This window comes from Anthonomus grandis, chromosome 5 (assembly GCF_022605725.1).
Source record: "Anthonomus grandis grandis chromosome 5, icAntGran1.3, whole genome shotgun sequence".
In the NCBI taxonomy this organism is placed as follows: domain Eukaryota; kingdom Metazoa; phylum Arthropoda; class Insecta; order Coleoptera; family Curculionidae; genus Anthonomus; species Anthonomus grandis.
In genome coordinates, this window is record NC_065550.1 from 4190340 (window position 1) to 4334518 (window position 144179).

At 32.7% G+C, this 144179-nt stretch overlaps 2 protein-coding genes and 2 long non-coding RNA genes across 5 annotated transcripts; 2 read left to right on the top strand and 2 right to left on the bottom strand.

Moving 5' to 3' along the window:
• The first annotated feature begins 7891 nt into the window (after positions 1–7891).
• On the top strand, positions 7892–82603 carry LOC126736813 (uncharacterized). Of its 2 annotated transcripts, none has more exons than XM_050441364.1 (4): positions 7892–8035; positions 52379–53059; positions 65505–65595; positions 70138–82603. In XM_050441364.1, the coding sequence occupies exons 2-4, from the start codon at positions 52381–52383 to the stop codon at positions 77699–77701; spliced, it is 8334 nt and encodes a 2777-aa protein (XP_050297321.1). In that variant the 5' UTR covers positions 7892–8035; positions 52379–52380; the 3' UTR covers positions 77702–82603. The 2 variants fall into 2 exon arrangements, with proteins under 2 accessions (XP_050297321.1, XP_050297322.1); XM_050441365.1 differs by lacking the exon at positions 7892–8035 and adding an exon at positions 8746–8900.
• Positions 82604–90192: 7589 nt separating this feature from the next.
• LOC126736826 (uncharacterized) lies at positions 90193–91988 on the top strand. The gene is made up of 3 exons (XR_007660792.1): positions 90193–90295; positions 90404–90669; positions 90795–91988. It is a non-coding gene; the product is annotated as an uncharacterized LOC126736826 (long non-coding RNA).
• Positions 91945–97068, bottom strand: LOC126736821 (uncharacterized). The gene is made up of 3 exons (XM_050441379.1): positions 96783–97068; positions 95749–95968; positions 91945–92747 (listed from the first exon to the last, which is right to left on the bottom strand). Exons 1-3 carry the CDS (start codon positions 96824–96826, stop codon positions 92535–92537), a joined length of 477 nt encoding a protein of 158 aa, XP_050297336.1. The 5' UTR covers positions 96827–97068; the 3' UTR covers positions 91945–92534.
• A 30852-nt stretch (positions 97069–127920) lies between these two features.
• LOC126736823 (uncharacterized) lies at positions 127921–142089 on the bottom strand. Its single transcript, XR_007660789.1, has 2 exons — positions 141973–142089; positions 127921–128542 (listed from the first exon to the last, which is right to left on the bottom strand). It is a non-coding gene; the product is annotated as an uncharacterized LOC126736823 (long non-coding RNA).
• Positions 142090–144179: the final 2090 nt, after the last annotated feature.

The window sequence follows — 144179 nt, forward strand, 5'->3', positions numbered from 1 at the left end:
TTATATTCCAAAGATTTAAATTATAATTCAAATTTTTTTTTTCAAATTCAAATATGCTTTATTGTTTGAACAAAAAATTGTTATAAACAAAGCTTCACCTAATCCTAAAGAGACAGAGTTACAAGGTTAAAATTATATTTAAAAATACAAGTTACAATGACGGATCAAAGTTAAACAGTTAAAATTTACATTTTTTTTTTTTGAATTAATAAAATCAACTATATCTAACTTTTCTTAACTAAGTACAGTTCAACATCTAAGGTTAAAAAAAGAAAAACATTTAAAACAAACAGGTTAGGAAAAGAGCTAGGTCTCCCTTAATTAATTAAAATCTGATTGTCGTTGAAATATTCAGCCACAGAGTAATAAGCTCGACCACTCAGAAATCTCCTCGAGAGAAACTTAAATTTGATGAGAGATTTTGCCTCTCTAATGTCTTCTGGTAGGTGGTTAAAGATTTTTATACCTTCATAAAAAATTGATCTCTTTACCAAGGCAGATGTTGGAATGGGAAGCTGCAAATTATTCCGCTGGCGAGTGACATATCGTGGATTCTGTAGGACAAACCTGTATTGATGGGAGAAAATAAGGCATGCCACCGCCTGTATGTATAGGCAGTAGATTGTAAGAATGCTCTCCCTGATAAAATATGGTCGGCATGATTCCCTAGGTGATATCCCGCATATATAACGCACAGCACGTTTCTGTAGAACAAACAATATCTGTAGAAGATAGTTGCTTGCACTACCCCAAAAGCAGACACCATACCTGAGATGGGACTCAATCAGGGAAAAGTACACGGCTCTCCCAATCCCCATGCCAAGCTCCCGACAGGTCACCCTAACAGCAAAACAACCCGCAGAAACCCTATTGCTGAGACTCCGTATATGGTCCTCAAACTTAAGTTCCTTATCAATCACCAGACCCAGAAACTTATTGTTAGAATAAGGCGGGACAGGGCAGCTAGCAATAAGAATATTATCAAGACTACGATTATTTGTAAAACAAATTAGTTTGGTCTTCTCTGGATTTAATGATAGTAAATTTGCCCTGAACCACTCATATATAAGTTGAAGATCAGCCAACATGGCTATTCTCAAAGAGTCGGTATCATACCCATGCCAGAGAACGGTGGTGTCGTCAGCAAAGAGCGTGAATTTTCCCTGGATATTAAGTCGGACGAGGTCATTAATATATAGGAGAAAAAGTATTGGTCCCAGTACCGACCCTTGAGGTACTCTCCAGGCAACAAACCGCTAAGTATTTTTTTATTGGTAAATTTTCTCTACCCTAAATATTTCTGTACCTACCTATTCATTGACGTAACTTGGATTTTAATGATACCTCTAAAATTCAAAGCGTAATCTTCCCCACTGGTTCGTAGTTGATGTTTAGTGAATATGAAGCAACTATAAATTTATTTACAACTATTTAAGAAATTTTCAGCAGCCATTTCATATTCGCTTTAAATTAAAAAGTAAGAGGGTTCTTGTCCCTAATTATTTGATGCATGTTTTCCGAATAGTTTTTTATGTCTAGAAATTGAACAATATACAGGGTTTCCAGAGTTTGCGGATAGTAATGAAATAGCGTGTTATCCGTTAAATTCTGATTCGAGAAGTTCTTCATCATTTTTCTGTAAAATAAAAATTGACGAATTGAGTTCAGGAGAAGATTAAAACGTTTGTTTTAAGATAAGTTTTCTCTCTCGAAGATGATAACGTCGTTAGCAAAACACGTCGAGAGTAAAATAGAGTTTTTTACCAATTTTTGCCCGTTTCAAAAATTTTCACGCCAATTTTACTTGCGCCAATTATTTTACCGGCGATTTTTATACATTGTACCTCTGGCTCAGTAACAAAAGGAGCAAGAAAGATAGTAGAACCATATTTAATTTTTTTGTGAAGCCATTTCTACAGTCAAAATTTATGTTTTTTATTATAATTATATTTTTGTTATCGCGCTTAAGATATTACTCAGAACAACTTATTTGAAACAGAACAAATTATCGAAAATTGCAGCCTGACACTGCAAACATGATTCATAATATTTATTTTCGTTGGTTGATAATTTTTGTTGTTTATAAACTATAGATTATCTATAACTATAAAGCTAATCTGAGATATTTACAGGGTGAGGACTGTAATTGAAATAAATTCGCTAGCGTTCATGAAAAAAATATTACAGAAAAATTCAAAAACAAGTCTACTAAAACTTTTTGTCGCATTTAATAATTTATTAAATTTCTTTCAACTCCTTTGAAAGGGTGAAACCTAACCCTTTTTAATTTTGTTTAAATGAGATGATGCCAATTGTGGCATCATATTGGAAAGTTCTTTTAAGGGAAATTGACGGTATACTGCTGTCGTAATATCTATGACCCTGATAATCTGTGGCAGGAATGGAGTGATTCTGCAGAATACCCAGAATTAACTTGGCTATGGCATCTCCAATATTTTAATTGTAGTGTGCAAATTCCAAAAACTTTCATACATTTTATTGTCATTGGTTCATTCAATTCAATTTATCGTAAAATGAAAGATGCATGCTCATCATTAGAACAATCTAGAGTGGCATCAATAATTATAGAAAAATATTAAGCTGCATCTTTTTTTTTCAAAATGTAGTTCCGAACGTGTTCAACACAGCAGTATTTCAATTCATTTTGTATATCCACTGATATACATGGGTGCCCCAGATTAAGTCGGCACTATTGGAATATTTTTAATATGGACTGGCCCAATCGTATCCCACCTATTTTGGGTTCAATCTCAATACTAAACTCCGTCCCATAATTAAGTTCATGCACATCCGTAAATCGAATAAAACTTTTTTTTATTCATAAATATGTCTTAAAATATTTGGGATGTTGCAGAAATATCGGTTATTTCACCAAACATTATAGAAAAAAAACTTTGATTCATAAACAAAACTTCAAATTATACTTAAAACTTCTTCAGTACAACCATCAATTACTGAGTTTTGTCTTGCTTTTTGCAACTGTTACGTAATGCATATGAAGCAAATGATAATATTTTAAACTACACTATCGCTCATATATGTATAGAGCAAGTTTTTAAAAATCTAATTTTTTTCTTTTTTTATCTCCTTTTTGAAAATAGGTTGCTTACTTTTTATGTAATAGTAAAACAACTTTATTTATACCACAATTTTTATTTTCGATACCCTGTATATATAAAAACTAAAAAAACTAAATTGTATGGGTCAAAAGTAGAGCAACTTAATTTAACCAATTTAAATTATTTCTTTTAAATTAATTTACATTTTATTTCGTATCTGGTAGCATATCCTTTATTTTTAATAACTGCTTCACACTTTTTTTTCATTGATTTTAATAGTCCATCAATATACAAGTACTTGTACTCCTAAGAAATTGTTTTCCAGATATTTTGAATTTCTTGATGCAATTCGTTCACATTTGATAGATTTTTTTTATGAATTCTCCTATCAATTTCATCCTACAAATTCTCAATGGGGTTTAGATCTGGGGCTTGGGCTGGAAAAGGCATTACATCAAGTTTATTAACACTTTCTAACTAATTTTGATGTGTGTTTTGGGCCGTTGTCATGTTGAGAAACCCATCTTAAGCACATGTTGTCTTCTGCTCTTGTAGCATATGACTTTTCAATATGTGTTGGTATACAAAGCGATCCATGACACCTTCAATTTTCACTAATGGACCCATACCAAACCCGCCAAAGCAACCCCAAACCATAATGCCACCACCACCGTGTTTTACGATGGGTCGCGTATACTTAGGGTTAATTCATTGGTCTCCTAAGCCAGCAAATACCATCGGATCTAAATAGTTTAAATCGACTTTCATCTGAAAATACTATTGTTTTCCATTTTTTGTAAGTCCAGTTAAGATGCTCTCTTGAAAGAAATCGTCTTGTCGAAAAAGTCTAGACTCTCTGTTTTTCTTTGAGATAAACTGCTTCTTTGCGGACTTTCTGCCTTGTAAACCAGCTTCCTTAAGCTTGACAAAGGAAACTACAAAATCAGCCAAAGAAATTCCTCCCACTAAGGCATCATTTTATTTGCATGTTAAAAGGTAGATATATGTACCTACTTTTTTAACATGATGTTATTATCAATTAGTTTTTTAACATGATGAGTTGGTATCTTAAAAGATATTTTATTTTTATTCTTTTTATGTTCCAGGTGTTTTTATCAAGTATATTCCTGGGTCAAAAGTGACATCGGTATAGTCGAAAAGTTAGATCCACGAAGTTATGGTTGGATGTATGAAAATGATATTTTAGTGCCCAAGTATTCTACTAATGATCCAATAAATAAAAGAAAATTATAAGTCTTTTTTGTAATGAAAAAAACTGCAATAGCAATAAGTGTGCGTGCATTGCTCTCTTGAATGCAAATGCAAGATGGAATGCAAAAATGTAACAGAAATCATAGATATAGAAGATGATATAGAAGACAATATAATTTAATTAAATGTTTTATGTTGTTTATAACTACACTATTATGTTACTTTTAAAATATTTTTTTGGTACCTACTAAATAGAAAGTGCAATATTTTATTATTTAGTTTCACTTAGCAAAGTGTGTCCCAAAAATGCTTTTTGTTTTATTTGCTTTAAAGTAACTTTTTTAATTTAACATTTAAAATTGGAATTAAAAAAAAATTCATATTTCATTCTTCCTCGCAGACCTTATATTGATAATATTTCAAATAAAAAAGTTTCTCGATTGCTGAAAAATTTGGTTCAAATTTTTCAAACATTTTCAACTTAATATTTTTTCAGAAAAAAAAAAAACAACTTTTGTAAGTATTTTATGATAGTTGGTAGCGCTTATGTATGCCCTATAATATAAAAAAAATTTAGAAGGATATAACAAATACTTTCGGCGATATTATAGATTTAATATTAAAAAGTAGGTTTTTCTAAAACCCCATATTTTTGAAGTTTTTCTACTATAACTATGGTCTCAACCAACTGCGAACGTCGGCATATTAACATTTTTTGTATAAAAAGACATGCTTAATCGACTAGTATTAGTGACAATTGGTTATACTTCAATATTGGGTTAGTGCACGCAAAAGTCGGCTTGCCGCTGGCCTAGTTCTCTTGCACATCTTAAGAATGATTACCCCCTAAGGTTCTTATTGACGGCAAGGGAGTATTAGTTTTATTTCTCCACGAACCTAGTCTAACCTGACCGCTTCCTATATCTTCTTTATCTAACGATCCACTTGGTGTTTAAGTGTTATGAGAAGTGATTCGCAAATAATTGTGTATTGCGCAACAGGCCTTAATAATTTTGTCCACAGTTTCTGGTAAGCATGTCATAGGCTTTTCAAAAATGCGAAATCTGCTAAGCAGAATTCCAAAAGCATTTTCTACTATTCGTCTTGCCCGCGAAAGGAGGTAATTGAATATTTTCTGATTTTCCGAAAGTGCTACTTTTGAATACGGTTTCATCAAATAAGTTTTCAGTGCAAATGCATCGTCACCTATAATGAAACCACCATGTAGTAATAAACCATTCTCTTCAAATAAAGACGATTGTTGGAAAACTCCACCATCGGATTGTCTTCCAGGACATCCAACATTTATATAGGAAAAACAATAGTTGTCATCTACCAGAGCTAACAAAATAATGCTGTTAGTACCCTTATAATTAAAGAATTCACTGCCACAATTTGCCGGTGCATGAATCGTCACATGTTTCCCATCAATCGCACCGTAACATTTGGGGAAATTCTACTTCAAACGAAATCCCTTCTCAATAACGTTCTATTCTTCTTGGGACTCCGGCACCTAAAATAATATATAAATTTACTGCTGGTTATATTATCAGTATGACCTACAAGTATTTGAGTTTGGCTAATACGGTATAAATATTTTTTTTCTATTTCAGATACAACGCGAAGAAGAAGTTAATGAAGAAAAACGAGAAAATGGAGAAAAAATAATGGCTGCAAGAAACGAAACGTCTCAGGAAGTACCGCAGAAAAAAAGTAGAACTACGTCAAAATTGAGACAAGTTACTGCAGTAGTTAACGACCTAAAAAAAATAAGCGAAAATATGACACATGAACCTGCCAATGAGCATGAATATATAGCTTTTGGTCGCAGTGTTGCTGCACAATCAATGACGTTAACTCCTCTTTCCGCCATACAAGCACAGGAACGCATTCGCAAGTATGTTCTGACAAGTTTTAAACTACAACACCTCCAGGCCCAGAGTAGCCAGTACGACACATATACAGATACCAGTAGTGCTCACGCCTCATCTTCCATCTATACACCACTGCAGTCCCCTATATATTCCGACATGCATTCTTCGCATAGCGATGGATCCACAAATATAACTCGTGCAGAATCAGTTATCGATGATATTGTACGATCACAGATAATAGCAAAAGCTTTTTCCAACATTTAATATGTTTTGTTCATCGACAACTTTTTCGTAATAAAAATATTTAAAAATAATACCTTTATATATTCTTTCAGACTTTCATAAATAGTATCACACACCTCGGGTATAAATTTGGAAATTGCAGGTGTTGACACACGAAATAACCTCTGCAAAGTTTTATAGCTATTTCCTGTGGCTAAATAAGACAATGTGATTTCCAATTTTATTCTAGTTGGAATAGCTGATCTCATTACAGTGTTCTTTTTCGTAATTTGAGGAGCAGTTTGAGCCAACAATATATCAAAATGTTCTTTAGACATCCTCAGCCAATTTGTATATTCTGGTAAGATTTCTTCTGCAAGTATTTCGGATAACTCGCCACATACTTTAAAAATAAAATTCCGCACTGTTGCACGCGTAACTTTTCCGGCCATGTTTTATCAACACTAAACAACTAAGCAACAAATCATGTAAACGCTCACAAAAACAAACGGACTCAATTTTAGCTACTTGATTTAGTAACTTACTTTAGCTACTTGACACATGTAAATTCGGCTTTAAATCGGATTGTTCGCACATGGTTCGTAACTAAAATACTTGCTACTTAACTAAATTACTCTCCGTGTCTGAACTAGCCTTTTGAGCCATTTCACATGGCAGAGAATCTTGCCAAATATTTCGCCAAACATTCTTATGATAATGTTTTCAATGCCCTTTCCTGTATTACACTTGTTGGACGTTATCTATATTATTTGTTATTTCCTCCATTATAATTCCTCTCTATATGACACGGCTCTAATACAGGAGAAACTGCTTACAGAAATTTTTGGTGACAGTTTCGGCGAAATTTTTGGCAAAATTCTCTGCTGTGTAAAACGGCTCTTATTAGAGCAAGTTTTTTTTCACTCCGTTAAAGTTGTTACATTGTTTCGTTTTACAAAAATCATGACTGCGACTGCAAATAGTAAAGTCTAAAATTAATCCCGTCTGCTGACCTCTTGTGGGTTAACTCAGGTCATTTTTTAGCGATTGATCACTTTTTCAAGATAAACAAAATACGCATTTAATGTCAAGATGTTTTGTTTTTAACTTTAATACCTTTCAACAGCTTTTAATTTAAAATTAAGGGTTGTTGTAAAATTAAGAAGTTAAAATTAATTTAAGTTTAAAGTTGTTTCAAAAAGAAAAGTACACCGTTAATTTCCTTTTAAAAACAGCTTTCCAACAAGGTGCTACAAATGCCATCATATCATTTAAAACAATTAGGTAGAGTTAAGTTTTACCCTTTCGAAGGGGTTTAAAAAATTTTTTTTTTAATACATTTTTAAATACCGCAAAAAGTCTAAGTACGCGTTTATGCATTTTTCTAAAATATTTTTTTCAACAGCACCCACCCTATATATGCGTTTATGCATATCAAATTTAATGATTGCAAGCTCTGAAAAAATATCCTTTATAAAATTATTTTTGTTGATATAGGTGCAGTTTTACTTATCTTGCAAATATCTTTATCTACGAATTTCGTAATGAAGTGATGGTTGGTAGCAATGGTTGGTTTGCAATGTAAATGTAAAGAGATGCGCATATTTTTTTAAACTTTTGTTCAACTTCAACATTACTGCAATACAGGTATGTGTTTAAAGTGAAAATATTTTGGGTGTGGCTTGCACCTCTACCTTCCCCGATAAAACTCTTTTCTTTTAAAATATAAACTTTTTGTTCTACATTTTAGCAGTAACCACTTTTTCGTGTAAGAAGACACGTTGTTTTATACTTTTTACATGTTTATTATCCATAAAAGCCAAATTTAAACTGAAACTTCTTAATCTCTATTTCATAAAAACTAACCGTCAATCTTCGTATCAAAAACAGACCCAAAAACAAAACGGGCATTCATCGCCTTTCATCACTTGAAAAGTGCTTACACACATTTTTAGTCCCTATATCTGAGACCCAGACCCATAATAAGTGCCATATCTACATAAACATAAACTTAAAGAGTACCGCTAGAGATTTATATCCTGGTTTAGATTAACAAATACATTAAAACTACAGAATAATATATAATATAAAAATACCTATTTTACATTCGGTTGTTTAAATGTCATTATTATAATTGTAAAAATTATTTGGAGGTGGTACTTCATCCCGTGATAAAACGTATCTATAAGATAAAAACTTATTGCCTTTATTTATTATTATAATTGTGAGAATTTATTATACGATATACATTTAAAAAAATGGCAAGATATAAAGATGTCGAGGTCCAATGTTTAGACTAGAAATGCTGAAGTGGTATCAATAAGCTTTCAGTTTATTTTCTTTAAGAGTCAAACCTAGAAAATCACTTAATAAGCGGAATATTCATAAAATACCTTGTGAAGAACTTTTTTTTTATTTGGGTTAGTTAATCTGTAAACTTGTTAATGAAAAGTAGTGTCTGTGTGTCAAATTTATATTTGTGCCCTGTCTTATATTTAGAGAAATATACAAGGTGAGGGTTCTAACACAGTATTATTTTATCTAATTTAGAAAATAATGTAATAATATTTAGTATGTGCATGTGCATCCTTACTTGCTAGTATAGAGGGCTGATGCTTTGGTTTTTAGACTTTTAGAGGTTTTGAACTTATCGTTTTATTTGGACACCATTGCACTTTTTAACTTAATTTTTTTTTATATGACAGATACAGAATTTCTAAATGCCTAAAACTATATAAGAAGAGTAGTAAAAATTAAGAAATATACGAATGTTTAAATTAAATATTAGCATACTTCAAGATAATTTAAAACATAATAGTAGACCTTACATCATATTTTAAAGTAGTTTTAGGCATCCAGCCAACGTTTGCCTATAAGTTGGTACAATACTTTAAAAAAATTGTATTTACAAAAAAAACGATAATTTCTAAACCGTTCTAAGTGCATTTTCAATCGCCACGACGTGGCGTCCTCTATAAATTATTTAAGTACTTAGTTTTTAACGTATAGGTCACTCAAAGATACCGTTAACTCCTACTACCCTAAATAAATTAGACCACTAACCCCCATTATGTTAGGTCCAACGTTTTAAAAAGGTAATAAACTGAATAGGGTCGGCTTGAAAATGATTCTAAATGAAGTAAAGATATCATGAGTATCGAAGAAAGTTTCAAGGTAAATTATTGCTCGATCTTCATCCCTATATTATTTTATAACTGTTGAGACTTTTTTATAACTGTTGTTGTTATTATTTTATAACTGTTGAAACTGTTGTTTTTTTTATCTTTGAGACTTTATTATTGCTTGGATTTTATTAATCGTTTTTTTTAAGTTAGATATGCTAGAAGAAATATTTGCTTCGTCTTTAATTAGTCTTTTTCTTAGGGTAACCACAGAAGGTATTGATAGTATCACTCTTATGCACACATTTCAAGGAGTCGGAGTCGCTTCGCTTTCTCCTGGAAATTGTGTATTTTTGTAGTATATCACAAAGCTGTTTGTGTCAAATCACACGTCTCGTCAAAACTTTTTTTAAATCTTTTGATAGTAAAGAACTTAAATGCCTTCTAATGGTGTTACTAGTATGCACGGAATACAATTAATAATATATAGAGAAGTGGCTGTTGCATACAAACCGATAGAAATTCTTCTGACAAATCAGCTAGCGTCCTCTCGCTTGGCAACGGCAACTGTTATAACTAACTTGACAGAAAGACGTGGCCAAATTAAGGCGAGAAATCACATTTTATTTAATCTGACAATGTTATCATTTAATCGTAATATCTAAAGCAAACGCCTACTCAAAAAGGTTACTCATTGAGAAAAAGGCCTTTTTGATTAAGTGTTCTTCTCAGCTTTATTTTACATATCGAAATGAGTTAATTTACTGCAATAATCTACGACAGTGTACTAACAATACTGTACGACATATCACCAATTGGACAAATGGAAATAAAACAATGTTTTTCTTTAATACATTTATAATTTAATTTTCCTGAAAAAAAAAAATTTAAAATGATATACCTAATATACTATAATTTATTATAATAGACATTATATAAATTAGAATTAATCTAAAAATGTTTAAAGTATTTTGTTAGTACTGAACTACCCTAATTTTAAACAGATTAGAAAAGGTTGTTAACATTTTTGTGCTATTTTCTCATCATACATCTAAAGGAATTCTTATTAGGTTAATAATATCCTCATTTTATTAACACATAGATTCAATAGAGGATGAATTATCTTTATTTAATATGTATTTGTATCTGTTTCCTAAAGAAAAATTAAACAGATTTTAAAATTATTTAAATTATAATTAAAATATTAATTTTTAAAATGAATTAAAAATTCTATAGCAGAGTATTATCGAAAGAGACAATATATCCATCAACAAAATAAAATAAACTCTTTATAATAAAAAGTTGTTTTTATTTTCAAACATATGTATATCACTTACATACCCAATAAACATTTGCCGCAACTTATAGTAACATATAAGATATATAAGAGTTGTATAAAGGTAACAAAGATATATAAGCAAGTTTTGGGGTTTTATAAAATTACTCTAGTCATATTTTATGTTTATAGTGTTACTATAACCTACAGATATACCATGCTTTTCTTTGAATTCCTACCCCCCATTTATTTTTTGAATGGGTCAAAAAAAAATTTTGAAACTTGGCATAAGTAAATTGGTCTATAGGTACTATTTTTCACTGTAAACTAGGTAGTTGTAAATTCCAAGATGGCGGCTGGGCGACATCTTGAGAAAAAATTTTAAATAGAAAGGGGGGTCGTGTGGTACCTCATTTTAAAGGTCTTAATGAGTACTTTATAACCCTGAAATATTAGACCCATATCTTAACTCGTTTCAAAATGGCGGCCTAATAAAAAAGTATTTTTTTTTATTTTAACGTTTTACATTTTTATGATTTTTGAATAGGTAAAAATCGTGTACGAAAATGTACGAAAATAAATGCGTCACTATTTTATTTTGACATAAAAACGACAGTTCTAAATGTCAAAATAACACATAAGCGCCATCTTGAATAAATGCATTAAATAGAAATCTTGTGTTACCTCATTTAAAAGGTTTTATTGAGTACTTTTAATATTTATTACATGGACTCGGTGGACTCCGTTTTGACCTGTCTAAGAGTAACAGCCAAAAAAATACACTGTTGCAATTTTATTAACGTTTTTAATAATAATATTCAAATAATTTATAATTTTTGAATTTTGGATTTAAAGATTAACTTTTTGGTTTCTAAAGACTTACTGAACCGCCCTCGTATGTCACATTTCACGTTAAAGGTTAATGAACATTATTTAGACATTCCAAAAACCAAAAAGCTATTAAAAAAACTCGAAAAAAAATTTTAAGATATTTTTCCTTAACCGGTAAATTACTCTTGTATCGGTCATTGTTAGATATTGTTTAGTGTGTTTGGCAGTTTGAATTTATTGTTTTTTTCAAAATGGTTAATTCTCGTCCATTGGAGGAAAAAGTAGAAGCAATTTTTATTTATGGAGCAACGCGTAATTTTCATGAGACTGAAAGGGTTTTCAACGAACGTTTTCCTGATCGTCCTATTTGCCGTAAATATTTAAGGGAACTTGTAAATAAATTTACAACTACTGGTACTGTCCAGGATAAAAAACGCCCAGGCCATATGTCTATTTCAGAAGAAAAGCAAGTCCAAATAATTGGCGAAATAATAGAAAATCCCCAACATTCTACTCCAACTGTTGCTGATATCTGTGAAGTTTCAACTTCGACGGCATGGAGAGTTTAAAAAAAAAATAAGTTTCACCCATACAAGATCCAAATGGTCCATCAACTGACTGAAGATGATCCTGACCGAAGAGTGCAATTCTTTGAAATTATGGCATAGAGAGTAGAAAGGCAACCTACGTACGTGCGCAACATTTGTTTTAGCGACGAATGTACTTTTTTTTAAATGGTAATGTCCACAGACAAAATTGTCGATATTGGAGTGATACCAATCCACACATTTTTCGTGAAACCCGATCTCAGTATCCGCAAAAAATCAATGTATGGGCAGGAATATTAGGGAATCATATCGCAGGGCCGCTGTTTTCAGAAGAAAATTTAACAGGTGAATTGTACTTAAATATGCTGGAAAATGCTATCGATCCTCTCATAACAGAAATTGTTGAGGCTAATGTACATGAATTTGACATGGAAATTACATTTCAACAAGATGGTGCTCCTCCGCATTTTGCCAGGAATGTGAGAAATTATTTAAATGATAATTATTTTGGTCGTTGGATAGGTCGTCGGGGTCCTATTGAATGGCCAGCTCGGTCACCAGATTTAACGCCCCTAGACTTTTTTTTGTGGGGATACCTAAAGCAAAAGGTATACGAAACAGAACCTGCCTCAATTTTTAAGCTACGACAAAGAATCACTAACATTTGTCAAAATATTGAGGCAGATGTATTGGAAAATGTTCGACGTGAATTTTCAGATAGGTTATTTATGTGTCAAGAGGTACAAGGAAATCATTTTCAGCATCTTTTAAATTAAATATTGTTTTTCTTTTGATAAATTGTTTATTTGCTAATTGTAAATTAGTATTTCATTGTATTCCATTAAAAACGTTAATAAAATCGCAACAGTGTATTTTTTTGGCTGTTACTTTTAGACAGGTCATTGAGACCTTTAAAATGAGGTACCACACGACCCCCCTTTCTATTTAAAATTTTTTCTCAAGATGTCGCCCAGCCGCCATCTTGGAATTTACAACTACCTAGTTTACAGTGAAAAATAGTATCTATAGACAAATTTACTTATGCCAAGTTTCAAAAATTTTTTTTGACCCGTTCAAAAAATAAATGGGGGGGGACTTCAAAGAAAAGCACTGTATAATAGGGTGATATAGCGTTTTCCATCACTAATTTATAAAACTTTTAGTAACCGTTACTTATGGTAATTTCAAAGAGTTTATATAAGGTTTGCCGTAACCCTATTTATATAACTCGGTTACCTTAGTTATATAGGAGTGTTCTTGTTTACTCTTATAAAAGTTAGTGTTTTTCAAATTAAATTATATCACTCTTAGTGATGGTTGTCCCCTTTATAAAACTTAATAAGCTTTGGTAACACATTTTACCCTTATATACCCTTAATGTCATAACCTTACAAAAATCAAATAACCAATTTATTTTTTTACTTTATTATGATGTAAATAATATTAAGGTAACTAGGTAACTACTTAACAAGCAAAAATTAGTTTATAGTTGTTGCTATTAAATATGAGTTATAATTGGAAAAAAATTAAATTTAGCACTTCTTCATTTCGTCGCAAAGTTGCAAAAAATTTTAGCAAAATTCTGACTGGTGATGAAAAAAAGTTTTTATCGGAGAAAGAATATGTAAACCCTATCAGTTTAGCGAAGTATCCACAATATATGGGGAAGAATATATTGCAAGCAATGTACACAATTTGTCACATTTAATTGATGATGTGAAGAAGTATGGCATTTTATCGTCTTTTTCATCTTATCCATTTGAGAGTAAGTTATATCAGATCAAACATTTACTTAGAAATGCACGGAATCCTTTGATACAGGTAGCTAAAAGATTAAGTGAAAGTGACAAAATTATTCCTGAAAGTGATCCCATGAATAAACAGTATCCCATTTTAAAAGAGGAAAATAATGGAGGAACATTACTAACCCCGACAAGACATGAAACCAATTTTTTTTATCGAATTGAAATAACTGAGGGTTTTACACTAACCAGGTTCAAAGATAAATGGTTTTTAACAATTGAAAATGAAATTGTCTCTACTAAAAATGTCATTATTAATAATAATGGAGAAACTTTAATTTTTGGGTCTTGTTTAAAATATATTTATAATTTTTTGAGACTCCGATAAAGTCATCATTTTTAAATATATATATTTCCGACTGTGAGGAAAAAGATGAAAGACTCTATGCTTTAAATAAAATAATGTAAATTAGTTTGTATTAAGAAAAAGCCAAACTCATTTGTATTTATCCCGCTATTACATACCTTAAAATAAACATATACATGTAATAAAATTAAAAGTTTTCTTTATTTACATTGCACTTTATTCACTTTATTTACATTACATTCTATTTTACAGATATCCTACAGCAAAAAAACGTTTATGATTAAGCACTTTTATTCTGTTTCTTCTTCCTTATGCTCCTCTGGTTTTTTTTACCTTGCATTCTTTAGCTAGTAGGTTAAAATCTGCTTGGGGGATCCGGCCAGCCTCCATTCTGTTGTTATTCGTAATTCTTTTTTTTTTGAAGTAATTCTTCACCTAGATTTTGTGATCTTTTGATTTCTTAGAGCAACCTAAGCTTTGGAAACTTTCACTACTGTCACTCTGCTCTTCCATTGCACTAAGTTCGAGGTCAGCAGCTTCATACGACAAGAATGTTTGCCTTTTCTTGGTGCAGGGCTGAGGAATCCAGTTTAAAGAGAAGAGTCTTCTTTTTACTCGGGGGTCAGTACAGAGTACCATCTTTTTCCCAGGCCGTCGGAACAATCGATAGAAGGGGATCTTTGGCTCCAGACTCCCTTGTTTGTACGATTTTAAAAGACATTGCTTCACAAAATTTACTTTATTAATTACACAGGAGAGATTTTCTTTTAAAAACAGTTATTAAAATTTAATTGTAAATAAGGTGAGTAGTAAGAAAATATACTTAATTATGTTAAACATTACTTTAGTTAGCTGAGGTCTCGTGTTTATTAGGAAAAAATCAAATTTGGTCAAAACTTAATTATTTGAAGTAAAGTGAGTGTCTTTAATTTTTCTATTCGCGGCACGTCTTGTGTGCCTGTAGTCATAGGGTTATATAAAGGTGTCTAGGTCGTTAAGTTATATACCATCACTAATAGTTATTTAACAGCTCTTTGAGTGACATAATGCTTTCGAAATGGTATATAACGTTACTTAGACTTCCGCCATAATTGTTTTGAAAAATAAACATAAACATAAAAAAGAAGTACCGAAAAATCAATATATTTCACTTATTTTGTAGAAATTCATCATGATTTTACTATTTATGGTTCAACTATTTCACGAAACAACGGCACCCGACAATAAATTGTGTAATATTAAAAAGATTAAAGGTTATGATTTCATTAATATCTAAATGCAATATAAAAAATACTAGGTATTTTGATGGCCCCTATATTTTTTCGAAGTGAATTAGTTACATTTACAGTAAAAAATCATTCGCACATACATTTTTAGATACAAATTACTCTTAATTCCATTATCTCAAGGTAATAAATTATTTTCTGCCTCCTCCATTTTTAATTTGTTATACCTAGTATCTCATGATTCTCATGTCACCAAAGTGACAAGTCATTGTATTATTGTTTTTGAGAGGCAGAAAAGAACCACAACGGTATGCCAATGTGTATAACAGAGAAAAAAACATATTTATATTTAGAAACATCTGACAAGACGTGAAAAGTGACAAGTGACATATGACAGAAAATAGTGATAGAACTATTTTGAACACTCTTATAGGCAAAGTATATAAGAGTAACCACAATATTTTCAACACTAGGTTATACCGCTTAAGTTTTTTAAAGGTTCTTCTGATAAGTTTTATAACGGTTACGGAAATAGTTTGGTTACTGTTGACTCACAACTTAAACGTTTATAACGTTACCAAGTATGGGTTGCCGATACCCTTATAAACTCCCCATTTAAGCTCTTTAACAGGTTTATAGGAGTAACGGAAATATTTCGGTTACTATTTATATAACTGTAGGGTATATAAGGAAGGTGATATAACAGTTGCGACAAATATTATAAAACCAAAAATGTTTATTGGGTAGTATATATTTGTTGGTCTCTTATAATACTAACAACATATCTTGGAACTATAATATTAATAAAAACTCAATTCAAGGACAAATGTTTACATAAAATAAAAAGAAACTCCTAAAAAAACTCAAGATTTAAGCAAAATAATAATTCTGATCCATTCCGAGTGGTCAGATCTCTTATTCTCTATAACTATGTCTCGTTTCAGTGAGCACAGGAAGTGGTATGATACGAGCACGAAATAAAATAAAAAAAATAGGCAGTGCAAACCTTATAAATCAATTTACTAAATGATTCATGTGAAAAAAAGACAAACACAGAAAATAAATATTTAAATAAATATGTATTGTAGTGTAAAGCCAGTAGTATCAGCATTATTAAAATTTGTGGAGAGAACTGATTAGAGGAAATTGTATAGCTTAAAGTCTTAATAAAATTTACAATGCATATCAATCTCCATGTTTTTCTTGTAATAGGAACTGAAGGAAATGAAAAAATCTTTTATTACTATGTTTCTTAGAATCATTTAAAATATACATACTCTTACATCAAGGAAATTTTCAGGAAAATTTTAAATCAATGTTTAATTGTTGAATAGAAAATGAGAGGCCAGACATTTTGTAGTATGTATTTATAATAATCAAGTTAAAAATTAAATACTTGAAAAGTCAAACTTCTTCATTGAAATCAAATGAATTTGATTTTATTAAAGACTAAAGATTGACAATACAAAACCATAATAGTAATAAATAAAATCAGATTTTCTTACCAGAAACCTGGAACTGCTTGCTGCAAATCAATTAAAACATTACTCCCAATATCGAAAGAGAACTTTTTAGAAAAAAAAGTCATAAATTTAAAATAACATCCTTAAAACAAATAACAAACTCAACCCACGCTTGCATTCATTGAAATGAAAAACAAACTAAAATGGTATGACGATGACCAATGATGTTCTATCAGTCAATGTCAACAATTGTCTGTCAGCTCCCTGTCAATTTTGCTAAGCAAGATGGCCGACATACGATTCCGATTTTCACCATGTAGCTTCATACATGTGACAGTATGGCAGGTATTACTGTTAGAACCCGCCCATGGTCGCCACATTTTTGCGCTATAATTCCACAAAAAAATAACTTCTTTAAATCACTTGCTTACAACAATAGCCTTTTAAGTTAACTCGTAAAGAACTTAATTAGAATTGAAATTGTCACACTCAATTTCTTCTAATTTATACTAGTTCCTAGGTAGGTCTAGACCAAACATCACAAGTTTTGATTTGGACTAAATTCAGGTATAAATATACAGTGCTTCCGTAAAGTAGCGGAGAAATTCAATAAAATTAAAATGAACGGTTTCTGAAAAAAATGCCCGAACCCGTAGATTTTACTATTTGGTTTAGGGTTTTTCTACGTGGAAATTAAATATACAGGGTGGCTCAAAAAAAACGTCATCAATATGTTTTTTAAATGGAAACCACCATTTTTTAATTTAGAATCAGAAAGAACACATTTTCTTGTATTAAAAATATAATACAAATGAATAGTGGTTACATAAGCAATTTTAAACAAAAAATGATGATAAAATGTAAAATTAAAGAATTACCTATCTAAATTAAAGCTTCGAATTGAGCACCGTTAACAACCTGATAAAAATCAAGGTGATGTAAAAATTCTTTTTGAACGTTATCAATGACATCTGGAGTAATATTTTTAATTTCCTGGCGTATTTGTTCTTTTAAATCTTCTAAACTCGCTGGTTTAGTGACATACATTTTACTTTTTAAGTATTCCCATAAAAAGTAATCGAGGGGAGTTAAATCTGGTGGTCTGGGCGTCCATTTAATGAACCCTCATCCACCTACCCAACGATTTGGAATAACTTCACCTAGATAATTGCGAACGGGTAAAGCATAGTGTGGCTTCATCTTGCTGAAAAAAAAGATTGAAGGTGTTGTGTGTGTGATGATATTCTGTGAACCAATAAGGGTTTTCCGTCGTCCAGTATCGACAATTCTCTCTGTTCACATGGCCGTTTAGAGTAAACGTTGCTTCGTCAGAAAATATTATCCCTGTTAGAAAATTATTGTAATCATTACATAATTGCTGCATTTGCTTACAAAATTTATTTCGGCAATCAAAATCATTTTCCGACAGCTCTTGAAGTAAGAATATTTTATAAGGGGGAATTTTGCTTTTTTCAATACTTTATGCACAGTAGATCACGATAAATTAACATTAGAAGCCGTGCCTGTCATTGTGGCTTTGGGATTATCTTGGACCGCTTTGACCTGAACATACCCGAATTCACAAAACTTTTACTGAAACTGTACTTACTATTCTTTGGCTAATAGGCGACCGATCAGGATGAGTTGCATTAAACAACTGAACACCGAAAATCCCTCTTTAGAAACGAAAGTTAAATGGAAGGAGCGTGTCGGGTTGTTTTGAGGTTGTCCGATCGATCGAAGATCGGCGATTTTTGCAATTTGTTACAGAAGCTGTTTTGTGTCATTTATTCTCCGATAGATGACACTCTGTATTTTTTAACTTGGATTTTTCCCGATTGGCCTTCTGTTCTGGCCGCCATTGCAATTGCCATGCTTACGTCATACGTCATTTCGATTTTAATATTTTCCGATAAAGACATTTAATTGGGAGACTAAAGTAATAAACAATATAAACTTATTATCCCCATTAATATTTAGTGTCCAGTGCCTGTCAAACGAGATTAGTGCTCTTCACAAAATAGGAATTAGCTACCTATTTATAAGTCCAATAATTATCTCAGTGGTGTACTTTCTCGTGTGTTATGTGTTGTGTTATGTTGCTTAAAACTTTACTTTTTACTTTGGTTGTTATAGTCAAAATCGCTCTTATCGTGCGGGTGTACCGGATTATCAACGACAAACTTTTGTAGTTACGTTTACGTTTACGTTTCATTTCAATTTGCGCAACAACGTTTTTTAACTACAACGCGTCAGATAAACGAAACAGATATATGCAGCGTTAATGTATCAAAAGAAGATAAAATGATAAATGTCAGTGGTTCTAAAACAATTACTTTCATAACAAACATGCCTGTCTCGTTTCGATTGACGGATGACATTATTTGTCACAAGATAATTTAAATTTCAAATTATGGAAAAGAAAAAGCCTTTTTGTGGATTTCTAAATTCTCAAGCAAAAAAAATGGTACTTCGAGAACAAAAAAGAAAATAAAGGGTTGCCTAAGAATGTACAAGAAGATGTAGCTAAAGCGCTTGGAATTAGTTTAAGAATGGTGCAAAAGGTTATATATGAAAACCAGAACAATCTTATTCCCAAGAAGGAAAAAAAGTGTAAAAGGAAGAAGCCGAAGACTGAAGATTTAAGTAAATGTGTAAAAATGGAAGTAAGGGATAGGATTTATGAAGTCTAAAAGTATGGATTATCATGACAATATGAATTGCGAAATGTTTGAAAAATGGTTAAAGGAACAGTTAATAACGAACTTGCAAGAACCTTCCTTAATAGTATTAGACGATGCGTCGTATCATTCAAGAATTTTGAATAAACAACCAAATGGAAGTTGGAGAAAAAGCGAAATTTATGAATGGTTAGTAAAAGAAAATCAGAATCCCTTGCCATATATGCTAAAATCCGAACTTCTTTCAATTGCAAAATCGCTGGAAAGACCAAAAATATATGCTGTTGACGAAATAATACGTGAATATGGCCGTGAAGTTTTAAGATTGCCACCATACCATTGTCAGTTTAATGCCATTGAGCTTATATGGGCAGGGTCAAAATCTTATTATGAGAAGCATGTGGGTGCTGGGCTTAGATCTGACCAGGTTAAAGCTGCTTGGAATAAGGCATTGAATCACATCACAAAGGAGTATTGGCGGAAATCAGTGGATCACACAGAAAACATTATTAGAACCTGGTGGAAGAGAGAAAAAGTACTCGATATCCAAGTTGAACCATTGATCATTGCTCCATTTGAAGAAGATTCGGAAAATGACGAAGAGTTTTCATACTCTGTTAGTGATAATGATAGTTATAATTAGTTTCTTTTTTTAGTCAAATTTGTTATTTATTTTTACACATTCACTTAAATCTTCAGTCTTCGGCTTCTTCCTTTTACATTTTGTTTCCTGCTTGGAAATAAGATTGTTCTTGTTTTCATATACAACCTTTTGCACCATTCTTAAACTAATTCCAAGCACTTTAGCTACTTCTTCTTGTACATTCTAAGCAATACCTTATTTTCTTTTTCGTTGTTAAAATAATTAGTTTTCTTTTTGGATTTCGTTTATTATTTAGGTATGATTAAAAAGTACAAAAATTTTTTTTAAACAAAGCTAAGTCAATAACTTGGTGAATGCGCTGGGAGATAGATGTGCCCGGCACATTCTCCATTTTTTTAATAGTTAGTTTCAATCTTTTTTTGCCTTTTTTGCCTTACCTGTAATGTGTAAATAAATAAATATTCATAAGAAAACGACTTTTTAAAGAACTGTCGTAGCTCCCCTCGTATTTATCTTTTTAAACAAAGTTAAATAAATGAATTGGTGAATGCACTGGGAGATAGAAATGCCCGCCGCATTCACCAGTTTTTTTTTAGTTATTTTTTATCTTTTTTTGACTTTTAACTGATATAAAAGAAAAGATAACACAACTTTTTTAATTTTCTGTGCATCAACGTATAGATTGGGTCGAACGACAAATAATAAATCATAAAATTGAAATGTCATTTTAAAAGTGAGATTGTAACATAAACTTGCCTTTAAACAAAGAAAGTAGTTTTCTGGTCTCTGACTGCACTGCATCACACACAATACAAATTAATTGTTTGTCATTATACCAAAATGTATAGTTTCCCAATAATTATTACAAAAAAACACAATCACACATAAACAAAGAAGAAGACAAAATCAAATAATCGTTAAAAATTAGACGCTGCTCCCTGAAATCGACAAATTAGTATGTTATGCACATACATAGGGTCATGCCGTAGCCGATCGAGAGTTCTAGCCGTGACACTGGTTTCGTGGCGTCAAAATTGAAGCCGAGATTTAGTGGCGCACGCCGTACAGTGGAACGACTAAGTGGAGATACCGCGGGACCTAATATTTTACATTTTACAAGATAATATTTTTTTTTATTATTACGTATTTTTAGGTATATGATAAATGGTTTAAATATTTTTTATTATTTATTTTATTGGAAAAATATACATAAACGGTGTTTCAAATTCGTCTACCCTCAAAATACGAAAATGGATAATTTACCCCAAAGTTGCAATTTATTTACTTGTAAAAGAATATGCCATATAAAAAAAAATATATATTTTATGTGGTTTTGAAGATTATCGAAAAAAAACAAATTTTCAAAAACTTAATCTTGACACTTTTGTGGGTTATCTTGGTTGCTATGGGAAAGTTTTTGCATTGCTGTATTACTTTTTCGTAAAAATGTTAATGCCGAAAACAAAAGTAGGTAGGTACCTACGCCAAATTTTTGTTGCTTATTTAAAAAATCGAAAATTTGAATGATTCCAAAGATAATCAAAAAAACCAAAAAAAAAAATTTTAAATCCATTTTAATTTTTTTTGAGCTTAAACAGGAATGCAGCAAGAGGTAGGCATTATTCTAAATAAAATTAAGATTGTAAAATGTAAGTTAAAAATAAAATTGTTAATTTACCCACCTAATTTAAATACCAAATTTTTATTCTTTTTAAAACTCAAAGCGAGTATCAAAATAGTTTGGTAGTTTAAAATTTTAAATGCGTAATCTTACTATAAACTACAATAATAACTGCAGTAAAATATTATTTCGAATCAACGCAAAATATGTGCCCCAGCGCGGAATTTTTGCCATCGCGATGCGGTCGTCGCCTCGCATGATTTCGGCTTCTGTTGTGAGGTATCGATGGAAGCGGGGATAAGTGTCCAGGCTAGAACTATCGATCGGCTACGGTCATGCTAAATCGTATACTAGTTTCTCAAAAATTTAGGTAACAACCATTTTTAGATGAAATATGTACAATTTTAATAAAAGGCTAGGAAGGCATTTTTGCTCTCATAAAAAAATATAAAATGCTTAGATTTAGATATTATTGCGTAAAGAAAAATTGTTATTAAGAATTCTGTCTATTTCGGACAATTTTTCAAAAAAGAAGTAAAGATTATGTCTGGCAACTTAGCAGAATATCGGGGGAGGTATATACCGATGAGGCGTATACCCAACGGGATTTATACTTATGGGCTTTTTCACGTCATGAAAGGAAATAACCAACGTATGTTTTACATGTCAATTCTCGGATACGTAGTATTCCGCAGACATTTTTACGGCGTTAAAGGCAACACGTCAGTTAATAATTATGATCTAAGATGTATACGCGGCTTTAATATGTCACATGACGGCGTTCAATGTATTGTCAAACTCTCAGGGAAATAACATTTTAGCAGCCACTGATTTTTCAATTTGATTCATATATTCATATTACGTGGTGACCTTTGAACCCGCACGATAAGAGCTAAGGCGACTATAACTTTTTATTATTAACATTGGATTGGTATTAAGACCATTTCACAAAATGTCTGTTTATGGGTGACGTAAAGGCAAAACATATCTGGGACACATGTCCCAGACTGCACAGACCTATATTCTAGCAGCTTCCTTCTTCCAAGAGGAATACGAAATATAGACAGCAATGAATAATTAGTATTAAAAATCAGACCAAAATACAAGTATCAAAGCACTAAGAGAGGCTAGGTTGTCCCAGGTGATTCATTAAGGGTGTGACGGGGTAGCATATTTCAGAATCTGTAACATATGTACCATAAATGTACATGGATGTAGCCATAATTTCTAATTAGTATTTATTTGTAGTACTGCACATAATTAAACATACAGTGCTTCTATCTATCAGAGAATGAGTGAAACAAAACAACTTCTGTAATGTACGGCAAATTGATAACATGCCGCGCCATCTTTCGCTCAAGCGGACAACTTAAAACAACCCGACACATTTCTTCCATTCACATTCATTTCTAAAGGGGGATGTTCTGTGCAACTGAAGCACCTCTTTTTGAGTACACGACATATCTCCGAAACCAATCATGCACAAGATTTCGATTCTTTAACGTTCGGTTAATTTTCTCATATTTTATACAATAACAGTAGGTAATAAAGTGTAGTAACTAATAAAACGCAGGATGACACTGCTTTCGCCTCTCAAAAAGAATAAACACCATTTAAAAATACTTCAAATAGTTGCACCAAAATACATTCACTTTTTGACACTGACAAAAACAACAACAACTAAAATACCAACAATTAATTTAGGTATTTCTTTAATTTTACATTTTATCATAATTTTTCGTTCAAAATTGCTTATGTAACCACTGTTCATTTGTTACCCTATCCTTGCATTATACTTTACCAATATCATTGCAATTACCCTATCCTTTGTAAAAAAATGCGTTCTTTCTGCATTAAAAAATGGTGGTTTCCATTTAATAAACATATTGATGACGTCATATCTTTTTTTTTGAGTCACCTTGTATATTTAATTTCTACATGATTTAACAAATTAACAATACCTGATTATTTGGATTCCTAACCTAAAATATTGTATAACGTTAAAACCATAAGCCATGTAGGCTTTACAATACATTTTTATAGTATCAATTATTCTAAATCTGTTAAACCAAAAACAGATCTAGAACCGATAAAAATTTCAAAGTTAAGTTTTATAGCATTCAAAGTTAACTTTAGCTAGTAAAACTATTATAAAAAAACTTAATTGAAAATATTATGATTTTTTTGTTATATTATCCAGCCGCTTTATAACAACGGCACGGCACGCCTCTGATTGCGGCAGAGTTCAATATATTGTTTTGCGGTCGCTTAATAAGTCGCTCCTTCAAGTAAGAATAAGCCTGAATCCATATTGGTATGTAATTACGGATACGTGAAGCTTTCAAGCCTATCCGTGACAGATGGAAACATTTTCTTTCAGCTCTTCTTCACTGTTGAAGTGTTGACCTCCAAGGAAAGACTTAAGATGTAAGAACAGATGAAAATCGCTAAGAGCGAGGCAGAGCTGAACGGAGGATGGTGAAACCCGTCCCAGGCAAATCCCTGTAGGAGGTTTCCGTCACATTTGCAGTGTGTGGTCGTGGTTTGTCGTGAAAAAAAACAATACCTTTTGACAGAAATCCTCGGCGTTTATTCTGTATTGCGCGGCGCAATTTGCGTGCAAAAGTGTCTCGTAGTAAACATCTGTATTGATTGTTTGACCTTGCAGTAAGAAATCAATCAGTAAGATGCCTTTCCTGTGTTAAAACACTGTGCACATGATTTTTTGAGATGCCATATTTGTTTCGGCTTAACCTTTGCTGGGGATGAAGTGTGACTCTATTCTACTAATTGCCGCTTAGTTAGAAATCCTAGTTTCATCTGCTGTGGCTATCTGTAAACAGAAAATCTTCGCTGCCTTCATCATAACGGATTAAAAACTGAAGTGCACTACCCATCCGTTTTGTTTTATGTTCCTCAGTAAGAATTTTTGGTAGCCAACGTGAGCAAAGTTGAAAACCAAAAATTCTTAACAACTTGCAAGTTTCTTGCAAACGATTTCTTGAATTAGTGATCGTGAGATTTGGGGAAATTCCATAGCGAGAGCACTAATTGTAAATTAACGATTTTCTTTAAGCTTTTCATCAATCGCTCGAAATAGTTCTTCTGTAATCAAAGATGGACGCCCACTTCGTTCTTCATCGTGCACTTCACTACGTCCTTCATTGAACTGTCGAACCCATCTTTTCACCATTGAATTACTCATTACGTTTTGTCTATAAACTTCGCAAATTTTCCGATAAATTTCAATTGGTTCTACTTCCTTAGCATTCAGAAAACGAATTACAGATCTAATTTCACAAGCGGCGGGATTTTCAATCGACTTTCAATTTTCAAATCGACTTGTAAACAAGCACAACAAAGCATACGTGGCTGACAGCAATCTCAAACTGGTGCACGTTTCTTCTCCTTGATATAGAGCGTCATGCGCGCATGCGCGAACTGCGATCGCAGCACTGCAGCGGATGCAAATAGAAACGGAACTTTCTGGATTGCCATGTATCTGGATCCCATGTTTTGCCTTAAATATTTGTTATCGCCTGTTGATACTAGAAAATAAATAAATACATAAAACAGTTTAAATAAACAAAGAAAAAGTGTAACTAATAAAAGCTATAACATACACTAGAATGACACTAATTAAAATTGACAAAAAGATAACAATAATAATAAAAAAAAACAATAATAACAATCAATAATAAGCATCTATCCACCTAAAGTTAAAATATTGTTCTCATTGGCGCAAAGCTCGAAGGTAAAACCCTGGTTATTCAATATACAGATCGTGTTTTCGTTCGTTACTTATAGGAAACCGCATAGAGGCGAAATTTTACAACGTCGCGCGTGTACGAGTGCCTGCGACAGAGCACCGCCCCGGCCGGCCCGATGACGGGATTAGTAAACATCTGACTTTCGTGGGGGCTGTGTCGTTTGGCAACAAAATGTCCCAAAATATTACGCGAAAATCCAGGCATTTTTTAAATATTTATTTTAATGTGTAAGGATAAACAATATAAACTTAAATATTACAAATTTACATTAAGAAAACAAAGCTTTTTAACATTATCAGAGTTTAGGCAGCTTCGTTTTGCATTAACAATATTACCAGCATTAGAAAAAGCTCTCTCTGATGGAACAGATGTTGCAGGCACGCAAAGATAATGTTTTACATATTTTATAAGATTTGGATATTTGGTTTCATTATTTTTCCACCACTGCAAGGGACATATATTTTTGGAAATAACCGTAGCCGATCGAGAGTTCTAGCCGTGACACTGGTTTCGAGGCGTCAAAATTGAAGCCGAGATTTGGTGGCGCACGCCGCCGTACAGTGGAACGAAGTGGAGATACCGCGGGACCTAATATTTTACATTTTACAAGATAATATATTTTTTTTATTATTATGTATTTTTAGGTATATGATAAATGTTTTAAATATTTATTATCATTTATTTTATTGGAAAAATATACATATAAAACGGTGTTTCAAATTCGTCTTACAATACATAAAGTACGAAAATCGATAATTTACCCCAAAGTTGCACATTATTTATTTATAAAAGAATATGCCATATATATATATATATATATTATGTGGTTTTGAAAATTATTGAAAAAAAAACAAATTTTCAAAAACTTATTCTTGACACTTTTGTGGGTTGGGTTGGGTTCTTGCGTTTTCGTATTAATCTTGGTTGCTATGGGAAAGTTTTTGCATTGCTGTATTACTTTTTCGTAAAAATGTTAATGCCGAAAACAAAATTAGGTAGGTACCTACGCCAAATTTTGGTTGCTTTTTTAAAAAATCGAAAATTTGAATGATTCCGAAGATAATCAAAAAAAATTAAAAATCCATTTAAATTTTTTCTGAGCTTAAACAGTAGCACAGTAATGAGAAATTCGCACAGCTCTATCTCCCACAAGATACATAAATACATATTAATATTATTTTTAATTATTTTAGAGTATTTACTTTAAATGGTTGGATAAGGTTAAAAACGAGGAATAAATTAATTATTATTCAATAAATGCTATAAATTGGTTTTATTTTATCTAATACATAACGGTATATAAAACCATAACCAAAATATTCTTAATAGTTATGGTAAAATAAAATATGTAAAAAAAGAAAAACAAAACATACATATGGTATATGAAACTAAGCGCATTGGTTACACTGTTAATATTTTAAGTTTTTTACAGCCTCATTTTATTAATCCTTATTTTAAGTTTTCTACAGCCATTTAGTTTTTATTATTTAACCTATAGTCAATATTTTAATTATTCTTACTCTTATAGCAGATAATTACAAAAATATTTATTAACAACAATCAAAACATTTCTATACTACTTGAACACCATATTTAAGACAATATCTAAACAATAATAAAGACAAGATATATATATTTTATACAAAAATAAATAATGTATTTAATTCCATACTGTCATACCGTTACTTACTTTTAAGTTTTTTTACAGCCCTTTGTTTTTTATTTACCTGACTAGATTGAAAAGTTGAATTTTTACTTTTACAGTAATTATTTAAAAGAATGTTTGCCATATGAACAATACATTGTTTGAATATTTGATTCCTATCATCTCCGCAAGAAAAACAAGAAATTGGAAAAATGGTTTTATATTTTAACATTTCTATGGACAAGCTTTGTAAAATACCCCTTTAAGACTTGAATTTTAAGAAAAGCGATTCGCATGTATCACTAATTAAAATTTTAAATAGTAAAAATATATTGGATATTATTTCTACAATTATGTCTTTTGGCCACTTTAAGCCTCCCCGATCCAATTTATCAATGTAGGAAAAATCTGAACTTTCTGGATAATCAATATCTAATTGATTTTGAAAGCAAATAAATAAAGTGCAATCTTCACACTTTATTTTTTTATTAATACTTCTAGCAATATATCCTGCTATATAAATTAAAACCCGTTTTTTATTTTAATTTATAGTTTCGTCATTTGTCAACAATAAAGCATCAAGAAGAAAATCGTCAAGTTCTGTTAATTCTTTAATATTAAAATTGTCTTGAGTATTAAGATCAAAGTTTTTCAAAGAAAAATCGCCATTGAGTGAAGATTTTAATTTTAAAACGCTTATTAATTTTAATTTTCTCTCGGATTCCAAAACTTGAATTACTGAAATATGGTAATTAGCCCCCGACATTAATCTGTACTGTCCAAATCTACCCTCTAAATCATCGGTTTGAAACTTTTCCAGTAAGACATACTCAAATTTTAAATCGTTTATCAGGTATTTACACATGTCTGACAAGACCTTACAAGTACATATGTGTTAATGAAAAGTGTGTTTGATTTGAAAGTTTTCCATTTCTTGTACTCTCTGGTTTACCCTGAATAGTTAATTCGTTCCATAGTTCTAACCATTTAATAAAATTTCTTAAAAATATAATATTTTTGTCAAATTCTGGATCTCTTATACAATCATAATGCGAGTCTCGAAAACGTATACCTTTAAATTGAGATTTTCAATTTACGATTTTCCACCATTTTGAAATTAAATCTAAAAATTTAACTCACTGTAGTTGGATTGTCTTTATTATATTCTTGTAATGCAGCAATATTTTTATTATCAAAAAGCCTGACGCATAAGTTAACATTTTGTCTTTCTATTGACGAAGGATATAACACTTTTCTTGAGAGCGACGGTGCTAATTTAACAACCCGATTTTCTTCATAAGAAATTTTTTTTTTTTAAACTATTTACACATGCCGTTATTTTAGTTATATTGGCAACTTCTGGAAATGTTTGTAAACTTTGCATATCATTGGGAATATCGGGCAAAAAAAAAAGTTTGTAGATTATCCTTTTGATTATTCCAATTGTTTCTGATGGATTTCAAAATGTGGACCGTGTCAAAAAAAATAAATACTTTTTGAGAGACATTTGTATAGGGATTTAAAAAATAGGTTTGTATTGTACCACCGCAAAGTAAACTGAACATTTTTTTTTAACCGCATTATTGTCCGAAATAATGGCAATTACATGGTAGTCCATATCTGTCAGAAGTTTTAAAATTTTCTTAGTTAATTCATGTAGAATGTCGCATTTAAGAGTTGAAATAGGAAATAAGCCAACCATATCTTTATGGTCCGAAAATAAAGATGATATCATAAATGCTTGAATTGTCGTTGCTGGTATCATTTTTTTATCATCATCTAAATTTGTATATATAATTGTAAGTATTGTTCGAGGCAAAACTCTCTATTTTCCCACTTTTATATGATATGTCAGACCGAATATAAATTTCGTCTAACATTAAAACGACATATTTTTCTCTGTCAGTTAGGTTCTTTTTTTTCTCTGACAAATATTTAAGATGACATTCATCTACACCTGAACTATTAGACCCTAATTTTACAAATAGTCTTTTTAAATGGCGGGGACTGGGAAGTATTAATGTATTACTATCCCTTAGTAAAAAAATATGCCCCTGGAAAGGTTAAAAAAATAGTGCTGGCCCAAATTAATGTTTCCGGAGAATACACCACTTTACTACTTTTCATTAAGGTTATTTGCTCCCTAACAAACTTCAATTTTCTTATAATATTATGCTCTTTAGAATTTTGTTTTATTAAAATATCTTGTAATATTTTTTCAATGTAAGTAAAATTATCCTCAAATTCATTCTCTGGCAAAACCTGAATAGAAAATTTTTGTACAAAATTTAAAAGATTTAATAAAATAGACCACCTATTACATATTTTCGATTTCCCTAAAATGCTATTTAATTCACTATTGGCTACCTCCCTATCTTTATAAAAAAAAGTAGTTTTAAAATTTTTATTTATTACTACCCCCTTAAGAATAACTGGCAAACTGGTTAAGTCACTTTCAGTAACATAAAAAATATTGATATGATCAGTAGATATTTTAAAATTAAAATAATTGCTAAAATTTTTTTTAACTATATGCAAAATACTACCTGTTAGTCCTTCAAATGTATTTATACAATCTTTTTGTTCCTTATTTTCTTGATTTATCATTTGTGGCTCAAGTTCTAACTCTTGTAAGACCCGTGATTTTTTTTTTGTAGGGGTATGGGTTGTGAATGGCTGATTCTCAAATATTGTAGGGCAGGCATCTTCTGACAGCTTTACTCTTTTTCGAGAAACCTTTAAAATTGTTCCATCCTTCCTAGCCACTATATCCTCACGAATAATGACACGTTCAGAAAAATGTTTTATGCAGATCCTTGATGATTCTTTTATCACTACGTCGTCTCTCTCAATGCATTCTAGCCATCTTTTCTTTTGATCCGGGTCATTGGGAAAACGAAAAATGGTAACTCTCTCGGTATCTTTATAATTGCTTTTGCACCCAGGAATGCAGCAAGAGGTAGGCATTATTCTAAATAAAATTAAGATTGTAAAATGAGAGTTAAAAATAAAATTGTTAATTTACCCACCTAATTTAAATACCGAATTTTTATTCTTTTTAAAACTCAAAGCGAGTATCAAAATAGTTTGGTAGTTTAAAATTTTAAATGCGTAAGCTTACTATAAACTACAATAATAACTGCAGTAAAATATTATTTCGAATCAACGCAAAATATGTCCCCAGCGCGGAATTTTTGCCATCGCGATGCGGTGGTCGCCCCGCATCATTTCGGCTTCTGTTGTGAGGTATCGATGGAAGCGGGGATAAGTGTCCAGGCTAGAACTATCGATCGGCTACGAAATAACGCATTCGGAGACATACATATCAAGTTCATTAAATATTGTAGGCTGTTCATTTGGAAATAAGAGGTCCAAGGCGGTTTTTTGGCACAATTTTGATCATGTTCTACGGCTGAAAAATCGTTATCGGTTTCTATTAGATTTTGAAAATATCTTTGTACTTTAATCAAAGAACCAATAAACCGTTCTTTATTTTTGAGCCGCGGGTCCAAAAATGTGCTCATGTCAAAAATATTGATATCGATAGCACCAGTAACTGAGATACAAAAAAAAATCATTAAATCTAGGTTCAAACTCTTTTTATAATGAAAGTTTAATATCTTTCAAGAAAATAGGTTCTTCAGGAAATAGTTGGTTGCGAATCCGATGAAAACAAATTGGTAACAATTTAAAAAGGTGCTAATATTATTATAATGCTTTCTATTACTGTCCATTCTTCTTCGTTAAGCATTAATTGTCCAGCATGTGTTTTTGAAGTTACTGTTCTGTCAGATAAAACACCTATTAGAGCTTTACGTTGCTCTATTAACCGTTTTAACATATAATATGTAAAATTCCAACGAGTTTTTACAGTTTTTACAGACTGAATTAGTTTATGTTTCTCTAAACCTATTTGAATTTGTTTGTTTGTTAATGCTTTTGTTGCTATATTAGAATGTTTGAAATAAGAAACTACGCTGCTACATTTGATTATTGTTGGCTTAATAGAATCTTGATCCAATATTTTATTTAAGACTAACTGCAATGAATGGGCATAGCAACAAACTGAATCAAACGGTAAATCCCTAGTTGCCAAAACAATATTAGAGGCATTATCGTACACTATAGCGACACATTTGTCCACGATTTCCCATTCATTTATTATATCTAGTAACTTGTTTTTTTAATTTATGGCTGTATGTCTTTCTTCCATACTTTCTGTTGTTAGGCCTTTATGCATTTTACATCTCTTAATTCTTCTAAAATTTTTTGTTTTTCAAGCTCATATAAAGCATCAATTCTTAGCATTATTGACTTTGCTACTGGAATTTTATACAATCATTTTGCGTCGTGTTTTCTGTAGTTTACTTTGTACCTGATTAGTGGCAGTAGCAACTGTGGAAGTACTGGTGTGGCTTACGCTGGAGATTTCTGATTCGTTTTTGGATCCACCTTCATCCCTTGTCGAAATGTTCCTCGAATTTGTTGAAACTTCCAAATATTCAGATTCTGTATCTTGAGAAGTACTGAAAATAATGAGTTAAAACATTAGAAATATGTACAATCTGTAAATCTGGACGGCTGAATAACGTTATCTTATAAAAGTTAATAAATTATTAACAGACTGTCCTAACTGAAGACCTTTAGGAATCTAGGCAGGCAGAAGGATGAAAGAAATAAAAATAACAATCATTTATTGGTTTTTGTATCGGAAAAGCTGATAATGTAATTAGTCGTAAAATGTCGCAAATTGAAAATTTTATGTAATAAATAGGTAATGTAAACTCTTATCTACTGGATTGTAAAAAGTAAAAACCTCGTAGCTCTTATAGTTTCCGAGATACCAATAATAGTCACATTCGAATTTATAAGAGCCTGTATATGATCGTTGAGACTAAGACCCTTAAAGATATCGAGTTTTCTAGTTTTGTGGGGAGGAAAAAGTGGCTGTGTCAATATCAAAGTGTCATTTATTTCATACATCTTTTTAAATAACATTAGAAAAAATTAAGAACGAATTTGAACCGGTTAACTTCGAATGTATTCATAATTTTCTAACTTTCAAAATGGCATTTTATTTTTTATTAAGCATCAAAATACGCAACTTTGCCCCAATTTAACTTCCCTCGTAGCTCCTATAGTTTCCGAGATCCCAATAGTCACACTCGAACTTGTAGCAGCCTGTGTGTTTGAAATTTGAATGTTTGAAATATTAATTTATTTGGAACCAACTCGAACTTCAATAAAGACATTTATGGTCTACGATTTGTACTTTTTACACTCTTTTTTTTTAGCTGTACAGCCCGTATGTTCCCTTATGCAATAATTCATTTTGCTACTTGCTAGTTGCTATTTGCTAATACTATTATTAAGTAAAAGTTTATGAAATAACTTATCTGCTTATCAGCGAATTATGTTTGCTTCTTAAATGGGTCCACAAGTTACTCGTTGTGCTCTTACTGGCTACATTGTAGTTACAAAATTTACACTGCACGCGATTTTCGTTTTTAGAAAAATATAGCCAAATTTTGCTGCGAGAATTCATTTTAATTTTAAACTAAACTGCTTGTTACGGAAAGGCCTATAATACTGTTCTAATCATTCACTGATTTCAATTCTGTTAATCGAAAAATTAAATCATTAAATCCTGGATTTATTGGCCAGTTTTTTGTGAAACATTGAAGAGTGGACTTTGACGGCAAACGACACACAGATGACATTTTTTTTATAGGCTTTTGGTCCAACAAGGAATAAACTCATAGCAAATTGTTTATATTCATTTGTGTACCTGCTTCCCCGAGGAGACTTGTTCAGAAGAGACAGCTTACTCTTAAGGTATGCACAAGAATCTGCTGGGTAGTTGTCATCTAGGAACTTTTGAACATCGTCCAAAGTAACTCCTACTTCCAGGGATCTTTTTGCGTGAGAGCCTTCCTTTTCCAGAGTTTTAATTTCTTTTCTGAATTGAATTTTTCTTGGAGTCATTGCCAAAATCTTCATTGACGTTTAACAGAACTTATCTTGAAAGTAAAATTTATTTTAGATATACGATACCTGTTTTAATACAACAATTAAAATTTAACTCAAAACAAGATCAAAATAATTTAAAAAAATTTAAGGTAATGTTTTTTGGAATTTATTGAACTTTACCCAAACTGAAATAATAAAATCTAACAAAAAATATAGATTTTTTTACTCAGGAGCTAAAAAACTATTATAGGGGTAGCGTCGTATTCATTATTAAATTACTAGGTTTTTCTTAATTTGTATTGTACTTTAAGTAAAACATTTGAGTATAGTGCAAGTGTAATTGTTTTGCATATTATAAAAAAGTTCACAGTGCCGATTCTTTCACTTACCTGTATTATTACATACATCCGTCTGGACAGAAACATTAACCTGCATCGAAGGGTCAGTTTGTACGGAAGCGTCACTGAATTCCTTCCTTAATGTGTGACTTGCAATGATGTTAGAATTATCTGTGCCTGGAAAAATAGTACGTAAATTTGTAAATAATACTGATTTCCCTATACACCAAAAAATTGCAAATATTAAAAGGTATCTTCTATAATACATATTGCCATTATAAGTGCACAAATTAGAAGAAAACATAAAACATACTTGTCGATGCTCTGGTCAGGAACAATGCAGGAATTGCGTCGGGTCTAAGACGTTGATTTGAAGGGGACATAAAACTGTTCTCCGAAAAATGAAGCTACAGATATTAACCCTTTTATAACATTTTTCCGGCATATCTATGTTCGCCAGTAAATCCCAAAATACCTTTCCAGAGTTGGCACCTATAATCCATTTTTAATTAGCAGATCATAAAGTAACTAGGAATGCAATCATAAATTTAACAAACAACTAATTCTAATGTACTTACCTATTTTCATTTTTCGGACATCTAAAAAACATTAAACCACTTCCACGCTTTGTAAAACAAGTCTACCGAACAATAAGTCGACATTTTAATATAATAGATTTTGCCAGTCCACTGAGTCCACCCGGTACAACTAGTAATAAAACGCTCGCACATCAAAACGATTTAAACTCTACTCACTGTGTAACCCAACAAATTCGATTGTAGGAGCGTCGCCCGGCAAATGAACTGAGGGGCGGTGAATAGGTAATTCGGCACGTGGAGCCGAGTGAAGCAACTTGTATTTTATTCAGTAAACTTTGGTATTACTATCTATTATGATATATAAGAGCCTTTCCTCGAACAAACTAAAGCAAACAACACGTTGCTTTTATTGCTTTTATGCATTTTATGACCTACTGTTCTCTAAGTGGGAAGTGGGAAGTTACGCGTAAAAGAAATGCGGGCAAAAAAATTAAATGGCTTTGAGATATTACCAGATTGTCACTCTCCGAATTTTTTTATATGTTCTAATATTTCTTTGCGCTAACCTTAAGTGTTAATATCCTGGTTAGTTGAATGATTCAAATAGTCGAATATTTCAAATAGTCGAATTTTTTGACTAACAAAAAACTCGAATATTCGAATTATTCGAATAAAACTTCAAGCACTAAACGAAATAGCCGAGACGGGGACGGGGATTCCCCTGTAATAATGCGTTCGCAGATGTTATAATACAGGCGTTGATTGAATATTTGGGAAGATACGCAACCTTATGGGCTAAAGCGTGACCGCAAATATGCGTGAAAAATAGATGGCGATTCTCTCCAGTATGCGCGAAAATAATTTCGTCCGTCGCTTCTCATTAGTAATCGGCCGATCATCCGAGTCGTGTGGGAGAGTTTTTGAGAAGGCGGAATTAGTCCTACTCAGATTTTGTCCTACGGTCGATCGGAACGGTTCGGCTTTTCCTCGAAAATCCTGGGTTTGTATTTCGATATAAAAGCAAGGATAGGAGGCATTTATATTTGACAACGTCGTATTTACGAATTTCGGCGGCTAAATAGCGACCGATGCGATGGATTGTCTGTGTCGCAACTGTTAATAGCTAGATGGCGTACGCGGGCGGCAACTGTATTATTAAGTTACACAACAATGTTCAGGTTCAACAAAGTTCTAGATTGAACGGCCTTATTCGTTGTAGTTGTTGTATGGTTGGTATCACATTTAATTTCACACAGTATCCCCCTCCCTGAACTGAATACTGAATTTCGGTCACATTGCTAAGAATATTTTAGAGTTCTGACAACACTGTTTTTAACCGTTCGGCCGGACTCGTAAACGTAGGACAAATTCCGAGTAGGACCAATTCCGATCCCCCAAGTTTTTGTACAGGTTCGTGTTTGCCGTATTGCAATTTGGTAGTTTTTAAAAAATTTTCTTGGATATCATAATCACAAATAGATAGATATATGTAAATGTGTTTAGTTTGTGAGACGATGGCTTCTTTAGGCAAAATTAATCAGTGTGCGTGTATTAATTAAGACTTTGATTTATAACAACCTAATATGGGAATCTCAAAATCTTATTAGAAAATCTTTAAAAAAATCTAATTATAAACCTCACAGAAAATTATCTCTTTTATCTACAAAAATCAATCCGAACTCTTAAAAATACTGTCTCTTCATGTCTATGAGAGCCATTTTCTCTTTTTCTTTTTTTACTTTAAGAAAATTTTAAATCAATATATTATGTTTATGGTCTTTAGTGTTTTAAGTATTTTCAATAATTGTTTTCATGATGAAATTCATTCATGAAAAAGATAAAAATAAAGCCTAAAAAGTCTTTAAAGTTATTGAGAAACTGGTTATAGTACGAATGGTAGCTTTCCTAATTAAAAAAAATAACATATTAAATGAATGTCGAGTAATGTTTTCATTCCTGGAGAGATTATATTTGAGCTTGAAGAAGGTCACTTTGCTGCAGCGGTATTCTGCGACTTGTCTAAAGACTTTGACTGTGTCAACCATGGAATATTGCTCGGTAAGCTTTCTAGATATGGGTTTAGGGGAGTTGCTCTAGAATGGTTAAAATTTTGTTTTGTTAGACAGAAAAAAGTTTGTTTGGCCAAATGGCAGTTTGTCTGAACTTTGTGTAGTAAGCAGGGTTCGTTTCTCGGTCCTATTTTATTTCTATTGTATATAAATGACCTGGCGTTTCTCCAGATAAGAGGATTCTTCACTATTTTTGCAGATGACACCACTATCTTATGGGCAGACAATAATAAAAGCACATTAACAAAAACAATTTCTAAAGATTTATTAATGATTAAACAGTGATTTGATGCTAATTTGTTGTCTTTAAACATAGATAAGACTAAATTGTTAAGTTTTTATGTTCAGAGCAGTTCATGATTCACAAGAAAGAATTGGAAGTGAATAATTTTAACAGATTTCTTCGAATTGTTATCGATCATAAACGTAAGTTTTATGGAGATATGTCAGGAGGCAAAAACTGGCTAGACGATGTTATGCTGTTAGAGTGGTTTTAAATGAACTGAGATTGATATCTGCAAAAATGGTCTATTTTTTTTTGTCGAAAGTTGGAACTTACTTTCATACAAAAATACCTACAGTATAGAATAACATTTTGGAGTTGCATTAGTAAACGGCTTTTTGACTCGATGTTTGTTTTTAAAAAACGAGCCATTAAATATATGTGTCATAAATCTCCACAGGACATGCAGACCCCTATTTAAAAATACTTTCCTTGTGTTGCTTGTTTATTGTTGAGTCTGCTTGCCTAATATACAAAAAATATAAATTGTATCTTCAAAATAATGGCTCCTTAAAACATTATAATATCAGAAAAGAATACAATATTCCAATGCCCATCCCGAAAAGTGAACTAAGAATTCTCTTATTTACTTGAGCATAAAAATTTTTAATCATTTTCCAAATGTCATAAAAGTCTCTAGAAGTTCTCCTCGCTTTAAAAAGTTCTTAGCGAAACTTCTTAAAAGCAAGTATTTTTATAGCATTAGAATTTTTTTAAGATAGTTAGGAACAGGGCAATAGTATATAATTAGTTTTTAGTAAAGATGTAAAAGTTAGAATTTGAGATGTTACTCTAAAAAATTTTTAAGTCGTCTTGCTTTGAAATTGAAAATACATTTTGTGTTTATACTAGTGTTGAACCCACTATTGTGTATTGTTTTTAAATTATGTGTTAGTAATATGTCGATTAATGTGCCTATTTTATATCATAGAAGTACCATGTCAACAAGTAGGTACCATGTATTTATGAATAAAGTATGTTTTGAATTTTTTGAAATTCGAAATTGTATTTAAAAGAGAGAGAGGTATATAATATTTAATAGGGATGATTCCAACTACTCACTAGAAATTACCTCGTTGAAAAAGTAATTCTTGTTGTAAAAGGGTTATTCAAAACTGCAAGTGGCCAACATGGAGTCGACAAGAAGAAAAAAAGTTGATTATGACTCTCTAAAGAAGGATTTAAGAGTTATTAAACGTCGTATTTAAAAGTTAAAGATGTTAACTTGTAAATGAGAGAAAGCGTTTACAACAATGTATAAATGATTTTATTTTATATTTTCAAATAACGCCAGAAAAAAATAAAAAAACCATTTTGCCAAATTTCACCTTTTTCCTGAATATTAGGAAGTATTTGGCATTTTTCCAATTTTTAGATTGCATTTATTCAATCATTGCATTTATATTGCGCAACTTTCGCCTAATTAAACCATTTACTGCTCATCCTTATTTTGGACATCCTGTATAATCGCGATGAGACCCTTCATACTGTTAAACAAAATATTTGTTTTTTTTTCTTATTAACTTTTTCTAGTTTTAAGAATTAGTAATTAAGTGTTTCCCTGTATTGCAAATTAAAGTGTGGCCTATTTTCGATATTTTATAGTGTTGTTACACCCTTATTCAAAACATTTCAACCCTTATTCAAACATTCATACATTACTTAACCACCACATTTATCTAGTTATTTATGCGAGATCACAGCGCATTTAAATATCGGCAATAACAAAATAAATAAAAGCGCTGTTATCATCGCCCTTGTCTTAAAAAAATAACAAAACGGCCGGGCGCCCAAAGATTCCCGCGTCGTTAAACTGCAAATGGTCAATATAGCGCCGACAAAGAAAAACAAAGTTGATGATGGATCTTTAAAGACAGAACGTCGTATTTTAAATTTTAAAGGTGTCATCGTATAGGCGAGAAAAAGTGGTCACAATAATTTATTCATTTAATAAATACTTTTGTCATATATTTTGAAATAACGCCAGAAAAAAATAAAATGATTTTGCCAAATTTCAGTTTTTTGCAAAATTTAGGAAGTATTTAGATTTTATTATAAAAGGACACTATATTGCTCAACTTTCCTCTAATTATACCACCTCTATTGACGTCCTGTATAACCGTGATGCGGGGTCTTTAAACAAAATGTTTTTTTTTTTTTGTTACTAGGTATCTTTTTATAGTTTTAAGTATAGTTGTAACAACTGGTAATTGAGAATTTTCCTGTGTCGCTTAAAACTTAAAATGTGGGCTATTTTCAATTTCTATTAACATCCTCACTCACAACCCCTTACTTTACAGACATCACTACGCTGCACAATTTTTCAGATATTGAATCACATGACAAAATGGGTTACTTTTTACAAAAAATTATTGATCAAGAAGTTATATTATGATCGGTATTAAGTCTTATGAATTATTTCAATTATTCTTTATAATATTTACGTGAAACCTACTTATATCTTAAAATTTGTTCCACATATTTTTTGTATATTAGTTTTTAGTTAATTAAGTGCAACGGGCTTTTTATTTAAAAACTTGACCCTCTTGAACACAAAATGAAGGAAACAATGTTTGTTGGAATTATAACTTGTATTAAACTTTGTTGGTAATTTTGTAAAAATAGCTTTTTATATATATTTTTGTATTAATTTTTGTCTCAAAAACATATTTTGGTAAGTAATTATTTGTTTATAAAATTTAACTTTTAAGAAATTTCAATATGCCTCCACCCTTAAGTATATCACTTATCACTTGACCACCACATAAATGACACCGTGTTGTATGTTCAAAAAAAATAATAAAAACATAATTGGCAGCATCATTCCTTATCTTAAAAAAATATCCAACACGGCCGCGTAACCGGAGCAGTGCTGCCAGATGTGACGTATGAAATTATCGAGCGACGTTGTCAAAATTATCGGATTTTCTCGAAAAATATGTTACAATCCGGAACTTATTTTTCTAAGAGAGAGTATTGAGGAATGGAAATAAAAAAATTGCGTCGTTAGTAAAAAACAGTTAGTATTAAATAAAACCCCAACAAATATAAATTTAACTTATATATTTTGATATTATGTATGAAATTTAAACCAGAAATTAGGTACAAGGAAAAAATTTTAACACAAAAGTCATTATTCAAATGAAATATTAATATCTTCTTCACCATCCTTCTTATATATTATATTTGATATCATAGACTTTGTCATTTTTTGAGTAACATCAAAATTATAGCATTCACCATGAGCGCGCTGTGATGATAAAAGTAGTGCATTTATAGTTTTAGTGCACAAACTATTACGCGTATCAGTTTTAATGAGATTTACCTTAGAAAAAACCCGTTCACAATCTGCATTGGAATGGGGTAAAATAAGGATATCCAAAACAAATGCGCCTAAAGCTGCATATGGTTTGGAGTCTAAAAGGTCTTTGGCAATTCTGGAGTCAGGAAACATATTTTTCATAAGGGGCACTAAATGATCTGACAGTTTCATAGATAAGTTATGCTCAGAAATAAAAGCGGCTACTTTGATCTCTGCTTGGGAAACTTGATCTTGAGCCTCATTCTTTTTAAAAAATGAAGAATCGATTTTAGGTTGATTTGATGCCAGTCCCTTTACAAGCTTCATGTGTTTAACGCCCTTGCCGTGATTTTTGATGACTGTAATATCAGCTTGGAAATCAGTGTTATATGCAATGCACCTTGCCCGTAGAGGATTATCTAAAACACAATAAATACCAAATAAATCAAAGAGTGTCCCACAGTCCCACCAATTATTAATTACATAATTTATGTAATATTAAGCCACCGAATTTATTTATTTATTTTATTTATTCTGTTTTTATTTATTTTGATAAATTTATCTAAAGAAAATAAAAAATCTATATATAAAAGTCAGTTACGATTATTTTTCTAAGCAAAAATATTCGTTTAGGTATACCGCTCACGACGCCGCTTCTAATAAATTGAATCAAGCTAAGGCTAAATTAACACCTCACTAGTATAAACTATCCACCGCCAAATTATGACAGAATTAGATAAAGCGTATTAGGATATTCCTGAAAAACCAATTGTTTTATTTAAGATTAACATTCTGTATCTCGTAAACAAACCGCCGTTGCGGACACATGTTTATCTAAACTTGTATTAAAATAACCTAAAGATTCATCTGTCAAATTTATTGTACCTAATATACTAAATTAACACCCTACATAACGGAAATATAACACTTACCTTTAACAGGTTTTAACCACGCCTTATAAAGATTTTCCCATTCTACCCTGTATTGCTGAGGTCTAGTTTCCCGTCTTTGCATGTTTTTAAAACGTTTCCTATTGATGTTTGCTTCAGATTCCGAGTCCGAATCAGAAGAATATTTTGACGTAGTTGCAGCGTTCATTTTACACGTTTCAATTATAATATTACCAATTACACAGTGAAAAAGTTATAGCTCTCTACCGTAGGCTTTAATATGTATGATTTTATTTTTATTTGACGTTCTGTTCGGTGATTCCCACAACTCGTTACCGGCGGAGCGGAGCCCACACCGAGCGCCGTTTAAAGATTTGGATTTGATTGATTTGGTCTTGAACTTGCACCAGAGATGGCGTTATCGGTTTGAAGTTCGGATAAATAATTGAAAAATAGCTAGTAGGGAGGAAATATAATGGGTAGATGCCTATAATAGATAGATGGTATACATATACATTTTGCCAATAATATAACTCACGTTATGGTAAAAATCCTAAACTCTCTTGGTAGTTTATTAAGTTTGAAATGTATTTTAACGTTTTGAATTATTTTCTAGTGAAATTATGTTACAATTATCGAATATGGTACAAGTAATATTTCAGTTCAATTTTAAGGATAAATTATGTTACAATTCGATAATTATGTTACATCTGGCAGCACTGAACCGGAGATTCCAGCGTCGTTGAAAACCTGACTCAAAGAAGCCAAAAGCCAAGTCCACGCAGCTAAAATAAATCGTTCCTAGATATGACGCTTCGCGGCAGCACCACACGGTGCACGAAACTGAACGGCAATCCGATAGTCGACCGGGTACACTTTTTAACACAGGATTGCGTATCTTCCCAAATATTCAATCAACGATACAGGTCTAAAGTTATAAATATATTTTTTTTAATTTTCTCTTCACTGTCCAATGATTGTTCTAAAAATATAAATTATCACATGATATACATACAATATCGCTAATATACATATATCCTTCGAACCCTGATAGACATATCTATACATTTATGTTAAAAAAAAAAAGAAATCACGCGTGTCGATGTTTTAAAAGTAAACAGAAAATTTTAAAGTTTTTTAAAGGCAGTGGTGAGACACGTCCAAACAATACAAAAACAGTAAAAAATTAACAGCTGACACCATAAAAAGTTTGAAAAATGGTACTGTTCCAACCTCTCCTCTACGGTCTACCTATGACTATCTTCTAGCAAGTGAGTCAAAAAAGTATACCTACTTGAATATAATTATAATTTAAACAAACAAATATAATTATAACGTCGTTAGCCTATCTTATTTAAGGGTTGATGATTGTAACGATGAATTACATTAATATAAAATTACTGAAGTGGTTTTAATCAACCTTCAGTTAATTTTCTTTAAGAATTAGCATGATTCAAAAAAGGTCTATAATCTACTTAAATACAATTACAATTTAAACAAACAAATATAATTATAACATCGTTAGCCTATCTTATTTAAGGGTTGGTGGATGTGACTGTGAGTCATATAGTTCTAGACTTACTAAAGGGGTTTCAGTGAACCTTCAGTTTATTTCCTTTAAGGGTGAAACCTAGAAAGTCACTTAATAAGCACAATATTCATAAAATACCTTTTCAAGGACTTTTTTCTTGGGTTACTTAATCTGTAAGCTTGTTAATCAGAAGTAGTGCTTGTGTCTCGAATTTATATGTGTGCCCTGTCAAATATTTAGAGGAATCTGCAAGGTGAGCATTCTTACAGAGCATTATTTTATCTAATTTAGTTTTTTAAGTAATTTATTAATATTCTGCTGATGCCTTGGCATGTTAATAAACGCTATGGAAATATCACCATAGAATGATAGGCGATTTTGCAGTAGTACTAACTAGTTTTGTTTTTATTTTGTGACTAGGTTTCTAGCCGATACCTGATTGGTTGTTGTGGAGTGAGCAGGACATGCTCGGCACAACACCAGCATTTTTGCTTTTGTTGAGAAAGAGACATCAGTTGTTTATTAATCATTTCGCAAAAAGAATCATTTCTTTATTTTAATAAGCACATGGCACTGTCGCAGAACACTTAATAATAAATACAATCTAATAAAAATAAGTGTTGAAATGGTTAAACTAAACAGCTTATGATAGAAAATAATCATACCAACTGGCAATTGTGAAAACCACAGAACACAAATATAGAGAAATGCGTGTTGCCTTATGAAGAGACAGAAGTTCCGTTGACAGCTTTATTGACGTTGTTGACAAAGACGGGCGCAACCATCTTGGGTGGCGTGTGGCGGAAAATTTAAGCCTGATCTATTGCGCGATATTTAAATTTGAAGTAATTTGAAGAATTACAAAAGTAGTTAACTGACGAGTGATGAGAAATATATCTAAATAGAATTTTATTCTGTTTTAAAATTAAGAATACGCTTATCAGTTTAGAAATACCCACATTTAATTAAAATTGTAAATTTTAAATCTTGGGAAAAAAATAAATATTGCATCTCAGACATCCCTCATCACTTTATTCAAGAATTAACATATTAACTAAAATATTATTTAATTTAAATTTGGTTCTCAAGACATTGGTTATATAGAACATTTAATATATTTAGATATAGACACTTACTAAGAGTTATAAATTGGCAAGATAGGTATGGGAGCAAATTTTAAATAAAAAAAACCAAACTAAATTGTCTTTTAAATATTATATTTTAAATAAATAAATAAATAAATAATATCTTTATTTAGCAAGAAGCTACATTCAATAAAAACATAGGTGAAAAATAAACTAAAAGTGTAAATTGGCTATAACTGTATCAGGACACTCCGGTTTGTCCATGGATGGTCTCGGTAATCCAGAAACAGCATCCCGGTTCCAGAAATATCCTGTCAGAGGTAGACCATAAATTAAAACTAGACTTAACCTAAACATTATTTCCTTGCCCTACTTATTAAAAGCACAGTTAATTATTGTTTGCCTTATAATAATAAAAATAATCTCGACTCAAGTTGATCGAGTCGGTTCGGTTGCAATCAGCCGATGACACACATTTGGAACTTGGTTGACCTTGCCGACTAGACACATTCTAGGTCCCCCCGTGTAATACTTAGAAATGCTTCGGTAGTTCCAAGAAGCTGTAACCAGTATCCCGGTTGGCCCAAAAATACCCAGTCAACAGATAAACCAACAATCAAGATGATGATTGGAGCGGAAACAATGCATACTATAGTAAAACTTAATAAACTACATAATTAAAATAAAATAATAAAATAACAAACACAATTTTACTTATTCATAATAAATTTTCTCAAGAGCCCTCTGAATTGATTTAAAGTAATACAATTTTTGATGTTAGCAGGCAAGTTGTTAAATAGTATTAAACCTTTGTATAGAACTGAATTATGCATTTGGGTTGTGTTACATCTGTCGACTAGTATGAAGTCTATACGATTTCTCGTATTATAGTTATGTATATCTCCAAAAACTCTTAATTTATTACAAATATAATCGGGGAGCATCTGATGTTTTAATTTAAAAATAAACAAATAAACGTTATACAAAATTCTTTGATGTACAGACAACATATCTAGGACACCCAACATAGAGATAATAGGCGTGTAACGATTACAATTTAGAATCAGTCTCATAGCTCTATTTTGAATTCTTTCCAGTTGGTCAATTCTATACTGTGGCAAGTTAAACAATAATGTTGAACAGAACTGTAAATGAGGAAGAGCAATGGCGTTGTAAAGTTTTAATTTGATGTACATTGACAAATTTTTTCCAATTCTTGTGATAAATCCAACTTTTTTTGAAAATTTTCTCATTACATAATCTGCATGAGCATGGAAATTCAGATTGGCATCCAAAATTGTTCCCAAATATTTAATTTCTTTGTCGTACAAAATACTTTCCCCATTCACAGAAATCTGTACATTGCCCATGTCTATAGAACTTAATCTAGATCTCTTGCCAAATATACAAAACTTGGATTTACTTGCATTTAAACTTAGTTTATTTCTACAGAGCCAGATGAATAAGTTATTGAGTTCAACGTTCATGACCTGTTGTAGTTGATGAATATCTTTACTCACCACATATAACATTGTATCGTCCGCAAACAACACCACATTACACCCCCGCACTACCTCCACCATATCGTTGACATACAATAAAAATAGTAAGGGGCCCAAGACCGTTCCCTGCGGCACACCATGCTTCACATTAACACTTTTAGATGAACTATTTTTGTACATGACTCGCTGAACTCTACCACTTAGATAAGATTGAAACCACTTCAATATATTATGTTTAAGGCCTAACCGGTCTAATTTCCTAATTAACATTTCTCTACTCACGGTTTCAAACGCTCTCTTAAAATCCAAAAACACAGCAAGTACTAGATTATCAGAGTCAAGGGCCCTGAGAAAATTATCAACTATATTAATAATGACAGACTCACATGAATGATTCTCACGGAACCCCGATTGGTTAGGCACAACTATTTTATTTATATTACAATGTTCGAGTAGCTGTTCCTTAACACATACTTCAAGGAGCTTCTCATAAATAGGTACGGTGTTAATTGGCCGAAATTCATTACACAATTTAGTGTTTTGCACTTTTGGAACAGGAACAACAGTAGAAAGTTTCCAGGCTTGCGGAAAAACCCCTGTACTTAAGGATGTATTGATAATATCCAAAAGACGATCACCCACAACATAAGCAACATCGCAAAGAACCTGCTTAGAGATGCCACTCTCCCCACCACCAACGTTTTTTAGATTTTTAAGTATTTCCTTCATTTTAGTCATCGAAACTTTATTAAATTGTGTCAAGCTTTTCTGGACTGAAGGTGGTTCAATGAAATATATTTGGCCATTTGCTGCTGGTGGAATATCTGCAAGAATAAGATCAATACTATTCACGAAATAATTATTAAATCTATGTGCAATATCATCCTCCTGTGTAATGATTTCATTTTCAAACTTTATTTCATTAGGCATGTTTTGGTTTTTTCCTGGCAAAAGCGTCTTCAGATTTTTCCAGAGTTCTTTTTGATTATTTTTATTTAGATCTATGGTATTCGCAAAAAATCTATCCTTTTCTACTCTTATCTTGCTTACTATGTTATTTCTTATAGCTTTATATTCATTCCAAACGTTGTCGTTGTTTTCTATGGCAGCCGTTTTATATAATCGATCCCTTTCCTGCATTTGCTCCCTTATATCTTGAGTTATCCATTTTTTATCGGCATATTTCTGTTTTTGGACAATTTTAATCCTTGAGCACATACTGTCAAGAATTGTTCTAATATCTCTGACAAAAGTATTAGCTAGTAAGTCAACATCTGAACTATTTCTATTCCAATTGCATGTAAGCAGTTCTTCCTGAAGTTTATGGCATTTGTAGGTCTTAAAAGACCTTATAAATAACTTATAAATAACCTTTATAAATAACTTACTACATCCATTGACTGTTCCTTCGATTGATCCATAGAAATTGATATAATAGAATGGTCACTAATTTTAGGAGTTTGATGGACTTTATGCGAGAGAGATTTGTCATTTGAAATTAAATAATCTTTGGACTTCTTTGGACTATTCTAGTTGGAGTCTTAATTATTTGACTAAACCCATTGGTATAAATGATACTTAATAATTTGTTACTATAAAAATTGTTTTTTAATAAATCAAAATTAAAATCCCCAAGGATAATGTTGGTGCCATTAAATCCACTAACTTGCTCTAAATATCCCCCAAAAAACTCTATAAATTTGGCATCTTCTTTCTGAGGCGAATGGTACAAAACAGAGCACAAATATTTACCTCCACCCATAGATAGCTCAAAAGACAACAACCAGACATAATCATCAATAGACAATACAGACCCCACCTGTTCTACTGTTGTTACTAGTGCATTGCTCCAAACTGTACCCATCAACAATCAACTCACATGGCTCAATAACCGGGGTTACGTGAGTCTCACTCAAAAGCAAGATCTTAGGCCTCCAGTCATTTCCTAGTAAAATAATGTTATCTTTGTTGTTTAGATAACCTTGGCAATTAAAATAAACAATGTTGGTGTTAAGTGCAATATTTAGGTCTAATTGCTATTTAATATATTTATTCCTTTGTAACTCTTCAATTCGCTTATAGGAATCACAACTAGTTACATCCCAAGAAACGTGATTGACGTTTAGCCTAAGACCATACTTTTCATTAGATACTACACAATTGATACACTTAACGCTACTTACATTACATTCTTTAACATCATGGGATCCTCTACACTTTGCACACACTTTATTTTCTTTACACTCTTTCAGTAAATGACCATACCGACAGCACTTGAAACACCTTCGGATACCATATTCGTTGAAGACAGGACAACGGTTCCAACCAATGTTCATCTTCTCCTTTTCAATAAACACTGCATACGTGGTAGCATCAACTTCCAAGATCATATTGAACTTTTTGTTTACGATTTTAGTTTTTCTCACAATTTGAATTTTCCGGTTTGGAGATTCTGGAACATTATTTTGACTCTTTATTTTGGCCAAAATTTCATTATCTGATAGGTTGTACTCAGACTCATTAATGCCCACCACCTTAATCCTGTGCTCTAAAAGTTTTGGTACCTCAACACTGTAGTTGTCACCCATGTTGTTCTGGATCTGCGACTGTATCGAAGTTAGCTCCTTCTCATTGCCACACTTAATGATAACGCCGCCACTTTTGGTTGCTTTTCCTAGAGATAAAATGGCTCCAATAACAGTAGGATTGACTTTCTTTCTCAAATCCTCCTTCACTTGCTTTACATCTTTCTCCGGACACTTTTGCTTTACAACCAAAACTTTGCTATCATTTTTGGTGCCTATTGCTGCAGCATATGACAACTTGGAGTTCACACTTGATGGGGCTGTTGACGGCTTACATTCCTTCAGGCTGGCAATTTCACGTTTTAAATTCTGGTTTTCGTTTAACAGGAGATCGACTTTTTGATTTAACTCATTAGTTTTACTGACTAAGAGCTGCAAGGTGGCCATAATATCTCCTACATTATCTAAATCAATAACAATATCATCTGTGCGGCTTCTTTTCCTAGCGCGCTCTGTTTTGTATGCACCATCACTAGATGCAGAGGGATCACACGATTCACATTTCCATGTCGATTTTCTCAAATGAAAACCGCGCATGTCAACATTAACACACTTTCCATGAAAATACTTAGCACACCTGGTACATTGTATTATCGACTTAATGTCATCAAATACTAAATTACATTTAGCACAATTACTTTCTGGATCACCGTCATCCGTAGTACTTCCTCCAGCCATTATTTCATTAGTTAATCACAATTTCAAAATCACCCCGTATATGAATTAAATATTAAATTAATACTGCTTAAAATACTGTTTACAATAGAAAACCCGTTAATGTAAACACTGTAATTATCACGTACGTGCACTATATTTATGTTATACTTATTACACAAATTAGAGAGATAAAAATTGAATTTTACTGATTTATGGCAACCGTGAGTCTAAAATAAGTCAATACTTAGCTTGAAAGATGCAAAATTTTAAAAGACTTCTTTTGATATAAATTATTAATCAAAAACTGTACTTTAACCCTTTGAAACACGCGAAAAACTATGGATCGCCTATCATACGTGTTAACTGCTTGGACTACTACGAACTACTGATGAACTCTTTTAAGATGAATTAAAATAAATTTAACAAAGGATTTATAACACATAAAAATATTTACAAAATATTCTAAATTAAATACTGTAAGAGTGGTATTAATAAGACTTTTTATGTAAAAAATAGAATTGTTGCAGATATAAAGCATATTTTAACTGAAAATCCTAATAATTTCTGGATTTTTAGAAAAAATTACCTACTTTTTTTTGTTTTTATAAGTATATAAAACATTATAAGAAACATGTAATAAACATAACTAAATAAAAAATTAAATATATATATTTTAACCACCTATACAATTGTAACAAAATAATATATATCCACATATTATGGAAAACAAAATATAAACTCTTATAACAACAGAAACTGAATCTATCTCTTGAAATAAATCTGGCTCTCATTGTGAATATGTTAATTAATAATGATTAGATATAACACAAATAAATATGTACAAGTTAATATGCATGTTTTTTTCTTTTTCATTTTTTTAGTATAAGCAAATACTAGTACTAGACTTTTGATTTTTGGTTAGTCACAATTGGATTAAGATCTCACAAGTCAGTCGAGTTGTGTCAAGTATGGAACACGAAACATAATAAAACAGATTAAGGCAGTATATTGTGCATACAATATTATATTCAAATCAGGTTAAAATTAATTATCCTAATAAGTATTTCATCCCAATGATCCAAAATACATAAGTCTTTATTATTAGTAAGTATTGATTATCACAGTAGTTATGACTACATTTAAGGTTATAAATAATACTTTAAAGGGTTTTATTAGTCTATAATTTTACATTTTAGCATATTATGTACTAATATCTTAGTATCATTAGATAAAAAGTTAAAAAACAACCTAATTCTGATAGTGTATCATGAGTATTAAATGAGTATATTCAAGATTTTTGTTTCTTTTAAGGCATTTTAGATTGTCAAAACTTTTTCTGTTTTTATAATGACCAACACTTAAAAATTGTCATTGTGGTTTTGAAGTTGGCTTTTGATTCCTATCCTTTAAATATTTTTAAATTATTAAGCTAGTGTTACCTTAAACAATTTTTTTTACAAATTGTTCATTGTCATGCTGGTCACAAAAATAAAAGTCCTTAAAAAATGTTCATAAACCAACCAAAACTTTTTATCGAAATTGACTAAATGACCATGGTTTTTCCATAAATGTGTATAACTTAAGGTGGATTAGGTCGATTAGAGAAACCAGTTTTTGAGAAGGATATGTCAATCTGGATGTGTCATCATTTTCTTTAAACTGAACAAATAGGTGTTGTGTTTCTACTCCAGCATCCCATCCAAGTCACACAGGACTCACAGGAGTATCGAGGTTGTTAAAATCGGAACCAGAAAAGTGTTTGGAGCAAACTCGATAATTGGTGACATTTTTAGTCGGACTTACATGACAGATCTTCCTCCAAGATTTTTGTAAGGATGGATTCAATAGCAATTTCAAAAATTTACCCTAAAAATAAGTCATTTGGGGATAAAGTGTTTTTGGGCATTTAAAGTTCCATCAATAAAAAATGGCCCTATATATGGTCGCCCAAAATACCAAACATTTATTTTTTGAGGATACTGAGTATGGAATTAAATACTTCTACGCTAATTTTTCTGAGACAAATATCTAACAAAGAAAGAATTGTGTTTCCGATGCAATGGAAAAGAAGATTCTTCTGAAAATAGAATATTTCGGAAAGAAAAATTATTTCTCATTATCTTTTCAGTTGATTTGGTCTATTTTCAAATGTAATTGAAAATCCCTACATCGTACTGCCGAATGGCCTCCATAAAACCATTTAATATTTCGTTACTTATTAGTAGAGAACAAATAATAATAATAATAATAATAAATCATTTTATTGTTCCATAACATTTACATAGTTTATAATATTTACATACATAAAATACTGGAACAAAAGGCTTTTTATTTAGCATCCCTCCCAAAGAAGGGGCTGTTAAAGCCCATGCATTGCTATACACTTTTCATTATAGCACTCAAATAACCTTCACAATAATTCCTCAATTCTTGCCAGTAACCCAATTATATATAAAGTAGGCAAAAAGACTTACATTAAACCAAACTAACAATGTGGACGAATAATAATATTATTATCTACATCTACCCTAGATCTGCTAAACTCAATGATAAAAATCGAAAATTGCTAAAGGAGTTGCTGCCTGATTTTATTTTTTAAATACACAACAGAAAAATTAAATGTATTAATTTTGAATTTATTAAGGGTGGAGGCTATGTTATATGAAAATCCCTTTTTGAAAGACTCTTTATTGTGTCTTGGGATTGTAAAAATATGTTTTCTTCGTATATTAAGATTATGGATATCCGTACGGTATACTACTTTCTTATTAAGATAAATAGGACATTTATATTTAACAATGTTATAAAAAAAGCAAGCCGAGTGCAATATTCTTCTATTGTACATAGAAAGCCAATTAAGTTCCCTGAGCTTATGTGATACACGCTGCCTTCGTTTAATGCCGCATATAAATCGTATACAAGAGTTTTGTACTTTCTGCACTCTTTCAGCCTGAGTTGTGTCCAAATAGGGCCCATAAACGCTATCAGCAAAATTAAAATGTGACAACACAAGTGCTTCACACAATTCTATTTTTGTTTTCCTTTCTAAAGAATGTCGGTGGGGAAAAAGGGATTTCAGGGCTGATTAAGATTTTTTAATACATGAAGTTATATGTTCATCAAATTTAAGTTTATTATCAATTATTAAACCTAGATTCTTTGAAGAGTTTCTAAAAGAGATATTATACTGCCCAATAGTGAGTCTTAATTTATTATAAATTATTTCTCGAAGTCTTTCACTGCAGAAAAGCAAAGCCACTGACTTTTATGGATTTAATTTTAATAAAGGATCTTCCGATAGTGCGTTAAGAGTTTTAAGATCTATGTTTAGTCTAAAATTTGCCTCTACAGCATCCTCCGGCTTAAACGAGTATATTAATTGTGTGTCATCGGCGTAAAAATGATATTTACAAAACTTTAAGGATGCTATAAAATTAGACGTATAAATGGTAAAAAGAAGAGGGCCCAAGACACTTCCCTGAGGAACACCAGCAAAAATAGACATAAGTTTGGAAAATGTACTATCAAGCGTTACTCTTTGCGTCCTTTTACTTAAAAACGATTTAACCAAAGCTTGGGCATTAACACCAAAACCACAATAAGATTAAAATATTAGCGATTTAAAATCCAACAGTGCAGCAAGCGGTCACGCAGCTGTGCAGAGGCATGCGGATATTAATATTGTTATTCAGCAGAGGCAGCCGGTCCTATACCAGCCATACCGATCTACGAAAGAAAGTAGTGTTGCTATTATTTTGAACAATGCGTAATCTTCGATTCCCCAACCTGTATATACTCTCCGACAATGTGTCATCTTATTAAAAAGTCTTCCTGAACTTTCAGCATATATAAGAGTATCCCTTTCATTATCTCCCTATACTATTAATTGCCCTATATTATTAATTTATAAATGGTCGTGTGTCGCGATCCAACAATTTTCATCTTTAATAACTGTGGGCAAGTTAGTCTTATTATTATTTTTCTCTATGGGCTTATTCGGTAAAACAGCTACATAGGACACTGTTTTGAACGGTTCTTATTGACATTTAATTACATATGTGTTTCTTTTTATTTTAGATAACATTTTTTGCACGCATTTGTTTTGAGAATGAGTAATATTTACACATTTATATATCTTATTAAAGTATGAATAGCAATCATAATATTTCTTTGGGCATGTATGTTTACATTTTATGCATTTGTTATCACAAAGAACATCCTCTGCCATAAATGAGTATTTGTGTATATTATTTCTATTGTAACAAACCTCGTATCAAAGTTTATCTTGCATGTTTTTAAGTTTTTTAAACGGTTAATTTTTATGAAACTTCTCTTTTCTTTAAGATATGGCGGATCCAGATTTGGAAACTTTTCTAGAAAGGATGAATAGCGGGATCAGCAGTAAACAGTTGATTGCAATAGAGAAACTCTGCATTTCTCTACTAACCGTTAACAAGGAACAATGTTTCGAAAGTTACCCTCCGGGAATATGTATACCAGCTTTGTGTAGGATATTTCTGGATAAACAGACATCTGAACATATTCTTGAAGTAGTAGCCAGTGCAATATCTTACTATGTGAACTTATCGGACGAATGTATCAAAGAAATAATGACAATTAATGGAGCAATCAAAGCTATCTGCAACCGTTTGGTTAACGAAGAACTCGTCGGTACGACCAGTAAAAATCTTGCAGGGCAATGCGTTAAATTTTTAGAATTAATTTGTATAAAAGATGCAGAGGTAGTCTTAAACGCGGGAGGACTGAGTTTTATCTTATTATTTATGAGAGACCAAGGGAACCTAGTGCAAAAGGATACCTTAATTTCTGTCATGGCTATCATCTCTCATCTGTGCACAAAAATGGAACAGACCGATGTACAACTACTAGATTGTGTTAAGGTTCTAAGTCCCCTTTTAGAACATGAAGATTATCATGTGGCAGACGAGGCTTTAAGATGTTTTGTTCTGATTGAAGAGAAATTTACTAAAACGGATGTCAGATCTATCCAATTAAATAAGTATGGTGAGTACAATTAATTTATTAAGTTAATTTACCCCAAATATGTAGTTTTTATTAAAGTACTTAAACTCAGAAATTTGTCATTCACTAGCTTCACCATTTTTACACACTAAGCCTGAATCCACGTTGATACGTAAATACGGATCCATTGGGACCACGTGATTGCTATCAGCCAATAAGAGACCCGAAAGGTTTTACGTACCTACGTAAAGGAAAAAACGGATAGAAGTTGGTTAATTTGAACTTTCTGTTTTTTGGTCCGTTGTACTATTTATTTTTATTTTTGAGTTTTTACCAATTTTTTTTTACTAGTTTGTTATTTTGTACCATTCTATTTAAAATGTCGAATTTGGGTTCAACACCGGGTTCCACATATTTTAAATGTGACTATTGCGGCTCTTTAATTAACAGTCAGTGCCCAATTTATTTGGAACACCAAAATTTCCAAGTATATATGGAGGAGAACCAGGGTTTTACCTTCAAGCTTTGTACCAATGAGGATAATATTCATGGTTTTCTGACATAAATGGTTTCATTCATTTATGTCAGAAAACCTCTATGGGATCCGAGAACTCCTTCACAACCAAGGAATAAAAATAGGTTGAAGCAATTGTGGGAGGTCAAAACTGTAAACACCAAAAATTCTAGTAAAAATATAACGTCATTTTACGGAAACGCTTATCTCTAGTGGATGGGATAAAAGTCACGGATATGCTTGACAGCCTCACGTAACCGTAATAACGTACCAATGTGGATTTAGGCTAATAGTCTGATTTATTTTCAGTTCACTATTATTCCTTTTTTACCAATGTCCGGTTGACTGACCTCTAATTCAAACCTCACGGGTCTTAATATTAATGTAGGGTGGTTCCTTTCCATTTTGGGGTGAATTAAAATGCTCGATACACAAAAATAGTCAATTTATTTATTTTACACGTCCACCCTAAACATAATTACCTAACACTACTAGAAACATTTATTTACACTATTTTTATTTAGTACTATTTATTTCGATTTAAAAGTCACGCCAATATTCCGGTTTAAACTGGACTCCTAGCGGCCTACTAATATTCTAGCTAGCCTATTGTTCCAAAAGATTCCTTCCACATGTCTCCAGAGATACTGATTACTGTGGTACTGTGTGCCCTCCGCTTACGCCACAGTAATGCCACGCCATCTTTCGGAATAACCGAGATCAGCTCTTTGCGGCGGTCAATATCGTTACATTATTTTACTTTATTTACTACTACTCGATGTGTGTTTCGGTAATATTGTTCTTCTTCCTTTTCTGTTTTAGGTGAAACCGCCTGTCCTTATTTCGTCATTACTCACCCTACCTATTCCGGTATTTAGTTGTCGCTCCATCTTTTTCTAGGCTTGCCTATACTTCTGCGACCCACGAGTAATTTATCGCGTCCTATTTTTACGATTCTTGTGTCATCCATCTGGTTGATGTGTTGGTTCCATTCATTTCTTCTACCCAGTAGCCATTGTTACATGCAGATTTTGCCCTAAGCATGAAACATGGGATTTCATATAAATTCGGGCAAAAGTTTATGAGTTTTGGTATCGGCTTGAAAGGGTTGTGTGATTTACAGTTTTATAAATGGAATTTGGGGTTTGATAGTAATGCAATTTATTTTTTTTAGGCTGTTGGGGTTTCATTATTTTTAGGAATGTATTTACCTACCCTATCCTGTCAGCACACCTCTGTGGAGTTAGTCGTATTATGTTTCCTTAGTCCCTATTCATGTACCTGGTGTTGGGAACTTTCTGACCTTTGATTTGTTTGTCAAGAGTTTCTATGAGGCCGGTATAGGTCTGGGGTATGGGGGGACTTCTAGAGGGTGCTGTTGTGCCACAGTTTGCGCTATGAGTGGAGTAAATAAGACCTTTTAGATGGTGATCCGTTAGTGTAGGAAAACTTACAAATACTTTCTTCTATAGCGGGCAATTCTCATGTTGGGCAAGGTATCCTAATTGATTTGAAATTGGCCTCCTCAGTTTTGCTTGCTATATTTCCCTTCAATTCTTCAAGTTAAGTTTTAGTAAATAAACGTGCCTTGACATCTGGTTTCTAACCCTACTAGCCGATTGACAGTAATGACTATTGACACACTTGTTGTTGTGGAGGTTTGGCAGCGTTGCTGTTTCCCATTAAAGTTTGGTTTCCATTTGGCGGATGACGGAGCGTCATAAATCAGGCAGAGCGACGTAAGAGGAAAATTAGAATTTCGTAGCCCCGTTGGGAAAATTTTGTTAGTTTTCCATGTTTTAGTATCCGAGCAGTATCATTTTGCTGTGGTATTGCGGAATTTATATTTTGATAGAGTGAGGCTCCGCGTAGTTTGCACCAAGAGGCAGGGTCAGATCGTGTCGAAGAGAGAGAGTGACAAGTTCACTGCCAGTGTCGCCTGTCACTGTCTGGTCAGTTGACAGTTCCTTGTCCAGCCTGTATCCATCCCGTTATCAGAAAGAACAGTCGACATTTTGTGGTTTTAGGAAAAATTTAAGTTCATCTTGCCGGTAATTCGGTTGAATGGAAAAATATTCCTCCCAAGTTTTGGGGTTTAATTTGATGAACGTCTAGTGGGAAGTTGTAGCCGAGAGGATTTCGGATTGACCTGATATTTTTGGATTTGGTCGGCTGCTCCCATACCATTTATGGGATTTTGAAATTTTCTAACCACAAAACGAGACTCTAGGCCTCGCTCACCACCTTAGAGGCCTCTCCTTTTTCTCATTCTCTCCCCTATTCTCTGGTCTCTTCCTATTCTCTGGTTTCTTCTGGTCACCCCAACACTGTTGGAGACCGGCTGAAGTGAGCCTCAACACAGCCTGGACTGAGCATTGTACTGTGGCTCTGCGATTTTGGATTGGAACTTGCCTGAAATCGACTTGCCCATGTGGTCGTTACCCTGGTTCTAGCTGACTGGTTCCAGAGCTGTCGAGTTAAGCTACCTTAGCCAATATACACAAGAGATTAGAGGACACGCAAGTTTTTGCACATTTTATTTTATTTTTCTCTGATTGAACGATTTGATTTAGGGTTGGGGGTTGATTTATTAATTTGAATTTTATAGGTTTATTTTCTTTTATGTAAAACAAAAACGTTAAGGGGTTCTTGCTAAGTCTATTAATATTAACCTGAGGGTTTTCATTTGAGTCGAGCATCGACATAATTGATTTTGTCATTGAGCCTGGATCACCTTGTAAGGGATCGGCTATTTGCTACAAATAACCTATTTAGTCATAATGCTGGTTGTTGGTTAACGGGTTGTATTGCACCAACATACCATTAATAGGCTTTTAAATTCGAACCTTACTATTTAAACGTTTTATTTAGATTAATGTGACTTGACTAGAGTTTGTAAATGGTATTTTAGGGTCAGTAAGGTATTGTGAATTAGGCTCCAAACATATACTTCTTGTAAACAACACGTGATCACGTTTTCGATTTTCCCCTTGAACAGTAGTTCAGTGCGGATTTGTTTTTTTTTTCTTGCTAATTCCTCGCCTTAAGCATACCTCAAGTAACTCTTAATTCTTTTATCAATTTTTTTATTTACTTAAAATTACTACAGTAATACATTTTGAATAATTATCTAAATTTAAATATCTCAGTGGAATTTAATTTTTTTTATATAAATGGAAGTGACTATGTAAATTCTTGGATGATTATATCAATCTGGTGGACCTATGGATTGTTATTTGAGTTTTTCCCAAATTATTTTCAGCGTTTAGGATCTAGGTACAAGCATAAATATAGGTCATCATTTTCTTGATTAAGGGGGGCTTATATTACCATCATAATATATCAGGGTTTGGTGTAAAATATTTAAATCAAGTGGCGCTCTTATTAAAATTTCTCCAACTACCTTCTCCACTGTCTAAAAGCTGGCGGCCACCAAATCTCTGAATCTTTTAAAACAAAATTTGCTTGTCTGGACTTAGTAATTTTTTTTGTGGTTGGATGGTAGGTATGACTCACACGGGTTGGAAATAAATTGGTTTGAACCGAGTTACGCGCTACACCATTGATTTACATCCTCCGTCCCGCACGTTCTACTAATATTGTTTGGCACATCGGCTGGTGAATTCTGTAGCTAGTGGATGATGTTGCCGGTCCTAAGGCCGGATCAAGAGGGGGGCTTAGTCAGGTTATGTTACCTTTCACCCTACCTAAGATTAATTTTTTTTTTGGAAAAGTCACAGAGTTTAAACCATACCTCAGATTAGGACTAATGAGTCAAGGCGACGAACCACGCACAGCAAAGATTTCGATTATATTATTAGCACAAACTACTATAATACGGATAGAAAAGTTTCGACCTGATGTCGTGTCTACTGTTACAGGTACCAGAGCATCCTATAGGGAGATCCTAAGGGATTCTATATTAGAAATTCGAATGATCATTATTCAATCTATAAATGTTCACATAGACCACGATTACTTAAGTTGATTTATTCTATACAGGATGTCCCGAAATTACATCGCAATTTTTTACCAGCCGCATCTTTGTTTAAAAATAAGACAAAAACTTCATATACAGGAATCTTAAAAAGTGAATCGTTTTTATGTTACAGGGTGTTTTATAATTCCTATTAAAGATGGTTTTTTGTTATAATATATTCGAAACACCTGGTCGTTATTTTTCAAAATTTTTATCGTATACTACTGTTATTGTTGGTAACTGATTTTATAACATTTTATGCTAAAATGTATACATGGTCGTTTAAAATTAGTGGTCAGCAAAGATTAAAATGTCATAACTTTTTTTCAGGTTACTTTTTAATTATTTAGATAGTAAAATTAAAAAAGGCCAAAATTTTTACATAAAAAAGGTAGTCTTATTTCGTTAGAAGCCTCCGGTTTCAAAAAAAAAATTATTATGTATAAAATAAAAAATAGTAGCTGGCAGTGCTTGTTGACAATTTGTTTATTGCTTGAATTTTGTTTGACGTTTTGATTGGTATTTAAATTATTTTATATTTACGTTGGTAAAGTTAAATAGGTCTTTGTGTAAATTATTTCTTTAAAACTATGGATAGATTTACGAATCAAGAGTTGGGCGATATGCATTTTGTGTATGATTTGTGTAATGACAGCTCATTAGCTGCTGCCCGTGAGTAGCCGAAGATTTCCCCTCAGACGAATTCCAGATCGTCAAGTTTTTGTTAACATACTAATATATTTATTGCTATCAACGTTTACATAAACATTCTAAGATAATACACAATAGGTATACATAATATATAATATTAACTATTAAGTATCTAGAAATAGAAAACTAAACTAAGATAATATCATGTGCACATTTCTTAAATTTTTTAAAATTAGGTACTGCAAAAGAAATCAAGACTATCGTGACCAACTAAGGTCATGATAGTCTTAGAAGAACCTCTAGTAGCATAAAATAGGATACGGATTGAGAAAAGAGCCAAACACTCAGGAAATCTGGTTAGATCCCTCCTATGTAAGCAAAACAGACATTATAAAATTCTCTTCTTCGTGACAATGCAGTAATAGACATATAAGACATGTGTAGTATAAGATATGAATAGTTTGTATCTTACAAACTTTATAAATCTGGATTGGATGTTTTCAATTCGAGATATGCTATTTTGGTAACAAAGGGACCAGATTATATTTGCGAATTTAAGATTCGATCGAACTAAAGATAGATACAATGTTTTCAGTGCTGGAATATTTGTAAAATCCTTGCATGATCTCCTCAAAAGGCCTAAGAGTTTATTTGCCTTACCGATCATAATGTCAAAATGGTAAGAAAAACTAAGCTTTGGATCTAGATAAACACCCAGATCCTTCACCAATGCAACATTGTTAATGGAATAATCAACAGCATGAAGACTTTTTTATCTACTAAATCTCATAAAACAACATTAATTTACGTTAAGTAGCATGTCATTTTGTTGGCACCAGAAATATATTGTATTTTCGAAGAGCTCGTGAACAAGGCAGACCACAAGCAAATCATCACTTGGAAAACGTCTTAAACTATTTCGAAGAAAATCCTGGAACAAGCATCAGAACAATGTCACGAGTCACCGTATCCCCCGCTCAATAGTATTTATTAAAAAAAATACTGCCGACGTAGGTAATAATATAATAGTAGTAATTTGGTAAGAATCCAAGGCTTACATCCCTATCATTACCAGAAAGTTCAAGAATTGGTATGAGATGGTTTTGCGCTGAAGGTCCAATTTTGCAAATGGATAATTAGCAACCCAAACTTGGTCCCTTTTATTTTATGGACTGACGAAGCTACCTTCACTAGAAATGGTTCGCTTAATATGCATGTTTGGGCAGATGATAATCCAAGAGCGATACGGTGTACCAACGTTCAGAGGAGGTTTTCAATAAATTTGTGGGCGAGATTAAACGGGGACCAACTTATAGGCTCGATAGAGTTACCCAACCGTCTTACCTTTAAAAACTATTTAATTATGCTGGAACATAATCTTGGGCAGCTTTTGGAAGACGTTCCTCTTAACATACGACAGAATTTAATATTTCAGCACGACGCGACGGACCGCCTGCTCATTTTAGACGTAATATTCATCAGTGGATGGATATCCATTTTGCTGGAAGTTGAATTGGTCGAAGTGGTCCCATAAATTGGCCTCCTCGATCTCCAGATCTAACTTCAGTAGATTACTATTTATGGGGTCATTTAAACGAATTGGTATATGCTGTAGAAATTAATACTTGTGAAGAATTAATTCAGAGGAGTAATTCGGCGGTTGGTGAGATAACGTGGGGAAATCCATTTTCTATTTTAAGGGCTACTCGCGCAATAAGGCGTAGGGCAAGATTATGTCTCCAACAAAAATGCGACTACTTTGAACTACTTCGAACATTTGCTATAATATGTTTTCTTTTGTTTGTTTGTTTTGTTTGGTATTTTCAGTTTTTTTTCTTAGCTAATAAGTTAATTGTTTAAATTTGTATAAAATATTTACATATTATTTACAATTTTAAAACAAAATTTTAAACAATGACATTAAAGTTTTTGATCTTAAAATTAGGTATTTTGTAATAGTCTTATGTAATGTTTATACCTGATGATTTGTAACATACCTTTTAATTTTATTAAACGTGATCAAAAATACTTTATGGGTGTAGGTTGCAAAACATTTATGTCTGATTATTTCAAAAACGGGCACTCCTATCGAAATAAGACAAGAGCACCTTTTTTAATTAAAAATATTGATTCTTTTCGATTTTATTACCAAAATTAGTAGAAAGTAGGTAGAAAAAAAGTTTTGACATTTTTAACTTTGCTGACCACTAATTTTAATCGACCCTGTATACATTTTAGCATAAAATGTTATAAAATCAGTTAGTAATAATAACAGTAGTATACGATAAATTTTCGAAAAATAAACACCAGGATTTTCGAAAATATTAACAAAAAAACCATCTTCAACAAAAATTATAAAACACCCTGTAACATGAAAACGATTCACTTTTCAAGATTCCTGTATTTATAAGGAGTTTTGGTGTTATTTTTAAACAAAGATGCGGGTGGTAAAATATTGCGATGTAATTTTGGGACACCCTGTATATGCTATTCACTATTTTATTCTTTACATAGTTTAGATTGCGATTGCTCTTCGGTTGATACTCGGTTGATACTGAGAACTACTCGGTTGAAAAACACGTTGTACACTGTAGAGCGAAATATGGACTAGTTCCATAGAGTAATTAAAAGTATGAGAGGGTTCAATCCTATAGTGACAAGTAGGCACCATTTAGGGAACACCCTAAACATCGAGTTTAGTGCAGCGTACGGTTGCGGTCTAACCGAACTAAAATAATTGACATTTGTTACAGTCGGTAAAATAGTCTACTGTAATACCGATCCGTCATAGAAATGAAAGGCGTGGTATTCTAAATTTACGAATGGTGCGAAATTTAAAATTATTGACCCATTAAATCAATTTTTAACAGCGTAAAGGCTGTGAATCTCGATCACAAACTCTAAAAAATTAAGAAATAGTGCAAGTGTATTAATTTAATTTTTGAAGAGGCTAAGAGTGATAATGTATGTAATTTAAGTTTATTTTTTACATTTTTTAATTGAATTCGTGAGTTTTTTGACATTAAATTCATCAAATTTGCTTTTAAGCTATTAAGTTAATGCATTAAAGCCCTTCAAAAAAATAAATTGTTAATAATGCACTTTTTCATTGATTTTTAGAGAATGTGAAAGAGATTTTACAGCCCAATACGCTATCAAAAAAAGATTTAATGGGTCAATTATGTAAGACAATATTTTAGAGATTTAAGTATAATATATTAAGTCCTATTTTGAGAATTAAATGCTTGATATTAACAATGTTAATTTCACTGTTATCAACAAATTAACAAGGGTAGGGGTAGAATTAAAGTCAATTGTAAAGTAAGTTTATAATTTATTGTCTTAAAAGGGATCCTGATACAATTTGTTTTTGTGCTGCTTTAGCACAACACTGTCCATGGTATGTATTTTGCTTTTTCTACATTTTGAGGATATGATACAAAAATTACAATTTATCAATTTATAAATTAATTATTTATAGACATAAGAACTATATTTCTCAAAAATATGCCCTAGAAATTTTACGTTTACTACCTACTTTTTTGTACAGAGGGTACCCAAAAATGTTAGGGGAGTGGTAATATATAAAAACTAACCCTGTAATTAAAATATTCTTTATGAAGAGTATGATATTAAAAATTAGTTAACACTGATGTATACCCTAAATTCTAGATGTCATCGGTCCTTTTTCCAAAATATTCAAGGAGAATCCCTGGATCTTACTCCCACCTTATCGAGGTGAGGTACCTCTTTGAGTAGTGACCTGGTAGAATGGAAGTTGTTTCACTTATTGTGCTTTTGGTACTTCCTAGCAGCAAAGCACTGATGATATCTTTCGTCAGACCTAGTAAAAAGTGGTCTAGCATAATTATGTTCATTCTGAACATTATATTGAGATTGCTGGATTATGATAGCAGGTAGTAAAGTCAATGTATCTTCCCAAGGTATTTGTGCCTCAACCAGTACTGGGGCATTTTGAATAATACTTGGGCCAGCAATTGGAAAAGCACACTTTCTTAAATGAGTATGTATAGTACTATACTCTATTTCAGAAGTGTGTAGAGCAATAAAACCTCATTAGGTATGCAAAAGTGGTACCTGGTGATCCACCAATATTTTATGCCACTACCTTAGTTGGGTATTAGTTTCAATGTAAAATTCTTTCTTTTCGTTGATTGCAGGTAGTGCCACCCGGTTTTGGGTCAATTTATGAGTTTTGCCCATTGTTACCCACTGATAAACATTGAAAACGGTTCGCCAAAGGCGTGCAACTGGGACTTGTTTTTTACCTTATAATTAATGTACTTAAATGCTATTTTATTTTAAAAAGTTACTTTTGTTTAAATGGAATAATATATTTTTTTCACAAATTTATTGAACATAATATGTAGAGTAAAACAGTTGAAAATGTCACTTTTGGATCTGGCACTTTTTGAACAGTGTATAACAATTTTAAATTATAATAGATTGTAGTCTTCTTCGTCATCTGACGAACTGTCATCACCTCTTGACATTATAATTAAAGGATCGACTGTCTGATCGATGAGGTTGTCAAGATCCCACATTTTGTCCTCTTGCTTAATTACATGCTGGACTGCTTTTCGCCAATTCTCTGGTGTCGCTTCCGTAATGGCTTGATCAAACAGTAGCTTAACATCTTTCATTTTAAAAGTCGTGTTTTGTCTTGCTACAAATCCTTTTACCTGCGCCCATATCAGTTCTATAGGATTTAGTTCGCAATGATATGGCGGTAAGCGCAGTACAGTTATATTATATTTTTCGGCTATATCTTCCACGGCGTATTTCATGAAACGAGTTTTGTGTAAGTTTGCTATTGCCAGCAGTTCTTTTTTTATCAAATTTGCTTCAAACGCAATACCTTTTGCAGTCAGCCAATCGATAATTTCTTGCTTTCTCCAACTTGAAGTTGGCGTCTTCTCTATTCGCCGTGAATAATAGCTTGCGTTATCCATAACCACCACCGAATTAGCCGGAAGAAATTTTATCATTTCACCAAAATAGTCCTCGAAAACGTCTGAGTTCATGTCTTCATGGTAATCTCCTGTGCGAGTCGACTCAAAGGTTAGCAGACCTTCTTTTAAAAATCCCTCTTCGCTTCCAATATGTGTGATTATAAGTCTTTTTTTTTCCCGAAGGTACTTTAATACCCGTAGACAGGCCTTCTATGAAAGCTTGGCGAGCACTGGTTATATTTTTGTCTTGCCACATTTTTTGGACTATATAACCTTCGTTAATCCACGTCTCATCAAGATAAAAAACTTTCTTTTGCTCCCTGCGGTACTGCTTGATACTTCTCAAGTATTGTCGTCTCCAACAAACAATTTCGTCGCTCTCCAGTAAAAGTGCTTTGCGGTTATGCTTTTCCCAGGCAAAATCCATATTTTTTAAAGTTTTCCATAAAAGTTTTCTACTTATCAACGGAATACTGTCATCTCGGCCAAGCTCCATTAAAATTTTGTCTAGGGTGGGTATTTCCTTTTTAAAATAAAAAGAGTGAACTTTTCTTCGAATTATACATTTAGCATTTTCATCAAGGACTTTTGTAGGTCGTCCTGGCTTTTGCTTGGGAGATTCCACTTGACCTGCTACTTTTCTTTCCCGCAACAATTTGAAAATGGTGGACTTTCCAATTCCACTCATTCGAGAACATTTTTCAACAATTTCTTGCACAGTAAAACTAGGGTAATCGTGTTTTATGCAATCATGTACATTTAAAATAATAACTTTTTCACTCAGCGATAGTGGAGAATTTTTAGTACATCTTTTCGTTGGACTGAATACCTCCATTTTTTAAATATTGGGATAATAATATTGTGATTACACTACAGCGTAGCAGTGACTACTAACGTTTAAAATATGATTTAAAAGTATTTATAGTCTGTATATATTACCTGACCCCATTTTTGCATGTTACAAAGCGTTAAAAGATAGGTACCTATACAAAAGGATTAAAAGTATTTATTTAGTATTTAATCTCTTTCAAAATAAAGGCATTTAATCCGTGAACATTAAATTCATAAATATTATAAGTACCTGCGCCTATGAACTACCACGAAATGTAGCCAAACAGAACGGAATTCCCCAGTTTATTGCTCTATACACTTCTGAAATAGAGTATAGTAAATAAAATATCATCAAAATGGTCTTGACATAAATAACACCTTGTTGAGGTTGGGCTTAAACCAAGTATTTTAAACCATTCGGACCTCCTAATAATGTCACTTTCAGGAAATTTAAAGAAAATTTTATTTTTGTATGAATCCTCAATAGGCCAATAGTATGTATTAGAACAAGTAGGTGCCTTGCATTTAAAATGAATTTTCCTGGTGATAACATTATTTGGGCAGATAAAAACAAAAATATTTAAAATGGTAAACAATTTTAGGTGACCTACAACATGGTGAAAACTATTTGATAAAAAAAATTGCACTTACCCCATCCTAGGGATCTCCTAAACCACACAATAAAACAACAAAAAAGCTTCTATGATGAAATTACACTTTAATCACTTTCAAAGCTACATTTTGAACTATTTTTTGTTGAGAAAAAAAACAAAAGGACATACCCAATAGACGCCAAAATAAAAAGGAATAAGCAATGGCGACGTCTGCCGCGACGATAGATGATGCGAAGATGACAGAAGTTGGCCCTCGATGCGGTCTAACCGAGCTAAATTTGTTAGATTAAGTTTTAGAACTTGATGATCAGTTTAGGCTACCTTTCGAACACTCTTTTAATATTCATTTCTCTATGACTAGTTCGTTTTTTACGTTCCTATGTGCTGTGTTTTTCTGTGTACTCTTTGACAAAGCAGCTCTGAAGATGGTCTAACAGACCGAAAGCGCTTAGCGGATTCAGTAATTAAAAAATTACACTGTCATACAAAACGTTGTCTTATTTCTTTGATTTATAGGTGATAAAAATTTTTGTACCATCAGATTAATAAATTTAAATAAGAACGATACTCATCATCCATGTGATTTAACTAAGACCACTTTCACGGGGTCCCAGAAATCGATTAGCGTTATTGCTGAACTTTTGCATCTGTGTTTATGATAATGACAGTAATTTGTGATATTCCTATCTTAGGAGAGGACTAAAGGTAGTTTAATTTAAATTTTATTTTGAAAAATACGTGATATATCCGTTATATCAGGATATAAAATTCAACACCCTTTTTACCCTACATAAGGCATCCTTTGTATTAATGTTTAAAAAAATAATTAGTTACAGGGCAATAATTTGTTAATTTACTAAGGGTACTTATTGAGACAATTACTGGTATTTGATCAGATTTTTTTAACCATTTTATTTTGGTTTAGGTGAAGAATTACTACATTGGGCTCTAAACCTGGAGTGGAACTGGAAGAATATGTTGAATGATACAGAGCACAAAGATGATACAAAAGAGAGGTAAGCAATTTGTTAAGTACCTTCGCTTTCGTCTTAAATAATAAAACAATTGCGATCGATTCCTAATTAAGCATCAATATTTAGTATTTACACTTTGTATAGTATGTATTAGTTGACTATTTTCGATTGTTTTAACTTACACGTAACGAACGGGAAAAGCTGTACAACCTATTTATTGGTCATGAATATGTGGTACCTCATACCTGTACGCCTACATTTAAATATCCCGCCTTATACTGAATTGAAAAACGAGGAATATTCCTCGTTTTTCTTGACGTAATTCGGTCGGTATTATAACAACCTGCAATATCGAGTATTCTTATTTATGTCTTAAATAGTTGCAATGGCTGCGAAGACTGCACTGTAGTCGCAATGTAAACGTGTTGCCCTCTTGTATAGATTTTTATACGTATTTTAACATTGTGTAAGTGTAAAATGTAATTTAATATTTTACATATTTTGTATAAGTATATAATTCCTTTTTTTGTGTTTTGCTTAATATGCATTTAGATTTTATGATGATGAAAAATTATTTAATCATATTATACTGATAAATACATAAATATAGATACCAAATATTAAGAACCTAAATCGATGTGACAATAATCAATCGGGATATAATCAGTTCGTCATCAAAGATGGCATCAAGCAGACGGTTGCCTTTAAGCTCTGATCTTGAAACGAACGAAAAAGTTAAATTAACATGTGTGTTTTCACTGCAAAAAATCAGTAGAAGTGACAAATAGGTGTTTAAAGCTATTTCACCCCTCATGCTTGAGGCAGCTACGAGAAAATCTGCCGTATGTGTTCACACGACAGATAATAATGGCGACAATGGTGCTGACACAGAAATCGAGAAAAACTTGGAAATTTCCTACCTCAAGAAACTAGTAGAGGATCTGGAAGACAAAAATCGTTTGCTAAAAGAAAACAACATGCTATGGAGGGTAAAGGCTAGTTTTCTGGAAAATCAAATAAAAACAAATAGCAACAATGAGGTTATGGAAAAAGGTAAACACAACCAAATTCCAACCGCTTCATGGGCGCAGAAACCTACACCGCAGCATGCAGGAACAAGGGTCGGAGGCACAACGGCCTTCATCTCACTACTAGATGGCGCTGAAGGCGGTAATGATAACGGTAACAAGACTCCTACAATCTTAGCTGGTTCATCCCAAAAGTCAGAGGAGTACTCGCTAGATGGCAGCATAAACAAATAGAAGAATTCTGTAAAACCCAAAAATCACACGAATGCTCGCTAGATGGTAGCACCAATGAAAAGAAGAATCGTACAGAACCAAGGACTTAGATCACGAGCCGAGCAGGTTGATCAACGTCCTTAACCAGTTAGGCTCTAATGAAGGGGCATCTATACTAAAAGTCGCACAGAAAACGGCGACTTTATTTATTTCAGATCTAGATCCTGACACAGAGCATCAACCCATATTGGATTACCCAAAAAGCAAGGAACTGCTCGATAAATGCATCTGTGAAAAGATGAAAACTGTAAAACAGAAGAAATACAGCTCGTTTAAGCTGATAATTCCACTAGAAAAGAAATACATGTATATGTCTGCATCTCTTTGGCCCAAGGACATAATTGCGAACCATTTTCGGAACCTACAGCGCCGACCACCCCTGACCAGAACTTAAAGGAATCAGCAGAAAAATTAAAAGCACGTGACATACATGTATTGCACATAAATACCCGCTCAGTACGGAACAAAATAGAACTACTTGAGGCTTTTTTGGAGGAAAAAACTACAGCATTGTGTGTATGTCAGAGCATTGGCTTTCTCCAGAAGACGCAACAGCACTTAAGCATGTTGGTTCATACAAGCAAACCTCTATCTACTCAAGGCCAACCTATAAGTTTTCTATTGTGTTAATGTGTTTTATAAAGAAAAATGTCTTGAATGTTGTGCTGTACATCTTACTGATTTTAACTTGTATGTTTTAGCATTATGTAGGTCACCATCAGGAAGTTTTCAGTCATTTTTGGAATTGTTAGAAACAATATTAAATGGGATTAATAATAATAAAAAAATTTATTATGGTAGGGGACTCTAAGCCTCCCTGACACCCTGGAAAGCTATGTTAGCAATGCAAGGTGTGGCACTTGTCTCGACAATATCTTTATTAACTTTGGGATGGATTCTTTTGTATCGAACGTTGTTGATGTTGGAATATCTGATTATCTTGGTCAGGAAATCCACCTACTCATCAGTGCCAATATCAATAGTAGGGTGAGTGTCTGTAACAGGGTATGTCGACCATTAACGCGAAGAGATAAGTCTGTATTCTTTGATAGAGTCTCTTCGTGTGACTGGAATTTTGTGTCGGATGTTGATGTGGATGTTGGTGAGTGTTTCAGGGAATTTATGGAAAATTTGAAGGTGGCCTACATTCAGTCCTTTTCAGCAAAACATATAAAATTAGATCTGATCAAACTTGCGGTATGGCCTGGTTTGATGCTGACCTAAAATCAATGCGGGAACATCTACATCTCTTAAGTGAGGTTTCTCGACAATATAATTTTCCAGCTACTAACAGAGAACTTAAAAACTTCAGAATAATTTACAGATCAGCCATACAGCAAGCAGGCAAGATCAAGGCTAACGATCACTTTATTAATTCATCTAAAAACACATCGAAAGCACTCTGGCAGGTTATTAAATCTAATATGGGCATTTTTTAATCAAAGGAAAACGTTAATTGACATAACTGCCGATGAATTTAACTTTTTTTTCAAATATTGCTCATAACACTCTCGTTAGCATTCCTATTTCACAAAACGATCGGGTACAGATTTTGCCATGTCTAAATGCTTCGGAAAATTCATTCTCCTTCTCACCTGTATCTTTTATAGAGGTCAGGGATATAATAACAAATTTAAAAAATAAAGCGATAACTTCGGCTCAAATGTTAAGCTTATAAAATCAATAAAAAATGTGATAATTGGTTCCCTGATCAAACTAATAAACCGATGTCTCCAAAATAAAATTTTTCCAGAAATACAGCCAAAGTAATACCTATTTTTAAAAAGGGGGACCGTAACAAACCGGAAAACTATCGGCCGATCTCATTACTACCAATTTTTTCAACCAAGATTTTTGAGAAGTGCAGTTAGTAAGTTTTTTTAAGGAAAATGATTTATTCACAACCTACCAGTTTGGTTTTTAAAAAAACAGGAATACAATTCTGGACCTTGTTGCTTTTGTCATGGATTCTTTTAATAACCTAAATTTTAGCAGTGTCTTGTTCTGTGACTTGAACAAGGCATTTGATTGTATGCCCCATAGTATTCTATTGCAAAAACTTGCTAAGTATAGTTTTAGTCCTGATAGTATTTGGTTTCTGGCTTTGTATTTAACAGATAGGGGGCAGGTTGTGAGTGTGAATGGGGTGTCATCAGCTCAAGGTAATATTACCATAGGGGTTCCCCAAGGCTCAGTTTTGGGCCGCATACTTTTTTTAAATTATATATATATGACTTGCCTTTAATAGAACAGACCGGTAGTTCACACTTTTTGCTAATGACACAACTGTAGCATGTGCAGCTGACTCGCTGAAGGGTGCGGAGCTGGGGATCGAAGCTATACAGGGTTAAGTGGAGGAGTTGTTTAACAGGAACCGTCTACACTTAAACGCAGAAAAAATAAATAAGGTCATTTTCATGATGAGACAGTCGGAGATGGTCAGCACTTTAACAGTTAAATTTTTAGGAGTCCATTTGGACCCTCTCCTTCAATGGCATGCGCACATTGACAATGTTGCGGGAAAACTTCGAACTGTTGTATATGCTCTCCGCTGTCTTTCTAGCTGCTCTTCACCCACGGCTCTAAGAACAGCCTATTTTGGAATCTTCCATCCTGTTTCAACTTACGCCATTTTAGCATGGGGGCATCCTCCTCGCATAAAGAGATTATTTGCTCTACAGAGAAAGGCTGTTAGAATCCTGGGTGGACTGAGTTTTAGGGATGACTGTAGACATGTTTTTACCAATCTAGGCATACTTACCCTACCATAATTTATATATTTAAAAATCTCTTGGGGGTACACAGAAATAAATCACAATATAAAGTGTATGGAGAAGTCCACGGCTACGAAACGCGGAACGTGAACAGACTAGTCCCCATATACCAACGCTTGACTAGGTGTTGGAGTGGTGTGGGGTTTTTGGCTGTTAAGCTTTTTAATAAGCTACCTGGGAGACTTATAGAACTACCCTTTTTGCAATTTAAATCCTATTTGAGAAATATACTAATCGAAAACTCATTTTATTCAGTAGATGAATTCTTAAACTTTCATTTCTTTTAAACATGGGCCTATATAATGCATCTGTAGTTAATTTTATTAAAAATGACATTTTGTAAATATTATTGTGTTACTTAATATTTTTAATGCAGTATTTATAATCATTTATGTATTTTTCATTTTGTTGACTTGTAGAAACACTTTGTATGTTGGCACCAATAAATGAATTTGAATAAATTTGAATATATCTGAGGATGCTTGGAAATATAATTTTTTTTCTTCCAGGACTGATTTGCGGCGTTTCATTAACATTCTAATCGTGATGACTGCCGAAGAATGCCAACATTTTCTCCAATTCATAACCAGTTACAGGTCATCGCTACCAGGAGACTTAAGGAACTTGGACTCCCTCTTATGTATTGTAAGGAAAGTGGATGCGGACCGATCACATTTTAATCCTGATTCAATTAATACTGATACAAATACTTCTCGAAGAGGTTTTATTAATGACACCTCTACACAACAGGTTAGCTCTTCTCACAGTTCGCAAAATACAAACCAACAATTTTATAAATCAAAAGTGAAATCATCGATAGAAAATAAAAAGATCCACATCGCAAGAACAAAATTCGAAAAATTGTTTAATCAAATACCAGAGGCAATATCGGAGGGTAATGTCGATACTTTAAAAAAATTTAATTATTATATAAGTAATACAGAAAAAGAAGTGACTTATACTAATTTAACCAACTCTGATGTTAATATTACCAATTTACTTATCTTAGCTTGTAAACATAATCGTGTGAATACTTTAGAATACCTATTTGACAGCAATTTAGTAGAAACCTTGTCTGATATTACAGGGATGGCTGTATTGCCAGATGATCATGATGAAACATGTCATAATGCGTTTTATTATGCCATACGTTCAAACAATCTTAAGCTTCTTGATACACTTATTGATAAATGGCCAGGAAACTATTTTGCTAACCATTTAAATGAATTAGATGAAATTCTTTCAGGCGCTTATGACGAATTGAAAATAAAAAACGTTTCATTAATAGAAGACATGGAAATTTTCGTTCAAGATAAGTTAATAAACCTTCGTTTTTTTTCTGATGCTTCAACAGAAGGTCAGAATGTTACTAAAAGTTCTTTAAATAATATTAAGGACCGAATTGAGTTAGTACTTCAAAATATAAATTCCCTTAAGACAAAACACCTGAAAAGTATAGAAAAGTTTTTGTTTATAGTAAAATTTATTGCTCAAAATATTCACATATTAAAACGGCAGTTAAAGTCAACCTATGATAGGATACCCTGGGAAGAAATGGAGTTTTGTTTGATTGGATTTGTTTCTTCTTATAAAAAACAACAAGAAATTAATCTATTCTATAATGCCACATTGAATAAAAATAGAATAATAAGTCACTTAGAAAATTTTGCAATATTGCTTCAAAAAGCAAAAGATCGAATAGACGCTTCAAGCAACGATAAAATTCAAGTAAGAAAATTGGCTGAGCTTCCAAAACTAAAACGTGATAAAGTTGTTGCATATATCATTAGCACTTATCCTCAATTGGAAGAATTATATAAAGATTATCAACAGATTAGAGATATCCATTCTTTAGAGAAAATAAGGGATTATATAAAACTGGCATTATTAATTAATCCTAAACAATCAGAAGACCAATTAATTTTTACAAGAGTATTGCAGATGATTGGGGAATATTTAAAAAACACTCTAGAGTCCCCTAAATTATCTTCCACTATAAGCGAGCTTCTTCTGCTATCGCTACCAAGGAATACAAGACAAGTCATTATAGATTTACGTAATGCATTGTCACACGCTTACTCTCTCTCCAGTAGAATACAGTTTGAGAAAAATACGGATGATAAGTTTTTTACTGGCATTCAAAATGATATTGAAAAAATTGATAGTGCAATTACTGAAATACTTTATAACAACAAAATAAAAATAATCATAACATTGCTAAAAAAAATATCCAATAGTCAAAATTTAGAAGATGTAAAAGAATTAAGTCGTATATTTAGTAGTATTAATTATTATTCACTTGATAAATCACTCGAGAGTTTTAAAATCGAAGATCATAATAAGATAAAATTGCTTATCGAAAAATTGAATAATGTAATAAAAGATAAAACGAATTATGAAAAGGAGCTGTTTAATAAAATAAATTATATAATTAGTGTTAATGAAACTAAATCAGCAAATATAGAATCTGATTTTGTTGCAACAGTTTTACACTTAGGGGCCTTCGGTAACACTTTAAACGATATTGCGATCAATCCTAATATTATTCGAGGAATACAATTTGGTGCAAGTAAACAGTTAGAAATTATAACTGCCCAAATAGAATATCCTAATCTTAAGGATATTATCGAACTAATAATTAAAATTTCTGATAGTGCTATTTCAAGAATACATGATAATAGCATTGATGAATTATATAGATTAAGAAGTCAGATCTTTCGCATTGCTGAACTTAAAACAGGTGATCTTAAATGGGTGGTAGAATTAAGAGACAAATTGAAAGTCAAGCGTTCATTTATACCTAAAGAAAAGCCGGCCTATAAAATAACAGGAAACTTATATGGTACCCACCTAAAATTGAAGTTGTCCAAATTGGAAAATATTTTAAGGAATTACGTATCAAGTGACGACCTAATTAAAAACTATTCGAATTACAAAACAAATAAAAAGCTACAAGCTTTAGTAGAAATGCTTGTTCTGGATATAATGTCACTTTTAGAAAGATCAGAGATGCATTTAGAAAACAATATTCTCTTCTTAGATGAAAACAGTCCTTTGTTAACTGGAAAATGTTTGCGGAATCATTTGGCGCATGATAATTTCTTCGTTGAAATATTGTTATCTGATCCTTCAATAGCAATTCTTTTGAATGCTAAAAAACTTATTTCTAAAAATATAATAGAAAGTAATAAGAAAATTGGAAAATTTATAATGGATGATCCATCTAAGCTAAATGCTAAATACAATCAGAGCCTCGTGTATATAAATAATCAAGAAAAAATGTTTGCTGCATTAGAAGAAGGAATAAATTTTGAAGACCTAATGAATTATTTTAGAAAAGGGACAGACATAAATGCTAGGAGCATTAACTTATCGACCGCATTACACTTTGCTGCTCGTGGTGGTAATATTGAAGTTATTAAATTTATCATTGATCAAAAAATAAGCGCGAATGCTAAAGATGTAAATAGTCGGAGCCCTCTTCATATTGCTGCTGCATATGGAAGAGAAAATATAATAGATTTTTTTTTAGGTGAAACAGATTTATACGTTGATGACTTAGATTGTAATAATAAAACGCCTTTACATATTGCAGCTGAAAATGGTCAAAAAGAAGCTGTAGAAATTTTACTTAAGTATAATGCTAATACTAATACAACAGATTTGGCTGGTTTTGCTCCTGTACATCTTGCAGTAAAAAACAATCATATTGATGTTGTTAAAATTCTTCTAAAAAAAGAATCAGATGTTGACATTAACGAAGTTATGGGTGGTTTTACATCACTACATTTAGCGGCAGAAAATGGACATTTAGAAATAGTTAACTTCTTATTGAAAAACGGGGCAAATGTTAACGCAAAGACCGATAGAGGAGGAACGCCATTGCATCTTGCAGCACTAAATGGTCACCTAGAAGTTGTTAAAGCATTAATTTTCAGAAGTGCCAATATCAACTCCAGAGTATTAGATGGTTGTACACCATTACACTATGCAATTGAAACTGGACGTGAAGAAATAGCTAATATTTTATTAGAGTATGGGGCTGATGTTAGTGTTGCTGACAAAACTTATAATAACACACCTTTGCATTATGCAGCAAAAGATGGTCACGAGAATATCGTTAATGCGTTATTAAAAAATAAGGCGAATGCTCGAGTTGCCACTGTTGCGGGTATAACTCCACTACATTTTGCAGTGCAGGGTAACCATTTGAAAATTGTTGCTACTTTACTCGAACATGGGGCTAACATTCATGCAAGAGATATAAATCATGCTACACCATTACTTCATGCGGTTGAGAGCGGTCACAAAGCAGTTGCCGAACTTTTAATAAAATATGGAGCAGAAATTAATGACAAAAATATTTTGAATAACACTCCGTTGCATGTAGCTGCTTCATGGGGTCACAAAGATGTTATTGAACTTTTAATACAACATAATGCTAATGTTAAAGCTGAAGACATTAAAGGTTATACACCATTGCATGCAGCGGCAAGGAAAGGAAATAAAGATATTATCGACCTTCTAATACAAAATAAAGCAGATGTTAATGCGAGAACTACACTTGGTATAACTCCATTAGTTCTTGCTGCTGGAAATGGATGTAAAGACGCTGTGGCTATTCTACTTAAAAGTAAAGCCGAAATCAATGGTGGAGTTAGTTATGGTTTTACCACTTTAGAAGCTGCTATTTTAGGTGGTAATAAAGATATCGTAGCCTTTTTAATACAAAATAACGCTGATATTAATGAAGAAAATATTGTAACTAAAAGTACCCCATTACATCTAGCTGTGGAAACAGGTAATAAGGAAATTGTTGAGATCTTAGTACAAAATGGAGCGGATGTTAATAGTAAGGCTAAAAATCCAACACCATTGCTTTCTGCTATCAAGCAAAATAATAAAGAAATCGTACAAATTCTAATAGAAAATGGGGCAGACGTTAGTGCGGGAGATATTTTTGAACCCTTATCATTAGCGATTTTTGCTGGCTGTAGAGATATTGTAAACGTTCTCCTAAAACAAAATGTCGATATAAACATGAAAGGCTTGCAAAATACTACACCACTACATTGGGCTGCTAAGGAAGGCTACAAGAATATAGTAATTGATTTGATATCGAGAGGAGCCATTATTGATGCTGTGGCCCTTGATAATATAACACCTTTGTATCTTGCAGCTAGCGAAGGTCATGAAGAAGTCGCTAAAATTTTGATAGCAAACAAGGCCGACGTTAACTTTGGTAATCCATTACATATTGCTGCAGGGCAAGGGCACGTTAATGTTGTTGAAGTTTTATTAATCAACGGAGCAGACATTAATTCTAAAGATATTAAAAACAGAAGATCGATAGAATTAGCAGTTGCACATGGTCATTTGCCGGTTGTGGAACTGCTAATGCAATATGGAAAAATAGATATTAATGCTAAAAGTAATGATGATTCGACCATGCTGCACATTGCATCTCAGAATAATGACCTAAGGATGGTAAAATATCTAGTAGATCAAGGATCAGATATTAATGCTAAGAATGCTTTTGGCTCAAAGCCAATTCATATTGCCGCAAGAGATGGTTTTAAAGCAACTGTTAAGTTTTTCCTAAGTAGGGGATTAAGTATTAATGAGCTTGGTGCAGCAAAACAGACCTTATTGCACTATGCTACGATAAACGGTCATTTAAAAGTTGTGAAATATTTAGTTGCACAAGGTGCTGACGTTAATGCGAAAGATATTAAGGGATTAACTCCTATCCATGTCGCTGCTAACTTTGGTCATAAAAATATTATTGAAATTTTGTTAAAGAGTGGCGGAATCTATAATAGCGTCGATAAACTTTACAGAAGAGCTTTAGATATGACTAACAATAAAGACGTCATTAGTTTATTAGCATCAACTGAGAAATTATTTAATTTTGTCAAACACAATAGTCCTTTAGAAGTTGAAAATATAATTAAGGCAGGAGCATTCATTAATGCAAAAAATTCCGATAATGTAACACCTCTACATTATGCTGCATGGAAAGGCTATGACAAAATCGCCGAAGTATTATTAAAATATAATGCAAATCCTAATGCGATCGGTAGCAAGGGTTCTACTCCTGTGCATTATGCTGCTAAGTTCTCACATTTAGTCATTGTGAAAGCTTTACTGGGCCATGGTGCAATATATGATGCGGTTTCTGACAGCGGTAATACACCATTAGGTTTCTCTACGGATAGAGACATAATTAGTTTATTGAAATTGGTTGACGCGTCCTTTAAAAAAGTTAAAGAAGGTAATGGACAAGTTATTAATGACCTAAATAAGATAAAGAATATTGATACAGTAAAAGCAGTAATGAAAGCTCGTAATAAGGATAACGAAACGTTAGTAGTTGTTGCAATACAAAATAACTTTTCAAAAGTGAAACAATTAAAAGAGATTTGGCAAAGTGGCATAGCCGCTCAAATTTTTACAGCCTTAGAGCTTCTAAATCAAGGCAATTACGCCAAAGCTTTAAGTATTTTGGAATTAGCATTTGAGAGGAGAAAAGAAATACTGGGACCCGATAATCCTGGAACTTTAGATATCCAAACAAATATAGCCAAAGTCCTATACAAGCAAGGAAATTATCAAGAAGCTCTGAATATTCTTGAACAGATTCTTCAAAAGCAAAAAGAAATATTAGGCTTAAATAATAAGGATGCTTTGTATACTAGAAGTATGATTGCTTTAGTGCTGCATAGACAGGGAAAAAATAAAGAAGCGTTTGAGAATTATCAAAAGATATTTGAGAAACAAAGGGAAATATTGGGGCCAGATCACTCAGATACCTTAGTCACGCAATTTCACATGGCATTAGTATTAGACGCTCTAGAAAATTATGAAGAGGCGTTAAAGATAAATCAAACAGTTTTTGAAAAGAGAAAAGAGTCATTAGGCATATATAATCCAACTACTTTATCCGCCCAAAATAATATAGCAATGGTACTTGCTAATCAAAAAAAATATCAAGAGTCTTTAAAAATGTATAAGGAGGTCTACGAAAAAAAGAAAATTATTTTAGGAGCTGGTCATGCTGATACCTTGAGAACATTACATAATATGGCTGGGATACTCCTAAAACAAAAAAAATATAGTGAAGCCTTCACAGCTTTCCAAGAAGTTTTAAGTTTTCAGAAAGAAGCTTTGCAACCATATCACCCAGACACTTTAAATACCCAATATAATATAGGAAACTTACTTTTTGCTCAGGGCAAATATATTAAGGCTCTTAAATTCTACAAAGAATGTTTAGAACTAAGAAAAGTTGTTTTTGGACCAAATCATCCGAGTGTTTTAGATATTTTAATAAAGGTAAATGCCATTAGCCTTAAAGTAAAGCATGAGGGTAGCAATATATCAGAGATTCTTCAGCATCTACAAACAGATATTAACACAGCTGCTAGTGAGGGTGATATAAAAACTATTCAACATCTATTAAAAGATGATGGACTTAATGTTAATGATACTGATATTGATGGAAGAACCACATTACATTTCGCTGTTAGCAATGGACACATAAATATTGTAAAAATATTATTAAATCATGGCGCAAATGTTTGTCAAGCCACCAATAAAGGTAATACAGCATTACATATTGCTACTTCCAAACATTATAAAGAAATTGTAGAAGTTTTGCTACAACATATGAGCCGTGATAAACTGCATGACTTTGTTAATGCTAAAACTACATCTAGTGGCGTTACATCGCTTCATGTAGCAGCTAAAAGTGGCTTTTTAGATTTTGTAGAATTGTTATTAAGACATGGTGCAATTTATAACATTAAAAACAAAGAGGGTAAAATGCCTATTGATTTGTGTACAGACCAAAGGGTTATTAAGTTACTGAAATTAATAGAGGAAATGTTTGAAGGTGTAAAAACCGGTAATGCTGAAGTTATCAACAAACTAGGATCAGTAAATTCTAAGAAGTTTTTAGCTCTAACAAATGCTCGTAATAATCAAGGAAATACATTATTGCAGGTTGCTATAGCTAAAAAACATAAACATATTTCTGGTAATTTAATTAAAATGCTGAAGGTAAATGATTAATAGATAGATAAAGATATTTTTCATATATCATATTTATTATACATGCTTTTCTTTAACTCTGCATCTGTCGCTAACTCACACCTTATTGACAGTTATGACTATTATTGATAGATTTCTAACAGCAATGTTTTATTTCTGAGTGTAAGATTAAACATATATGTCAAAGGCTTTGCTATATATTCTGCTAGTCCTTGGATGTATATGGATATACATACACAAGAATTATCAGGCCTGGTTGATCTTATTTTTTTTTAAATTCCGTTACTTCTCAAAAATTAAACTCTCTTCTAAAAGAATGTTTTACTTGTAAACAATTTTACTTGTATGTTTTAGTTGTTTTTCATAAATATTCTGATGACTAAAAGCATTGGCAATAAATTTTGCATTTGAGTATACTACTTATGCTCCCATAGTAATATAAGTCCCAATTAGAAAATCATTTGCCTTCAAATAGTTAGTATTTTTATTGTTCTATTGTCACTCAAGTTTTATGCAATACTACTAAGACCCGGTCACTATTGCATAAAAAAATCATGATTTATATAAAAAAAGTAAAAAATTTCAAATAATAATGTAATGGCCAAAATCCCAATCTTCTTTCTTCTTCTTTCAACAGCCTTTTTCAGTCCACTCCTGAACACAGGCCTCACTTGCTAGTTCCCATGCTTCTTTGTCTTGTGATGATGCCAACTCTCTCTTTGTCATCATTTAACCAACGTTTTTGTGGTCTACCAACACTTCTCTTATGCAGTCGTGGTCTCGATATGGTCCCTAAAACTTAGTCCTAACGTCATTCGTTCGATGGCCCTCTGCGTTTTTTTAATAATATTTCCCAGGTTGACGTAATAATTGACTTTTTCTATGACGTGATGGCCGAGGCGCATAACAATATTAGGTTCTCACTGCAAATTTCCGACAAGTTTGAAACAGTTTCCAAACCATTCTTGATGCGCATGCGTAAAATACTTCTGATCGATTTGAAACCGTCTGTGCAAACATCAAACATGCGTTGAGTGAAGTCTTGTTCTTGTTCTTATTGATGGCTTTGCTGCAAGGCAATTGCCAGCTCGATTTGTGTGGGGTCCTTTGTCGTCTGGCTCGGAACCATTAAGAGATCTCCCGACTTATTCTCAGACTATAAGCCTTGTTCTTTGTATCTTATATAGAAAACAAGAAGAAAAATATATTGATATTCTATGATCAATAAACGTTTTAAATAAAACCTAAAATGGAGGGCATTAGTAGAACAACAAAGGCAAGAGAGGAAACATAAATATCACTAATACAACTAAGGATTCAGGAATATGCGGGAAATAAGCAGGTTGAGCTTTAAAGTTTGATTTTATTTTTATTTAGGAAATGCATGATTGTTTCTATAGTTTCGCTACTTGACACATTAAGTATATCATGGATGAATAATGGTGATAATTTCATTCTTTGAACAAAAATTTTATACATGTCCATATTGTCTATAGAATTTAATGGACATTCAAATAAGATGTGATTTAAGTCATCATACCTTCCACAGTCACATAAAGGATCATCTTTGATATTTATTTTAAATAGATGTGAGTTAGTGAGACAATGACCAGTTCGCATTCTGATAATGGTGGTGATGTGTCTTCTATCTACATATTTAATATTGGCAAACCATCTTTTGTAGGGGAAGTCAAATTGAATTTTACTATAATTATAATGTTTAGTCTCAACTAAATATTTCCATTTGTTTGAAAAGTTATTTTTTATTTTATTTTTGAGTACCTTAAGAATATCATTTATGTCAATGAGCATTTTTCTGGGGACATTTAGGTTGGATCCAATCTTCGCCAAAGTATCCGCTTCTGAATTTCCCAGTATATTTTCATGACCCGGTATCCAGGCAAGCTGGATGTCAAAGCCCTTTTCATTGGTTGTACTAATTAGTTGCTTTGTTATGATAATCCAGCGATCTATCCTTGCAGATAAAAGATTACTTCTAAGTTTTGTAACTGCGCTCAATGAATCCGAAAAGATGATAGCTTTCTTTATTTGTTTTTCTATTGCAGTTTTTACCGCATCATAAATTGCAATAATTTCCGCTTTATAGATGTTGAGACAGTCTGGTAACCTTGATGAGAATTTATAATTTGAACTGGGAATGAATATTCCGAACCCTACTCTATTACCCTGTTTAGAGGCGTCGGAAAAAATAAAAGTATATCCTTTCTCTTTAAACTTGTTTGATCTTTCAATGAATTTTTGGCTTGTTGAAATGTCGCCTTTTCTTATGTTAAGGTTAATTAATTTTAGGGGTGTAGTCAATATTTTAAAGTTGCATTCGTAACATGGAAAGGTTGCTCCTCTACTGATTAATTTAATATATGGTCGAAACTTCTGAAGTGCCAGAATTAAATAGGGAGTTTTATCCCGTTGCCAGAATTCCGGTCTATGTATTAGCTTCATTCTGGTATAATTTAAAAGCTGTGTGATGGGGTGATTTGTAATAGTTACGAACTTCGATATCAGTTTCATAGCTAAAAGTTTTCTTCTGTGTTCCAAGTCTATCATGGATGCTTCTGCTAATAGTGCTGCTCTGGGGGTGGATTTCATGCATCCCAAACATATTCGCAAACCCTCAAAGAATACAACATCTAACATGTTAAGTACCGTCCCGTTACAGGGTTTAATAAATGTGGATCCAAAATCTAGGTGAGATCTAACTAATGCAAAAAAGATTACTAAAAGAGTGGTTGGATCTGCACCCCGCCATACTCTACATAATGCCCTTAAAACACTGAGTGATTTTTTGGCTTTGTTGACTATGTTTTCTATATGCATCTTCCATTTCAGGTTGTTCTGTATCCACATGCCCAAATATTTTACTCGGTGTTTAAAGGGGATAACAACATTGTTGATAACAATTGGTGGAGGGTTAATATTGTTCTTTCCCCTAGTAAACCACATTGCTTCGCATTTATTAATTGAAAGCACTAAGCTATTTTCGTTTAAAAATGTATTTATCTTTTTAATAGCATGAGTAATTTTAATAACCATAATGGACACATTTTTTCCTTTTACCATAATGACCAAATCGTCAGCATATCCTGTCAACTCAACATCTTCCAGATCCAAAAAAAACACTTCTCTAATATAGATGTTGAACAAGATCGTACTTAAAGGGGATCCTTGTGGTAATCCTGTTGTAGTTAATATTGGTCCCAAAAATGACCGACCCGTCATTGCCCCTACAATATAGAAGTCTATTTTTGAGTAGATTAAAAATGGTATATGCCAGATAATTGGGAGTATTTAACATTCGCAGTTTATTATATAGTTTATAGATGTTAACATTATCATAGGCTGCTTTAATATCCAAGAAAACTGCTAAGGCCGATTCTGAAGATTGAAAGGCATTAAAAACATAAGAAATCCCTCTCGAAATCCTGTCTGTTTATTTCTAAATTCTCCTTTCGAAATCCAGTCTGTTTATTAGTAAATTCTACTCTATGTTCTAACATCCAATCTAGGCAAGTCTTGATCATGATTTCCATGATTTTAGACCCACATGATGCTAGAGTAATTGGCCTATAATTTTCGGGTCGTTTAGGGTCTTTATTAGGTTTAAGGAAGAAAATGATGTGAAATTGTTTCCATGAATCTGGTAAAGGTTCTCCCTGTAAAATTTTATTGTATATGTTAAGGAGGATTTGTTTAGCTTTAAAAGATAACTTAGAAAACATTTCATATGAAAGGTTATCCATGCCTGGTGCAGACGATTTTTTATTTTTCAATGCATAATGTAATTCGGTTAGGGTAAAGAAGGAAATGGTTTCCTTTTGATTTGGGGGCATTAATTGAAAATTGGGGTCAATATTTATAACCGACATATTTCTGAGAATAGATCTTTTTAAATTTATCTGGAATATTCATTTTGAATTTATTTGTTTTATAGTTATTATTAAAATTTCTTATTTTATTCCAGACATATTTAATTTTCGAGGTTCTATTTAGGGTTCCACAGAATGTTTTAAATTTTTCTCTTTTTTTAATTTTTAGTTTTTTCTTAGTTAGAGCGATGATTTTTTTTGCCTTAATATAGTTTTCAATTGTTGGAAGTTGGTTAAATGTCAAAATTGCGTTTTTCCTTTCTTCAACCCAGCATGAACATTCCCTATCCCACCAGGGGTTCCCTCTCCTAATGATTGAGCCAATTTGCTTCACTGGAATGACCTGGTCTGCTACTACATTGATGATGTCAATTAATTCATCATATTTTAGATTATAGCTTGAATTACTTATAGATAACACAATCTTGTCATGGTATGCATCCCAGTCGGCTTTATGAAAATTCCTAGCATTAAATGAATTTACAATATAATTGTGAGTAAAATTGTTATTGTCATTATTGACTATAAGGCAGGTAGGGAAATGATCACTATTACCACAATCCATGGTGGTATACCAATTGGCCTATAACGCTAAATTTGCACTGATCATTGTTAAATCAACAGCACTTGATAAATCTTCTGCTAATTGAAAACGAGTCCTAGAACCATCATTCATGATCACTAGTTCATTCTCGAATACAAAATCATTTATTATGTTTCCACCTTTATTGGGAGTACAGTTATCCCATAAGGGGTGATGAGAATTTAAATCTCCCATGATGATGGTATTTTTTGGATTATTATTTATGAGTTTTTTCAAAATGTCTTTAAATTCAGACAGTTGATATGTGAGTTACAATATATATTAGTCTTATATTATAGTTTTTATTATTTTTATATTATTATAGTTCTTATTTATATAGTTTTATTTGATTTTAATGTGAGGTTTTTTTCAGTATTATAATTATTAAATATATAATGTTTTACTTATTAACCGATGATGAAATGTTGAATAAACATATTAGTATTATAGGTATTGGTTGTTTTTCTTTCAAATTTTTATAGAAAAAAACATAAGTTTTGTTTCTACAGGATCGAGCGCTCCTTTCACTATAAAGGGTGCCCAATTAGCAATTATTCGACGCGACAACGTTGCAAATTGCAACACAACGTTGCATTGTTACGTTGTCTTAACCGTAAAGACAACCCCGAAATTTTTTTGGTTGTCTCAACGTTACGCAGTGACTACCCGTTAACTTTCTAAATGCTTTTGCAACGTTTTTAGAGTTACTGATTTTTGGACGGATGGACGCCATAACGACAGAAAAATTAATTACATTTTTAACGATAAGCTAATAGATCAAGCAGCTTCTCCAAAAACACAACTTTTTTAATCCATCTTTTGAACAGTCCTTATTAATATTTGTTATGTATGTAGTTTAATATAGTGAATTATACGGGTAAAATACCCGTTTTGAAAGATACACAAGCACTTAATTTATAAACGGAACATAGTTTACTGTGAAAAGATGTTATTTTACCCCTAAATAACACGTGCGCCTTGAATTTATAACGGATTTCAAAAAAAAAAATAAGTAATTTTTTTTATTGGTTAGGGGAGAGGGGGGCACATTCGGCCACTTAATGGTTTTGATTTACAAAATTCTGAAAAGTCCATATTTTTTACCATTTTTCAGTGTAGTCACAATATTTACACTTTTTCTTAATGTTAGCATCGAAGTATTGTTTAATTTAGCTTAGAATATTTTTTTTGTTATAAATCCAAAACAAATCTCTATAAGGGCTGAATCTGCCCCATTGCGGGGTATAATCGGCCAGGCAAAGGGGCACATTCAGCCATACATAAATTTACCCAAAAAAACGGTTCTTTTTAATATGGCTTATTTAAACATTTTAATATAAAAAAATTCTTTTACTGTTATTCCTTCAAAGTTATAAAAAAAAGTTACACTTAGATCCCTATGAGATTTTGAAAATTTTGAAAGTTTTGCATAAATGTTTCCCTGTTTACAAAACGCGATATCGTCGATTTGAGGATAATAAAATATTTTGCTATTTCCTCTTCGCCTTAAAAATTTGACGTTGTATTCTTCATCAGCTGCCTTATTTATTACACAACCAACATAATAAATTATTGAGGTTTTTAGTGCAAACTTTACTAATATAAAATCATCAGTTTTAATTTCATCGTTTTCTTGTAAAGATTCGAAACTCTCGGCGTCATCGCTATCACTTGAAAAAGTATCCGTTTCTTCCTCACTAGAAGTATCTTCAAAAATCCCTATTTTAACACCATTAATTTTTCTTTTTTTGATCTGTTCAGTGCCACTTGAATTCTGATTAATCCTTTTTAATTTGTTTTGTTGCTTCTCCGATTTTATTTGTACTGTTATCATTTTTTCATTTTCTATATCCTCTACTCTTTCTTTTTCAGGTGTTTGGGTATATATTCTTGATTTTCCTTGATTATAACTTTGGGAAGGGGTCTAACAAATTCTGGCTGTATTTTTTGGACCTTTACCATATCTGATGTAGCTTCATATTCTACAATTTCTTTGAGAGGAGAACGATTACTAGCGTTTGATATCCCTTTTGATGTTGAAGGTAAATTTTTATCCATCCCTAAATCTAAAATATTTTTTTCTTGAGCTTTTTCTTCATTCTCATAAAGTCTAGAATCGTCAAAATCCCCATCGGTAAAAGACTGGGAGTTAACAGGCCATATTCCTGGTTTCGAAAATCCGCTGGTTATGTTTTAAGGAGAAAAAGCCTGCAAAAATGGTTGCTTGGTAATCTTTGGGATATGTTTGACAGTGACAGTTTTGCCGGGGTTACTTATCATCCATTCGTTCATGGCCACAGCACATTTAGTTTTAAATGGGCTGTAAACTGCCACATCTAGCGGTTGTAGCCTATGGGAAGTGTGGGGTGGGAACGAAAGCATAACTATACCGTGCTCTCGTGCATTCATTATGGCAGCTAAGGTTGTATGTGACTCATGATTATCAAGCAGTAATGGCACTTTATTTTCTTTATTGCACTTAGTGTGTGTAACCATATGTTCTAGTGCTTTTACAAATAACTCTTTAGTCATCCATCCATACTTATTTCCAAGTGCTAGGCTTAAGGGTGGTGCATCAGATAAATATTCTTCAATGTTTCTTATCCTGGGAAACACATATACAGGAGGTAGACTATTACCTATAGCGCTTATTATGCCAACAAACGTAACCAGCTCTCCCCTCTCAGCCGAAGCGACACAGCCTATTTGCTTTTTCCCTTTTCGCGTAATAATTCTTGGAGGGTTCAAAACGGTTGTCACTCCAGTTTCGTCTAAGTTATAAATTTTATCAGGACCAAAGTTATATTTTTCCAAAACATAATTATAATTGTTAAAAAATTCTTGCACATTAGTTTTATTAAACCCAAGACCTCTTGCCAAACTTGTACTTTCAGGTTTACGTAGGGATACTGCAGGATGTCTTTTCATAAAACCTTTTAACCAGTCAGTTCCTGCTTTTTTGTTTACATCCCAAGTAGATGGATATTTGCAATTTGGTAATACCTTTACATAATCATAAACTAAAGGTCTTAGTTGACTATATGTTAATCCATAATTCATATTCGAACATTGCTTGATATAGTCCTGCAACAAGTCTTCTTGAGCTTTAGAGAACACCATTCTCGTAGCATATTTACCTACAATTAAATAAAACTAATTGTAAATTATTTTCTTCAGTACATCCAAAGTGTAAAATATGAAAAAAACTTTACCAAAATATCTATACCTTTCTCTTCATTTTCACTCTCATATCCATCATCTCCAAACTTTTGCAAATATTCTTCCGGTGTCATGGTTGCGGCAATCTTTTTCATACGAGATTGTAATGTCTGTCTTTTTAGGTTAAAGACTCTTGCAGCCTCTTTTTGTGACATATTTTTCGAAAACATATTTTTTAAAGCCTCCCGTATCCTATCCTCGCTTATACCAGCTCTCTTTGTCTTCTTGTAATTTCTTACCATCTAAAGGATAACAAAATAATAATTAGCTAATATAATAATAATCAATGTAATATTTTTATATTATAAACTAGCTATTTAAGAAATCCAAACAAAATCCGGGGCACAATCGGCCACCGGCGACCCCGACATATGTGGCTAAATGTGCCCCTTTGGGTATCCAAGACAACAAAAATGTGCGGCCAACACGTGGTTGTATTTTGAGGTTATATTACTTAAAAGACTAAAACTAAAGACTATCAAGCTTAAATGCTTAAAAATATTTTTTCTTTTTCTACAAAATTTTAAAAACTTACCTTTTTATCAGAAAAATACCCTTTTTTTCACCAAAATTTTATGCACGCTGTGTGGTGCCCCCAAACAACAACAATGATGTAATAAAGCTATGTTGCCATTTATTTAGTAAAAACCAACGTGAAATTCGAAATATTTTGAAAGTTATTAGCAATGGCCGAAGCTGCCCCTATGCCGAATGTGCCCTCCTCTCCCCTACATAAGAAACCCGCTGTCGTTGTCCCTTGTTGGCCTCGAACAAGAGGAAGAACGGATGGACCTAACCTAAAATTTTAATACTTCAATTATTGTTTGCAGTTTGTAGCACGTTTTTTTTACAAACTTTAATAAACAAAAACATTAACTTCTACAAAAAAAATCATAAGCTCTTCGAAAAATATAAACTCCGAAAGAATGGAAGGACATTTTAAAGTAGTCCACATGTAAAATTTAATACAAACCTTTCCACTGCTATCTTCCGCTACTTCCATTGGTTCTACATAATCCATATCAACTTTAGGTAAGCTAGTTGTAGGCATTTTTGCATCCATTGCAAGTCTTTTTTTGCGTCTGTAGTAAGTTGCAGAATATCTAAAGTCTTTATATCTCTTCATTTTTCAAAGCAAAATGAAAATAATTATTCCAAGCAAAAAATGAATTATAAAAATATAGATTAAGTAGGTTATGTTAAATTGAATATTTTTTCTTCCTCTTATTCTCTCTACCTTTGTTTTTCATCTGCTTCCTTAAACTCTTCAAAACATGTCAAAAAGCTCCCTCTACAGCGAAAAATGCTCAACACAGACGATCAGCAATGTAATACCCATTCGCTAACAATGAGGAAACGTTGTTCTTACTGGGTTTTTGATTCGAAAAATTGTACACGTCTGCACGTCGTTAAGTGTAAATTAATACTGCTACCATCTATAGTAAAAAAATACGTTGTAAAAACAGCAGAGTTTTACAACAGTTGCGATACAGGTGCAGTACGTCGAAGTTTGGTCGAAAATAAACGTCGTTGCAAAACCAACTAAATTTTGCACTGAAAACAACGTTGCAACTAGTGAAAATAATAGTAATTTCAACTTAGGTGACTGTAAATTGCTACTTGGGTGCCTCCGATTAACGATCGGCACTGTTGGTTTATTTAAAGTATACTTACATAGTTGATAGTGGAAAATTAAATTGAAACTGTAATATGCTATATAATTTATTTTTCTTTTCTTTTAAGTAATTAACCTATAACACACTACTTTCTTCTGTAAATAAAACCACATTTTGTTAAAATTACTTTTTACTGCTAAAGTGAAGTTGCTGCTCTATGAATTCCAAAAAAAAAAATATTTTTGTCATTATAATATACGATTTTTGTGTTCAAATTTTAATTCTTTTGCTGAATTTTTGAATACGCAGGAGCTGTATAATGTATATTAGGGTTGTCAGGGACTTGATTGAATGGTAGTATTTTAGGTGGAGCAATCGTTATTCGTGGTTATCAATTGGCTGGAAAGAATTCATCAATGATGGACACCTGGGAGGAGGGGGTTGGGAGGACCCTCCTACACAATAATGCCGCAGTTGGGACAAACAAGCCTGAAGTTTATAAAATAATTATTTATGTAACAAGTGTGTAAAATGACCCTTTTTTGATGAATGGGAAACTTGTCGACAATTCCCATGAATAAAAAAAGAGGATTTTACACACGTGTAACATACAAAATTTCTTCTACTACCGAAAAAAAAATATAAAAAGAAATCAAGAATATCAAATTACTTTACGCGCTTAAATGACTTTACGGTAAAGAAACGTCAAAAGATTTATGGACAAATTATAGATTAAACGTCGTTTGACGTAATTACTTTTTAAGTAATAAAAAAATAATTTTGACTAAATAAAGTAAATTTGACGTAACACAATACAGGGGCAAAAAAAGAATTGAAAAAATATAAAACATTCGTTTAAAAAATTGCTGATTTTAAAAACCAACTCTAGTAGCAGATCTAACAAAAGCTGATCGAAATTTATTGTAAGGATCTTAACCAGCTGCAAAATGGTGAATTCACCTTGGAAATTGGTGAATGATCGAGAACAGTGATTTACCTAATATATAGCGAACTTTCATCGTTAGTCTAGTTCGGTTCAAGTCTGAATATTGGTGTAATTTGTAAATTAGGATATATAGTGGGAAATAAATACATTGTATGTACATGTTTCTAGTAGTCCTAAGTCGTTGTGTTTACATAGTGTGTACGTGAGTAATAATTAAGTAATAATGTGTTGACTTTAAATAAAGTACTTAGTTAAACTTAACTCTATACTTGATATAATAATAGACATATAAAAATGCAAAACATTACATATAAAATACTTAAAATATTACAGCATTAAAACAATTACTTTACTTAATAGTTGAGATCTTTCTAGGAATTCCATCATTTAAAAAAATATACGAAATTGCAAAACACAAGAAAGAAGAACAGAACATCGTTAAAACCTGCAGACCATCACAACAAGGAAGCACCTAGATATCTTCCTGGGAATAATATGCTCCAAGCAATCGAAGTTCTTTGACTTTTATTTTAAATTATTAGGGGTCATTTGTTAAAGACATGTATACCTAGACATGATGGGCTATCTCTACATCTCTCCAGTCTACGATAATTTGAGGCTATGTTCTCTCTAAAGCGTGTGTTGATATTATGTATACTTTCATGGGTTTGAAGTTTGTGCTCACTGCTCATTGCATTTCACATAAACAAGATTAGGCAATTTTTTAGTTATATACATATAATATTCCCTAATAAAAAACATATATGTATGTAAAAAGACATCATGTTTCAGTAATCCGAATTTTTCGTTAATCCGGATCACCGTCGTTTTTATTAGTCCGGACTATCGAGGCTTTACTGTATTTTAAACATGCATCTATCCCAAGTTAATTGAAACTTTGTCTCATTTTAGGTGAGGATTACTTTCTTTCATAAATTTAAACGAAATTCTTAAAGAAGTACAAGAAAAATCACAGATCTAACGCAACTATCTTAGATTCTTAACTAAATGTAACTTTCTATTAGGCAATCCAAAACAGCTGATTGAACAATAACAAAAATGGCGCCATTTTTTGTTATTGTTCAACGGCTTACCAAAGTGTGCCTCTTTGGTATCCCGTAAGGGGTACATCTCGATAAGGGGACGATCTCGATTTTGGATTTCGCAGCTAAATTAAAAAGTTGTTAAGGGCTAGGCATCTGGCAACCCTATAAGGGATCTGTCAAAAGTGTCAATAGTGGCGTCCCTTCAACGTCAAAGGTCATTAATTCAAAAGTGTGTTTATTGCGAAGTGTGTTTGTAGCTTTCCTTCGAATTATGGTGTTTTTGCGAAAAAGTGAATATTTGGTGCAGTTAGGGATCCGTTAAAGTTAAAGGAACGTCTAAAAACCGATTTTTTTTTGAAAATTTTTACATAGAATGTTGAGTTTGAACATTTTATTGATTAAAAAAATGAGGATGAAGGAAAAAAATGCAAAATTTTAAAAATTATAAAGGATTTTCTACGGCTTAACTATACTCTACTTGCAACTAGCCATCACGTTGACTATTATATATGCTATTAATTGAAATTTAAAGCCCTAAGTAACCAAATTCTGTAACTTAGAAGGATTTACATCACTTCTTTAGGACATATACACAAATTTCCAAATGCAAATCAGGAATGTCAAATATGTAAATACTAAATACGGATTAATTCATAAATAAAAGAGACTGTCAAATGTCACTTACGTGAACAACTATTATTTTATTATTTATTGGGAGTGGCTACTGTACTAGTACGATTATCGTAATTTCCTGTCGTGTCTCATTATAGGTAAGTATTTGTTTATTTATATAATCATAATATGTATATGCCGCCCCGTGTGCGCACGTGGGACTATGTGGTTGGCGCACATGTGGAGTTGGGATTGCAAAAAGGGATTGGAACCTTGGGTTGGCGCTAAATAGTGGGTTAGGTAATCGTTTGAGCCCTATTTAGGGACTGGGATAATAGTTAGGAAAAGAGGAATTATCGGCACAAATACGGAGCGATAGCCCCGATCAAAACGATTAAAACACGTTTTTTTTTAAATCGTACTCGTACAGTAGCTACTCCCAAAAAAAAATAAAATAATATTTTATTGATGTGACATTTGACAGTCTTTGTTTATTTATGAATTAATCCGTATTTACATATTTGATATGCCTAATTTGCCTGTAGAAATTTGTGTTTATGACCTAAAGAAGTGATGTAAATTCTTCTAAGTTATAGAAATTGGTTAATTAAGGCCTTAAATTTGAATTAATAGCGTATATAATGATCAACGTGATGGTTAGTCGCTAATAGAGTGCGGTTAAGCGGGCTGAAATTGTGCATTATACGTAAGTAGAAAATCCTCACTTTTTTTATCAATAAAACGTTCAAACTCAACATTTTATGTAAACATTTTCAAAAAAAATGGTTTTTATACGTCCCTTTAACTTTACCAGACCCGCAGTTAGGAAGCAGTGATCCAGATATTGCCTTACGATATAAGGATAAAATAAGGGTGGCAGCCTTAACCCTTCTGCCCTAACTGATGGAGAAACAACAACAAACTTGAAAGATTAAATTATCTTGCGCTGACCCACAGTTTCTATACAAATGACCCTTGAAAGTCTACAAAAATTTGTCTAGCTATAAATATTTTAAAGCTGGATGGGTTTCAAATTGTTCTGTAAAAAAAGTTGGAGGTTTCACCATTGTTACTGGAAAGGTAAATATAAAAATGCTTCTATATATTTTTATTTGTCTTTATCTTTAAATAAGCAATAGCTAAAACATTGAAAAAAACTTTTTTATTTTAATTTTATTTATAACAAAAAACCATTTTAATTTCAGATTAAGCACTCGCAGAAAATGAACGAGCGTGCTCTTGATGTATGGGTCATAACTCAAGCAGTTGGAGGAATTCACTCAGGACATTGCACCTGTATGGCGGGTCATTCTGAAGTCTACGGCCATGTTGCCGCCATCTTATATAAGTTAGAGAGTCTAACACAAATGGTGGAAAACATGGCATGCACAGATAAATTATCTACCTTGAATGTTCCTGGCCCATCAAAAGTACCTATAGTTAAAATAAGAAATGTTTGCTGCACACTCGACCATAGGCTAACAAACTTTCTGATAAGTAATTTCTTTTAATTGCATTTATCCATTGTTGGCGTCTCTTTTTGGAGAGTTCATTAAGGTCTAGTCTATGCTTAAAACTTAGTTCTTTGGAAATCTTATAAAACTTACTTAGGTCTTTATCACCTCTGCTACCACAATTCACAACAAGTCGTTGGCATTTTCTTCGCCAAAATAAAAGAATCGCATGAAATACTGTCTAAATCAAAACCAACATAAACTCCTTACGCTATCAACTGTTGAAAATGACCAGATATTTCTAATAAAAGAGCAAATGAGCACACAAAGTAGAAATTTTCCTTTTAAACTGCAATGTAAACAAAGCGGAACAAAGACAATGTGTGCCTACAGGCGGCCATATTGAATTTATTTTGACAGAATGCTGGTTTGCCCAATTTTGTATTTTTGTAAACATAACCTCTCAAAAATTAATGTTTCTGAGAGGATATGTAGTGTTTTGTTTCCCTACTATTGGCACAACTAAATTTTGTCAGAGTGACCAACATCGAAAGGACACAATCACGCAACATAGGTATATTTATTAAGTTCGTGCCTCATATTCATAAACTTGCAATGACAATTGGCTGTTTGACCATACAGAACAGCTGATTCATCTCACAGGATGCCCTCGTTGCCACGTGCGAACTACCCAAGTAAAACTGGAAAAGTGGAAAACATTTATTATTTGATGCCGTCATAACCATCATACTACCTTCATATTATTGAAAAATCTATGTATTTGAAGTGAATCTGTCAATTTGTTTACCCTGGACTCTCTTCAAAGCGAATAAATCTTTCACATTTACTAAAGGCGTTAGTTTTCAATCCCAGGTTAGTAACAAATAAGAACAAAAACTTGATTCAAATCAATTTATTTTATTTCCAAGTACACATGGTTTGAATAGTCTCTTTAAACTAGGACAATTTGTTTGCATCAATAATTATATTATGTCAAATAACAATAAACAAATAGTGTATATAAAAAAATTAATCCAATATAATAATATTTCTTATAAGAATCTCTAGATGTTGTTTCTTTTACTTATTCTATCTTGCTACATCCTATAACTTAAGCTCATCTAACTAATGGTCTTGTAAATTTACTTTTTTTCACAATTAACTCATTTCTTTTTTAACAAAAATATAGTGATCATCTTGTTATCATATACATAAATACACTTGATTATAATAAGACCTACTTCCCAACTCATTAATAAAAAACAATGAATGAAATATTATTTTCTTCCTTTTTTCTCCTTAGTGACAGCCTTCGGAACCCTTCCCTATCGTCCCTGGCATGACATGCATATAATTGTTCAGTCTCAAGTAGGTCAACTCCCTTCATGAACAACCATATCAATAAATGCATCAAACATGTATGAAATCTCATCACGCAGCGGTAGTTCTTTTATATTTCCTTGCAGATCTACCGCAGCGTCTTTTGGAAGTTCAAATAGGCAACTCAATTACCGGCCGTGGAAATTCCTCCAAGGTGCATTCGTAAAAGTCTGTGAGGAACTGCTCGTTTTCTGTCAAAGGAATAACATCCTCTCCACTAATTGGCAACGTGACGTCCCTGGTGATAATGGCACAGTTGCAGCTGTTGTTGTCTTTTTTTGTAGATAAGCCACAAAATTTTGCCAATTTGTCACTTGAGTCAACCTGAAACAATAGAAAATAAACATTAGTATAAAATGTCTTTTAAGGATAAGACAAATTATCTTGTTTACTGGGTAATTTAAAAAATCCATATCAATGCCATATGTCAATGCAATTCTGCTTATATATGGTAAATCAAGGTTTGTTTTCATTTCACGTTTATACCTTTCTTTCTTTTGTGTTTTTTTTGTTAATATTGCAAGGTGGACGTCTTTATGAAAACGTTGTAAATCAAGACTTTTAAAATAAAAAAAATGATATTAAAACGGCTACGTAGTTATTAACCAAGTTTATAGGAGCACTTAATTCAGACAAATTTGAGAAGAGGTTTTTATATGCATCTCGAAGGATGTTTCATATTGTATTTTTTCTAATTTGTTGATTAATTTATTTTGTAAACAAATAATAAATTAGATAAAGGCATACTATTTCTATAAACAAATTATATGTCCACCAGATAGTGTATGGTTTAGGTTGAATTACTAATTAGTAAATAAACACATTAAAGAGTCATCAATAAAGTTTGCTGTAATCAGCTGTTTAGAAAATTTAATGTTCTTTCCAACAACATTGTTGTTATTGATAAATAATGCAATTTGATAATGGTTTTGTATATACATATCAAAAGATTTTGTGAGAGTGTTTTTAAATTTTAGGTTTAATCCTAATAACTGTTAGGTTAACTATAAACTGTTAGGTTACTGTTAGGTTGTGTTAATCTGTTATTTACCAAATAGTGGATCACTTATAATTGGTAAACAAATATTAAAAAGAGGCAGCAATTTAAAAATAATCATCTTTATCATATATCTTGCATTTTTAATCAATGAAGGCTTTAGAAAATGTTGAATATATATTATTAATATTTTAAAATCAGTATAATATTCTAGACATATATTATGTAAATGTAACGAGTGTCTTGAATTCCGCTGTGCAAACTTTAATAGCATATTCTGTGTTTAGAATAAGCCTTAATTTTCTTTATAAACATATATCAAGAAACAAAAACCATCTTCTGCAGTTTATAGGTCAGTTAACATGGAAATAAAGACTTTTCTTGCAGAAGATCAGTACTACCTAAAGAAAAATATAACTTTAGATGAGATTTATCATATTTATGTTCCTGAGATAAAAACTCATAATTCACTGTCACAACGACTATGAGTACACTGATGAATTCTATGCATTGGAAAAAGTATATCAAAGCAAAAACCGATTAAATACCTAAATGATTATTGGTATAATTTTACTGAAACTAGCTGAATTATGAAGAATTCCAATAAACATCTTGAATTTGTTAGAATCATCTGCTCTACTCAAAGGTCTAAACCATTTATAAGAAAAAGAAAGTTAAAGATTAAGTGCTCTTAGGTCTAAAATGAGAAACCTCTTACATAAAATGCATGATGGACCACTGGAATTTTACTGCAAATTCTCAGAGGTTAAAGGGAGTTAAGGAAGAGGCAATGAAGTGTATTAGTCTCATGAATTTCATGTTCTTGCGCAAATTGTAAAGCGTAAATAGATTCTGAGCTACTGATATGATCCGAAAGTTTACATAAGGAACCTAAATCTGGAGCCTCATCTAAAGTTATCAGATGCCAAAGAGCTTGTCTGAGACTAAACTGAAATGTCAATAAGTCATCTTGATTTTACGTATTAGAGTAGTTCTAGAGAGCATGACCTCGTCTCATCCTTCACTGAATTAAATGATAAGTTTTTTTACAGAAAATGTAAACATCTCAAAGGAAATTCTAAACTGGAGCTGATATTTGTAGGCATGGATGAGATCCTGAAAGGCAATCTAGAAAATTCCTTGTTTGCTCTCGAAAAACGACTAATTAATAAATAGATTCCGTTGATTGGAACTACTGACAGAGCCATAAGTTCAGTTAGCAATCTTGATGGATTTCTTAAGCCTCACCAAGAGTTACCAGAAGGCAAAAAACTTGGAAATGTCAATGAGTTAACTTGGTTCCACGTTTGTAGTCCATCTTATCCTTCTCTTAATAAAATTAGAATTCCTTGCAGAATTACCTTACATTTGTGGCATGGATGACATTTCCAGAGGCAATCAAGGAAACTCAGAGTTTGCACGCAAAAAAACAATTGATTAATGAAACAATTATGTCCATTGGAGGTTCTGACATGAACCAGAAATTTACTTAAACAATTTACAGAAATTTACTAATACAATCCTGATGGATTTCTGGACTCTCACCAAGAGTTATTAGAGGCCAAAGAACTTGGAGATTCTAATGAGTATTTTATGTTGGTCTAGGTGTAAAGTGCTTGGGCATAAGATAATTAAAAATTTCCTTACAGAACATAAATAGTTTTAATTTTTTTGAAGCTATAGAATCAAATTTGCTCCAAACTGCAGGTGAATTTTAGAAATAATTTTTGTTATGGATTAGTGTTGTTTTTTATAGGAATCTCTGTTGTGGATTGTATTAATGTTTTGATAAATAACAAATGGAGGGTATTCAAAAATAATCTTTTTGCAAATAGAATTTCCCTACTTTTATTAGCTTATCCTTTTACAAATTAATTAGAGAGATTTCGTATAATAATATGCATTCCCAAGAAGTAACGGAAATGTATAATTTTCAAAATATTGACATTTAAATATTGTTTTATTAGTTGAAATTTAAAGAAAAACTGGTATTTCTTGTATTTTAAAAATTTTACTAATAATAAATTATACATATTAAATTTGTTTATCCTATTTGCTTATTAAATGTCCCAGATTAAGGAAACTGTCACCTTATTTTATTTGTACTTGTACTGACCCTGCAACAATATGATACCAAAAAAGTAGACCATTGATTTAAAATATTTAGATTAAAATAATATGATTATTATTATATAAAATATTTAATAAGATTGTATTTTCAAATTTTTATTAATATTTAAAGAGGTGGTACAATTTTTGCTAATATTATTAAAATCTCTAATGTGCGTATTAAACTTCTTATTAAAATGACAAATTTGTTGAACCTACCTGTATAACTGGTATATAATTTTCATAACAAAAAGCCTGAAGCAGAACAGTTTGAATATGTGTGGCTGCATCTCCAGGTCTAGCGGTTGGTAGAACACACAAAACCACCTCGTCTGGAGTTTTTTCTAAATGCGATATGGCTGGAAGAAGACCGCATATCAACCTCCTTTCCACCCTGGCAGTAGTAAGGGTGGTACGCAGGGTCCTGCCCAATTTATTCCTGCAAAAAAAAAATTCATCTTTAGTATGGAAACAATTTTATTAAAACACCAGACTTATTACAAAAAAAAAAGAAGCAATTGTTCCCACCCCATCGTTTTTAAACGTCTCGACACCCAAAGGGCGGTAAACAGACCAGGTTAATAGCCCCCTCGACCTTTCTCCGCGCCACACTCCAAATTCCACAAACTTCCAGACGTAAACAAGATTCCGAGAACAGCTTTCTATCTATTTAATGTGAAAGAGAAGGATAAAAAAGGCGTCGCCATAGCAACGACCCCTTCAAACAATATCAAATATCCCAGTATCCACGTGTTTTTACGTCACCACGCCCACGTCCAATGAACTTGGCATTGACCTTTGCCCTTAAAGGCCTCTGGATAAAATTCGGGTTCATCCAGAAGTTTATGGAATTATAGAGATTTATTTCTAATAAGACCGATATCCTTACACAACTTATTTTTGGTGCTTTTTTTGCTTGTAAATCTGAACTTTACTCGTAATATTCTATTGTCAATTCATTATTTTATCTAAGTTTGATTAAGTCTCGAAAGCTTTCACGTTTTTACACAATAATGATAATTGGCGCCCAACGCTAATGCAAGATAACGTTAAATGATTTTGCAAATAATTGTGTAATCTTTTTGGTGCCCATTAAAGTAAGTGTTTTCAGATAGTTTTTTTTTCTGAGGGACAAGTCTGTTTAATTAAGATAAACGCTAGTATTTACTATCAGATTTCATATTAATTAAATAGTAATAATTGCATGAAATATTTCGTATAAATTGTGTTGTAATTTTAGTTAATCGGCTTACCTGTTGATCATTTTGCACTTTTCAGTTCCTTTGGCGATACACATTTCTAAGTCCTGTTCTGAATTAATCCTTAAACTTTTATAACCCAGTTTGGCACTAATATGGTCTTTAAAAATATTTTTTTTTCCACTAATGGAATTCACAATGATTCACTTAAAAACAATTAATTGCAAGCACACGTCCGAAGATTCACGATTCACTTCCGAACGATACTTCGATCTCTCAACCTCGTCTCACTCTACTCGCTCGAGTTCTGACTGTTTGTGACGTAACGGATGAAGGGGTTTCCTTATAAACTGGCGCTTTATGCTGGTGGTGGGAGGCGTAAATTCCACAAGTGAGAATATCCACCGACCGCGTTCGAGGAAACCCCACGTGAAGTTGGCCATTTCCACCAGCGGTTTAGCGAATATCGTTTTCAAAGCACGCGCTTAACGCTCATTATCAATTCATCGATTTATATTGCACATGTTTATATAGGTCAAGTTGCGGTTTTGAATCAAAACATTGTGTTTTTCCTTGGGGATTTTTTTTCTGGGGTTTACCGGTTTTGAAGATACAGAATTCCGCTAGGTATTTTTTTGGGATTTTAATTTGTTTAAAACATTTTGGCGCCCAACAATAATAAAGGATGCGAAAGAGGACGTGCAATCACAGTCTAACAAATTGTTGACAAGTTGTTGTAACAAGTTGAAATCTATATACTTTGGTGCAATCTTTTAAAGGGATAATAGCTTATTTCTCTTGTAACTTTTGCATTTTTTTGAATAAATACCCAAATTTCACACTTAACAGAGAATATTATACAGCGCAAGTTACAATTGATATCTAAATTTCAAAATTTATTTTATTTTGTTTACTATTTAATTATTCTAATTCCATAAATTTTAAGCATCTGTGTCAGTCATGTGAGAGAAAAAAGACATAATTGTAGAGTTAAAATAAAATACTTTGATTTGAATAAAATTACTTTCACCTTTTTAAAAATAAGCTTACAGCACTTAAACTTGCCTTATAAGACAGTAACAAAAACTATGTTATACTATCGGACTCCAGGTCTGTTCTTTAAGGCATTGAAAGGTGGTATGCTTGGTCTTATAAAGTTAACCCCATAATATGGGAAAACAAAAAACTTATACGTCGTTTATCCTTTTTTAATAAAAAAGTAACATTTTTATTAAGGGTTAAGGCTCATACTGGTATTAAAGGTAATGAGCTGGTAGATTTGTTAGCCAAAAATAGTATTGCCGTCGGTAATGATTTTCCTTGTCTCACTGATATAAACGCAATAATTAGGAAAAATACAAATGTTAAGTGGAATTATATTCGGAAAAATGTTTGCAAAGAATCTCCAACAAGTTATTGCAAATTAGTTCCAAAAATACCTTCTGCATACTGGCATAGTGAGCTAAACGTGCTAAGGGATTTTAAAATAACTATAACTCGTATGAAATTACTACCCAGCACACTTCAACAAAATTAAAGTATTACCTACTGATCTGTGCACAAATTTGTAATGTTACAGGTGACCTAAATCACATATTTTTTGAATATAAAAAATATACTTATGAAATCGAGATGCTAGTGGTTAATTTACGCGTGGAATGTAAAGTGGCTAGTCCATTTAATATTATGCATTTATTGGCACTAAAAAATGCAAAAATATTTAATTATCTAATTACCTTTCGTAGAAATATGAGACATAGTATTTAGTTTAGATTTTTAATTAGAATAGTTATCTTAGTTACAAGTCTCATTCCCGTATGTTTCCGTGGTCTATAGCCCTTGTATTGTATTAAGTCGCCCTGACAGACCCCAGCGGCGTAAAGTATGTCTTACTGTCTTAGATTAGGATAGCATAATGTAGCTAAGAACCGTCCTATAAATTGCATATATCTAGATATTAAAAACAAGATGACATTAAAAAAAAGCATAATTTGCATAAAGGATAAGGCATATTTTTAAATGAATTATCAGAGTAGTTAGAAATATGCGATACGTAATAATGGCAAATCAAATAAAATATAAAAATTGTAACTGGCTGCATGGTTAAATGCCGCATGCCACCAAAAAAAAATAGGCTTCGTTACTGCCCATATTTTATTACTTATATTATCATTCATGTCGATATCTGGCCAATTCTCAGAATTGGGGCCTCTATTGTGGGACAATTCAGGTAAACAAAAATTACTAGATTAGGGCCTCTCATTAGGGGTATTTCAAAACGTCGTCGACTTAGTGAAGTTGGTATTAGCAACAACCCGGCACGTGATCATGATAGCGAGATTGACGAGCAAGTACTTAAAGCTTTTACTGCGGATCTTACGATAAGCATCAGAAAAGTAGCTGGGGACCTTGACGCGTCTAGATAGAAGATATGGGCGACTCTGCACAAAGATGGAAAGTATCCGTTTTATGGTACGGTTACCCCAGTGAGAGTATACTTACAATAAATCCCTGCAAAAAGAATCCAGTTTTGCGGCTTTTTGTTGAACATGGACATCGAAGTCTCGTTGTTTTTAAAAAGTATTCAGTGGCAGGTTCAATACCGTTTAATACCAGTTCGTACCACCCAACTAGCATGATACGTCCTAGATACGTAATTTTTATGTCATAATTATGTCTATAATTACGTCCATTGTTATGAAAATAACGTGTCTAGTACGTACTTTTGGATACGTAGTTCGTACGTACATTACTTACGTCTCGCGAACGTACTTACTTGATACGAACTAGATACGAACCTCGAACGTCCTAGATACGTAATTTTTACATATAAATATCCTAAGTATCCAAAAGTACGTACTAGACACGTTATTTTCATAACAATGGACGTAATTATAGACATAATTATGACATAAAAATTACGTATCTAGGACGTTCGAGGTTCGTATCTAGTTAAATACTTAATTTTTTTCAAATATACGTAAATATAGTTTTATTTTCAATATTTCTAAATTTAGTAGAGTAAACAGAAAAAAAACTATTTGCATGCTTCTTTGCTTTGATAGAAAACGTTAACGAATTCCTTCTTTCCAAAGGACATCTTATAATTACATTTATTACATCCCCTATAAATTTAGTTACTTTATATGTTCTTCTTTATATGTTCTTCTTGTTCTTTATATCTGGTTGAAAAGTAACTAGATACAAGATATTCAAAACATCTAAAAATTATATTGTCATAATAATATATCAAAATTATCAAGATCGGCCGCAAAAGCAACCCAATGTTTTTGTTGCCCCCACTGACTGTCAAATAAGTAATTGGCAACATGAGGGAGTTGATACTATTGACAGTGCTTAAGACAAGCGACAAATGCGAGAACGAACGCCCTTCTTTCAGTGGGCTTGGCACACGAACTTAATAAATATACCTGGACTGCCAATTTAATGAAAAATAAATGACCACTACTAGGGGGCCGCCATTTTGCGTGATTGTGTCCTTTCGATGTTGGCCACTCTGACAAATTTCAGTTGTGCCAATTGTAGGGAAACAAAACAATTAAAGTATTAAAGTGTTTAAGAGGTTATGTTTACAAATACAAAATAGAATATTACATTTTAAGTTGCGTTAGATCTGTGATTTTTCTTGTCAAGAATTTCGTTAAAATTTTTGAAAAAAAGTAATCCTCACCTAAAATGAGACAAAGTTTCAATTAACATGGGATAGATGCATGCTCTTTAAAATATTTGTTTTATTATTCTGAATTAAAAAATATTAATCTTGAATCTCGTAAATCTAAACTTAAACCTGAATCTTATAAATCCAAAATAATGATATTCATCTAAATTTTTGCTTGTATTAACCAATTCAGTTAAAAGCACCTTTATTTTCTTTTTATTTTTACTGTCATGACTTTTACTTTCCTTCTATGTATAGTGTTTCCACATTAATAGTATTTCGTTTAGATTAATTGTTACCACCAATCCAAATATAGATGATTTTATGAGGGTTTCTAATTAGCAAGGGTTTATATAATAAAAATAAACAACTTTATATATTATTCTATCATAAATAACACAGACAAATAATTCACAATAACTCGGTTTTGAGAAACAGTGAATCAGATAAAGTTTTTGATGGTAGATGTTGTCCACTTGCATCGCCCGGTTCAATACCACCACATAGGACTTAGGCGGCGTGAAGTGGTTCCATGGAACTCACGTTTCGCCGCCATGTCGATGTGTCCGGTTTCCAAAGGGGAAATGGAGAAGAAGAATAAATGCATGATGGCGCCCTCACAACCAAAACTTTCCGGAGGTAAACTCGCCTCCCATTCGGATCTCCGGGCGGAGGCTGGTCGGGGGAGTTTAAAAGCCTAAAAATCAATTTCTGCAACATCAGAGGCCTAAACACCAATATTAATGCAGTACACCAACACCTGCAATCAAATAAGCCTCACATTCTGGCATTGGTAGAAACAAAGGTGAAACCTTCAACAACAAATGTTCACCTCATTTTTCCTGGATACGATCTACACACCCGATTTCGACTAAACTTTGGATTGGCAGTATTTGTCAAGAACGATTTGAGTTGCCAGCGGGAGGAAACGCTTGAACCTACGGACTTCGACGCCATGTGGTTCAAAATAATAGCCAGTGGTGCCACGAAATTTATCTGCTGTATCTACAGACCACCAAGCGACACCCAATATAGACGGCTCTTTTTGAACCTGGTTGATTGCATTAACCATCTGCAAATTGACCACCCAAGCGCAGAAATCATCGTCATGGGTGATTTTAACGTTCACAATATCAACTGGCTGCGCTTCTGCAACAAGAACGACGATGAAGGACGAGAAGCTGAGCTATTTGCCACCATATGCGGGCTTACGCAGCTTGTAGAGGAACCTACCAGAATCCCCGATCGAGACGGCGAGTTCGCGAGTCTCCTCGATCTGGTCTTGGCTTCAGACCCTGACTCGTACACTGTATCAGTACATGCCCCCTTAGAAACATCGGACCACAAATTGATCTTGCCAACAGTCTCTTGCCAGTTGGAGGTTAAAACGCAGGATCCTCGATTGCCGCGGAAGGTATGGCACTATAAATCAGCAGAGTGGAATCATCTTTGGGAATTTTATCGCTCATTCCCTTGGAAAGAAGTCTGCTTTAGAACCAATAACATCTCAGAATGTGCAAATCAAATACCAGAGACGATCTTGGCAGGAATGGAAGCCTATATCCCTTTTTCTACTAAATGCGGATCAAACAACAAGCAATGGTTCAACCTGAATTGCAAAAAGGCAGTAAACACTAAAAACGTAGCATATCGTAAATGGCGTCAACATCCTTACATCGAAAATCGGAGGAACTTTTTAGCCTCCAGAAATAGCTGCAAGCGAATTATTGATGAATGCAAAGAGAGTCACAACAACAGGATCAAAAACAAACTGCTAAACTGCCCAAATGGAACAAGATCTTTCTGGTCGGTATCGAAAGCCGTTAGTCAAGGATTTGCTAAGTCGGCCTTGGCACCCCTAACAGCAGATGATGGTTCTATCGCGGTAACAACAAGGAAAAAAGCCAACTTACTGGGTAAACTCTTCGCGTCCAATTCTACTCTGCACTCGCAAGGCAAAACACCGCCATATTTGCCAAGGGTGAATTCATCGATGGGAGAAATTTCGTTTCCGCAACGAATTATAAATAAAATTCTTAAAAGCGTAGACACCAACAAAGCTTCTGGACCCGATGGAATTCCAGCCTTAATACTAAAACGTTGTGCAGACGAATTGACTCTTCCCTTATGTAGACTGTTCACGGCATCGTATAAGCAGGGCCAATTTCCAACAAGCTGGAAAACTGCTCGAGTGCAAGATGTACCCAAAAAGGGTAAGAAGACGATGCCCTCCAATTACCGCCCGATTGCACCAACAAGTAGTCAACCAACAACTGTTAAGATATCTGGAATCATCAGGACTAATCAGCGATCATCAATATGGCTTCCGCAAGCTTAGATCCACCGACGATCTTCTGGCTTACGTCACACACTTGTGGGCAGAGGCCATGGAGAAGCACGGCGAGTCCCGCTCAGTCGCTCTTGACATTTCCAAGGCATTTGACAGAGTGTGGCATGAGGGACTACTAACCAAGCTCTCCTCAATCGGCATACAAAACTCATTATTGAATTGGATCAAAAGTTTGCTTGAACAACGAACAATTCAAGTAGCCGTCGATGGATACCTCTCCGACAAATTTAACATTAACGCTAAAGTCCCTCAACCCCCACCCCTTTCTTGATATATATCAATGATTTGCTAGGAACCACTGTCAATCCAATCTACAGCTTTGCGGACGATAGCACACTTATTTCCACATTTAAGTCCGCCAAACTAACGACAGCCGCAAGTTCTCAGAATCTTAGGCAGCAACAAGTAGCTTAAACCAACAACGATATTAGAGCAATCTTGGAGTGGTGTGGTAACAATCTGGTCAATTTTAACGATAAAAAAACGCAGGCTGCAGTATTTACGATGAAGACTAACCTTGGTGGCCCGGAGCTGGTTATGGCAGGGAAAACATTGCCAATGAAATCATCTTTACATCTTCTAGGAGTCGAGGTCACCAACAGTGTGTCCTGGCATGACCACGTTGCCGAGGTTGCCAGGGCGGCTTCCAAAAAACTCGGAGTGCTTTTCAAAACGAAAAAACTGTATACACCAGAACAGCTGCTGACTCTTTATAAGGCTCAAATACGCCCTTCCCTCGAGTATTGCTCGCATGTCTGGAGCTCTGCACCCAAGCATAGTTTAAACCTGCTGGATTCTATACAGAAGAGAGCTATTCGTCTTATCGACAAACCAGAACTGACAAGGAGTCTGGATAGTCTGGAGCACAGGAGAAAGGTGGCTGATCTCTGTTTATTCTACCGTTATTATCACGGTAAGTGCTCCTCTGAGCTGGCAGGCCTGATTCCACCCAGGGCTGTTCCGGCAAGAAGGACGCGTCTAGCAGTTACGACTCATCAACATCGAGTCCACCTGCCTACCCCAAGGACGTCGCTGTATCGGGACTCATTCATGTGGAGAACATCTTCTTTGTGGAACGGGCTTCCACCTCACATATTTCCCGACGCATACAACCTACAGCGATTCAAGATAAATGCCCACAAATATCTTGGCGCAAGCACCACTCCAAGAGTGACATAGGACTTTCCTCTTGTGCTTGTGTTTACCATAAAAAAAAAAAATATATATATATGTTTAAATAAGGATGGTGATACATTATCCACGTCTTAAATAAGGAGGAAGCTATATCGCCTGTTGCAGACGATATACCCAAGCGTCATTTACAAATTGCCAAAAACTAGGCAATCCGCTATACTCACACGTCAAACGTCAGCGTCGTCAACTTTATTACCATTATTTAGTATATTTTTTGTTAGGAACACAAAAAATGTTCAGAGTGCCCAACATCAAAAGGACACAACCACTATAAAAATGGCGGCCACCAGGTAGTGGTCATTTTTGGGTATCGTAGCCATATGCATTAGCAGTTCAGATATATTTTTTAAGTTTGTGGCTTGGCAGTATTCGCGTCATGGCGTGGGTTATTCCTTTTTATGTTTAAGTTTACACCTGTGAATTTTGGACTCGTCAAAATTTACCGATTATGATTACGGATTATAACATTTCTTATTACATTTGAATTTAATTTTACTGTTTACTCAGTAATAGGAAGGATCTACTGTATGATCTAGCCCAATTCATGTTAAGAGCATTTATTATATATGTTAAGAGTTATTCATTTTAGTAATAACGAATTATTTAATCGATCACTTGCTTATTTTAAAATATAACTTTAATGGTGCAGCACTACAAGCAGGGATTGGAAGCACAAAGAATTATTTTTTAAGTTATTTTTTCCCATATACATTTGACCACACAAAAAAATTATTCGTGTAAACATCCTACATACCTCATAATATGTCCAATACATGACGTAAGATGTCCTAAAAGTACGTACATATAATATAAAATCCTGCGGAAAGTGGACGTCCTATATAGGTCCATAGCACGTAATACGTATTTCGGAGTACGTACCTTATGTCGTAGAGTACGTACAAAATACGTCTTTAGTACGTATCTGTGCTGTTTGGGTACAACCTCCACGAATAAGCTTCTAAGGATGCAAATCCGCATTGGACAAAATAAAAGTAATTTCAGACCAGATTTTTTCTTAGCATGTATGCCGAAGGAATAGGCAAAACTCTTAGTGGGCTAAATTATCTACTAGAGTATTTAGATAGAGCTAACTATTTACAGTTCCTGCAAAATTATGTCCCCGAACATTTAGCCAAAGCTGGCCTCTTAGAACGAGAAAGGTCCATAATCTACTAATATATTCCATATCTACATAGTCACATTTAGCAATTGCACAAAATTCATCTGGTAAACATCTATATTTTGCAAACTTATGGGTGACTTCCTAAGCCATAAATGAATAGAATTGGCCGGTTGTCAAAATAATGTAACGATATTAACAACCGCAAATATAACAGGGATTCTCCAGCATTCGGGAATCATCTTGTCCGTCGTCTAGATCTGAAAATGCGACAAGAATCTCTCTCGCGACACACGCAGAAAGTTGGAGAATATTTCCGAATAGTGGTTTCCCTTATATAACATATAAGAAGTCCTCGCCGCTAGGAATTTAGCTTAAGTCTGAATATTGGCGCGACTTTTAAATCGAAATAAATACAGTATAATTAAATGTTTTTACTAGTCTTATATCATTGCGTTTAGTGCGTACGTGTGTATAAATCAGGTAAATATTCTTGTATACCGAGTGTTTTAATTAAAACACACGAGTGATAAGTGATGTGTTTTTTTATAGTTCTGTATCTGATGATACAGAACTATAAACTATTCGGATTTTAGCCGAAATGATACATTGGTTTAAAGATGTTTTGCATTTTATTGTGGGGAGAAGGACAACCTTATGTAACCTTTACAGTTCGATTCTTCTGCTAAGTATGGTCTTCAATACTACTAATAATTAGTTTTATGAATTGGGTAATAACAAGCGGAGATGGTTCTTGATGGAACGTGGATTTAATTTTCAGTAGCAACTCAGGAGCCAGAACCTTTTCATAATAAAGAAGCCCTTTACCTTTACTCTCCCTACCTCCACCTTACCTTTGATGATGTATAGTAGGAAATAGTAGTAGCCACATGAAGCAAATCAAGATTTCAGAAGCTCATCATCATTACGAGTCACCCTAACTAATATTGTTGAAAACCATCACACTAAAAGGATGAAGTTGTTGAAGTCTCTACGACACCTGTTAATAAAACCAAGAAAGCAAAAAGCTTTATTAACCCTAACTTATTGTCCAAAATTACTCCAATGTCTGTCTGTAGAGAATTGTAATTACATTTTATGGTAGTTTATTAAACGGGAACGTCGAAAGGTTTTAGTACCATGCACCAGTTCGTTAAGTTTTTTCCACCAAAGGCACTAACATATCATTTGTTGCAAAATATGCAAATATTCTTTTGACCGTCGATATCAAAAGTTCTGATGAGTTTTTTACATGAGTTGCGTGCGATGAGACGATTTTTCAGAACAGAAGTTAAACTAGACTTAACGAGACAACCTTTTCAATATTTATCTAAAAATGAGCTAGAATAATAGCAGTCAAGTCATTATTGTCACGGCTAATTTTAAATGAATTAGTCTATTTAAAATTGTTAATTGAGGTTGAAATTACTTCGTTTATATCAGGAGAGAATACGTATCCTCATATTATTAAATTTTGACGTCTAATGATCCTAAATATTGTGTGGTTTGACAGACTTCACTCTTGACCCCGATTAACTACCAAAATGGAGGATTAAGAGTGCAATATTGTGAGATAGTAGAAGAAATATTTATAAGGTTTTTAAAGAAAGTTAGCATGACCAGTTAAAGGATAAAAGGATAGGAGTTACGGAATACTCTGTAAGACGAGAACAAAGATGGTACCTACCGAGACGTATTTCTGCTTTCTTCAGGGCAACAAGGAAACTAAAGAAAAAAGAAAAGAAAAAAATATAAGGAATCACGAAAAGGAGCGAACAACCAATTTCTGTAATTAGCTTTATTGCCTTCAGTTTTGGAGAACAAATATAAATAATGATAAATAAATAATGATAAAGGACTTTATTATTTAACGTTACGACGAATTAAAATAGACTTTTCGGAATTCTCAGTACAGAGACGAAAAGCAGAAGGAACAAAAGTGGTTCGTACCGAGCCGTGCTTCTGCTCTTTGGCTTCTTCAGGGCATGCCCCAGAAGACCATGAACTAGGTAATTTAACCCAGTTTAATTTATATATGAGTAACATAATTTCTAAATCTTCAATTCTTCCTATATCAATCTTTATTGACTTAGTTTATGCTACTTAAACCTAAATATTTGAAACAGGATCTTAAAGTATTTGCTGTTAGTTAAAAAAAGTGATAATTGTCACGTTTAACACAAAATGTTGTAATTACGAAGGTTTAGATCGGGGAAAAACAACACCGTCAAGATTTATGTAGAATACCTGAACGGAATTTGAAATTTGGACCATGACTTTCATTTATTTTACTCAATACCATAAGGTAGAAAAATAATTGATAATTATTGATGGCACCATTATGCCGTAACTATAATTGGAATTTTTAGTTTTATTTTAAGTAGCTTCCTTCGTAGGAGTTGTTATGAATATAGAGTATCTAGGCATTCACAATTATTTTGTTTATTTTGTTTAAGTTTTCTGGGATGTGCAATATAATCTAGTAGCTATTTTTTAAGTAGTTTTAAGCTATACTCTATAAAACTGACATCGTCATGGAAAGTTACCTTGGGCTAAAAACTAGATAATATCAATAGGTTTTTGCAAGTTCTCTGTTTTTGAGCAATTAATTAGGGACCCTGTCGTCCTTTTTAAGAATTCAATGTTTTTTTTGATTTTACCAAAAATTATTTAACTTATATTATTGATCTTATTCAGGATATAATCCTCCTCATAAAAAAAATTCAAAGTTACTGGATTGGTTGCTCATTTTACTTTCTTTAATACTGGTTTAAGATTAAATCAAAGGGCACTGTAATTTAATTCCAGAAAAGCGCAGGTAACACCCGACCTTGTCAAACTGTTTAAAAAAATCCCGCAGATTCCCGCATACACTGCGGGGAAAATTCAGATATACCATCTGTTCATAAAACAATGTCCTATAATAAGTTTTGAATTTTGTAAAATCAATTATTTGGCGATATGTATTAATTACTCCATTGTGGTTATAAGAAATATAGAAAAGAAGAAAGGTACAATAGCCTTTTAAGATGACGGTACTACAAACTTATTATTTTTCTTTTCGGCATGTTCCATGTTCCAGATTGTCATTTTCGTCACCGTCAAAAATAAAAGAAATACTTTAGAACATATTAAGCAAGTTTGGAAGACCCTGTCAACCATTAAAACTACTAAACATATCCGTTTGTTTATGGGCGATCTTAACTCCAAGACTGGCAAAGGAAAACAGGAGAACATTATAGGAGAGCTTGAGTACACGTAATGACACAGGTGATAGACTTACAATGTTCTGCTTAGAAATATAATTAATCATTACTAACACAATCTACAATATAAACAATAAGACAACGGACCATAGTCTCTTTGTAAAAAAGTCAGAAGTCAAGAAGCTCAACAGAACAAATACACTGAATATAGACAAACTCAAGAGTAAACATAACATGTATTTTAGAAGAGAAAATGAAACCCGCTGAAGAAGAGCAAGATAGTGTGGAAGAAATGTGAAGCAGATCTAGACACATATTGAAAGGCGTACAGGAAAGCGAACTAAGAGAGGAAAGGAGAGGAGGAAAAGAAAGCTGGATGAATGATGATGTTCTATACTTAATGGATGACATAAGAGTAAGAATAAAGACGAAAAGGAATACAAAAGTATGTAAAATAAGACCCAAAGTAAGACGAGCAAAAGCAGTGTGGAATGTCAAGAGATTAGAAACTACGAGGCAAAACACGACTTGCTTAATTTAATTAAAGAACTAAAGCAAGTTAGCGGCAATAATCGACTGACTCCAGCCCACTATCTAAAAGACTAAGATGGAAACTAAGAAAATAAGAGATAGAGGTCAACAACTTGGTAGAAGGAAAGAATATATTCTGGAACTTTTTAATAATGACAGATCTAGATGTGATATGATTAATTCTATATCAGGATGATCGGAGCACTAAAATTTTGAGACTATTAGGCGATGAAAAACATTTCTCGTGATCCCGAAGAAGAATAGAGCAACCAAATGTAAAGACCATCCAATAATTAATCTAATGAGCCACGTCCTAAAGATATTTTTAAGAGTAATACACTGCAGGGTATACAGTGACCGCCTAAAAACGCTCGGACCCGTCGATTTTTATTTTAAGTTGCGCATTATTTCACATACATTTTTGTATACAGGGTGGAACAAAAAAAAAGATATGACGTCATCAGTAATTTTTTTAAATAGAATGCTATATTTTTTATTGCATTTATGAAATATAGACGAAATTCCAAGCAAGTTTCGTATAACACACCTTATCTCAAAACTCAACTGTTTCCGAAATATTTACATTTAAATAACAAGAAAACAAATAAGTACGTCTATTTACAAATTAAGGTAAAATCGAGGATAAAAATAATGTTATAAACACTGTCAATTGTTTCTATTTCCATGGTTGCACTTGTAAAGAATCTCCATTTTCGAATGTCACTGTCAGTTCGAAAATTAATAGTTTTTATCAGAATAAATTATGGCTAACTTAACGAATTGAAATTTTGATGATGCTAGGGTACGGAAATTGAGTGCGCACGCAAAAAAAATTAAGTGAACTGTTTAATGCCAAATACCCAAACCATCCTATTTCTCAGTCAACAATTAGTAGAATAGAGCACAAATTCATAGCTTCAGGCCATGTTAAAGATTTGCCAAATCAGGTCGTCCAAAAATTTCTGAAGAAACAAAATTAAACGTTCTGCTCTCCGTCGAAGAAAATCCAAATAATGCAACTTCACAAATTTCAGTTGATAATAATATAGCCGGAACGTCAGTAAAACGCATCTTAAAAGCAAATGAATACCACCCTTATAAAATTAGACTAATACACGAATTAAATGAGGATGATCCTGATCCAAGAAACCAATTTTGCGAGCAAATGATATATATATTTGCAATAATAACCGTTAGTTTGTGTTACGAGTTTTGTTTTCGGATGAAGCACCTTTTTGTTTAAACGGTGTCGTAAATCGGCAAAATTGTCGGTACTGGTCAGTGTCAAATCCACACTGGGCAACTGAGGCTCATACACAGTACCGTAAATCTATTAATGTTTGGGCTGGTATCGTGAAAAATAAAGTAATAGCGCCATACTTTTTCGAAGAAAACTTAACAGGACAACGCTATTTGAATTTTCTTCAAGAAGATTTTATACCTGCTTTGGCTGCCCTATACCCAGACGAACAAGACCCTGCTGTCCCAACAGATAACACCGCCCAACAGCATGTATGTTGCATGGAATATTTTTATGATTCTAGGCTTATTTTTAATGCTGATATTAAATAATGTCATCAGTTTATATGTGTCAGCTCTAGTTTTTGAGTTAAAAGGAGGGAGTATTTTTTGGGAATTAAAAATACACTCAACGTACAAACATTTTTAATTACAAGAACTATACACTCAGGAATTTTCTTTTATATGATTTTCTACTAGTTTTGAATAAACTGCTACTCTGAGTACTCCAGCAAAAATCGGCCAACATATGTGCATCCCAGCGACCCTGAAATCGTTCCTCCATGGTTCTAAGATCTTGGTGGAATCGTTCACCCTATTCTTCACTCATGTCACCACAGAATAAACGATCTCAGAGATCGTTTATTCTGTGATGTCACCGAGATTTTCAGGAAAATGGTGTAAATGGCTGTGTAGGAAGTGCACTTTGATGCTCATGTTACATCCAAGTCGCTGGAAGTGTGACAACATCTCTTCGACGTGCGCAATGTAATCATCACCCTTCCTATTACCTAAGAAATTTTGGATAACCCAAACAAAGGAATCCCATCCCATTCTTCTCAATTTCTGACATTGAGCTGGTGAAATTAGGATCGTTTACCAACTTGCGAATTTGTGGACCATCAAATATACCTGCCTTGAGTTTTTCTGAACTTAGACTTGGAAATTTCCTTGAAATATATTTGAAACATTCACCATCCTCATTTAATGCCTTAACATATTGCTTCATTAAACCTAGTTTAATGTGCAGGGGTGGCAATATGATACGATCTCGTGGCACTAGAGGTTCATTTATAACATTAAGACTACCTGGAAGTAGTGCTTCCCTAGAGGGCCATTCTTTTTTTGACCAATGTTCTGATTTTGCTCTACTAGCCCATAAACACATAAAACAAGGATATTTAGTGTAGCCTCCTTGTTGTCCTAAAAGGAAGTTCACCATCTTAAGATCAACGCAAATCACCCATTTATGATCGTTATATTTGATTTTGTTCATGACCAGTGCTATTGTGGGGTATTCTTCCTTAACTTTAGTTGAATGTGCTATTGGTATGGAGCCTAGTTTATTTCCGTTGTGCAATAGTACACACTTCAAACTCCGTTTTGACGAGTCAATAAATAAACGCCAATCGATTGGTTCATATTTCTGCAAGCCCATGGCAGTCATTAAACCAGAAATATTAGTACAAAATACAAAATTATCCTCCTCAGCGAAAAAGGGAAGTAAGTCTTTTTCTCGAGTGCGGTAATAAGAAACTTTAGTTTCTTTAGTTAAAAGATTTCTCTCTTTTAATTAGGCCAATAATTCAGACGAAGTTTTGGATAGTCCAAGGTCTCTAATTAAATCATCAAGTGCACTTTGATCGAATGATTTTGGTTCAAAGAGATTTTCTGGAACAAACTCGTCATCGCTCATGCTACTCAGTTCAATAGAACTTTCTGTAGATGTAGATGGTAATGGTAAACATGTATCTTTTGAGCTCCTTACAGGCCTCACAGCTGATGTTGATGTGGGGTAAATCCATTTGGAGCGGTTCGTCTTGTTGATTCCTTTCATATTAATAACGCAAAAATAGCAGTCATCGTGATGATTTAAGGTTCACGCCAAATCATTGGGGATTGGAATTTAAAAGAGAGTCTCTTCTTGGTGGCCCATAAACGTAATTCTTCAACACAAATTTTGCACACAATATTGGGCACCCAGCACTTGTTATCTGTTTCCAAAGGAAAACCAAAACACTCTAAATACGTTCGTTTCACAAAGTCTGACATATTCAATCGAAATTTTTGAAAAACATATTTACCACAAATATAACAAAACAATTCGGATCGTTAATGCAGACCCTTCTTGGCGAAGTCATGATGAAAATTACAATAATTTATCTAAAACGCGACTATAATAGATAAAAAACCAAAAATAAAGATAAATGAGAAGAACGTAGCTATATCTAAACAACTCGAGCTGTTAGAGTAAAACTGACGACAGATTCGAAATCAGATGCCTCGAATTAGTAAACAACAATAAAAATATTTCAGTCAACATAAAATAACCTTCGATTTGTTGTGCAGTGTAATTTGTGGTTTCAGCAAGACGGCGCATCGCTACATTTCTTTCGAGATGTCCGTAATTACTTGGATACGGTATTCCCAGGAAGATGGATAGGATGAAGAGGGCCAATAGAGTGGTCGGCCAGCCACCGGCATACATTAATAAGAGTTTTCACAGTTTACAACATTTTATCCTCCATTTTATCTTAATTTATAAATAGACGTACTTACTTGCTTTCTTGTTGGTTAAATGTAAATATTTCTAAAACAGTTGAGTTTTGAGATAAGGTGTGTTTTACGAAACTTAAGCTTGGAATTTCGCCTATATTTCATAAATGCAATAAAAAATATAGCATTCTATTTAAAAAAATGACCGATGACGTCATATCTTTTTTTTGTTTCACCCTGTATACAAATTTATGTGAAATAATGCGCAACTTAAATTTTCAACTTAACTTTCTCAAAAAATCATGTCTCTAATTTTTATCGAATTTATGCGGCACTTTAGGCGGTCATCGTACAATAACCTCGAGGAAAGAATCGAAAACAATACTGACAGATGTCAAAGTCAAAGTTTTTCTTTAATTTAACGCGAAATTTCAGATTGATCCGTCGTTTATATTTTTTAGAAAAAAAGTCAACTACAGTGATAAAAATGTGTTTTCCTACTGAAATAGTAGTTTTTTTCACCTATCCAATCATTACATTTATGTTGCATTGCATGCATTGCAATTATTTTAAAAGAACATATTTATTGCAGTGTTGATTCGCTCTTATTACATTCAGTTATTGCTTTTTCTCTATCACTTAATTGAGTTTTATGTTCAAAGTTACTCAAATTGTGTTTTCTTTATTGAAGAAACATCTAATTAACGTTTAATGCGCTGTCTTGGCTATTAGTTATTGCACTGAAATTCTCCATAGGAGTAATTAATTCTCAATGTCATCTGCTCTTTAATATCTTGTATCTCCATATCTTGATTATACTTTTCTTGAATTTATATCTTGAATTTACTTTTCACATCTTAAAATCAATCAGGGGTAAAATTTTATGAATTAGTGGTTTTTTACAGTCACAATGGAGGATTTTTAGTAAGAAATTCATCGTTGTTTAATGTCCAAAATAAGTTTTTCAAAGAATTATTAATTCTATGTCTCATATCTACTAACCTCAGCTTAGCAAAGAATAAATGGAATAAGATGCTTTAAAAGTTAGTATTCTATAGCATTGCAAATATCCTATACCATGGCATTTGCAAATTGCTGTGCCTAGAGTATTGGTATTCATATTAGAATTTTTTGTTTTAAAGCAGGATCCCTCTATTTCAATTATAAAAACTTTCGTTGAAAGACATATTGACGTAGGATCCTATGCTAAAGAGGGTGATGCAGGGATATTTTAAGATTAGACATAAAAAAGAAAATGGTCTAATTGTCTCAATTTACCTCCTTCAAGAGCTATTTCTGGTTTCAATAGGCAGCAGTCTCATGTGTTACTGAAAGGAAACTCAACTCAAACTCAAGCAAATCATATCGAATAATATTGTCTTTATATGTTGAACTGATGGGACTTCGCAGAGAGTCTGTCGTGCGCTAATTAAAATAATCTCATTTAATAATCATATAATCTCATATTATATATAATCTCATATTGTGTTGGGCGCTGCATACTGGTCTAAGAAACCGTAGCTTAGGGTCTTTGCCATGTTTTTTAATGATAAACAATCCAGTAATTTGGGTATCTTAGCTTGTGCATAAACTATCCTGTAGATTTTGTGCTGTGCCTCTACAAATGTGTGTAAGAACGATTTGATAGTCACTAATTGAAAAGAGTTCCAGGGGTATTGGAAGGAGATTCAGACAATTCTTTATGAAAAAAATAAAGGGATGACATCTGATTCCACATTTTGACTTATTCGGGGATCTTTGCACTCTACAATTTTCTTAAAATAGTAACACACATTAGTAGATTTTTCAAATGAGAACTCTGGAAAATGATTGGCAGTATGGCTTCCATACTACTTGTAGAAATTACTATAATCAACAATAGAAATCTATCGGGATTTCATTAATGTTATTTTAATTTTATTTACATATATTTTATAATAGAAATTTCCTTAATCTCTGACAACACTGCATAGTCCATACTTCTTTCGATGCCGTGATTGAAGCACTTAGATTTTTTTTTATTTTCTTATGATGACTAATAAATTTTAGAAATTAATGACGGCGATTAGTGAAACTAGTAAGTACATAAAATGTGAATTATTAAATTTACAAGAATTTACATTAAAATCAGCCCAATGTTAATAAACTCCTCTCTAACGCGAAAATACTTGTGTCGTATTACATTCAAATATATTTACTGATTAAAAAACAATGTCGCCCTATGCTTCAAATACACCGAAATTTGATAAGCTGGATAAAATCAATAGATATGAGTATTATCGGTGTATAGAATTGTTACATAAAATATCAAGGTCAAGTTCATAGAATTGCATTTAGGTACTTATCAGTTATTATTTAGTTTAGTTCGTTTACATTTCCTAATAATTTTAAGTTTTAAAAACAATTAGCTTTAATTTGGAAAAAACAAACATGTTTTGATTTCTCGTAAAATTTTCCATTGAAGTCTGTTGATATACTTTTCAACTTTCGAGAAATAAACTATTAGCAAAGTTTACTGAATAAAATATATAGTTTACTGAATAAAATATATAAAATATATAGTATTTTATTCAGTAAACTTTGCTATTAGTTACAGGCAATAACAATCAACAGAGGTTGAGATTTTGAAAATGGTGCTGAGTTAGTTACATTGGTCCTGCAGACAGTATTTATAGTTTCTTTCCATGACTTATTTACATTAAATTTCAAGCTGCAGAGTGCATGGTATCATTTACATCACAATTTGTACTCAAATTCACTAGCAAATATAATTCTAACTTGCCTTCAATTTTTACTTTATTAATTGTTATTTCATTTACATTTCCACCAAATTTAGTGATAAAGCAATAAGTACACAGTGACCTGCCTTCAAAATCTATAACTTTTTTAAGATCTTAAGATTTTGACCTAACTTCACGTTTATTCATACGAATGGATTATATTTGTAATATGCAGTCATTGTAACTATACAAAAAAGGATTCCCACCAATCAACCCAAAATGTACAAGGGAACTTTGGGCTATTAACTAAACTAGATTCTAGGAGAGCCCATCACAAGACAAGAGGTCCTTGGGAAGAATGAAGAACTGGCTTTAACAGTAAGTTAAATTACCGACATATACTAGTAATCTTCTACAACATATGGAACCTTTTTCAGAAGCAAGGCAGAAGCAAATAGGTATGTTCAGCGAATATAACCATGTCTTTAAAACCTGATCTAAAAAATGACTATGATTATGTTGTCTAAGTTTTTTGTGAAAATGTAGAGACAATTTAAAAATAAAAAAATTATTTTCTTTCTCATGAAGCTTTGGAATTCATAGAACAAAATAACGTAATACAAATAAATACAAGTAAGATGTATAATCTAGAAATTTAGATTTGACGTATGATATGCTTCAATTAAATGTAAATGAATCTGTCAGTTTCTAAGGTCCTTAATTTTTATTAGAACTAGTTAGAAAGTAAATAATACACAAATTTTAACTCATTTTTGTATTCCCCACATTAAGGTATGTCATATGAATATACAGCAAAAATATCTTTCCATCGGCTGTTTCAATTCAAATCTAATAAGGAAACAACAACTATTTCTTATGATACTGTCAGCCTCGGTTCTTAGATATTGGAGTTAAAAATATGCATACCTAGATTATTGGTATTATTGATGTCTAAATTAATTAAATCGAATCTAATCTTCTTTAAACACGTACTACTTGTTATCACGACCTTGCATAGAAATGATATATTAATGTTAACTTTTAACCGTTTGCATATTATTATAATTATCACTTTTGAACAAGGATAAAATTATTTTGCTTTAAGATTATAGTAGCATAATTTTCCGACACTTTTATTGCGATTTTATCCTTATTAGTAAATTCGCAGACGGTAGACTGATCTGAAAAACAAATACTAAATTTTTCTTTAAAGATTTTCTACAATAAAAAAACCTACAAGTCACTCCTTTTTAATTCGAACTTTTTCTCTATACAACTTTTAATTTAACTTTTACTTTCTACTTCAAATCTGAAACAAAAGAATATCAGTTATTAGATAAACTTCGGAAAATTATTACAGCATTAGGGAAGAGTCGGTAAATTGTGCGCACCTAAGAAAAAACCTTGGTGTTTTAGTAAATGTGTCATATAAAAATTTGAAATTTGGCTCAAATGTTATTCATTTTGTTTACTATAAGCCGAGCGAATCAAATAGTACCAAAAAATATATTGTTACGTTAAAGACAAAATTAAATTAAATCTTGCCGTGCGCACGATTACCCAGCCGATGCGGTTAATTAAACGCAAGCAGAACATGGTAAATTAAAATAGTCTAACAGGAGAAATAAAAAAAACATATTGCGTTATATATTTAATAGGATCCAAAATACATAAAAATAATACAAACTAGACATCGCAAAAATCGCAAACGTAACCTTCCGGGGAATGAACACCAGTGCAAAGGCCATGAGCCCACCTACTGCAGGTTGAACATTGAAACCAATATTCATCTTTTTTGCTTGTGTCATCACAAATTATGCATCTCATCAAATCACATAATCACATAATTGACTATCAGAGATATCTTCTTCAGACTCGCTCTCTTCAAAAACTTTTCTTTTAACTGCCGTTTTTTTACTTTTCAGAATGTTCTAAACTTAGCTTACCCTTTTTCCTAATATATGTTTTGTTTCCTTTGCTTTTTTCTCTAAGGCTGTCTGTCTTCCTTTTTTCTTTGCATTTTTCTTTCCTTTTTTTTAGTGCGGCGGCTAACAGATTTCTTTATTTGGGGTTTCTGTTAAAATTTGTGACTTTTGTTTATTCCGACGTTGAAATTTTCCTGTACCTGATGTACTTGGAATTGGTTTCAATTCCTCAAATGATACTTTAAGCTGCGAGCTAGTGGAACTGGTATTTAGAAGGGAACTTTTTTGTGCAGAAGTTGAAGTAGTGGAGTCTAATTGAACTTGCAGAAAAGCTGTGGAAGTGCTTGGAACAGGTATTTCTGGCTGAATTTTAGAGACGTTTTCCGGATTCTCTTCGTCCAATGTTACTGCTGGTATATGATGAGTAGATGGCAAAAAGTCTTCTTTTGTAAATTTGTCTAGATGAAAAGGCCTCGAATTCCTGAAGCTTTAAATCCCGCTTGGGCTTTATTATATATCTTTGGGCTAAGACTCTGCTAAATCATACGGTGTAATTTTTGGATATTGTAAGAGGTAGTTGTCACATTGTCGATTAAAAGCTGCTTTAAGAGGACCATAAAATGTTAAATCCAAAGGTTGTAAGCGATGCGAGGTATATGGTGGTATTGTTAGCAGTTCAATTTCATTCAGCCTACAGAATTCATAAATTTGTATAGAAATGTGGCTTGAGTGATTATCCAGTATTACCAAAACTGGTTAAGGCTTAACAGCTGGATTTAGAGCAACTATACTTTGCATGCGGCAGTCCGTTTTTCTACAAAATGCTGGTTATGCGAGCCCTGAGAAAAACGAACTTTGGGAGGAACGTCGCAGGTACCAGCTGCATTAAAGCAATAAATTACAGTTAATGTTTTCCCCCTTTCAGCAGAAGTCTTTGCTCCAAATTGTTTTACTTTCTTAGGTCCAAGACGTTTACAAGGTTTTTGAATGGTAGTAATTCCAGTTTCATCCACGTTAAAAATTTTATCATCTTTGAAGCGATACTTTTCATTATGATTTACGTTATCGGTGAATGCCTTGGGAACTGTTTTTTGGCTTCAAGAGTCTCAACATTTTCTAATAACCGACATCCCGATGATAGAGTGTTGAAGAAATTAAAAGAACAATTCGAGCATACTGAAAGCGTAGAATACAAGCAGCAAACTAGAACGAAAACAGTTTTAAATGAAGAAAACCAATTGCAATCACCATGACGGTTGTAGAAACACCGTAAATTAGTGTAAGACAAATAAGTAGAACTTAGAAATATCGAAATCGTCCATGAGAAAATGTCTGAAGAAAAACAAATATCATCCCTATCATGCTCAGATACATCAAGAACTTGCCAAAAATGATTTTAAAAAGAGAAGAGCTTTTTGTCAATGGGCACAAAATCAAGCAGCAGAAAAGGAGATTTTTTTTAAATTTGTGCTCTTTACTGACGAATGTATGTTTTACAGGAACGGTTTTGTGAACCGACATAACTTTCACTTTTACGATACAGAAAATCCGCATCGAGTTTTTGTCAATAATTTTCAACACCGATGGAACATCAATGCTTGGGGTGGAGTAGTACATGATTTTTGTTATTGGTTTATACTTTTTTGAAAAGCGTGTAACAAGAGAAGTTTTTCTAAATTTCTTAAGAGAGGATTTTCCACGCTTGACCTAAGTTCTTCCCGACTTTGTTAGGCATCAGATGTGGCTGCAGTTGGATGGTGCACCAGCTCACTTTAGTGCAAATGTCAGGGAACATATCACGCACCAATTTGGTAATTGATGCATTGGAAGGCTAGGTTACCTAGTTATTCATTTTGGCGTTTTTTGTGAATTTAATGTGACGGAGTCTATTGTACAACCGCACGTTGTATCTTATAGATCCTTAAAAGATATAAACCTAAACAACTTTCAAGAGGATTTGGAGGCTGTTCCATTTCATTTAATATATGAATTCGAATCCATAGATGATAAGATACATTTTTTAAACAATAATTTACTCAAATTATTCGACAAGCATGCTCCTATTAAAACTATAGTTGTTCGAAAAAAAAAAGATTCTCCGTGGCTGACGGATAATATTAAACTATTGCAAAAATTAAGAAATAAGGCATTAAAGGATTTTAAAACAACTAAACTGCCAGCTAAATGGAATTATTACAAACAGCTTAGAAACTATACAACAACAGCGATTAGAGCGGAAAAAAGGGCTTTTTATAGTGATAAATTTGAGAATTGTACATACAAGGACAAGTGGCGTGAACTAAGAAAAATATTGCCATCAAAGCAGAAGCAAATTCCTAAATCTTTTGTAAATACCAACAATTTTAATTCATATTTTATAGATAGTACAAGAGTGACAAATATTGATAATTGTGATGAGTTAATTAATTTTTATGATCAGAATGCATTACCAACCTTAAATAAGTTTTCTTTTCATCCCACTGACTATAATACTATTTCTGCAATTATATTACGTATTAAGTCTAAAGCATTCGGGGTGGATAATCTTAATATTACGTTAATTCAACTATGCTGTCCTTTTATTATACCATTTATTTTACATATTGTTAACGAGTGTATTAATAAAAACTACTTTCCCAAATGCTGGAAAGAAGCCTTTGTGTTGCCATTGCCGAAAGTGCATAATCCAACTGATTTTAGTCAATTTAGGTCTATTAGTATTTTACCAACGTTTTCAAAAATTCTCGAACGCATTCTAGACTCTCAAATTCGTAGTTTTCTTAATAATAATGATATTTTACCACCTAAGCAATCTGGATTTAGAACAAATTATAGTTGTACTTCGGCTATGGCGGACGTTATTGATGACGTAATTCGGGCTAGAGATGAGGGTAAGATTTCTGCTCTGGTGTTGTTGGATTATACTAAAGCTTTTGATTTCGTTAGCCACTCAATTTTAAAGTCTTTGTTTCATTATATTGGCTTTTCTGATGCTGCTATTAATTTAATTGCCTCTTATTTAAATAATAGGATTCAACGTGTTAAAATAGATAACGACATATCTGATCCTTTGGAAGTTGAAAGTGGTGTGCCTCAGGGTAGTATTTTAGGACCCTTGTTTTTTATCATTTACACGTCTAGATTTTATTTTCAATTAAAGCATTGTGCCCATCATTTTTACGCAGACGACACGCAGTTATATTATTCATTTTTACCAGGAGATTTTAAAATGGCTGAGTTTAAAATTAATCAAGATTTACAAGCTATTTGTGATGTTTCTTCAAAGCATTTATTAAAATTAAATCCTTCGAAGTCATCTATAATGTTCATAGGTAATCGAACTAATGTAAATAATATTTTAAATGGTATAAACATTAAATTGGGGGACGAAAGAATTCCAGTTGTTGACAAATGTAAGAGTTTGGGCCTTATAGTAGATAATAATATTCGTTTTAAACATCACGTGTCTAATATTCTTAAAAAGGCATATCTTGCTTTGAAATTAATTTATTTGCATAGACACTATTTAAGTAAAGATATTAAGAAGCTTTTATGTGATTCATTGGTCCTTTCACAATGTAATTACTGTGATGTAGTGTATGGCTGGTGTCTTGATTATGAGGATAGGGGTAGACTGCAAAAGCTCCAAAACTCTTGCATTCGACTAATATTTGGCATTCGTAGGAGAAACCGCATTTCCCATAAACTTCACGAACTTGGATGGCTTAATATGCATAATCGAAGAATTGCTCATTCTTTAACATTTTTTTATAAAATTTTAATATATCGTAGTCCGCCCTATCTCTATCAAAAAATCACTTTTAGAAATGATGTACACCATTTAAATTTAAGAAGAAATACTATTCTCATTCCGAGACATAAAACACAGTTATTTAAACGATCATTTTCTTACAATTTTGCTTATCAAATAAATTCTTTAAATTTGGATCCGGACCAATTATTAATTTCTTGTAATACTTTTCGTAGGAGGATGATTGTAAATCTAATGAATCAGCAGGGTATATAATTTAAGTTCTTTTTTTTAAACTTTTTGAATGGTTGTTTTCTTAAGTAATTTATTGCAATTTTTGGTATTGGGATCATTTTATTTATTTATTTATTGTCTGCAATAATTTTTCTATTTTTTGTTATTTAACAAAAAATTTAATCTGTTTTTTGGGTATTTGCAGTGTGTATTGTTTTGTTTTGTTTTGCTTGATGTTAAACTGTCAAATTTAGAATTTAGAACTCTTATGTAGTATTATGTAGGTTTATTAGGTATAGGATTAAAGAAAAAGCTGTATTTAATCAGTTATTAGTTAAGCGTTACTGTTAATGAGCGTTACTGAAATTACCATTTTTTTTTTAATGAAGTGTGGGGCCACAATGTTAAAGACCAGAATCTGCCATGGCAGAATTCTGAATTTGTAGGCCTTTTATTTGCGTAAATTTATTGCTAGATTTTGTAAACTTGTATTTTTTTTGTTTCTTCTATGCAAATAAAAAATATTTATTATTATTATTATTATTATTATTAAAATTAACTTTTGCATACATAGTTATTAAACTTTATACTTGATAGGTCCCACTGGGTGGCCTCCTAGGTCACCGGATTTAACGCCTCTGGATTTTTTTTTAGGAAATGTTAAATTATTAAAAGTTTATCGTATTATACCCACAATTAGGGACGATATGATGGAGCGCATACAAGAGCCTTTTAGACGTATTTAGACTTCTACGCTTCGTGCAGTTAGAAGAACTTTCGCACGTAGGGTCGATTTGTGTTTGAGCAATGACACTTAGCCTGACAATTTGAGTAATTTTTGCGATATAATTCTTTTTATAATGTATTTAATTAATGTTGTTAATGTTTTTGGTGAATTCTTGATGTAACTGAACTTGATGGGAGTGATTTATTTTTCTTGTGGGATTTTTCTACGGACGATTTCTGGATTTGTAAGTTCTATCAATTTAATTTATTCATTTAAAACTGTTTTTGTCCTAGTTTGTTTTTTGTACGCTTCTAGTATGCTCTAATCATTTTTAAGTAAAAATAAACATTTTAATTCCTGTGAAAAAATGTGTCATTCTTCCTTTAACATCAAATTTTGAGAAAACGGTTAGAGATAAAGGCAAACTTGTTGGTATCAAATTGAAGATAAAAAAATGCTCTATCAAAACAGGTTGCTAGATACAGGATGTTCAATTTAAAAAAATTGCGCAAAACTAAATTGAAAATATTATTATTTGAGTAACGATTTTGATCACCCCGTATAAGAAAAAAATAATTTTTGAATTTCGAAAGATAAAATGAACTAAGCCAAGGACCCTACATAGATTTTTCAAAAAAAAAAAGATAGAGAACGTCCTTGGTAAATATTAAGATATAAATGATACATTGATTTTCGTGAAAATTTCCTTAAATTGTCAAAAAATAGGCAACGTCGCATTTTAGGGCAAAACAGTTTTAGGGTTAAAGGGAGCGTCAAATAAGACTCCCATTTCTGAAAAAAAATATCAAATTTAAGAAAAAGTACACCCTGTGTCAACCAAACCAATTTTAAAAAGAAGCCCCTCTAACACCCCTTTTAGTGAAGCTCTGGATCCGCCTCTGTGGTATACGACGTAAAAATTATTGAAATATCAGGAATGACAAAACGCATAGATGCTAACCTCCGCCTCGCTCACTTACCTGTTTCCTGGAAATCCGGCAATAATTCTGATCCCCAAAAAGGGCGAGTCGACATCCTCCCCTCTAGCTATCATCCTATAAGCCTCGTCAAGGTCGTAGAGAACACCAACAACCAACAACACTATCCATCGCGGACTAAACGATGTACGTCATCTCTAACGGTCAGGTCGGCTTCAGGAAGTCCCATAACTCCAGCGTCCATCAAACCACCAGGCTCGCGTAGGTAACCGATTTCTAAAACCTGGCACAATTTTTCTAGGCTTCATAGACTAAGATCCCAAGTCCCCAGACGTTACTTATTTTCTCCCGCTCGAAATTTTCAGAATATGTACAGTAATATATGTCTAAGGACACATGCATTTCCGCTAACTTGAGTACGAGGCTCTTTTACAGGTAACAGGTAAGAAAGCGACGTAAAAATATGACTTTCCTCACTTAAATTCTTCCTGCTGGTTTTTGTGTTTTACAAAATAGTGTAGAAAATCATTATCCAATATTGCCAGACACTTCCTGTCGGCGGTAACTTCCGCCAGACGCTTGAATGTTGCACTCAGGTTATTTGCATCTTTCTTATTTTCTTACTTTTAATTTTTATATATGATATTCAGGGGACTATTTTAATAACTTTTGTATAACTCAGACCAACTTCAAGGGCCAATCATCCCTCCAGACATCATTAATGCTATGCTGTGCGTGTAAGCGCGACAGCATTATCCATGCGCTTAAGTGCGAGCGAGATAGTTAGTCGGGTATATGAGATGGCGTCATGAAATTAAAAGGTACGTCAAACTGTCAAGTTAGTTACAACAGTTTTTTTGTCAAGCCAGAGCTAGCAGATTTGTCAAAAGAATTTCTTTCAGTTTGTATGCAACCACCACTTCTCTATATTTTTGTGTTTTGTGCTTTCGACGCAGTTTTGTTTATTATATTGAATGCTCCTTTTTGTGTATTTACAACGCGCAGTGCGTGAACATAATACATAATACAATTATTTGCATTGTTCGACAAAATATCATGGCTAAATTATTAAAATGTGTTTTTTGTGCTAAAACTGATGTGAATTTAATATTGTTTACTGATAAACCATTAAAAAAGTGTTAACAAATTGTAAAATGTAGGAAGGAACATAACCTTAAATACAAGGATGTTATTTTGCGAGATGAATTATTTGAAAGTTGTTACCACAGACAATGTTACAAGTCATTCACTGGCGTAATAAAAATATATTAACTCTAGCTGAATCTAATGCTTCAACAAGCAAGTCGTTAGACGCTACAGCAGATAATGTATGTACAACATCTTCATTGGCACCCAAATTACCAGTATTTACTAGAACCACTTTACTAGAATTTTCAAGTTTTTTATCTGCAACATCTGATACCATTACAATATCTGAGCCAGCTATTATACTGGAGTTACAAGAATCAGTTAATGACAAAAATTTACTGTTAGATGTAAATTCAATCTCTGAAGCTAATGTTTCGATTGAACGTGAAGTAAATCTTGATAAAAAAAATGCCATATGTATAATTTTTGTATTGTATTTGTATGTATAATCACCAGACCAAAAAAAAACCAAAAAGATTAGCACAACTTCACTCTGGCAAAAACTATTTTTTATATAAAGTAAAAGAAGAAACTGGAGATTCAAATGAGTTAATTAACAAACTAAATAGTTATCCGCATTCTACATTACCTGTCTGTTATCATAAAATTTGTAAATTGGATTTTTTTATAAACTGTCACTTACTAAAAAAAAATAAAAGTACTTGGCATGATGTACGCGAGCAAAATAAAATTGGTTTTGATAATATGTGTGCTTTTATCAGAGAGAATGTTATAGGTAAAGGACGATGCTATTTTTAAACCTATCTTCATAAGTATTTTATGCAGTTGCTTGAAGACAGTGATAATAAATATGCAGCAGGAAAGACAAAGAATTTTACACCACATGTATTAGAAATGAAATTAGTTAAAGAGTTCGGTAAAGAAATATAATTTCTGTCCCTGCAAAATAAAAAAATTCTAACTCCAAAAAGTATACTAAGCATTGATGAAGAATCAGTTAAACATCTAAAAGATGAAAACATTTTATTAAAAGCTGCTTTACTGTTAAGAAAATCAATTATGCAAATTGAGAAAAAAAATTACCTAAAAGAATATTAGCAAAAGATTTACTAACAGGAGATGCATCAGTGCCTGAAAATTTATTAGAATTTTATTCCATTTATTAGCAGGGAACAGTTGAAAGCAAAAAGAAAATCCAAAATGCATTCGTCACGTTAAAACTTTTTGTGAAAATGTTATATACAGTGTACATCATAGAAAGGTTAAAATGTCAAAACATATTATTCTAGGAATAGTTTTAAAAAGCTTGACCAGCAGTCGAAAAATTGTGGACATTATCCACATATATATCTTATAAAACTGTATTAGCTATCCAGCAATTGAAGAGCTACAAACAGAAGCTATGTATACTTCAATTGAAAAATCAAATTTGTGTCCTGAAACAATAGAAAAATCTCCACATCTCTGCACTGGTATTGCTTACGATAATTTGGATCGGTTCGTGGAAACAAAAAGTGGCAAGGATAGGCTTCATGATACTGTCGGGATCATATATCAAAATTTTGATTTGGATATTCCCGATGAATCAGAAGAATTAAATGTATCTTCTGTCAATGGTGAAGAAGACTGCAACCCGAAGACAAGGAGACGTAGGGCTTTTGAGACTATATCTTTAAAATAATTTTCATATCCAAAAAAAACCGAAGATGATGGATGTTCTGCAATCGTCAGTCCACAAAGCTGAATATGTACAACCTGTTAATTTACCATTATATAACTCAATTGATACGATTTGGATGTCAGCCATGCTGTACAGTTACCAACAATTACCTGACAGCGAATATTAGATGTCAATAAAATACAAATAAAAAATATTTTGATACTGATAATTTTTTGTACTTAATCTTGGAAAAAACTAATGAAATATAATTTGATTAAATTAATTACTATTAAAAAAACATTAAGTATTAAATAAAAAACTTATCGTTTCAGCATTTAAGCCTAATAAAATTCAATATATATCTGTATAACTTTATATTAAATCCTTTGGTGTGTACTGAGTTTGTTGACGAGCATTAAAAATTTGAAATCCATATTTAAATAGATTTTAAAAACTTTTTTTATTATTATTGACAAGAATTTAAGCCTTTTGACTTCGATCATTTCTTTGCCAAGAATGAGACAATCAGGACAAAAATTAGATGTTTTATTTTTTTTATTTTATTGAATATTGAGTAATGATTTCACGAAATTTATTTATATATATACAATTTTTATGGAAATAATGCAAAATTATTATTTTGATATTCATCAAAACCATTAACCACTTTGATTTCATAAAGCCATCTCATATATCCGACCAACTATCTCGCTCGCACTCCAGGGCATGGATAATGCTGTCGCGCTCACACACACAGCATAACATTAATGGTGTCTGGGGGGATGATTGACTCACGGAGGTTGGTCTGACTGCATACAAAAGTTATTAAAATGGTCCCCTGAATGTCACATATAAAAATTAAAAGTAAGAAAATAAGTAAGATAAAAATAATTTTAGTGCAACTTTAAAGCGTCTGGCGGAAGTTACCGCTGACAGGAAGTGTCTGGCAATATTGGATAATGATTTTTTTGCAGTATTTTGTAAAACATATCCAAAAACCAGCAAGAAGAATGTAGTAAGGAAAGTCATATTCTCACGTCCCTTTCTTACCTGTTACCTGTAAAAGGACCTCGTACTTAAGCTATGCATGCATGTGTCCTTAGACATATACTACTGTATATATTCTGAAAATTTCGAGCGGGAGAAAATAAGTAACGTCTGGGGGGCCTGAGATCTTGGACTATCAGTAAAGTTTTCGACAAGATATGGCACGATGAATTGATCCTAAAGCTAATCTCCCTCTACTTCCCCCATCTGACACCTGATCTGGCTGGTCGCCTCGCCTCTTTCCTCGCTAACCGAAAATTCCACTCAGTCTCAGCAGATGACTACCAATCAATCCACACCAAGGTCCCTCCTAGCAGGAGTCGTAACTAATAGACTTAAAATTAACTTATCTGTACGTCTAGCCAGAAAGTCAAATTCAAAAAACTTTCCAAGAAGTCTCTTTCTTGCCATTTCTTTTCCAAAAGAAATGGCAAGAAAGAGACTGTACACATTTTCGTTATTATATTTTTCTTATGGCCGACTAAAGACTGACAAAAAACAAAGGCTGCATAGGTATAAATATATTTTTTTTATTTTGATTGATTTAATGTACTAATAAAATTTTACTATAAAAGGCGATGCGATCGGTTGACTGCAGTCACGAGTTATCTTTTTACGCTTTGCTATGTATATTTACTTTGACATCTCACCTCAGCCATATAGAAATTTTATTTACATAATCTCATATTCATACAGTGATTCATTGAAATTTTATTAGGACGTTCCGAATATCCGCGATATTTTTAACGATTTTTCGACATGAGCAAATTTTTTAACCAAAAGTTTACATAATCTTTAAGTAGATATTTAGCAAATTATTGCAATTTTTGCAAAACAATTACTAAAAAATTTAATAAATATGAAATTTTTTAATAAAATTAAACTTTACAATAGATAAACCGTAATTTGTTACAATATTTAAATTAGGGAAGGCGATTGCTATTGCTAAGAAGGCTATTGCCTCATATTACAAAAGTTTTCGCATTATGTTATAAAATATCGCGGGTGTTGCAAGTAATAAGTGGCTTGCAATAAGAGCTTTTCTATTTTTAATTTTTGCTATATCAGTATTTGATGTACTCGTATTGAATTATTTTTGTCACGAAAAATTTTGTCTAGAAAAAGCTCTAGTAGAAAATCGCTGTAAAGAAATCGAATGCACACTTTGGGGTCCCATCACTTACTTGTGGAAAATTTGTGTCTTTCCAGGCAAACGTGACGTCAACATTGCGAAAATTTGTCCCTTTGGAAAATTAGAAAGAGCACACATATTAATTTATTTATTTGAATATAAATTTCATTAATATTGCAAGCAACTAATAAATATTTTGTCAAGATTCCGATTTTATTGAAAAGATAGTTCTTTTAATTTAAGAATAAAAAATTATATCGACATGTGGCCTTACAATAGCCCATTTGATCAATCCAATTTTCCAGTACTTTTTCGATTGTTTCGGCTTGAATCTCACTAATAGCAATTCCGATTTTGCGTTTCAAGTATTCAATTGTTTCTCCACAGTCTAAACTAGTCCCATGGGCTCAAAAGTTCAACTGTTGTTGGTGTGGCAAGTTGCTCCTTTCTTTTGATACCAATTGCCATCCTCTTGAATTTTTGGAAACAAAAATTCCTTAAGCGTTGCTCGGTAACGCTCGCCATTCACGGGAATGGCAGCTCCTTGGGCATTTTTGAAGAAACATGGCTGATGATGCTGTCAGACCAAAAACCACACCAAACAGTGACTTGTGGATGCAATGGCTTTTCATTGGGCACGATTTTGCGAGCCCCATCCAACAATTCTGCTTGTTGACATAGTCTCCGAGGTGAAAATGAGCTTTTACCGAAAACATGATTTTTCGGTAAAAAATGCTCATCTTCGGCCAAAAGATCTTAAAAAAATATATATATAAAAATAAAACGTTTATTTAGCACTTGGCTAGCTTAAAGCTATTACATAATAATAATACCTATACTTAATGTAATTATAACTAGTAGTTAGTTCCACCATAAGATTTTTATTAAACTCTTTAGTGAATCTGCATTTTCACCCATTCGGCAAGGAATTATAAGATTGAATTTCACGGTAATACAACGATTTCTGTAAAGCTGTCGTCCTTACGCTGGGGATTTAAATTGATTATTTGACTTCAAATTATGATCATGAAAGTTCTCTCTAGTTATTAGATATGACTTAAAATAGGCTGGTTGTAAGTTATTCACAATTTTAAAGATTCAAATATAATTTGCCTTTTCAATGCATTGCTTAACATCTAGCCAGCCTAAAGTAGTCAACATGCTTTGAATAGATGTACATATATTTATCACAATTTAATAAAATGCGCATAACTTTATTTTATTGTAGTTGTAATCTATGAATATCTTTTTTTGTGCATGATATTAACAAAGAGCATATGAAAAATGGGGAAAAACAATAGTATTATAAACTAACATTTACATCATTCAGTAATTATGTTGGGAACAACATGATTACTGAATGTTAGTTGTGGGTCTAACATTACACCTAAATACTTAATACTAGACACAAAAGCAATATCCTCTCCATTTATATTAATCTTTTGACCCAACGCACAATAATTTTGACACAATGTTTTAGACCCGATTACCATACATTTTGTTTTTAAACTATTTAATGTTTATTTTGACACAGGCACTCATATAAAATTTGAAGTTCATCGTTTAGAGATTTTGTTATTTCTAAGAAATTCGTACCTGAAACTAATATCTGAGTGTCATCGGCAAACAGACTTATAAAACATTTTTTTAGGCAGAGATGAATGTCATGTACATAAATAATGAATAATAGTGGCCCTAGCGCCCTTCCTTGTGGGACACCCCATACACTTTCCCTTAACGATGATTTTTTTATTATTAACCCTAGTACAGTGAGAGCTACGCGACAAGAAATTTTTATCCAGTTTAGAGACACACCACTTAGACCATAAAGTTTAAGCTTTTCAATAGGTGCATTTCTGTCTATAGTTTCAAATGCGCGCTTTAAGTCTACAAAAACACTTAGGATTACCTTAGACTCCGAAATCAATCTTCTCCAATTTGCACACACATACTGTAGGCTGGTTCACATGAATGTTGGCTCCTAAATCCCGATTCTCCTTCATATAATAAACAGTTAGCCTCAAAATTGTCCTTTAACTTCCACAAACAACGGTCTCATGAATTTTATCCACAACTAGTAATAAGTTGATAGGACGGAGGTCACTGACTGTACACGGTTTTGAAACCTTGGTTATAGGAACTATGGCACTACTTCAATTTATCTGGAAAATTTCCCGTTTTTATTGACGTATTCACTAGGTATAGAAGTGGGTAGCCCACGACACAAAACTGGTCCTTAACTAGTTTTATTGACAGATTATTGTCACTAGTGCTTTTGTTTTTAAGATTATATACTAGTTTTCTGAGTTGAGACAACGTGAAGGTTTAAAACTTTAAGAAAGTACACTCCACTCTATTAGTGTTTGATTTCCATTGTTTTAGTTAATGTTTTTGGATATTTCTTGCAAACTGTCAGCATAAAAGTTGTTTAGTTGTTAGTCACACTATTAGAATATTGACCAAAATCAAGTGTTGAATAATCTGCAGATTTATTCCCACTACCAGCTAGTGACTTTAAAGTGGACCACATCTTTTTAGAGTTTCCTTTGCACTCATCAATGTTTTAGTTAAAATATTTTTCCTTTTCATTTTTTAAAACAGAAACCACATTATTTCTTTCTTTTTTATAGTTAACCCAGTCATTTTCCAATCTAGTGAAAATTTTTTATATGCGTTATCTCTAATATTTCGCGCTTTATTTTACTTTATCTGTTATCCACCGATATCTTTTAGATTTACTTTTTCTTTATTGAAGTGGAGCATATTTATCTACGACACGCTGTATGATGGTCAAAAAGTCGTTATAAATCACATTAACATCTGTAGAATAGTAATTCCAATCTTGTCCCACCAAAGCCTCAATAATTTTATTTATGTTTTTCTTGATTTAAATTTCGGTAGCATGACGTTTTAGTCGTTAAAGGTCTGGTTTTAGCTAAGGTCAGATGAGCACCAATTATTTGATGGTCAGTGATCGAAGGAAATATTCGTGAGGTCTCAGATAAATTATAATCGTTACTTATTTTATGATATATTAAAGTTGCGGAGGTATTTGTAACTCCAGTTGTCTGAGAGACAATTTGTTTAAAGCCTGCAGCCTGAATAATATGTCGAGAGTTTTTGCGCCAAACTCTTCTGTTAATAAATCAATTTGCAGATTGCCCATTAAAATTGTCTTTTGTTTTTGACTAAGAGCTTCATTTAATTCATATTCTAAATACAACAGAAAGTCTCTTATTGACCCATTTATTAAACCCATTGGGCAAATCGAAAACGTGCCGGATGGTCATCACACTTCAGTTCCTGCACCAATTGGATTTTGTAGTCCTTCTTACTGAACTTTTTATGCAAAATTCGCCTCAGAGAAGTGCGAGAAATATTTAATTGCTAAGAACGATGACGAGTTGCGGTCGATAGATGTTCTCGTGCACAAACTGACTTGAAGGCCAATCATTTCTGTCGATTTTTTTTTTTAATTTCTTACGGTTTGGCTTGAAAACTCTCTACTTTGGAAGAAAGTTTTTAATATTTCCCAATTTTGCTCGAGAGTATAGCGTTTCATTTCGTATAACTATATCGTCTCATTTCGTATAACTATACAAGATGTCCCGTATCGTTATGTTCAAATTTTAGGGGCATAAAGTACGCTTCATTTTAAGTAAAAAAACGCAAAACTTGTAGGTCCATCACATTCATGAGTGAGTAACTTTAAAACAAATATTACTCACTCATGAATGTTATTAGAGTTATACTAAAAATAAATTCCTAAAGTAAATAAAAACTACTATATTTTTTTTTTGGAGATCACAATAAATACCAACGAAATTGTTTTATGGTAAACAAGGCAGTTATTCCTGGTTTCTTAGTGAGTGACGGTAACACCATCCAAATGCCCTACCGATTTTCTTTTCAAGAATACGCAGACATGCATTTTGTATGGCTACTGTAACGGCAGTGCTCGTCACGCAGTTATCGAATATGAACATCGGTTTCCAAATAGGCGTATTCCTTATTACAGAATATTCCTGAAAGTACACAGACAATTTCAGGAATGCAGACTGCGTGATTATTATTTCGATCGGGGAGTGAACTTGCCAGCAGACTTGGTTCAAAGAGTATTAGATAATATTGCAAGAGATCCAACTATCAATGTACATCGAATCTCTACACAAGTCGGAGTACCGCGAATGACTGTTTGGCGAATTTTAAAACGTGAAAGCTTACATCCGTACAAGGTTTAATTGAGGAAGATCACTATCCTCGTCTAGTTTATTCTAAATGGATATTAAGATAGTCCCTTATTAATGTTCATTTCTGCAGAACAGTCCTGTGGACAGATAAAGCGACATTTACAAGGCGTGGTATTCCAAATCTGAGAAACCTGCATAGGTGGGAATCAGAAAATCCAAAAGCTCTACGTCCTTGTAATTTTCAACATGAATTTTCTGTAAACGTTTGGACTGCTTTAATCGATGACTTGTTGATTGGTCCTGTTCTGCTTCCTGCAAGGTTGAATGCGGACAGTTACCTTCAGTTTCTTATGGAAGAACTTCAAGGACTTTAGGAGGATGTCGCACTAAATATTCGTCTACACATGTGGTTCCAAATGGATGGAGCTCTACCACATTTCGGAATTGCTGTCCGAAACTGGGTTACGGCCAACTATCCAAGATAGATTGGTCGAGGTGGTCTTGTTGCCTGGCCACCTAGATCACCCTATCACAATCCGCTTGATTTTTATTTATGGGGGTACATGAAAGATTTGGTCTATGCGCACATTTCAAATACAAGGGAAGAGTTATTGGATATATTGGAGTTACTATATTCAGCAAGCTGCTAAATAAATAAGACAAAACAAGGGTCAAATGCGGATAACTACGTCATCTGTTGGCTTACGGGCACAAGCCTGCATTCAACAAGGAGGTGATCAATTTGAAAATATTATCAATTAACCTTTTTTTAATAAAATCATTTTTTATTTATTTTACAAATTAATTTTTAGTATTATCTTCTAATAACATTCATGGGCGTGTAACTTTGAAACAAATAAAGACCTACAAGTTTTGCGTTTTTTTTAACTTAAAATGAAGCGTACTTTATGCTCCCAAAATTTGAACATACTGGACACCCTGTATAGTTATACATATATCGTTATACATGTACAACCTTTGACTATATTTTTGACATAAAAATTCTAACATGTGAGTGGCCATAGTTAAAATAACATCCGGCTCAAATTCCAAATGCTAAATGGGCCACCTATTACGTGCAAAACTTTTTGGTTTCGACTGAAAAGACTCATTTCAGATATCGAACATAGTCATATATTTATTCGTAGAAGGAGGGTAGTCGGAGCCGATTAGTTAAATACCAACATGTTTTATGTAAGCTATCAGTCACCTAGCTTTTAGTTACACCTAGCCTACGGTTTATTATTTCCTTTAGGATAACTAGGGAGTGGATGTAGACTTTGCACAACTTAAGGAGTCCATTAAAGAAAATGATAAGGTTTCATGTCAATGTAAGAAAATAAAAAGGAAAAAAAAAATTGCTTTTTTAAAGTTATCATGGCTTTACTGCTGGAGTTCTGTTTTTCACTGTGGGAGTTCATTGGTTGGATCCTTAACTAATTGACTAAAATTAAAGGTATTGTAATCTCTTTGGTCCCCCTGACTTTAGTATCCAAATGGGAGATATTCTTACTAGTCGGATGGAATGCGGTGGAAATATATAAAATATAATACTAATCACATTTATGACGTCAACACTCGGGTTGTTTGATCCAAATGTTGTATATTGGACCAAATAACCAAAATCAATATCAAATTTAGCAAATAAGCTTCTGATCCACCCTTGTTTCCATTATTTTATTTAAGACTACACTGGAAAAGTTTTGAAAGAAAGTGAAAATAAATGAGTGAAAAAAAATCTTCTACTTTTTTATTCCTACTTAAGATATGGTGTTTTTGGAGAAACATTCCTATTTATCTTGATGATCCACTTCAGAAATTCCACAATACTCCACAATATGTGTATTATTTAATGATTCTTTTTCCATAACAGTTATGAAATATAAAGAAAAGAAACCTTGGATTACAAGAGGTATAAAAACATCCAGTAAAAATATGAAGGCATTACATTATATAAAAAAGTATTTCTCTCAAAATGTACAGTTTATATCATTTCATAATAAATATCGGAAAATTTATAGGAAAGTCATAAAATCTGCCAAATATAATTACTATCAATAGAGTATTTTAAATTCAAAAAATAGATCAAAGGAGTCCTGGAGAATAGTCAACAAATTAAGATGCAAAACCAACTCATCATCTCAGACTTCAATCCTTGATGCTAGCCAGATAAATGAGTTCTACTGCAATATTGGACATAACATGAATTATGATACTTGCACTGATCATGTGGATTTTCGGGAATACTTGGATCATTTGTCTGTTTCGGATGCTTTCTTTTTTGCTCCGGTTTCATCATTAGAAATTCAGGAATTATTTGGACAAATTAAAAATAAAAATTCTTCTGGGTATGATGATGTCTGATTGAGAGTGCTGTTAGCTCTCCCAGACACAGCTTTGGAGGTTTTGGCCGAAGCTATTAATTCTTCATTTTTAACAGGTACCTTCCCTTCTTGTTTAAAAAAAGCTTGTGTTATCCCTTTATACAAAGATGGAGATGTAAATAATCCTTCAAGCTTTCGACCAATATCTCTTTTACCAACTTTGTCAAAAATTGTGGAAAAACTTATTAAAAGTAGGGTCCTTTCATTTTTAAATATGCACAACCTTATAAGTGTACAGCAGTTTGGCTTTCAGGCATCTCTAAGCACGACTGATATCTTGGACTAAACAATGGTGATTGTGCTGCCGCAGTTTTCTGTGACTTGTCTAAAGCCTTTGACTGCGTCAACCACTGTATAGTGTTGAGTAAATTGGAGGCTGATGAATTCAGGGGAATGGTCCTGGAGCGGTTCCACTCATATTTGATGTAAGAGTGCAAACTGTTAACTTTCAGGGCCAAAGCTCCAATGAAATGAAGACTAGCATAGGTGTCCCTAAGGATCAGTTTTGGGACCTCTCTTATTCTTAATCTATGTTAATGATTTGCCTCATATTTCAATAATTGGGCATTTTACCATCTTTGCAGACGATACCACCATTCTGTGGCAAAAGATTTTAAGTAATAATATAGTATTGTCTGCTAATGTGAGCAAATTTCTTGGGTTGTATATTGATTCTGGGTTAAAATTTGAAAATCATATAAGCACATTATGTAATAAAATTTCATCTGGCTGTTATGCTCTTCGTGTCATTGTGAATAATTTGCACAGCTCAGAACAGCTAGCCACTCTAAACAAAACTCTAGCCACTCTAAACAGCTCAGTGGCTAGAGTTTCATATTTTTCTTTAATGGAATCCCATCTTCCTTATGGTATTTGTTTTTGGGGATCATGCTCTCAGTATGTCTTTAATAAGGTATTTATGTTGCAAAAGAGGGCTATTAGATATTTATTTACGGTCGGTCCTCGTGAGACTTGTCGTCCTTTATTTGTCAGGCACAAAATTCTTACTTTGTACTGTATTTTTATTTTAGAAACAGTCTGCCTGATTTTTAAAAAAACATATTGGTGAACTCTCGGGTGAACTAAATGTGGAGAATATAGGTTATAATACCCGGTATGCCTCTTATATCAGATTGCCAATCCCCCGGTCTGAACAAGTAAAAAAATCAGTGGTGTATAATGGAAAGAAAATGTTCAATCATCTACCCTTATCCATACGCCAAAGTAACAACAGCTTGGAATTTAGGCGCTCTACCAAAGCTTTTTTGTTAAAAAAAGGGCTCACAGAAACACACACAAGACATTTTTCTGAAGTATTTTAGTACAAATTATTAAATAGGTTTGCAATTCACATCTTTTAAATTTAATTTTATTATCTTTATTTCAATGTATTCATGCATTATTTTTTTATTATTTTTGTATTATGATTTTATTGTTTTATGGAACTAAAATTTTTACAAGTATTTTTTGTAAGTATGTATATTTTATGACCCTTCACTCTGGTGATGGTTTTACCTGTTTTTTTATGGCTGGCTATTTTTAGCTTGATTTTTTGTTGTATATATTAACTAGAAAAATTTAATTTTTATATATTATTTTATTTGAACACCTTTATTTTATTTTATTTTAGTTATAACTGTATTTCTTAGGCTTTGTTAACAACAATGCATATTTTGTTTGGACATTAAAGCATATTTTGACTTGATTTGATATTAAGCCTTTGTTTTTAAAGCTTTTTCGTTAGCTTTTTTTAAAATTATATATATGTTTAATGAGACCCTGACTTGGAGTTTTTACTTTTGTTTAGTTTTTTGTGTAGTCTCTTGGAAGAAAGATATCATAAACTTACCAATCCCCACATCTTTTCTGACTTGATACGATTTTCTATAAAAATCAAATTTTAAAAATAAAAAAAAATCGACTTTCTAACAAAGTAATAAAATATTCAAGCATTGAGTAACTTCATAAGGCCCACTGGTCCTCAATTTTTTTAAAAATAAGGTTGTTAAACATATTTTATTGATAAAACCTTACTATACTATAGAATAGAGGAATACTTACAAAATTTATAAAATCAATTGCCTTAAATATTTTACTTATTATTTGTCTTATAGATTTGTTTTTGTTAACAACATAATAGTATTTTAAACAATAAAGCTTTAATTAATTTTATCTGATTTGTGCTTCACCCAGATAAATATAGGGGCGGTTTTACTTATTTACCGGTAAGACGATTTAAACCAATACAATACATACCATTGACCAATACAAACTTGTATCCACTATTCTACTGGTAATGAAACAACTTGTTGCTACTTGCTGTAGGTTTACAAAGGAATATTCTTAAGCTCTTAAAAATACATTAAATTTATCTTGTTAAAGCCTGTCTTGAAAAAGGTCGATGGTTGCCTTTTAAAAATTATTTACCTGAAAAGGTGTTACCTACTAATCCACCATCAAATAATAATCTGAATATTTGTAGACCGCAAATCACAAATATTTTATTATATTATGTTATTTGCATTAGAATTGTGAACTATAAAGGATACAGTTCATTTACAGGGTAGGTATTTTATTAGAAACATGTACGTTTTTTTCAGAATTTACAGTGCCTAAATAAAATGAAATGCAAAACCTTTTAGCTTCAAACGAAGTTCTGTTTTATTAAGTTTGTATACAATATGTATACATAATGTTTTGGTTTGTTGGGGTTCGTATATACATACAAGGTTTTCCAAGACTCCATGCTTAAGGTAGAGAGACATTTAGGTATTTAATGATGGGAGTCCTTTGGGAGTTTTGAGAGCCTTTTCATTTCTTTAACATTCGACTTTATTTAATTTTCACAAAAAAACCTTAGTTTTTAGAGGTGTGTAACCACCATAAATCAATTTAGTTTGTTCATTGTTCATATTTGGTCAAAAAATTATTAAAATACCTTGGGAATTGCAGGAGATACGGGCATTATATCGATTAAATAACAGCGGGCGCGGACTATAAATAGGTTCCTGGCAAACGATGCTGCGTTTTCCATTTTGGTTGCTGGATATCGACTGGATACTAGCTTCATATACATTATTTTTGAGGCGTTTACTGGTTAAGCGTGAAATTTGCCAGATTTTAACAATATACTTAATTACATATTTTTATTAAAAATTTTCAAAAAAAAAATTAAGAGAAAAAAATGTTGGTATTCAATACTCAATAGATACCTCATACACATAACCTGCTATAAGGTGACACCTAACTCGCCTGTGAAGGGAACGATTTAAATTTTCTTTTTTCCAATATATGTGACCCGCTTCAGATTTCTTTATAATTTTTCAGCAAAAGTATACTGTTATTTAACTTTTACCAAGAACGTCAAAAATGAGACAAGTTGCGATGTAAAAAAAACAAAGGTTTTTACCATTTATAGTAACCAAAGATACAAACGGAATATACCCTTACTACTTAACTATATCATATAAATAAAATAAAGTATTTGTTACAATAAAAGACTTACAATTGAAGGGTGGAAAAGCTAGAGAGCCTAAGTGCCAAAAATTTTAGTATTAACATTTTTGCAAAAAACAGACCTATTTACTGGGATGGATGTCCTATAAGCGACCTAAGTCCATATAACCATTGAAAGCGCCAGTAAACACGCATGACATAAACGTAGGATCTATCTCCAGAAAGGCAGGTCGAGCTTGTGGGCCTAAGTGCCAACAGCGGCGCCTGTCGCATTGTTCCTTATTATTTATTTGTCAGTTTACCTTCTGCTTCGAACGTGTTTGCGTTAAATTTGTATTGCCATGGAAGAAAACGTGCAAATGGAGGTTAAAATAAATAAGAAAAATGACAGGAATAAAAGAAGAGTCAGTGGAAAGGAATATCAAACTAAAAGTGGCAGATTGCGGCCTGCAAAATCATTGCCAGCGGAAATGGTAAGTTTATGGTTATGTCGAATTGCTTCCAATAATAATTTAACGCGGAAATATCAATAACGTTTCACGACCAGCATGTTGCTTGGTTAAAAACCACGCCTCTTAACTTTATAGGTAGGTACAACATAGTGTAGATGCTTTTGGTATAAAATGATTGAGCATTTTTGTTTATAAGAGAGTAATTCGCACAAAAACTTTTTAGTTAACTTTAAATGGCTTAATTTTATTGACCAAATTACCAATTCTTTGTATTAGGTACCTACCTAGTTTTGACATCAGTATTGTTTTTGTTGATTTAAATGATCTTAAAATAATTGATTAATACATTTCATTGGATACTTAAGGTTGTTTTTTTGTAGATAACTTGTAAATGCAAGTACAGTTGCCGCGTGCTTTCCTTTGAACAAAGGTTAAAGCTTCACCAAGATTTCTATTCACTTGATGAAAAAAACCAAGGAACCTACCTAATGGGAATCATACAAATAGCCGAAATTCAAAGAAGGCGTCATGGCCACTATGACACGCCAGCTGCGAGTCGAAGGCAATGTTCAGTTTATTACCAGATTCCAGATAAAGCAGGAAAATTACTTCACGTATGTAAAAAAACATTTTGTAACACATTCGCTTTGTCCGACAAGAGAGTACACAATCTTGTTTTAAGAAAGCAAAATGGGGAATACATCTTTAAAGAAAAAAGGGGAGTAAAAAACCTAAAGTTTACTGAAAGGGATGAGTTATCTGTTATAAATCATATAAACTCAATTCCGGCAGAGGAGAGTCATTATGGAAGAAGTCAGTCTTCTAAAAAGTACCTTAGTCCGGATCTTAACATCAACCGGCTTTTTCATGCATTCAAAGATAAATATCCAAATTCCGTGGTTACATACAAATATTATAGTCGAATATTTAAGACAAAGTTCCCCAATCTGTCGTTTCATCGACCAAGGACCGACACATGCAAGACGTGCGATTTTTTGGCATGTTTTATTAATTTGAATAACTCCGAAAGTTCTGAGGCCAAAACGAAATTAGCTTTGCATCATAGCAAATACTAAGCTGCTCTTGCAGATATGCATAATGATGTTTCTAATTCAACCTTGCCATCTAGTCAGTTTACTGTCATTTCTATAGACTTGCAACAGGTTATGTTCGTTCCAACATTAACCCATAGTGACATGTTTTATAAAAGACAGCTTTCGTGTTATAACTTGGCAGTACACATTAGCAATATTAATAAGGCCTACATGTGTATGTGGCATGAGGCCACAGCTTCCAGAGGTGGTGACGAAATTGCCTCCTGTCTTCTTACAGTACTCAACGAACCTAATACTTTCTGCTACAAGGAACGGTTAATCATCTGGTCAGATAACTGTACTGGCCAGAATAAAAATCGCATGATGCTGTTTTTGCTAATTTGGCTTGTAGCTCATGGCCAATTTAAAGAAATTACTCACAAATTTCTTATCAGTGGACACAGCTTTCTCAGCTGTGATCGAGATTTCGCTGTAATAGAGAAAAGAAAACGAAATTCAAAAGCTTTTATCCCCTCAGAATTACACGATATTGTAAAAACGGCGAGATACCATAACCCATTTGAAGTCATAGATATGTATTCAGTCGGGCACTTTTTTGAAATTCAGCAAACAACTGATACACTTGTAAATACCAAAAATATGAACATTTCTAAAGCCACAGGAATTAGAATTTCTGACAGTCTTTTACGGGAAGGATATATTGAAATGAAAACGTCAAATGGCACATGCGAAAACTGGTATAAAATTAAAATATTTAAAAAAGGAAAGACATTTCAACACTTAAAAGAAGCAACATTCCTGGAAAAACCTAAAGGAGTAGTAATAAACCAAGATAAAAGGAAAAATTTATTGGAGATGGTACCGTATCTTGGTAAAGAAGAATATAAGGAATTCTACAGATGTCTTCCAAACTAGTTTAATTTGTTCATTTATTTTAAGTTTTGGTTCTTTTCTTTGTATTAATACGGAATGTTATTTTTTAACTAAAATTTTCGAGAAATAAAGTTTTTTAGTTTTGTTCACAATCCGTTGTTTAAAATACCCAATAATAACACGGTACTTAGGCCCTCTAATTTAAAACCTTCTCAGCACGTCAAAGCTAGGCGACCTAAGTACCACAAATTAAAACACGCTCTCCTGTAAAATTATGTTTTTGGCACTTAGGCTCTCTAGCTTTTCCACCCTTCAATTGTCCTAAGCCGCGTATCCACTTGACAAATGGAACGTTTAGAAACATTTGCAATCGTTTACAAACACGATGTTTATCCGGTGGATACGTCGGTCACTCACATTTGCAAACGTTTGCAGGCGTTTGTCACTGTTCCGCGAAAAGTTGGTAACTTCAAAGGATTTGACTTGTTTGTGGATTTCTGCCTGATATCAGTGAAGACGCGATATTCTACGTTTGTAGATAAATAGATATTTACATAGCTCGCTAATGCTTTCATGATGGCGGCACATACTTCAAGAATTATTCTAGAAATGAGCTGCTTCGAAACTCTGAAGAGGTACATAAGACTGGCATAAGAATCTCCTGTCGTTAGAAAGCGAAGTGTGATGGCCAGTCTAATTTCGGCAGAGACGCACTCTCGATAGTTCGTGTCAATTTTAGATATTTCTGGAGAAATTCTTGAGAGCAGAAAATCAAAATCTCTTGGCGAAACTCGAGTAAAATTTTTGAATAAGCTACTCCTGTCAGTTTTGATGTCAGAAATCAGCTGCATAGAAACTCTATTTTTTAAAAAATGAGACACCCAAGATCTATGTTTCCTTCTTTTTTTTCTTCTTTTCTTTTTCTATTAGTGCACAAAATACTAATGCTGCACAGGCGGCAAGTTTCTTTCTACTTAACGGGGCCATTTTTACAATTTTTCTATTCTCGGATTTCCTCAAAATAAAAAAAGACCTGGATACGCGACAAACGCTCTCACAACTGCTTTGTGAACAATTTCAAACAACATGTGCTTATCGGTGGGTACTTTGTTTTGCAAGCGTTTATCAATATTCGCAAACGTTTACAAATGTTGCTACAAATGGTAATGCCAGTGGATACGCGGCTCTACATATCCACATATGCATAATAATTATTAAGGTGTTAGAACTGTAACATGTTTAAATTTAAAATCGTCTCCGGCCAATTAAGCAGGAAAAGGAAACACTGTTTATGTCACAGAACACAAATATAGAGAAATGCGTGTTGCCCCTAATGATCATACAGAAATTCCATTGACGTTGATGACAAGGACGGCGGCGACTATCTTGAGTGGCGTGTGCCGGGAAATTTAAACCTGATCTATTGCGCGATATTTGAAATTATTCGCAAAATTACAGAAGCTGATTAGTTAACTGAAGAGTGATGAGAGATATACATATTTAAAAAGAAATTTAATTTTACTTTAAAATTAACAATATACTTATCAGTTTAAAAATACAAACTTTTTATTAAAAATGTTGAAATTTTGAATTTGAAAGAAAAATAAATGTTAATATTGCATATTTCACACATCCCTTATCACTTTCTTCAAGAATTAACACATCCACTAAAATATTATTTGATTTAAATTTAGTTCTCAAGATATTGCTTATATTTAGGACATTCATGTCTGGACTTTAAACTACTTTGAAGATATTTAGATATAGATACTTACCAATAATTATAAAGCACCATAGGTATGGAAGCAAATTTTAAATAGTTTACCTGTCCTCTACTCTGTGTTGCTCAGCAATGATGAGATGTTCTCACACTCGTTAAATAATTTATCAACCTAAAAAGCTATAAAATTAGTTAAACACTTTAAATTAGACCAAAATCATAAGGCTTAGCTTGTTTTCCACATTTCCATACCAAGGGAACCTAAAAAAAGACAGCTGGGTCATCAAATGCGACAGTTAAAATGTTATTAATGTCATATTGACATAGGTCAAAAATTAGACAATTAGAATCCGTCGACCATCTTGGTTGGCAGACTATTCCGCCCCGCCATATACAACCTTCATACCCATGACTAATACTATACGAAAGATACACCCAGTGTTGCCAACACTTTTTCACCAGTTGTGCCAACTTATAGGTTGGGCATAATGCAGTACTTCCCATAAAATAATAGTACTTTTTTCACTGGGTATAAGATACTGTTATTTAGCTTTTCCCCAAAGACGTCAAAAATTAGTTAACCAAAGATACAAACGGAATATACCCTCACCTATATTATACTTACTACTTACCTATATCTAATTACCTATATCATATAAATAAAAAAAGGATTTGTTACAATAAAAGACTCGCGGCTTCGCTAAGCATATGTATGTCTTTGTTTATCGCATAAGAATAGTACCAGAAGGAGATAGTTATGACCACTATAGCTGTATATTATGGCCTGTATGATTATTCTTTTGCTTTAAGGGTTGGTTACATTTTCTTTAGCTTTCAGAGTTGTTATTTATTTTTGAATGTACAGTTTATTTTTTCAACATGAAAAAAATGCTAATATCGTACAATCTTACGATTTCTCTTAAGATTTTTACGCATATGCACAAATAATAGTATTTTTGGCGTTCTATTAGGGGTTTGAATAGTAACATAGTAGTCATAGTACATAATGTTTAATACTAGTATACATACTCTTATAATAGTACGGTTGGCAACTCTGGGTACACCATCCAAACGTAAACAGCGAGCGCAGTTGTCAAATACCTTCATCGAGAGAATATTTTCGGGCGAAATTTACATCATTGCCGTTCTATGTAGAAATTATGTCATTTAAGGAATCGAAATTAAAAATATGAATTGCTAGTGATACTAATCACTGATAATTAATATTTATAATAATATAACAATAACATAAATATAGTACAAAATAGCAGTGGCGAAGCGTGAAAAAACTTTTTTTTCGGGTAGACAAACAATAAGAATCGTTAATTAGAAAAAAATGTGTATTCAATTTTATTCATTTTAATGAAATAGAGAATGTGCATGAAATATGAACTCACAAAGAAAAATTATATAGTGATATAAAAAAGAAAAAAATAATTACTACTAGCATAAAAAGATAGATAAAAATAAATACTACTTACAAGAAAAACACAACTAAAATACAATTGCCAATATCGAGCAGTCGTTCATAAATAACCACTAAAATATCCACTAAAAAAAACTTTTTCTATACACCCAAAAATAAAAATACTATTTATTAAATTACTATAGTACGCGCCCCCACCAAATGAAGATTTATCAAAACAAAAACAAAACGAAAGATGTATTGAGGCCGACCAGATCAAGCGTGTACATAAACAGTAACCCTCAACAGCATAATAAAATAGCTGGTCGACTTCGATAGACAAAAGCTCGAATGTCTTTCCCGCGAGTAAATTTTGCATACGTCTGTCTGAATGCTGATCTGATCTGTCTGAATCTGTCTGAATGCTGATGCGGCCGGACCTCTGTAGCCTGCTTGATGCGTATTTGGTTCGATTATATGCTCCAAATTTCGGAAGACAAAAATATCAATGTGTCTTCCTGGGGCTCGTATACATTAATTGTATACGAGCTGTAAACAATTAATGAATGTCTGAATTGTATTCGTATACTTTATTTTTACCTTAAGAGTGCGCCTTCGGATTAATCATGTTTAGATACTATATAATAATAGTAAGGGTAGCGACTACGTTGTGATAATTTTGGGTAGACAATGTCTACCTTGTCTACTCGTACGCTTCGCCACTGCAAAATAGTTTTGGTTATTAAATGAATTTCACTTTTTCTTTTGCTTTATAATAAAGAATTCAATTCAGTTTCTGTTAATTACAATAATTTATTATATCATTTTATTTTCGTCTGTTAAAATTGAGTAATCAG

Coding starts and splice junctions, on each gene's coding strand:
- LOC126736821 (XM_050441379.1), bottom strand. CDS start 96,826: ATGTGTATCGCCAAAGGAACTGAAAAGTGCAAAATGATCAACAG. Junction 95,969..96,782: donor AAGTGCAAAATGATCAACAG/GTAAGCCGATTA, acceptor TTTTTTTTGCAG/GAATAAATTGGGCAGGACCC. Junction 92,748..95,748: donor ATTATATACCAGTTATACAG/GTAGGTTCAACA, acceptor CTATTGTTTCAG/GTTGACTCAAGTGACAAATT.
- LOC126736813 (XM_050441364.1), top strand. CDS start 52,381: ATGGCGGATCCAGATTTGGAAACTTTTCTAGAAAGGATGAATAGCGGG. Junction 53,060..65,504: donor TATCCAATTAAATAAGTATG/GTGAGTACAATT, acceptor ATTTTGGTTTAG/GTGAAGAATTACTACATTGG. Junction 65,596..70,137: donor AAAGATGATACAAAAGAGAG/GTAAGCAATTTG, acceptor TTTTTCTTCCAG/GACTGATTTGCGGCGTTTCA.